Raw genomic sequence first — 144,179 nt, forward strand, 5'->3', positions numbered from 1 at the left:
CTTCTTCTCCAGTGCCATGTCTGGTGTCAAATCAAGATAAACACTTTGCTTTGGATTGGTAAAGTCTGGAATTTGAAATGTGTTAAGTAAGCAATTAGCTGTCTTACCTCATATAGTTGCCTTGGATATAAGCTGTTGTTATTGTTGTTGTTTTTTAAAGATTTTATTTATTTGAGAGAGTGAGAAAGTGAGAGAGAGCATTAGCAGGGGGAGTGGCAGGCAGAAGGAGAGGGAGAAGCAGACTCCCTCCTGAGCAGAGAGCCAAACACGGGGCTCCATCTCAGGACCCTGGGATCATGACCTGAGCCAAAGGCAGATGCTTAACTGACTGAGCCCCCCAGGCGGCCCCTGAATGTAAGCATTTTAAGTAGACCTTATCTTCAGGCTCACCTTCCATAAAGGTTCATCTTTTTTCTCATCTGATGCTTTTTCTCACACCTTTTCTGTTTACTTTGCAGGATTTGTAAAGCAACAAAATGTCCGTTGGGCACTTGAACATGGATAAGGATAAACAGGGGTCTGATAAGCCATCTTGGAAAGACTATGCCTTTGATGATATACGGAGGCTCTATCATCTTATGGCTACCACCATGTTGACCGTTCCAGATTGTGTTCAGTATACTGTTCTTTGTTCTGGTCCATAAACAGAGATCTTGTGCTTGGTGGAAAGCTCAGCTCAAGAAGTGTTGAGATGCAGATTAAATTAATTACACCAGAATTATATTTGAAAATTGAAAAGAAGCATTTTTCTAAAAGGCAAATTCCAAATATATGCCTTTTCAAAGGAAGTGTCACTTGGAAAGAAACTGAATCACACCATGAAATCTGTGGCATTTCTTTTGGTTTTCACTCTCTTCCATACTAGTGGTAGGCTCATGTGATATGTAGAAATGTGCTTAATCAAATTTAGCTTGACTTCTCAAGAAAATGTATATGCAGTATTTCTGAGATAAGAAGAGGCACATTCTTTTTTTAGCACACATACTTCCTATGCTGCTGCTTTTGCCTTATTCCCTTATTTGAAAATTTGGCTTTGCTTATAAAATCTACAAATTTCTCTTTGTTTAGAACAGGGCTAGAATAGCCTGGGATCCTGTGGAACTGAATGGTATTTTAGAGTGCTGATTCTCATTTTCTCTTCAATAAAGATCGCAACACGTTACTTGTTTGTATCTTCTAGCACACACAACGGGGATTACCCACCTGGGAAAGGGATTCTGGTGCAAGCCTTCTGTTCGCTGAGCTATGTGTTGTTGAGCAAGTCACTTAATCTCTGAGGTAAAACGAGGGACTGTTGCCTAAAACTCCATGATTCTGTAGTTTAAGTATAACCAACTCGAAAGTTTGATGATTTCTTTGAAAATTAAAAAAAAAATGCTAGTGACCATAAATGCATACCGCTGAGCCCTGAGTTTATTTTTGAAATAATGTAAGACAGGGAGAGAGGTTTGGGAGGTCCCTTCCTTTATATAAATTTTATAATGGGATATGTTTGTCTAAGGTAGCACATGCCAAGAGTTCCGGGTCTATAGATGCTACCAGAATTAGAGACGTAGAGATAAGGATAATGAATTTTTTTTTAATTTGAAAAAAAATAAAACAGAAACAAGTTTCTAATTTTATTGCAAATAACTTGTAAGACTGAAAATGATTACACTGTCACACACTTCTACATTGAATAAACACTATGCAAAAGGATCAGCTACAATGCAGTGATTTACCAAGATTAAAAAGAGTCCAGTTTTTAAGAGCTCATTTTAAGGGTTGTTGATTTTTTTTTTTAAGATTTATTTATTTATTTGAGAGAGCGAGAATGAGAGAATGAGAGAGAGAGAGAGTACATGAGAGGGGGGAGGGTCAGAGGGAGAAGCAGGCTCCTCGCTGAGCAGGGACCCCGATGTGGGACTCGATCCAAGGACTCCAGGATCATGACCTGAGCCGAAGGCAGTCGCTCAACCAACTGAGCCACCCAGGCACCCGGGTTGTTGATTTTTAAATCAATTTGCTTATTGTTTCATAGTTTATCTTATGTTTTGAGAAGCTTTCTCTCAGGAAAAGAAATTTTATGCAGGAAATATATATGATCATCTTTGTGACGTGTTAAAATTGAAAGAAAATTAAACTTTAGTAAGAAAAATCATACTAGATGCAGAAATAGACAAAGAACCACATACTAGATGTAGATTAGATATAATATATAAACATGATTTTTTATAATGGCTTTTAAAATTCAACCTTAAGATACAGATTTTTTTTTACTAGGAAAGGAGAGCAATGTATTTGTGTTGGAATTTAATCATATGTGTTTATTCATATGTGTACATCTACATATGAATGCCAGTGTATATATAATTATATGCTAAATATTATGCATATATAGTATACACACATGTGTAACTGTTGGCATTCTTGTCTATTCTGTAGAAAGAAAATGCTGCTATATTTAAAAATGTCTAGCATTCAGTTAATTCTGAAAAAATCACATTGTTTCTTGGCTTTTTTTGTTACTTCCTGTTGGCCTAGTGGCAATGACTCATTATAATGTAATACATATGGTTTCCAGTATCACATAATGAATATAAATGGGTATATAAGAAATCTGAAACACTATTCTTGTTTTAAAAATGTAAACATTGAACAGAAGCTTATTCATCAGAGAATTTGATGTCACTAAATAGTTAGTGCTTTGATTTCAGTAATACTAAGACTCCGATAGAATTGATCTTCAGTGAAGAAAAGTGACTGAATTTTACTTTTTAGTAATTATTTTATAGCTTATATGTAAAACCAAACAAACAAAGAAACCTTTTAAACCGGTTCATTGTCTTTTTCTGCAAATAGGTCACTTCTATTATAGGTGCTGAAATACGTTTTCTTAATATTAGGCTTATGTGATACAGGTACTCATTTCAAAGTTGGAAAAATAAAGTCCCTGACAATTAACTTGAGAGGGGAAAAGAGTAAACAGAAATACAAACACAAAGGAACAAATATTTTTGAGTTAACAGCCCCCTAAGGAGAATGGCAGAATTAGATTAACAAACATTTCAATTGAAGAAGGTCTTAAAGTTTAATCTACTAATTTAATGATAATTAATGGAAATTAGTGGAATTCAAGAGTGAAGAAATTTCTACAATTATAGCTTGAAAGAATGAATTGAATTTTGTTGGAGAAGCTGCTATTGTTTTTGAAATGAAGAGTTAACAATCAAGCAGTAAATTAGGAAACTAACAATTACATGGTAAAGAGAATCCAATATATGTAAATTACCCTCACTGTAGGTAGAAAAGTTGTTTGATTTTATTTCCCTAAGCCACCTCAAGAACCACCTACCAATAAAGTAAGTTACATCTTTGGGCTCAATTTTCATTGTCTGATAATATTCCTGGGGCAAGTAATCATCTCCATTTCGGGTTGGAAACATTTGCATTAGAAATCAATCTACTTTATTTTTTTTTTAAGATTTATTTATTTATTTATTTGACAGACAGCGAGAGAGGGAACACAAGCAGGGGGAGTGGGAGAGGGAGGAGCAGGCTTCCTGCGGAACAGGGAGCCCGATGTGGGCCTCGATCCCAGAATTCTGGGATCATGACCTGAGCCGAAGGCAGACGCTTAACGACTGAGCCACCCAGGCGCCCTGAAATCAATCTACTTATAAGTGATGTATTTGCTTTCACATGATTTTCATCTTGTTTGGTTGAAATGTGTCATTTTTTTCAACAAGCTGGTGTTCCAATAATATTAGAGATATAAAAAAACACAATTCTGGAGTTCTGACTGGACTTGGCCAAGTTTCAAAACTGTAAATGATAAACCACAAAGGGCCTACATTCATGGTTCTCCTCCCCCAAAGGGTGAAGGGGCTCTGAGGTTTATAGATTGACGTCACAAGTATTCCAGAGATTCTTTTGCTTTTCTTGGCTCATTTCCTTCTTGATAAGATTCTATTTCCTTTCTCTTCCTCTTCACTCTGTTACTTAGCATAGTTTCAAAGTATGGTGTAGCCCTCTTGAACCACTGCTTTCAGCAAATGACTCATCATGAGATAACTGAAGATTTGGGGGCATATGTGTTACTTTTGTTCCTGTTAATTCTTTGCTTTCCACCTCACTATGGATATAATAAACTTCCATAGTTGGCACCAGAATTTTTTTTTTTTTTTTTCCTACTGTTCTGGCATTGAAACATCAGCCGGTCTCATTTTCTTTGAACCAAGATTAAGCCACAATGCAGTCTTGAAACAATAATGGATTTACTTATTGTTCTTGATCCTTGGTTTAGTAATGAGGAGTCTTGGAAGAAAATGAACTTCTTTTACTCTTTTAAGAATGGTACAATATACTGAATGTTTGTGTCCCCCAAATTCATATGTTGAAACTTAATTCCCAATGTGGTAGTATTTGGAGGGTAGGGCTTTTGGGAGGTGATTAGGTCATGACAATGGAGCCATCCTGACTGGAATTAGTGCTCTTATAAAAGAGACCCCAGAGAGCTCTGTTGGCTCTTCCCCCATGTGAGGACACAGCCAGAAAATTGTCATCTGTGAACCAGGAAGTGGGCTCTCACCAAACACCAAATCTGCTAGTGTCTTGATCTTGGACTTCCCAACCTCCAGAGCTGTAAGAAATTTCTGCTGTTTATAATCACCTAGTCTATGGTATTGTTATAGCCTCTCGAATAGACTGAGACATATGGTGACCTTGTCTGGGGAAAAGAAAGGAATCAGGGCAATATGGACCCCTTCTTTTCCCCACTACCCATCCCTTCCCCTCACCTGTCAGAGAGGGAGCTTTGCTGCTTGGATGCCCTACACAAATGGGTACCTGCACCAGTTGATTCCAAATCTTGCTCCCTCATCCCAGCCCCTTTACACCCTAAATCTAGCATTTGTTCTGGTCCCCACAAGTTCTGTTTAATTCCATCTATTTTAAATGTGGGCTAGGAGTTGTAATGAAGGGTAACTTGACTGTGGACCTTGATGGATTTAGAATCTTTTCCTAATATTAGTGAGGCCTCACTGACCTTCTTCATTTTTGTTCTTATATGGGATTGGCATCTTACTGATTGTATCTCTCCCCACTTCCAACTTGGTTCCTATTGTGCCGTTTCGGATTCAATAGGTCAAGCTGGGGCCTGAGATTCTGCATTTCCAACAAGCTCCCAGATGAAGCGAATGCTGTAGATCTTCAGACCACACTCAGCAAGGGTCTTGAGAAATAATGAATGAAATATTGTACCAGTTTCTTCCCCATTCTTCATAGAACATCTGACATTGAAACAGCACTTAATATGGGCCTGATAGCATTTTAAGTGCTTTGCATGTGTCAACTCATTTGATCCTCACAATGCTCTGTGAGATGGGCACTATTATTAGCCCCACTTCACAGCTGGGGAAATCAAGGCACAAAGTTAATTAAATTGTAAAAAGCACATAGCAAGTAGTAGAGCCCGGATTCAAACAGTCTGGCTTCAGAGCCCATGTGTTAAGCTCCATTCCTATTTCAACAGTTTACAAACTCATCACGTTCATCTGGACATACTTGAAGTTTTCAATATTTCCCCCTTAAAGTGTGGAACCCAGCTTGAAAATAGTGTTCCAATGATGTGATTGACCAAAAAGATGTGATTGTTCCAGATCATCATGACATCGATTCACCAATATATTAGCCACACTGCCAATTTTTTGCCCGATGTAAATTTGATTAGAGCCAGTACTCAAGGATTGGCTGTAGGATCCCAAGGCAGCTGTGGTTTTGGCTGTTTTCTGTTTTCATTTATTTATTTTTTTGTCAGGGAGCGGGAGCAAGGATCAGCTGAGGTTAATAGCTCTAGCTGATCATTGAGGCAGCAAGAGAAACAGCTCCAAGACAAATACATTGTTCATTGTGTAGCCTGAGGGGAGAGATCTGGCTGGAAGGGCTGAGCCGGGCAGAGGTGAGAGGTGAAATAGGATATATACTGTGTGGGTGAGAAGGTTGGTGGCTGGTCAGGGCAGAAAGCAAAGTGGAGAGGCTGAGGAAGCAAACTGGAGTCTTATAAATGAGCCAAGTTTGGATCAAGGAAGACAAAGATTCATTCATTCATTCATTCATTCAATATTAATTGACAACGTACTACGTTCCAGACACCATGCTACATGCTGGTGATACAGTGATGAATAAGACAGACCTGGTCCCTGCCCTCAGGGGATTCTAATTCTTTTGGGGAGACTGACAAGATAAAACCAAACCAAAGCAGACAAGAAAGCAGACAAATAAATCAGTGCAGGTTGTAATGAATGTCCTAAAAGAAAACAAGGGTCAGAGATGGTGAAACCAAGGGGCACCCTAGCTTTAGGTAGGGTGGCCAGAGGAGGCCTTTAGCTGAGGCCTAAAATCAGAGAGGTTAAGCATGGGGAGAGGGCATTCTAGGGAAGAACCAGCTGTGCCAAGAGCCCAAGGGTGGGAATGGAAGAGAGGCTGTCAGGATTTTGGGGACCCATAGTCATTCATTGGGAATGGGTACAAATTGATGTAAGGGTTAACGCTGAGAATAACCAATATGAAACAAAATTAATTGGCTTTGACAGCCTGGTCAGTTCTCATCTGGAGTATCATGTTGAATTCTTGACATATCAGAGTATCAAGGCTCACGAGTGATTGGCTGCCATAGCCTCTGAAATTGGGGAAAATTTTTGGCAAGTCCCAGCATCTTTTATTTGGCTTTTTTTTTTTTTTTTTTTGATTTAAAGGCCCATCTCTGAGTTGCAAGGGTCTCACTGAGGTCCTAACAATCCTTACAGAGAAACCTTTACCTAGGTTATTGTGATAAAGGGCAAGGGCAGAAAAAAAGCACAGGGCAGGGTTAGTATGGAGAAGTCAAGGGACACTGACCAACAAACTCTTCTCTGATCTCTCCAATCTCGCTGACCTATTGCAAAGGAGAGGAGGTTGGTCTGGATGCCTCTTTGGGTGAACTGCTAGTAGTTCTAGTGATCAATGCATTTTCTAAGGCTCCTCAATGACCTTTTAGGTGACTTTTGGAGAATTTTCTAGAGAGGAAAAGGTAGTTCAATAATCTATAGTTTCCAGAATCTGTCCTTTTCTATCCTTTTGAGAATCAGAGCATTCGTCATCCCCCAGGCCCTCCCCAGTTGTCACTTGGATTACTGTACCAGTGTCTTACAACTGGTCCCCCTGACTCTTCTCTCACACCTACAATCTATCATCCACAGAACTTTCAGAAAGATTCAGCTGAAATTTGCATAGTATCTTGTCTCTGTCCTTGGCTTAAAGTGGTTCCTCATTACCGTTAATAAAAATCTAAACTGCTTTTGTTGACATTCGATACCTTTAGTGATCTGACCTTTGCCTAAATTGCCACTCTCATCTCCTGCCATATCTCTTTACTCTGAATTATGGCCATACCACACTACTTGCTCTTACTGAAATAACCATGTTCTCGTATCACATCTCTGCTTTCTCATATGAGGTTCCTACTTGCTTCTTCCTCAACTAATTCCTATTTATCTTTTAGAATTGAGTTTGAACTTCACCTCCTTTAGGAAGTCTTCCTTGACATCCCTAGTCAGGATGAAGTGCTTTATCTGAGTTTGTAACTCATTGTACATGCCTCTGTTACAATACTTAGTGTCTGTTTTTCTGTCTTCCCTACAAAAACCTTAAGCCTTTTGAGGGCAGGGACTGCATCGTTTAGTGCTTAACTGTGCCCTACACATAACAGCTTCAGAAAGGGTTATGGAGTGGCTGCATTTGCATGTGCCACTTTCTGGATTTATTGTAGTTTTCCATGATTTCTCACAGATTACAAAGACCTCATGTTAATTTCTACATCACATATATTCTCCATCTCTACCTCCCCTTTTGGGGCATAGGGGAAATGATTTGCTAAAGCTTAGGTCTAGAGACCTATTTCTACCTCATTTATCAGTCTCACAGAAATCTCTAATGCAAATTTTTTATTACCTACGGTTTAAACCAAGGACTCATATTTTGCTATGATTTAGGATACCAAATTATAGACGTTTAGACCTAGAAAGGATCTTAGAAGATCAAATCCAGTATTTCACTTTAAAGACAAGGACATGAAGCTTCAGGGAGAGGTAAAGTGACCACTCTAAAATCACCCTACTAGTTGTAGTTGATGGCAGAGTTAGCCCTAGGGGTTAGGTCTCCATCCTCCCAGCCGTGGGTCCTTTTCCCTACATATGGCCGCTCTTCAAATCTTTATCCTCTTTTGGTGTCAGAGACCCATTGTGAATTTGACCTTGGTTTATTCACCAAGCTGAGGTTTTAATTTTGCCTCTGCAACTGGTCATTTGGTTACTAGCAAATGAATTAATATTATGCTTTTTCATTTGGAGGCCTGCTAAACTCTGAACATCTTTCTTAAAAACCCTCAGGGGACTTAAGAAAAAAAGAAGCATAAATAAGTGTTGGATAGATTGTTAGTCTTTTGTTGGTCTCTCAGGAGCCCTTCATTCTATCACAGATTGGTTCACAGCAGAGTAGCTAATAAGCACTAGCACCTCCTTTATAATGCCAAGACATTCACGTTGTCTTTTTAAAGAATGCTCTAGAAGGGAAGTGGGAAAATTACACAAAAATATTATTTCCCATAGAAGCAAATAAGTTCCTTTACTAGAATTTAAAAATTATATGTGCAGTTTGCTCATTTTTTACTTTAAAATTTTTGACTATTTATTAGATTTGGTTAGTAACATTGTACACTACTATTATAAAGATTTAGCAATCCTTCATTTTTAACATAGAATATTTCCTTTCTTTTAAAGATTTATTTATTTATTTTAGAGAGAGAGAGAGAAAGCGTGCGTGTGTGTACACGCAGGGAAGGCGCAGAGGGAAGGAGAGTCTTAAGCAGACTCCAGGCTGGGCGTGAAGCCTGTTGTGAGGCTCAGTCCCACGACCCTGAGATCATGACCTGAGCTGAAACCAAGAGTGGACGCTTAACCAACTGCGCCACCCAGACACCCCAAGAATATTTTAAACATACAGAAAAGTACAGAGAATAATATAACAAAAAAGTCATATATCTACTACCCAGCTCAGTCATATAATAAAATGTTGCCTATTTGCTCTGGATCTCTCTTTTCCTCGTTCTCTCCCTCCCTTATTCTTGTTTTCCTCTCCTTCTCCCGACCAAATTAAAATCTTACACATATAGTTAAAGTCCCTGTAATCAACCTGCCCCATTCTTCTCCTGCTGTTGACAGAGTTTACACCTATCCCGAATTTTGAGGTTTTTTTTTTTATAAAAGATTTTATTTATTTATTTGACAGAGAGAGACACAGCGAGAGAGGGAACACAAGCAGGGGGAGTGGGAGAGGGAGAGGGAGAAGCAGGCTTCTGGCCGAGCAGGGAGCCTGATTCGGGGCTTGATCCCAGGACCCTGGGATTATGACCTGAGCTGAAGGCAGACACTTAACGACTGAGCCACCCAGGAACCCCGAGGTTTTTTTTTTTTAAGATTTATTTATTTATTTTAGATATATATAGAGAGACAGAGTGTGGGAGTGGGGGGAGAGGCAGAGGGAGAGGGAGAGGGAGAATCTCAAGCAGACTCTTCGCTGAGCACAGAGCTTGATGAGGGGCTTGATTCCCAGGAGCCTCAGATCATGACCTGAGCTGAAATCAAGAGCCAGATGCTTAACCGATGGAGCCACCCAGGTGTCCTTTGAAGTTTTTTTGTTTGTTTTGTTTTGTTTTTGAGTAGTCTCCATGCCCAACGTGGGGCTTGAACTCATGACCCTGAAATCATGAGTCACATGCTCTACTGACTGAGCCAGCCAGGTGCCCCTGACTTTTGAGTTTTAATTTTTGTGTTTTTTTATACTTATACTATAAATGTATCTGTAAACTATAATGGTTTTTGCCTGTTTTCCATCTTTATAAAATGATATATTCTACACTTCTCGAGTTTTCACTCAACATGTATTAATACACATCTTCCAGTTCATTTAAACTGTTATACGGTATTTCATTGTATAAAAGGGCCACAATTTACCCATTCTCTTACTGATGCATCTTTAGATGGTTTCCATATTTTTCTCTTATAAACAGTGTGGGAATAAACATGCTCTTACCTGTCTTCTGTACCTACGTGTGGTGTCACTAGGTTGTGTCCTAAGTATTGAGATGAATTTTCATTTGATAGGAAAACAGTCTGATTAGTTACTTAAAAGAAAAAAAACGGAGTTAAGATAAGTGCTGGGAGAAACAGAATGTCAGGAATAGGAAATAAAATAGTATGGAATGGTAGGTGACTGAGATAGACTCCTATGCTTTTTTTTTTTTAAGTAATTCATCTTTTGACAAAAAAGTAGCTTGAAAATATAAGTAAATGGAACAACCTCCAAAAACCACAGATTTTCATCTACATTTAATACATTGTCTTTTTTTTTTTTTTAAGATTATTTATTTATTTATTTGAGAGACACAGAGAGAGAGAAAGTATGAGCAGGGGGAGAAGAGCAGAGGGAGAGGGAGAAGCAGACTTCCCACTGAGCAAGGACCTGACGTGGGGCTCCATCCCAGGACCCTGAGATCATGACCTGAGCCGAAGGCAGACGCTTAACCGACTGAACCACCCAGGCAGCCTACACGGTCTTTTTTTTTTAAAGTAATTTCTACACCCAATGTGGGGCTCGAACTCACAACCTGGAGATCAAGAGTTGCATGCTCCCCTGATTGAGCCAGCCAGGTAAAACACTACCTTTTCTGTCATTGCTTCCATGAAGTTTCTTAGAATTTTCCTTTTTTTTCTGTGAAAATTGACTACTTCCTCCTTTGGGCCTCTATTCTATCTACCTCTATTATGTGATGTATTGTGTGTTATATTAGCTATGGTTTGTTTACATGTCTCTTTTTTTTTTCAAGATTTTATTTTTTTATTTATTTGACAGAGAGAGGCACAGCGAGAGAGGGAACACAAGCAGCGGGAGTGGGAGAGGGAGAAGCAGGCTCGCACTGAGCAGGGAGCCTGATACGGGGCTCGATCCTAGGACTCTGGGATCATGACCTGAGCCGAAGGCAGACGCCTAACGACTGAGCCACCCAGGCACCCCTACATGTGTCTCTTAATAGGCTGAGTATTGTTTGAGGGTGGAGTTCATGTCTTCTTCGTGTCCCCAAGGTGTGGTGCACGGAAGGTAGTGAACACAGTCCAAGGAATGAATGAAAAGTCCAAATCATGGAAGATCTTTTAGACTTAGCATTGGTTTCTATTGATAGGATACTTCAGTGAAAACTTGCAGTAGGGAAAGGTTTTATCTTTTTGGCTTCAGTTGGAGCTTCAATCAGAAGTTTCATATAAACCTTAATAAAAATGACTAATAAAGCAGAGAAATCACTTAAAATTTGACTGTAGACGCTTGCAGTGTATGATTTGTAGGCGTCAGTATACAGTTAATTTTAGGAAAACTTTAGTTTTACAAATTACCAAGAAATCACCTGCAAAATGCTTTCTATTCTCGTTTAGGGATTTAATTCTTTATCAACAGTTAAGATTTTCAGGGGCGCCTGGGTGGCTTAGTTGTTAAGCGTCTGCCTTAAGCTCAGGTCATGATCCCAGTTTCCTGGGATGGAGCCCCGCATCAGGCTCCCTGCTTGGCGGGAAGCCTGCTTCTCCCTCTCCCGCTCCCCCTGCTTGTGCTCCCTCTCTCTCTGTGTCTGTCTCTCTGTCAAATAAATAAATAAAAAATCTTAAAAAAAAAAAAAAAGATTTTCAAAACCCTTTATTCCTATAATCTGGGATACTGGGGTTTTGTCTTATTAGGATTGCTAATGATTAAAAGAAATATTTCTTCTAAAGTGTTTAGCCCACTGTTTGGCAAACAGTAACAATAAATATTAGCTTCACTATTATTGGCTGATTCCATATTTAGATTCCTCTCATTTATACCATGTGCTTCTTGGTATGTATTTGTTTGTCTATCCATACATTTGGAATAGTGCATTGATTAGTAAAGCTGCCAGCTCAGAAAAAAGAAGGCATCTCAAAATTCAGACCTTAAAATTAAGCACATAATGGGAAATTCTTGAATATTTTGTCAGTCAGGTATGAAAAACATAAGGGGATAATCTATTATAAATATATTTTTCAAAATGTAGAAAAGTCATTGGAATATTATAAAAAGGCTTACTCCTATCATAGGAATTGCTTATCATGAATAATAGATCACATGCATGATAGAAGGCGGTATCTAGTTTCATTTCCCCAAAAACATCTTTTCAATGGTAAATTTGAGGCAGCTGTGGTTTGCCAAAGTATAAACCAGTGGGGTCCACCATAACTGGTATGTGTTTACATTTTGACTCATGGAGCCTTGTCAGGCTTTAATCACAGAGAACAAGCAATCTTACTCAGACTTCATTGTTTAATCTTCCATTCACTTGTTTTCCAAGTTTGTTTCAGTCTGTGGCAAGGTTCCTCTTTGATTACAACATGTAGTCCTGATTTCTGCAATTTATCTTCATTTGCCATTTTGAGGTGGCTATGAAAATCCTATGATAAGCTCCTTATTTTCCCAATCTATGCATGTAAGCCTCATTGAGTTGGATTTATCTTAAATACATTTTGAAATCACATCAGCACTTTCAGATCAGCAAATTACTTCTTAATCAATTACTTTCTTACTATTAGATGCTATTTTAAATACATGAAAGAGAGCAGTTTCCAAATGTGAGTAACTATTTCCAGGGAAGAGTAAACCGGAGCCTTTAATTAAATTGAAAGTCCCAAATTTTTATTATGCTGCCACGGGATATTTGAATGACTAGCTGTAAATGAGTTCTATTTGTACAAAAGGAATTTTCTCAATCCAACCGTCCCTATTTCAAAACATAGTTCTGGGGCGTCTGGCTGGCTCAGTCGGTAGAGCATGATGCATGCGACTCTTGATCTTGGGGTAGTGAGTTCAAGCCCCACGCTGGGGGTAGAGTTTACTTAAAAAATATTAAAAAAATATATATTAAAAATATATAGCTCTAGGTCCAGGGCAAAACTGGAAATGGAATGGCCATGTCTCCATTGCTAAAAAAAAAAAAAAAAAAAATTAGAAGCTTACAGAAATAAACTGAACCAATAGACAGAGGAAGACAACCTCTGAGCCCCCACCCTACTTTTTTCCTGAGCTGATCAGACAATTCACTCAACTAACTTTGTCTAGTCATTAGAAAGTCAATCCTTCACTCTAGAATTTCTTCCACTCAAGTAAACAATTTGATGCATATAATTTGGATTAAAAAAAAATCCCTCTAATAAAGATCTAGATATATATCTTGAATAAGCTCCTTCTTTTGGGTCACAGAAAGTTTTTCAAAGAAAAACCAAACAGAGATAATAACAACATTAATTACCATTTATTGAGCTTCTCCTATGTGACAAAAATTTTGCATACTTTAGACCTTACAGCAAATTTTTGGATGAATTTTAGATAGGAGGAAATTTCTGCTCAGACTGGTTAAGTAACTTGCCCAAGTTTGCACAGTTGGTAAGTATGAAGGCTGATATTAAAATCCCAGCCCATCTGGTAGCGGTACCTAAGAACATTTGTTCTTTCCTCTTCAAAACAGTTGATGCAAAGTGAAATTACTTTATGGTCACTTTGATAGCTGATTTTTCAGAAAAGCTATAAGACATGGATTCAATGGTGATAAAAAATATGTCCAGTTAGACTACAATTGCATTGTCCTTAATAGTTTCTTTATTTGTCATCTGTTTTTCTCTTTTCCCACTTGAGATATTTGCAGAATGATCCTGTGAACTAACCTACCAACTTTACCTCTGTCCTCATTCCCCTTCTGCTCCCACACACCATTAACAGAAAGAAATTTCCTTTCAAATGATATAACCAAATTTATAACTCACATAGATGATTATCACACGGAACCATTTATTAACCTAACCGATGGCCACATTTTTGCCAAGATTCACCGCTTCTGAAGTTACTTGCCAAGAAAACAGATTTCTCAATAGTTTGGTGAAATTAGGTGCCAAATTACCCAGAGGATGAATAACAATTACTGCTGGTCTTGTTGGCCAATCTGCTCAGCTGTTCACGAAATTTCCAGTGTCTTGAAAGAATTCAGCCAGAAGGGCCCCCAAAATCTGCACTGTGACTTTACCTACTGATATGTCAGAGGACAAAGGCTGTGAACAGATCCAGGAGAGGTTCAGGTGGCCACCCAAGCAGGAGTTCACAAAGTCTCAGATGCACAGTAGCTACACCAGCTACCATGGACTGACCAGTTTCCAAGAGCCAGACACTGTGCTGGGAGCTGTATGTACATTATTTCATTACTCTTCTTAGGCCGGGTTGTGTAATAGTTCACCCCACTGACACAGAGCCAGACTAATATGGCTGTGGGTCCTTGGGCAAGCAATGGAAATTGTGTTTCAGTTTCTATGTCTTGTAAAATACCTCACACAGTTGAAGGGAGAAATGAATTCAGTTCCACACAGTCTTTAGAACAGTCCACGGTATGGAGACAGCACTCAGTATCCTCAATGTATGTTGGCCCCGTTCTGCCTGTCAGGACAAGATCCATAGAGCGTGCAGAAGAACCTATCATGTCAGCCTCAAGGCCTCTGGTTGCCATGTGATGAATGGCCTCCATATGACTTGTGGGGACGGTGGGACAAGCATTCCGGGGCTTCCTCCTTCCAGATGGGAATGGGAACCCTGCAAACCTCCTCAGTGAAGACTTAACCACAGCCTGGTGACTCCACCAGTGGTGACGGGAGTGTGCACATGGAGGGCAGGAGGCGGGAGCCTTCGCACACCTCCAACCTTTCCTGTCTCCCGGCACAGTCATATCCCCTGGCACAGATCAGCCAGAGAAATCCATATCCACTCACTCACAACCTCAAAGAGAATCACACAGCAGACTTTTCTGCCTGTTGGATGATAATTAGAATTGAGCTTTGAGTGTAAATCTTTTCAAAAATCTTACGTCTTAGGTATAATCATCCCATTTAAGAAATGAAGAAATTAAGGCCTAGAGGAATTAGGTGAATTGCCCGAGGTTATTACATTATAAATGGACAACCTGGATTCCAACATCGGTTTATACCTTATTCCCAAACCCATGCCATGTTCCTCTCACTATTCAGGTATTAGTGCTCCTTTGGCTCGAGGATATCACAAACTCATTGTTTCTCCTAATCTTTTTGTTGCTATTGCTTGACCCTCTCATTTTTTGTCACTGATTTTATCCAAGAGCAAGAATATGCTATGGAATTCTTGAGGTAGCTGTTGAAATTAAACGTTCTAATTTAAGAGATTGCATTACAGATTATCTGTGGATTGTTATTTCTCCATACTCTCTCTTTCTTCCTCCTACTACCTCATATATTTGACGTCTGATCATTAGACTCTTTTTAGAGGTTCTTGAACATGCTCCTTTGTGGGAAAGTGTTAGTTAAAATTGTTACAGGCAGACATTTGTGTTCTCACAGCCTTTCAATAGAGGGGAGAAAATAACTTTTGAGTTCATGAAAATATACACTGCAAAGATTTTCTTAAAATTCTCCACAAGGTGTAGATAATTGGTCAATTGTACATAGTCAAATAATTAGTCAATACAGTAGCGAAATCAGGAATGGTTATTGGTTTTGTATTTCGAGCTCACAGCAAATTATTCGTTCTGAGAGTTCGAAGTCTCTGGGGCAGTCAGAGGACTTGAACAACCTCCCCTGTCACTCTTCAGTGCCATGGAAGGGACCGAAGCGTCATACACGTAGACCTTCACCCTGCTAGCTCTGACTCTCCCCTTCCTATAGGTAGTGAATATGCTGCCTGCAGTAGGTGTTTGTCCAACCTTTTCATACCATCTCAGCACTGTGATGATCAACAAATGTGTCCTGAAAATCTTTTATATGCACACCTTGCAGTCGGACCTCAGACCTTCTTCGGTGCAGAGCCTGGCCCTTGTACACACGGGACCATAAAGGGCATGCACCACATCCGTAAGTGGTAACCTCATCCCTTAATGTTGAAATGGTTTTACTTTCCTCGACTAGCTAGGATAGCAAATACCTATCTGGCTTTTATTTCCTTACGGCATATATATGTATTTGCCATATCTAGCACATTTTGAAATTTGAAAGCACTGATTTCCATAACCAGTCTAATTCAGGAAGAAATCTTACAACCACCCATCTCTGCCAACACTCTTTCCAGTGGCCACCCCCACCTCCAATTTCACGTAAATAGCAAATACTTTGTAATATTTTATCTACAGGAGACACTGTTGACTTGCAGGAGTAGTAACCATATTTGCTTATTTTTTTCATGCAAGAAGCTTAAAAATGCTTCTATGCTCTACAAACAAGACGAAAAAAAATCTGGAAGGACTTACCTCTGTCATAACATCATCCATAACAAGTGATTTTAAGATGAAGACTTCTTCGTGAGAAATAAAACCTGCTGGATTTAGCATTCAGCTCTCACTTTTATTAAACAGAGCTGTCATTTTAGACCCAAGCCTTCCCTAGAGATGGTGATCCCACCAGGGGAAGCAATATGTGAAGTTATCGCAAGAAAGTTTTTGTGTGAAATTGTGACTCTTGCCAGAGATGTCATATGTTTTAGTTAACTTCCTTCCCAAGAGCTAGGAAACTTTCCCAAGCCCCGGCTACATACAACTGGAATGCTCTGCAGAAGTCAGTAGCATGGGGCTGCCGAGAAAGAATGAATTTTATACACTCCATTTGTTTCTGGAGATAAAGACTCTGTTCTATTTTCCTCAAGGTGAAAGTCCAATTCACTTTGAAAACTGTAAAGCCTTATTCCATTGGAAGGAAATGATTATGATTTCTGTCACTGTTATTACTATTTATACCATCATAAATTTACCTACGGAAGGTGATAGCCTCTACTGGATTCCTTCCAGAGCTCCTTAAGGAGTAAAACCATACCACTGACAACCTACAAGACATTCTGTTCCATCTTTTCCTTGTCAGCCCCTTGGTGTAGCCAGCTACAACACTACACTGCTGATTAGCAGCTCTGCAGACACAGTGCGAGAGTAATTAATGTTCCCCATGTTGACTCTCAGGAACTACAATGCCATGAAGTACTCTCCAGGATTATCAAGGTGAAATTAAATTACGCTCAATACAGTTTGAGAGCAATTTTACTCGTGGCTTAGAGCACCTCCACAGGGATGTTCTGAAGTTGGTTCCTACCAGCTTGTGAGAGGCAACTGTTAAACACGAAGGAATTGTGCAAGCCAGATGGTAAACCTTTGCAGCCAGGCCACGGCGAGAATATGTCTATCACAGGAATTAGCTTCCGTGCTTCTCCTTCCACTTCCTCAGGGCAGTAGCAATATGGATCATGGAGAGTACCTTTTTCTCCTGTGGGAAAGGTTCTCTGACCTCGCCAGCTCCCTGCCCGCTCCCTCCTGCCGAGCCGTGAGCTCCACCTCAGTGAGAGTAAGCGACACTCAAAACAACCTTTGCTTTGTTTACATGCTTATCTCTGTACCTCAAGACCTTCAGTGGCTTGAGAGCAAAGAGGATATCTTATTTTTAAATCTTTGCTAACTAGCATAGTTCCTGGAACCTGAAAGGGGCACTAAACATTCTCAACGAGTGGGGTTTGAATAAAGTTTCAACTTTTTGAAATGGAAACAAAAAAGAGTAGATTGAATATTTATTCTAATCTAATCTTCTTTGATGGGAAAAGAGATCGATGCCTTTGCTCTATTTTTTACATTCCTTCCTAAACCTTGTTTACTTTGGCTGTTGTTTGGCTCTTGGGACAGACAGAGGCGACCTTCAAATTTGAGACTTTAGACCCCCTCTGAATGACTAATTACTCACGTACTGGATTTTGGCTCTATTTCATCATTTGGTGACTCAGACTAGGGGGAATTTGGAGTTAATATAATGGGGAGTGACTACTACTATTAGCAGTATAGCTAATATTTGAGGGCACTGAGCTAAGTCCTCTGTGTGTAGTCTTACTCGATCCTTTCCACACCCCTATGGAGTAGGTATTGTTTCACTTATTTTACAGCTAAGGAAACCGAGGCATAAGGAGTGACTAGAACAGGGTCTCCGTAGGGCTAAGGTTGAACCTGGGTCTACAAGACTTTAAAGTCTGGCTTTTGAATACCATGCTACACTGCTTAGAGACTCAGCTCTTAAGCTGCATTAGAGAGACGGTTCTGAGACACAAGGTGATTCAGCCTTTCAGGACATGCTGAGTGGGCACTGCCTTAGCTTTGCTTCCAGAGCAAAACATCATCATGGGGTGGCTTAGACAACGGACATTTATTTCTCAGTTCTGGAGGCTGGCAAGTCCAAGGTCAAGGTGCCTGCAGATTCACTTCCTGGTGAGGTCCACTTCCTGGCCTCTCTGTGTGCTCACATGGTCCTTCCCGGGTGAATACAGGGGAGAGAGAGTTCTCACTCTGCCTTCCTCTTCTTATAAGGGCACTAATTATATCATAAGAGCACCACCCTCTTGTCGTCATCCAAACCTAATTATCTCCCAAAGGCCCCACCTCCAAATACCATCACACTGGGGGTGAGGGTTTCAGTAGATGAATTCTCTGGAATGTGCTACACGGAACTCTAAAAAAGAAGACAGAACGGCAAGGTCTGGACTAGGGTAAGGCAAGCAAAGGACCTAGGGCTTCGCATGCAAGGAGGTACCTACCCTCAGGTGCCCCCCCTGCCCTCGAACAACCCTGCAACTCCATGAACCCATGTGCCTTGCTTGCTTCATCCCAGCCCTGCAGCACCGACCATCCTGTGCTCTTGGGGAACTCAGTGTCTCAGAAGGGCCTGGTATCAGTATAGGTCAGAACAGGAGGGAGAAACCCTGCCATCATTTGAACAGGAAAAGTTTAATATAAAAAATTATTAAATAGCAGTTTATGGTTTAGAAACCCTTGAGGACACAGAGGAAGAGACTAGGACAGGAGAAGCCAAAGAAGTTTTGACCTTCAGGATAAGAGTGAGGACTTTTGTTTTTCCCTTCAGGCTATGCCTGAGTGAGCAAGACTTGCCCTATTTCTTAGGCAACAGGACTCTGCAGCATTTCCTTTCAGATCACCCCAGGCATTTAGGCTATTTACAAAATCTAAATAAAATCTCAGTCAAACTCACATTCCGAGGGTGAAATGTTTTAGTGTCTTTTCCCAGAATGGCCCTTAAGTCTGGGAGGGAGTGCAAACAGGCTGGGTGATGGTCGATGTATTTGGATATTTATGGGAACCCAGAGGTTTTGGCAAAAGTGCATATACATCTTTTTTTTTTTTTTAAGATTTTACTCATTTATTTGACAGAGAGAGAGAGAGATCGAGCACAAGCAGGGGGACCAGCAGGTAGAGGGAGACGGAGAAGCAGATTCCCACCCCCCTGACCCCCACTGAGCAGGACGCTGGGATCACGACCTGAGCTGAAGGCAGACGCCTAGCTGACTGAGCCACCCAGGTAACCCAAAAGTACATATACATCTTTTTTTTTTTTTTTAAGATTTTATTTATTTATTTGAGACAGAGAGAATGAGAGAGAGAGAGCATGAGAGGGGGGAGGGTCAGAGGGAGAAGCAGACTCCCTGCCGAGCAGGGAGCCTGATGCGGGACTCGATCCCGGGACTCCAGGATCATGACCTGAGCCGAAGGCAGTCGCTTAACCAACTGCGCCACCCAGGTGCCCAGTACATATACATCTTAAAGAAGATTTAAATAGAATATATATATATAATTTGATATCACACAGACCGCACAGTAGAACTCGAGTGCAGGTCAAACGCAACAGCTGTTTGTGATCTCTCCTAAACTATAATAACAAAAGTGCTTTAAAAAATTCCTTTCCTTTCTCCAGCTTTCAAAGTACTTAACATTTGCATAATGATTAATCTCGGCTCCAGAGGAAATTCCCAAAGGGAGTGGAAAATCGAGAGGAGGGAGCACCTCAAGTCTTCAGCTTTGGAGCCTGCTCTCGGGGGAATTCTACTAACGTGGCCATCCTATTGACCATGACACTGGGACCTGGATAGCTGAGGGAACACAACCCCAGACATTGGGACAGTAAGTACGAACTTGGCCAAAAGTACAGCCCCAATTAAGGCGTGATAACACATCTCCTATTTCCAGAAGTTAGACCTGGAATATTTCAAGAAGGTTTTATTCTGTGCTTTGAAAGGGCCGAATCCTTATTCTCAGAACCCTGGCATACGCCCACATCAGCCCAATCAAGGAAAGCTCCGAGCATTTTCCTTTCCACAGAAGGTCTTCAGACCGGCTGTGTATTTGCTGTGATGTCAGGGGCCCCCGGAAGCTTTTGGCTGGGGCAAGGGCAGCAGGTTTGAAGTGCATTTCTTGGCCTCAGTATTTAACCTGTAAAATGAGGGCATCCAGCTAGCTGAATGGCTCCCAACCTGGCTGCATTTTAGAACTTGCAGAATCTGGGGAACTTTCAGATAAGACTCAACCCCTGCAGCCCGCTTCAGGCTAATTAAATCAGGATGTTCGGCAGGTGGGACCAGAAGGTTAGTATTTTAAGAAACCCTCTCGGGGCGCCTGGGTGGCTCAGTTGGTTAAGCATCTGCCTTCTGCTCAGGTCATGATCCCAGGGTTCTGGAATCGAGTCCCACATCGGGCTCCCTGCCCCTCAGGGAGTCTGCTTCTCCCTCCCCCGCTGCCTGCCACTCCCCCTGCTTGTGCTCTCTCTCTGTCAAATAAATAAATAAAATCTTTAAAAAAAAAAAAAAACCTTCTCAGTGAGCCAATATGCAGTCAGGTTTGAGAGGCGCCTGCAGTTCTAACATACAATACTATTGATACCTCCACGATGCTCATCCTGTGGGTGAACCTCTGTGCGTGAAAGCATTGTTTCTGTTACAACAAACTCATGGACTGTTAGCTGTTTGTGAACATGTGTATGCATTTGGATGGAGTCTATATGGAACACACAAAAAAGAAAACAGCTGTCTTAGGCACAAGGATAAAGGGAATTTTTCTTTAAAATTTAAAAAATACTGTACTGTCGGGGCGCCTGGGTGGCTCAGTTGGTTGAGTGACTGCCTTCAGCTCAGGTCATGATCCTGGAGTCCTGGGATCAAGTCCCATGTCGGGCTTCCCGCTTGGCGGGGAGTCTGCTTCTCCCTCTGACCCTCCCCCCTCTCATGCTCTCTCTATCTCATTCTCTCTCTCAAATAAATAAATAAAATCTTAAAAAAAAAAATACTGTACTGTCTTCACAACAACAACAACAAAAAACAACCCTAATTACCAAATACTCCCCACTCACTCTTGCAATTTTGGGTCTGGGCTGCTTCCAGAAGGTTGTTGAAGCCTGACCTCTGATCATAATAAAAGCAACAGTGTTCTTTGGTCAGAGCTGTGTTTCTCAAAGAACTTTCTGTCTCTCTGCCCTGAAATATTATTTCACGAAAGAAGTTGAAACTTCTATGTGGGTATGGACCTTCTCATTGTCGTGGGCCTAATGTAAGCGGTCATTCAAAGTGTATTCAATTATGACTGAACATAGCTCGTGGCTCTGTCCTGAAATCCAGTACTAAATGCATAGTTCATGAATCATATTCATCAACCCTGGCCATCATAAATATTCATCTAATGTCTGTCTTCATTAGGTGGTTAGTAACATGTCAAAGATATTTGTAGAGAAAACGAAAGTGATACATTCTATCTATATTTACTCTTATTTGAAAGGCTAATTTATTTTTAGAGTACTCTTTGATAAAAGGCTTTTAATAAAGGGATGTTTCCTTTAGAAATTGTCTTCTGTTTTCAAGCTAATAATCTTACACAAAGTTTATTAGTGTTTTGCTTGTTGAATGACATCAGTCAAGTGATGGGCTATGTAAATAGTCCAATTCAGAGAAGGACGACATAAAGCACTACTCTTTTTTTTTTTTTTAAAGATTTTATTTATTTATTTGAGAGAGAGAGTGAGAGAGAGAAAGAGCACAAGAGGGGGGAGCGGGAGAGGGAGAAGCAGACTCCCTGTCGAGCAGGGAGCCCGATGCGGGACTCGATCCAGGGACTCCAGGATCATGACCTGAGCCGAAGGCAGTCGCTTAACCAACTGAGCCACCCAGGCGCCCCTAAAGCACTACTCTTAAAAGCTTACATTGATGCCTTCTCTACTAACGGTACTCTGGAGTTGCTTTTCCAATGAAAAGAGGCAGCAGTGGTTCATTTCCACACTTACCTGGTCTCCTTGGTAATTGATAACCCGTCACACGATTGCTGCATGGATGGGATACAGTCTGAATAGAACAGAGCAGGGACTGGCAAACTTTTTCTTTAAAGGCCCAAATACTAAATATTTTTGGCTTTACTCTCCAACTCGGGCTGTAGCACCAAAGCAGCCGGAGAGAATATGTCAATGAGTGTATGTGGTGGCATGCCAAAAAAAAAAAAACAAAAACCCTTTATTTAAAAACAAAACAAAACAGGTGGCGGGCTGGATTTGGCTTTCAGGCGATAGTTTGCCCACTGGTGGAATAGAGCAAACCCAACAGGGTGTCAAACCGGCTCTCAGGTGGCCAGGATTGGGAATTTTAACTCAACCCAAAGAAGCCAGGCTGTGTTGGGGTTCCATTTGAACAAGTAGGTCCACCATGATAGGAAAAGTCATGAGAATACATTAACAATTAAAGAGTGGTGGGTGCCTGGGTGGCTTAGTTGGTTAAGCAACTGCCTTCAGCTCAGGTCATGATCTCAGGGTCCTGGGATCGAGTCCTGCATCGGGCTCCCGGCTCTGCGGGGAGCCTGCTTCTCCCTCTCCCACTCCCCCTGCTGTGTTCCCTCCCTCGCTGTGTCTCTTTCTGTCAAATAAATAAATAAAATCTTAAAAAAAAAAAAAAACAATTAAAGAGTGGTAACAGCAATGGCTAGTGTTTGCAGAGGACGTGCTTTGTAACTTGTGCCGAACACTTTCCATGTAATCTTTATAATAACCTGGAGGTAGCTATTATTGTATTCCCATTTTATAGATGAGGAAACTGAGGCACAGAGGGGTTAATTAAGTTTCCCACTGACATAAAGCTAGTAAGTGGCATGGCTGAGATGTGAACCCAGACAATCTGACTTTAGAGATTGCTCTTCTTTTTTTTTAGAGAGAGAGAGAGAGAATGTGTGCAGGTGCGTAAGCATGGGGGTGGGGTGGGGTGGGGTGGGGCCTGGGGTTGGGGGGGAGGGACAGAGGGAGAGGAGAGAGAGAATCTTAAGCAGGCTCCATGTAGGGCTCCATCTCACGATCCTGAGATCATGACCTGAGCCGAAATCAAGAGTCCCACACTTACCCGACTGAGCCACCCAGGGGCCCCTAGAGACTATTCTTCTAACCACGATGCATTATTACCTCCTGCCAAGGGACACAGAAGTCCCAAGTCATCACAGCTGGGAGGGAAGAGTTTCTATATCAGTACTCTAGTCTTGGTTCAAGTTCTAGGGGGTCACCATGCTGAGGATAGACCAAGAATAGTGTCATGGGGTGTGCACTGTGGGGAGACTATTCTCCATGGGGCTCTCATGTTTCTGCATGTCTTTAAGCAAAAACATTGGCAGCCTTTTGTTGGGGGCTATGTTTTCATATTGAACAGCCTTGGCAGATAGAGATGGCGTTTCCCTCTGGAGCAGAGGGAAGGTTAGTTTGCTGTACTATTATCCTAAAGATCATGCCTCCCTCTGGGGCAAAGTTGGGCAAGTTTGCTTGCAGCCCATTATAAAAGACTGGGGTTCTTCTGTGCTCTTATAAGAGAGGGTTCAAAATGCCGCTGAAATGTTCGCTTTAAAATGATTAGTTTTATGTTATGTGAATTTCACCTCAATTGAAAAAATCAAGTCAAAAATGAAAAGAAACAAAACTTAATGAAAAGACAGCCATATAAGAAGCAGACTCTCACTGGACACTGAATATGCTCATGCCTTGATCTTGGACATCCCAGCCTCTAAAACTGTGAGACATAGATTTCCATTGTTTACAAGTCACCAAGTCTATGGGATTTAGGTTATGGTAGTCTAAACAGACTAAGGCCAGAAGACCTGTGTTGAAGGCAGAGAGAGGCAAGCCTCTGTGAGAACCTATAGCTCTTGATTATATAACTAGCAGAGTGGTATGGTCCTCTGAGAAGTTCTAAAACTGACTAGAAAGTGTTAAAGATGTACAGCTGATTCACTGGAATGATTTTTCAATGAACTGTAGCTGTAACATAAGTATTTCATCTGGCAATTTAATATAGTGGTTCCTGAACCCAGCGGCTCATCAGAATCACATGGTAATTTAAAATAACAATAATAAAACAACAGATTCCTAAGCTCCACCTTATATCTAATGAATCAGAATATCTGGGGGTGGAGCTCAGAAATCAATATTTTACAAAGTTTTCCCAGATTATTCAGATGCACTGAGTCCCTGCAGTATTCTGATGATAAAGATTGATGGCTCAGTTGGTTGGGCATCTGCCTTCGGCTCAGGTCACGATCCCAGGGTCCTGCTCAGCGGGGAGCCTGCTTCTCCCTCTCCCTCTGCCCTTTCCCCTGCTTGTGCTCTCTCACATGCACTCTCTCTCTCTCAAAAAAATAAATAAAATCTTAAAAAAAGATTGAATTCAATCATAGACAAGTCCTTCTGCTTCTCTGTACCTAGCTTTCTTCAATTGTTACTCAAATAGTTAAACTCTAGAATTGTTGTCCAGTGGCAATTGGACACATGTGGCTATTTAAAATGAAATTAATCAAAAGTGCGTAAAATTTAAAAGTCAGTTCCTCAGTTGTATTGGCTACATTTAAGGTATTTATAGCTACATGTGGCTAGTTGCTACAGCATCATATCGTATAGATACAGAACATTTCCATCATCACAGAAAGTTCTATTATCCAATTCAGCTGCTCTAGAATAGCTTACACCAGAAAAGAAGGAAGCAATCAAAGACTACTGGGGTCATACCAAAAAAACTCCGGAGTCAACACGAATAAGTCAATATCCCCTTGACCAAAGATAGGATAATTTGAGCACCACTTAGAATAATAACTGCAATGGGTTGAAGTATATGAAATATATTTAAATCCATGGCTCATACTTGTACGAAAATAAAATCTATTGGTGTCTTTTAGAGGATGCTAGGGAACCAAGTCACCACTTGAAAACTGGAAAATACAGGGTTATCAAACATTTAATCAATACTTTCTGGAGGAAAGTTTGGATAAATGGAGATAGGACTGAGATGCATTATCAGAAGGCCCATTAGCAGCTCCCACAGGACGGAGCACCTGTTGCCCTACACCGTGGTTAATTCAATAACGCATCTTTGTGCTAGTTTTTCTTCCCTCTTTTACTTCCCGTGTCTTGCATTCTTGTTCTCTGAGATTCCCAAATAAATGATTGCATGCAAACTTCTATCTGTGGTTCTGCTCTGCAGGGATCCCAGGCTGGGACAGCATTCTAGTACAAATTCTTTTTTTTTTTTTTTAAGATTTATTTATTTATGTGAAAGAGAGATAGTGCTAGAAAGTGGCAGGAGGAACAGAGCGAAAGAGAGAATCCTGAAGCAGACTCCCCGCTGAGCAGGGAGCCCCACTTGAGGCTCCATCCCAGGACCCTGAGATCATGACCTGAGCTGAAATCAAGAGTCGGCCGCTTAACCAACGGAGCCACCCACGTGCCCCTCCAGTACAAATTCTTGAAAGACAATTTAACCATACTGGCATATAGATTTGGTTGATTGGTTGTGCTTCCAGTCTTGGTCCAATCTCCTGTGAGGGGCTGTCACTTCAAGAGATGTACATGGGATTTCTTAAAGTAGAAGAGGTGGAAGGGAGAGAGAGTTGTGGGGGGCAGAATGAGCCTTGCTAGTGCTGCGATCTGCTGACCGGCAGCTTGGGAATCACCGGAGCTTGTTCGAAGTGGCGACTCTTAGAGCTCCAGCCAGACCTACTGAAAGCAAATCTGCATTTAACAAGATTCCCCAGGTGATTCGCATGTGCATCAACGTTAAAGAGTTCTCCTCTAGAGGGGGTAATAATTATCCAGTTCAGAGAGATTTTGACAAGAGTTAAGGTGCTGAATCCAAAGGTCAATGGGAAGCACATAGAGGAGCAGGGGAGCACATGATATTGTGAGTGTGTGTGTGTGTGTGTGTGTTGTGGGGGGAGTTGCAAGAGGAAAAGTGGGATTGGATCTATGAGAAACACTTTAAATTCATACCAGGAAAAACATTCTATACCTACGTTATGCTATTTTGCACCATAAACCTCACAAAATGTTCAAGTGGGACGATAAAACCACCCCCCAAATCAACAGAAAACAATGTCTACGTGTGGTTGTAAACACAGAGCAGGTGCTCACTGAACAACTGTTAAATGCTGAATCGCAGGCTTGTGTTTGGGGCGGGGTTGTGTATCTGTGAGGGAGGCGGAACCAATCTTGGCAATCTGCCACTTCCTCCTAGGGCCCCCTCCCCCCCCGCCCAGGCTTCGCCCTCCCTGCCTCTCCCCTGTCCCTAGACTCCTACACTCAGTTCACTGCCCCCTCTCCCATGGACAAACTCCCAGTGACGGGCACGGTGTGCTAGTAAATGTTTCACAACTGGCTCTCCAGAAATAAATATGAAGCTCTAGTTCGTAGGGTTTGCCAATTTCCCTAACAAACAGTGCCATCGTGGCCGGCTCTAAGCTGCCGTGATGTTAACTGGACACAGAGTCGGGAGATGGTGCGACTGGCTCAGCAGAGCGCTGGAAATGATGGGGAGAAATGGCAAGAAGGAACCAAAGGGTAGAAAGGACACTGTCGAGTGGTCTCTCGCCTTCTCAGAAGTGGGAGAAGAAAACCTCAGTTGATGGCCCAGAGTGCTGCCTTTAAGTCCGGGGCTGTGATTCCGAAACGCAGCTGCCTACGTCAAGTCAAAAGGGCTTGCATTGTATCCTTGGCTCTCTGCTACGGGTTCGGCATCTCCCCCCATTGATGACTACTACCTCTTAGCGCCTTTATGGGGAACTTGCTTATGTTGAGCTTTAAGAGTCAGAAACTCAGCTGCAGAAGAGGTTTGAGGACAGCCAGAGTGACTTGTATCCTATGTTTGCTGAAGCTTCTCCCATAAACATTAACTGGGCTCTGGAATGCGCATACCTACCCTTCCTGGACGCACCACACCCCAATTTCCCCTGCCTGAGTGTAGTCCTAATGACTCCTACCCAGCTTCCTTAGGTGTTACACACCCCGCTTTGCTGGTCAAAGTTCAAGGCCTCACCTGGATTCTTTGGACATCATCCCAGAGCTGAATCCCTGTCTCTCCCGGGAGCTCTCCAGCTGGCAAAGAACTCCCTTCCCTCAGGGATGTTAGCAGATAACGCAAACCTGCCTTGCTGTAGGCACGGGCAGGTAGCTCCCACCTGTCCTGCCCACGAGCACTGTTTTGGGGGCTTGATGTTGGTTCTCCAAAGGCCTGACCCAGGGGCTCCATCCCCTCTGGGCATCCCTCCAGCTGCACAGCCCTTGATCTGTTTTGTGGCTCTTCACCTTTACCGACAAAACACGCACCTGAATTTCCCATAACTGCTCTGGTTGCTCCCCTTTCACCTTTTCTTGGAAAGCATCCAGTGCTAGAAATCCAACTCACTAGAGACAGCCTGAATTAATGCTTCTTAATCTGCATGAAATAGAACTTTTTGTAACCTTCTCTTTGGTGTTTAATCAATGGTGACTTTCAGAAAAGACACGTTTCTACTGGCAGATTAAAAGGGTTCATTTTTGTGGCGCTAATATCTGTTTGGAACGCAACACCTTGTTCCCCCCTCTCCCCACGTGAACGCACCTTCCGGTTTTAGATTTATGATTTGGCTTTTATTTCTTGGAGAATAGAGACAGAAGTAGTGGAAGTCCCCTTATCTCTGTCAGAGCGGGGGTCTCTGCTCAGGATTACATCCTCTCCGGCCCCTTCAAAGCAGCCACCATTTATGTTCATTCCTTCTAATCCTCGTTCTCTCCTCATGTTTTCTCATCTGAGCACATAAACACATCGCTACCCTTTCTTACAAAGTCAAGGCTAGCTTACACGGTCCGGGAAAGCTCACACTGACAGAGGGGCTCCAGGTGGCTCAGCTAACTCACCATGGCTTTTGTGTCTCCCAGGCTGGGGAAGGCGCTCAGTGTGTCCTTCCTACCAGCTGAGAACCCTGCTCTGCCCTTGGAGCGTCCCACTGAGAATGAGGCCAGAGGTCTCCAGACCAAAGAATGCTTTTCATCAAGCCCAAGTTAGGCGGGAAGGAATCCCAGCAGCTTCTGCTGTTGGCCTGTGATGCTGACCAAGCTGGAGCATCCTTGACCCCTCTCTTCTTTCTCCCAGATGTCCAATGAACTTGTGTTCAGCTTGCCCTCTGACCCTCCACAACGTTGCCTTCTGCGAGGCCTCTGGTGAGTTTGAAAGGCTGCCAGTCTGGACCCAAAAATGGAAGTGCCTGAGGGAGAGAGTCTTCCAAAGTTCTTGGTTGTCAGAGAGATGAACATCATCAAATGACTGAAAAGATGAAAGGGACCGACACTGACGGCGATTGTCAGATTAGACTGTCCAAGGGACGAGGCTCAAGAGGAGGCAGGAACCATGGCGCTGAAAAGCCTGCGCTGGAATTGCTAGCATTCTGAACAAGTTTTCAGGGAGCTTATCAGAGAAGGTCAACTTGAGTGGGCAGTAATGAGTTGATGGCTCTGATCCAGGGACAAGTCAGACCATAGAAACCAAAGTCGTATGGAGGTGGGGTGCTCTGTAATTATAATGTTCCCTGGGGACAGGCATTGGGCCCCAGGACGAGACTGGTGAACCCCTGCCCAGTGAAATGATCAGGTATCAAGCTAAAATATGGACGGTGAATATGCTCAGAAGAAAGTGCATGGGCTCAAATATGTTAGCTCTCTGTCTTTTATTAAGGCCCTTTCTTGGAGAAAGAACTAAAGTTGAGGTGGGCAGATCTTGAAAATGCGTAAGGCTGATCTTATAATCAGCCTGCCTGAGCTTGTATATTGTAGGTATTCAGAAAATGGCTTGTTGTTCACAACGTAATAGGGCTCAGCCCCTGTCTTGCGGTGCTACTGCCCTGGTCTTTAAAGAGTTAAGTGATAGTGCCAGATGACTGGAATGTCCCACGGTGGTACGTTGTGCCCAGTCCACAGATAGGCTACCCCTCTGCTGGGACAGGGCTTCTTCGGTTTATTCCAAAGTAGGTAAATGCTGGGTGTTCTCTCGACCTTAGAAGGGGTAAGACAGCACAGGGAATTAATAGAAGTCTGAAATCTGAGGGTGTCAGATGTGGGCATTAGCATATATCTTGAAACCAGGAAACTAGCCTTTCCCTCTCCTCATTTCCAAAAATATCTTTCCAAGATAGTCTCTATTGTTTTGCCCAGGGCTGTTGGGTCTTAATCAGTTTGCCTTATAAGGGATTTCAGGGTTTCAGGAGCTCTTCCAATAGGAAGTTTTCCCTGCTGTTCTGCCCGAGTTGCCTTCTGCTTAATTTTAGTGCGTTACGTCTGTAAAGACAGGGAGGGCTTTATGGGGCAAAAGGCCCGATCATCGTGGGAAGAATGAATCATTCGGAGAACAGTGAGAAGGGCTGGAAGGCGAAGGTGGCCGAGGGGCAGGAAGCTGGGGGTGGATGGATGACTGGGAACAGCATCAGAACAATCCGGCTTCTTTCTCCATTCCTCCCACTAGGGGGTGCCCAGCATCCCGGAATAATCTCTATTATTAAAACGTTGAAGTTTCAGGGGGCTCCATTTATTTTATAGCAGGGAGCTGGCTGGCCCAGGTTTCGTGCATCTCTGCCCTGAGTTGAGAAGAGACGGGGTGGGAGGGATGGGGTGGAGGGAGGGCTCTTACGTCAACAAGTACACAAATGCCTGTTAAGCATCGGAGGATCCTCAGTCCATGGAAACCTCTGGCAATAGCATGCCTTCTCTAGGACCCACTGGTTTTCAGATCAGTAACGGGAGTAATTGTGGATCCAAAAATCCTCCTGGGCCCAGGAAAGGTGTGATATTTTACCCTGGGGGTAAAATCCTCCTGGGCCCAGGAAAGGTGTGATATTTACCCTGGGGGTAAAGATGTTGTGGGGATAACAAACAAGCAAGGTTGAGAGATTGTTTAGAGGTCAGGGATGGAATAAAGATCAAAGATAAAGTAAGACTTTCGGGGTGCCTGGGTGGCTCAGTGGGTGAAGCGTCTGCCTTCAGCTCAGGTCATGATCCCAGGGTCCTGGGATCGAGCCCCGCATCGGGCTCCTTGCTCACCGGGGAGTCTGCTTCTCCCTCTCCCTCCACCCCTCCCCACAGTTTGTGCTCTCTCTCTCTCTGTCAAATAAATAAAATCTTAAAAAAAAAAAAAATAAAGTGAGATTCTTAAACAGAGTAGATAACAGGGGTGGATAAAGGTTAGGGAGAGTGAGGGCATTTTGAGGGTCTCAAAACATACATGCCTTCAGAGTGGCCACAGCATGACTTCTAGCTACGGGTGCCTTTGTGGAAAGAACAGGGAACTTGGACCTGGACAGACATGAGTTCAAATTTCATCCCAAGCACTCAATGGCCTCGTGATCTTGGGAATTTAGGAGAGTTAGTCAACCCCTTTAATCTGTAATTCTCTCATTTCAAAACAGAACTAAGAATACTAGGGTTACTTGAGAATTCAAAAGGAAATGGATATTCTTAGAAGGTGAAGGAGGGTCAGTCTGACAAGGCACTTTCAGACCAAGAACCAAAGCAAGCCACTGAATACCATTTACAGAGAGTTTTAGTCGGGGAGATGAGGCGGGTGGGAGGAGGGACAGACCACCCAGGGCAGGACACACCCAGCTATTCTCCGCTGGGTCTGGACCTTAATCCCTAGCTTCTATGGAGCGAGGGGCATGGTGGTGAGGTCATAGGGTAGTTATCTAAAGTGGGACCTGCTGTGTGCTGCTCGTCTCTGCTCGTTACTTGAAGTGGGGCCTTCTGTGCACAACTTTAGGAAAGATAAGAAGGAGCTTTCCCACATTCCGGTAGGGGCGTCCATTAGTTTCCACAGGGCCTCGAACATGTAGCCTGGAGGGAGGTCTTGTGTGGGCATGAACAGGAGAGAGGGCTAAAGATGGAGTCAGGGTTGTCAGCACTCCCACACAAAGCATGGAATGCATTTAACCTTCTCTCTCTCATTTTTCCCTATTTGGAAATGGCGGAGAGCAAAGAAAGAAGTATCTATTGCTGGTTTCTGGCACCCCAAGACCTCAGGTACCAGGACTGCAGCCCCAGGGCAAGAAGGTCTTCCTTGGCCTCTGGGGCTTTCTGCACTGCAGAGCTTCACTGACTATTTAGGACACGCTGGAGTAGTCTTGGCCGCTATGACCCTTTGGACCAGCCCTTAAGTACTTCACAGGACTGTGGGCCATCATTAAGAAACCAGTCCCCAACTCAATTTTTAGAGGTCACCAACTGGTCCAGAGGCCTTCGATCTTGGAGTGTTAAATTGTCTTGCCCACAGCCACACAGAGGGCCAAAGCCTGGCCTGCAATCCCCGTGCAACGCTTTCCTGTATTACCAGTTAATCCATGCTAATGTGACAATGACCCACAATTCTTTTCAGCATAGTGTTCCAAAGTGTGGGCCACAGACCACCTGTACCAGCATCAGAAGGTGGGCTTGATAAAAACACAGATTCCTGGCCTCCTGCCAGACCTGTGCACTCAGAACCTCTAAAGTTGAAAGGCAATGGCTTACAAAGTTCCCAGTCCCAGGTCACACTCTTACGCGGAAATACAATGCCTGAATCTGCCCAAGTGCTCTTTTGTGGGGGAAGGTTGGAGCCCTTAGGTGGAAGTCTTGTTGGTTCAAAAGTCATAGCCTACAGGTGTTTCTGACCCTGCTTATTTACAGAGCCAACTTCGTCCCTAGCTACTTCCTTCCTTCCCCTGGAACTTCCTAATGTTGGAATCATTTCTGTGACGGTCACGGGAGACCGTTTCTGTGGACACCCGATGAGACAGCTTGCTTTGCCAAGGTCAGCTTGATTCTCTCCGGAGCCACAGTAATCACCGGGCCTCCTGTCAAGGCAGCGGGGGAGGGGAGGGAGTTTTGGGTTTTGTTTCTGGGCATTGGGGGCACCAGGATACCCGGATCACCAGCTGCCACTTCCTTGGCATTGACGGAGCACTTACTAACAGGATAGCTGTGTCTAGATGGACACGGCTGGGGTCAGAACTACCCATGTCTTGAAGGCTGTGAACTCGGACCTCTCCGTCTAGAGAGGGATGGGCTCTGGACACGTGAACAGGCTTCCGGAGCTTCCTCCCGACAAGGATTGCATGAGCTGGCTTTGCAGAAGGAACTTGTGACCGTGGATCACCCTCCAGAGAGACAGGCCTTTCCAGACTCAGAGGAACAGCAGTGGAAGTTCTCTGCTCGAAGTCTGTAGCCCTCAGAGTAAGAGGCTTCACCTCGGCCTCTGCGAGGGTCCCTGCACCGCAGAATGGCAGCGGGTCTTCAGGGCAGAGAGAGTTTGCAAGAAGGATTCACATCAGCTTCAAAATGCCCCAAATGAGCACAAACATGCTGCCAGGAAGGCAGTTGTTGCTGTCTGAAATGCTGTTTGGCACAAGGTGGAAAATGAATTTCTGTAACATAAGACTGCAGGTCACCCCTCGTGCAGCCAATGTCACGTTCGCACTCTCCAGCTGGCCCACTGGCTGCCTCCAGGAGGTCGGGGCGGGGCTGTGTGGAGGTGGTTTCGGCCTCCTCCCTTCAAGGGGGCCTGCGTGCCTGCCTGGGGTCCTGGGGGTAGAGAGGTCCCCTCCGGAAGGCATCATCTGACCCCTTCCCAATCCTTTCGGTTTTCGAGGAACAAGAGGATTCATCTGACTCAACTGGAGATGGCTCCCTTCCCTAATTTATTCTATTCCCGAAGCTTCACTACTCCCGGGCTCAGCGTGAGTAGGCAGGAGCCCGAGAAGACGCAGCCCCTTGCAGAGAAACAAGTTCACAGGCGAAAAGAAAAACCCTAACCTCTTTCTTGTCATTCAGCAGGTTTTGTTGAACCTGGAGAGGAAATACATTCCAAAGGCAGGAAATGACCCAGAGCCCGTAACAATATGTGAAAAGCCAAACTGGTGCTTCCGTCACTTTGTTTCAAACTATTCTCATCTGTGTACCAGGAAGCCTAACCCATTACCAGATGGAGGTTTGTTTTCAGACGCCTCTCGGCATCTGCCACTCCCGGCTGGTGACATTTGCACGTTTCAAGAAGGCAAAACTGTTCTGACATCTTCTAACTTCCGGAGAGAGGCGGCCCTCAGGAAAGCCTTCGGGTCTCTTGCCGGCGGCCCCGACCATCTGATGTGCTCCATGCGGCTGGCCTCGAGCCGAGAACGCTAGCGCGGAGTCTGTTCTCGAAGATTTGCAGCATCTGAAATCAAACTGCCCCACGCTGCCGGAAAAGGTGGCTCCCTTGCCCGCTTCCTAATCCCTTCTCGCAGGCTTTCCCAGAGAAATCTGATGAGTCAGGAAGGAAGAAAACGTGGCCGAGGGAGATCTGGGCGTGGGCTGGTCTCATTGCTTCAGAAAACTCCCGCCTGTTCCACAATGTGGGTCACGGTTAGGGGTTCGGTTGTACTTTTTTCTCTGTTTGTTCCTCCATTAGCGCTCACTGGGAGAGACCCTTCATTTACCACTCGTGAAATTAGCTCTGCCAAAGCAGGAAGGCCCTCTGATGATAATGAGTCACGGTTACAAGAAAGTTGTGACTTCACTTTACCCCCATGAGCAGGGCAAGAAAATGCTCCCACCTTTGCTCCCAGAAGGAACAATCATTCAGCGGCCTTGTTCTGGCCCGGGGGCCTGTACTTTCCCAAGGCTTTTAATTTTTACTGAGCACCTTTCATCAGCCTTCCCACTGAAGGCTGTGTGCCAGTTGGATTCTCAACACAGCGAGTGAGGTGGCTTCTGGGATACCTTGCTCCGAGCAGGTATCCTGCTAATCCCCCTGAGGTCATCGGAAAGGAGCTAGAGTTGAATGAATAATGTGCCCAACTCTTTCAACCCTTTCAAAATGGGACACGGATTAAAGTATAAAGAATCCAATATATTTGTTGACACCTGGTTTATAAAAAAGCTCCAGCAAGAAAGAAGGGGGACATTCAACATCAGGCTGGGGAAATGGGAGCATCAGTGGGGGACACTGCTCTCTCGTGTTCTGGCAGCAAATACCTGTCCTGGAGCGTGAAACCCCTCTGTGCCACTACCCAAAATTGTGTGGTTTTATTTTTATTTTTTTAAAGATTTTATTTATTTATTTGACAGAGAGAGACACAGTGAGAGAGGGAACACAAGCAGGGGGAGTGGGAGAGGGAGAAGCAGGCTTCCCGCTGAGCAGGGAGCCCCCAGTGCAGGGCTCGATCCCAGGATGCTGGGATCGTGACCTGAGCTGAAGGCAGACGCCCAACCGACTGAGCCATCCAGGTGCCCCATGAAAGAGATTTTAAAAAGTATGTTCTGATTAGCTTGGATTTGTCCCTAGTGAGGGAATATAGTCTCCATTACAGGACAGTAGCTTCATACCAGAGGCAGGTTGTACCAACTATATGTAGCTGGTAGTAAACCGTAGGTAAAAGAACCTAGAAGATCTTCATAAAAAGAGAGAGAGAGGGAGAGACAATCTTCCCAGCAACAAGGGAAGATAAGAGATGTATGGGTCCCTCTCCCCTTACTAGGAATGGGAAACAGAGGGAGTTCATGATTCTAACTCTTGACACCAGCCAAACAGGGTAAATAGTTTATATTATGATGATGACAGTGACCCTAATGATGAAGAGATGGTGTTGACCCAGATTAAAAAAAAAAAAAAAGGTGCTTGATTTCAAGCTATGCTTAAGCCCCAAAACACTACTGTCAGGGCCACTTCTATGATCCAAGGGACTTTTCACTACAGCTAGAGGCATTTGGGGTGAATGAAATAAACATAATCGAATAGAAAAATCAGGATTAGATAAAGATGGGATTGGGAATGGTTAAAAAATTAGTGAGAAAGGTATCAAATATATACCTATTTCCATTCTGCGTTCAGTCTTGATATAATGGTTAAAAATACAGTTAAAAACTATTCTTATATTAATACGTAGCAGGGCAAAAGATTTTGCTGGGCTCTCTGGGCACATATTTGGGGTGGCTAGTCAGTGGGGCCTTTCAGTCATCTACAGCCTTCCCCATAGACAAAAGACAGAGTGGGGAATGCCCGACTCCTTGAGGGCAGCTGCTGAAGGCCAGGCCGTAACCTGGCGGTAAATGTTAGCGTGTGCTTAACCCCAGGTTTAGCAGAGGTGGTTGCTAGGCACTTAAAGGAGATGCTTATGTTTTGCAAGTGAGAGAACAGATTCAAAAGGGGAGAAAGAATAGAACCATGAGTTCCAAACTACGTGGAGGTGCCCGGGACACCACAGCAAACTCACAGGGGGCATGGCGGCAGACATTAAGTGTGGAGAGAAACATGGTGATGCTGACCCCTGTGGAACACCGTGGGAATGACGAGGTCAAGGTTGCTCACCGTTTCAACCGTAGACTGTGCCCCCTTCCCCTGCAAGACGTCTTGTCTCTGAGAAGTTGGGTTTCCAGCCGTTGTTATGAAATGCAATTACCAAGTGAAAGTCAGTGTGGAAGAAGGGATGCAGGTGGTGGTGCCTGTCTAGTTTCCAAGGTTTTACAAGACTTTCAGGGCCCACTTGGCATATACTTCCTTTTGTAAGTACCTGTGGTTGAGAGTAGAATAAAAATATATATATATATATTTTTGAATTTATGTGTCTTATTCTTATTCAAACAGCTGAGTTGTTGGGACCTAACCACTGGGTAAGTAATGTTTCTGTTGTATTTCTTTTCAGCTAGGAGCTCTGTAAAAAAATTCCTGAGCCGCTAAGATGCTATGAATTGAGAAAGCTGGGGAACCTGTTGGTGAGAGCAGTACAAACTGTATCCAGGGGCAAGGTGCAATTTAATGATTTAGGTTCATTAGGGGAGGGGCAGAGGCAGAGGGAGAAGCAGGCTCCCCGCAGAGCAGTGAGCCCGATGTGGGGCTCGATCCCAGGACCCTGGGATCATGACCTGAGCCGAAGGCAGACGCTTAACCGACTGAGCCACCCAGGTGTCTCTAAAATTATTTTATACCATGCTTCTCAAGCTATCGTCAGTGAAGGGCTTTTTTTTTTAATTTCCAATTTCCATTGGATTATGTGATGGTTAATTTTTTGTGTGTTAACTTGGCTGGGCCATGGTGCCCACGTATTTGGTCAAACATTATTCTGGATGTTGCTCCGAAGATGTTTTTTGGGATGACATTACCATTAAAATCAGCAGACTTTGAATAAAGCAGATTACCTCTATAACGTGGGTGGGTCTCAGCCAATCAACTGAAGGTCTTACCAGAACAAAGACAAAACTTCCTGAGCAAGAAGAAATTTTTGCTAGCAGACTGCCTTTGGACTAGAATTCTTCCCTGAAATAGATCTCTCTTTTTATATATAGACATACACACACACATGCACACACGTGCACTCATACCCCTCTTGGTTCTATTTCTCTGGAGAATGCTAACTAATGTAGATTGATACTTTAAAAATGCAATAAAAATAAATTTCTAAGAAAATGATCATATGTTTAAATATTGTGAAAATGTTAAATTGCTATAAAAGTTTCTAAATACCTGCTTTCAGTTTCCATATTTAGTTTATCTGATTGATAATCAAGTGTTTGTAGAAGACACTTAGAGTAGAGCTGATATCATAAAAATGTAAATATATACATACATTCATACATACTTACACACATGTATTTATTTATTTTTTATTTTGAACTAATTTTAAATTTGTTGGAAACCTGCAAAACTAATGCAGAGATTTCCCATATATTCCCTTACCCAAGTTCCCCAATTTTAACATCTACATAAACATAGTACAGTCTTCAAAATGAAGATACTGACATTGGTACAAAACTATTAACTAAACTACAGAGCTGACTGAAATTTCACCACATATATTTTATTTTATTTTTTTTGTTTTTAAATATGAATGATAATGCATTTTACTGTGTATGAAGTATCCTACTTATTTTTATTTTATTTTATTATGTTATGTTAGTCATCATACAATACATCATTAGTTTTTGTTTTTTTTTTTTAAAGATTTTATTTATTTGACAGAGAGAGACACAGCGAGAGAGGGAACACAAGCAGGGGAAGTGGGAGAGGGAGAAGCAGGCTCCCCGCGGAGCAGGGAGCCCGATGCGGGGCTCGATCCCAGGACCCTGGGATCTTGACCTGAGCCGAAGGCAGACGCTTAACGACTGAGCCACCCAGGAGCCCCACATCATTAGTTTTTGATGTAGTGTTCCATGATTCATTGTTTGCGTATAACACCCAGTGCTCCATGCAGAACGTGCCCTCCTTAATACCCATCAGCGGGCTAACCCATCCCCCTCCCCCCTCCCCACACCACGTATATTTTAAATGGTGAAGTCACAACTCTAGAATGTGTGACTTTAGTAGCTACTGGGCCAGAAAATATTTCCAGAATGGGTTGAGATCATTGCTTTCTCATGTTTGGAGATGAGCCAGCTGAGGCCTAGAAGTCTGACAGTAATTGTGGATTGTTCTGTAGAAGAATATAGAGACCACAAACCTTAATTAAAAACATCTCGCACATACTGACTGAGTGAATACCACAGCTCCTAAGCGTGTCTATCATTACTGCCAGAAATAACAAATTCTTTTGTATCTAGAAAGATTAGTCACTTAATGACAGGATGTATAGAACAGAATGTAATGACAGAATGCATTGAGCTTGGATGAGAATCTGAAATGTCATGCATTTTTTGACCAAGCCATCCCTCTTCATCTCTTCTGTGAAGACTTCTATGACCTTCCATGGTTAGAACTGTTGTAATGGCTTTGGGCAGCCCCTACCCTAATGACTACACAGATTTCTGTCACGGTACCCGTGACACTTTATTGTTATAATTTGTGTAGGTGCCTGCTGAACTGTGAGCGTCTCATGAGCAGGGGTGTATCTTATTCACCCTGGTGTCTCAAAACCCGGCCGGCATGCAGCCCTGCTCACCGGAGGAATGAATGAGTGAATGAATCGAACCCACAATAAATTTACATCGACGTTTTTCTTCCTACCTCATCTTGTTTGGGAAAAGAGCCCATAACTTGAACTCACTCCAGTGAATAAGACAATGCCGCAGTATATTCAAAAGGAAAAGCTTTCAAGGGCCTTGTGTTTGAGAAACAGATAGGCATTGAATGCCAGGTGTGACTTAAAAGCTGAATAGACTATCACTTTTACAAACAGCACAAGTGTGTGGGTGCTGATTCACTCTAGTCAGTGGATGCATTGTACTCCTCAGGTGATTTTATCCACTTTAGTGAAATCTAAAGCTTTCCACCTAGGCTGATGAGTTATTATTAGTTACCATTATTATTCAGCATTTCCACAGTATGTGTTTTCAAAGTATTACGTTCCTCATTCTTAACGAGCGACACAGAATATAGGTAATGAAAGGACGTTTAATCTAGTCTCACGTGGAGCTGATAGTCAATAAATTTTTGTTGACTGATTCATCACTGAACTCAGCTGGGGACCAGCCGGTGCTAACTTGTGGGAAGAAATCCTCCCTGACTTTCTGTGGAGGAGCCTGAGGAGGGCAGGGCAGGGGCACAAAGGTCGGAGAGGAAAGAGAGTAGCAATTCTTCTCAGGCCTTCTGAATCTCTGACCCACTTCAGCAATCCTCAGGGCACCCCGGGGATTATGGACACATCGTGTTTACTTGCCCTGTGAAGGAGTAGGTCCTTTGGGTTTGGAGCTGCTGATCTCTTAGGAGCAAATTGTTTAGGGACTGCTTTTATGAGTCGGTGATCAATTTTCGGCATTCTACTTATTTTTTTTTTTTTTTTTAAAGATTTTATTTATTGGAGAGCGAGCGAGAGAGAAACAGCATGAGAGAGGAGAGGATCAGAGGGAGAAGCAGGCTCCCCGCCGAGCAGGGAGCCCGATGCGGGGCTCGATCCCAGGACCCTGGGATCATGACCTGAGCCGAAGGCAGTCGCTTAACCAACTGAGCCACCCAGGCGCCCTCTACTTATGTTTTTGCTATCACCTGATTATGAAGCTGGGAAAAAAAGAAACCAAGAAAAATTGACAGAAAGCCAGAACATCAAAGCTGAATAATGAGATATTCTCATAGGAGGTATTGCATTATGGTAAGGGGACAAGTGACAAGGAAACTTAATCCTAAGGGTCCCTAGTGGCAAAGACATACTGAATATACAGCTGAGAAATGGAGAGGGGAGGAGATTTACCTCCTATTTCTTGGAAACTTCACCTCCTCCTAGAAGCCCTGCTCAGGGGTCTGCTCTGGTTCTGTCAGCTGAGAGATGAGAAGGGTTTTGGCAGTGGGGGTTGGGGTTGAGGTTGCTGACTTAAAAAAGAATAATGTATTAGGCCCCCGATAGGTAGGCAGAAAATCCTCCCTGCTTTTTTTTTTTTTCCTCAGCGCATGACATTTGTGTACTTCTGTTTTATTGGGCGATGACCACAGATATTTGTCTGGAACACAACTTGGAAAAAAGGATAGTTGAGAAGATAAAAATAGAAACCTTTCCCAGCAGTTGGGTTGGCTGGGAGAGGTATGGAAATGCTCAGGGAAATGCGATGCCATAATCCCAGACACCTATCTCATCCAGGGCCTGGCAGGCCCGGTTAGTCTGGGGTCATACATGAAGGCCACCAGGGAGGTCAGACAACCAGCCTGGAGCTCTCAGCAAAGCAGCAAAGCAGATTTCTCTCATCTCAGGTAGAAGCTCAGATCCACACATCATAGAGCGTTACGGGGATTAAATGATATAGTGGTCTGCGAAGGCAAAGGACACAGGGCCTGGCACCCAGCAATCCTCAAGACTAAGTGGATTTCCTTCCCTGCTGTGACTTTGTGAGACCTGGGGGTGGGACACGGTCTCAGATGATCGTTTCATGCCATGCAGGTATTCTGCACTTTAGAAACACTGGAAAGTCGAACCCAGGCAGACTCCAATTTCTTCTGTTCTGGTTGAGATGAGCCATAGCTAGGGATGAGGCTCAGTTTCCTTATTTGTAAAACATTGTGGAGACACCTGGGCTCAGTCGGTTAAGCATCTGCCTTCAGCTCAGGTCATGATCCCAGGGTCCTGGGATCGAGTCCCACATCCGGCTCCTTGCTTAGGGGGGAGACTGCTTCTCCCTCTGCCTGCCTTTTCCCTGCTTGTGCACGCGCGCTCTCTCTCTCTGACAATTAAATAAAATCTTAAAAAAAACCCAAAAAACATTGTGGTTCTGGGAAATAATTTTGGGACTTGAGTGAGGACACATACCTGGTATCATTTCCTCAGAAAATGATTGGTCTGGATTTCAACTCAGAAGAGATTCCTGAGAACACTCACCCCTAGGGGCTGCTACTGTTTCAATTTTGGGCTAGGACCCAGTGTCTGAGATAGAGGAGATAGGGTTTCTTCGGTAGTCTCTCACCAACTTCTCATAAATATTTTGATTGGAATCCTAAACCAGGGAGCAACATGGGGCTTTGACGCCAAGGGCTTCACTCTCTGCTAGCAAGGTCATACCACTGACAGAGTTCCGGCCATTTGTGACCACCTTGCCACCAGGCATTTGTACCTGCCTATCTCCCTGGCCCAAAGGCAAGTCCCTTGGCCATCTATCCTTTTCAATCCCTTATCCCTCTCCTGTGCTGCATGCCCTCTCATTACATTTTCATTTTCAATCTCTTCTTGTCAACTGGATTCTTCTTGTCAGCTTGAAAGCGTACTTAAGTCTCCCTTTGGGAGTAGGGTAGGTTGAGCGGAGACAACCCTATGCCAACCTTATGTTCTCCTCAGACTACCACATTTTCTTTTCCCCTTTCCAGAGACTTAAAGAAAGAATATCTATACTTGCTGGCTCTGTTTGCTTACTTCTCATTCAATCCTCGGGTAACTATTTGGCTCTTGCCCCATCAACCCAACCAAACAGCTTGTTGGTGCTGGCTTGTGCTAAGGTCATTCATTATCCTTCACCTCTCAGAAGTAGTCTACACTGTTGACCAACCCCCTGCCCTTAAAACAGTCTTTTCTTGGCTTCACTAACACAAGATTCTTCTCGTTTCCTCTATCTTCTCTGACAGCTCATTTACTATCTCTTTTGCAGCCTTATCTATTCTTCCCAGGTCAATAAATATTAAAATACCCAAGATTTAATCCTAGGCATGTTTCTTTTCTTATTCTGTATTTTATTCATGCCAGAATGTTTCCCCAGCCTAGACCTCTCCTCTGAGTTCTGTACTCACATGTCCAACTTCCTACTTAACATCTCTACTTGGAAATCTCCCAGGCATCCAAAATGTAACTCATCCAAAACCAAATGCTTGATCTTTCCTTCCAATCCTGTCAGTACCTCCTGTTTCACTGAAGGGTGAAGCAGGCCAGAACTTGGAGTCACCATGACTCTTGCCTCTACCTTACCTTTCACATTTAACTTTGCCTCCTAAGCCTCTCTTGAACCCATACTCTTCTCCCTACTTCCATTCCCATTATTCAAGTCTAAGCTACCATCATCTCTTATCTGGATTACTGTGAACACCTCCTTATTGGCCTATCTGCAGCCAGTTTGATCTCCACCTCCTACAATGTATCCAGAGGGATTTCTCCATCTGAACTTCACGTCCTGCTGTCACCCCACCCAAAAATGTTTACTTGAATAACTTCCCATTATTTGGGGATACAGTATTCCTTAACATGACCACAGGGCCTGCACCCATCCAGCTTTATCTCAAACCATGCTGTGCCATGCTTTTTGCACTCCAGCCACTCTTTCCTTCTCTCAGTTCCTTTCACTTGGTATGCTGCCTCTCACCAATTACTCTTTGCCCAGAGTGCTCTTTGCCTTCTTCACCCAGTAACTTCCATCCATCCTTCAAATCTCAGCTCAGTCATGGCTTCCTCAGGGCTATCTTCCCTGACTTCTATGACCAGGGCAAATTTCTACCATGTGGCCCTGGTATTCCTCCTTCATACACAGCTGTAATTTTTTATTTTATTTTTTTAGATTATTTATTTACTTATTTGACAGAGAGAGACACAGCGAGAGAGGGAACACAAGCAGGGGGAGTGGGAGAGGGAGAAGCAGGCTTCCCGCTGAGCAGGGAGCCCAATACGGGGCTCGATCCCAGGACCCCGGGATCATGACCTGAGCCGAAGGCAGACGCTTAACGACTGAGCCACCCAGGCGCCCACAGCTGTAATTTTTTATTTATTGATGTGACTATTTGGTTAAAATATATTCCTCACTGACAGGAGGCTCCATTAAGGTAAGGACTGTGCCTGGTTTTCTGTGCATAGAGCCAGCAGAGTGCCTAGTAATACATAGTAGGTGCTTGGCAAATGCATTTGTTGAACGAATGAATGAATGAACGAATGAAGGAATGAATAAATGAATACAGACATTCATTTTCTCTAATTTTTTTGGCTCTCTCTTCTTCTGGCTCTTTCACCCATGCCCTATCCTTTGTCTCGTCATTGGGGCTTGAATTCATGGATTTGGTCTATGCATCCAGTGCTGCTGGGCTTGCTTCCTATTGTGGGTAACGAAACCTAGGAGATTCTGTATAGCCTTTGAGCACTTCCTCCTTTGTAGTATCTTCAGCTCTCCTGAAATGATTTTGTTATTATTAGGATTCTGTTCACTTCAGGCTTAGATAATGAGAGTACCACCTGAGGAAATGTGTTCTTCCACCTAGAACAATCAGATCATGAAATTGGAGGGAACACTTCCTGATCACATAGTGTAGTTTCTTCAGCAAAGCAGAAATCCTTTCCATATGACTCATGACAGATAATAATAGCTAATGTTTATCGGACATAGGTCAGTTGCTGCCTTAAGAACATTTATATGGATGAATGCATTTAGTCCCTAACAACCGTATGGAAAGTACAATTTAAGTACAGTCACCATCATGCATCTTATATAGATGGAGAGAGAGTGGAATGCCTAGCTCAAGTCATATGAGTGGTAAATGGCACAGTCAAGATTCAGACCCATGCAGTTTGGCAGAGCCTGAGCTTTTAACCATTGTGCTATGCTATGCTGCTTCTGGAGTCAGCCAACATTTACATGGACATTTTCAGGGATAAGCACTCCCGCCACTGTAAGCTGGATACTTGGCCTAAAGTTGTCTTCTGTAACTGCAAGTCATTTTTCCTAGTTGCAGCCTCTAAAACTATACAGAATGGTCTGCTCCAACTTCCATAGACAGCCATTTAAATATTTTCAAATACGAAGAGTAGTTTTTTCTGTTCATAAAAATAACATATGCTCATTGTAGAGAATTTGGAAAATTCAAATAGTATGAAGAAAGTAAGAGAATCCTTGATAATCAAGGAGAAAATAAATGTTATCTGCCAAGAATCTATTAGCTTTTTGTTGTTATTCTTAATACCCATGATTCATTAAGGGCCCATATAAAACCTGTAGCCAATCGAAACCTGGTTCTCCATCACATGTCCTTTCATTAAGCCAGATTTTGTCTTTTGTCTTATATGGAATCCTAGATGTAGAATTTTACATTTATCCCTTATAAACTATATTTTGTTGGTTTTGATTTTTTTCTTCTGCCTTACTGAAACTTTTTGAATCCAGATTCTGCTATCTAATATGTTAGCCTTCCAGTTTTGTATACCATGTGATCTTGGTGACAGGGCTTTCTAAATCTTTATTCCGGACATTTATAAAATGCTGAGCAGGAGAGAGCCCTGCGATACTCCATTAGGGTCCTCCCCGCAGGTTCAGAAGAGTTTATTCATCAACCATTTAGAATGGTTGATCAAGAAAATTCAAATCCATATAATTGCATTTTCATTGAACCCACATTTTTTTTCCCCCACTGTGTCTATGACAATTTCATGACTTAATCGAATACATTGCTGAAATTCAAGTTTCATCAATGGCATTTCTCAACTTTATGGGTATAGTAAGTAGCTCTAAAAGAGAGAGATGCCATTTATCTTTTTTTTTTTTTAGTGAACCCAGGGTGACTCTGAGTGATCACTTCTTAATTTCTAAGTGCTCACCAATCATCATCTAAATACTCTATTCTAGAACTTGCCTGGAAATCACTGTAAGCCAATCCGTTACTTCAGACTTTTCACTGTAGGTGAAGTAGCTCTGTGTAGACAAACTGGCCCTGAGTAATATTTAATGGGGCTGAAGAAATGATCCTGCGGGTATATATTGTCTTATTCTTTCTACTTCAGATCAGCTTCCTGTCAACATGTAGGAACCTGGAAAGCTGCAGTCTAATAATATAGCCACTGACAGGAAGATTGTTTAGATTGCTCTTCCAGATTTCTCAATTGAATAATGTTGGTGAAGAATGACTGCTTCTTATTTTATTTATGGCTTTGGATCAACTACAAGGCTACCTGATTTTAGGTAGCAGATGTGCTGCTTCAGTGTTGCATATAAATTCTTTTTTTGCAAGTCAAATTCTACCTAAATTGTACTACTGCGGGAGTTTACTTCTTAAGGCCATCTTGTGGTGAGACATTTTATAAAGTCAAGAATTCTTCGGTGATTTATCCGTTGGGATTGAAAAACCCAGGGTTGCTTAAAGCGAGGCAAAATTACACTGTATATTTATTTACTTTTAGAAAAGGAGCTCAACATTGTTTTTTGTGACCGTCACCCTGAGCAAACAGGATTTGGAAAATCTTGGGCCTGTCAGACAGTCAGCTCATGCATAAAACTAGAGCCTCTCCCGTTCACCACATTCTCCGGGGCACCTTTACTGATGGAAGAGTGCTTCTTTTGATTTCCCTGATTGATATTTTTCTCATTTTTCAACTCAGTGTCTCAATCAATAATGCAAAGAGAATTCTATTGACTCATCTTCTTTGCATCTTCTTGTCACTCAGCTGGTAGGGGGCGGGGTTGGTGGCTCACTGGTGAGGCTTCAGTCATACCTCTGTGTTCATCACTCGCTTGGGTTGGAATGATGTGGAGGCCAGAACCTTAACTTGGTCACCTCTGTATCTCCATAAAACTAGACATTGCCTCCTGGAAACGGGTGTTCACCACACATTCGCTGATCCGATGGTGACTCCCAAACTTACAGAGCCCCACAGCAGGTGATACCGTGGGGTCCACCCCATTGCCACCCAAGGGACCGTGATGGTTTGGACTTGGCTTCCTGCTTCCTGCGAGTCCCCTCCCCTGAACTCCTACAACATTCTGACTCTGAGGCTCATTGGCCCTTAACCAGGACTTCCTTCTTTTGCTCTTGTGTGTGGGTGTGGGTATGTGTGTATGTATTATTTATATACATGAATAGTCTGTCTAGATTCTAGTTCTCCAGGTCAGGTACTGTGCCTTAACCCTAATCCCCACCCTTAACCTTAATTCTAACCCCTAACTTTAATCCTAACTTGGATCCTAATCCTAAATCTGAAATCCCAGAGTGTAGGTTTTAGCAAGTGTTTTTTATTATGAATGTTACTATGATCTCGACATAGTTAAGATAACCAGAAACCAAAACAACCACACATTTTCTACATCGTCTTTCTCAATGAGAATTATGGTTTAGAATGAGCATCCCCTGGCAGTGAGAGAGCCAGAGGATTCAAATACTTTCAATATAGATTTTAGTGTTTAGTATGTAACTCAGTATCTTATGACAATTAGTCTACATGGAGGAGTTAAGCCAACCTTACCAGTTAATTGGAGCAACCGATTGATTAAGACCACATCATTTGCCAATATGGCATATTTACTGTCAAGTGTGTGCTTTTTCTAGTTTTTATCCTCTCCTCACTGATTTCATAGGATACTTTTGGAGACAACTTAAAGCAAAATAAGGTATATGAATCAATTAATTTAACCAGAGCCACTAATACCCCACCTTTACTTTCAGGACGGGTGACATCATTTGTGGGGCCCGGGCAACATGAAAATGTGGTGAATTTCAGGAATTTCAAGATGGTGACCGCAGAGCATTAAAGCAAGTGCACGCCTATGAAGCCAGCCCTTCCTTCCTTCCGGGTGGGGGACCCGAGGTCTAGAAGGCACAGCAAGATGCAGCAAGATGCTGCCAGTGCATAGCTGATGCATGCTCACAGAATGGCTGCAACTCCGTCACCGAACATTTGGTGATTGCTCTCTCTGCTTGGCTTCCTGTTCTCGGGCTTCTCCCGCTACCCAGCATCACCACGATGTGGCAGCTGAGGGACATCACTGGGGCTGTGGACGGGAGTTCTGCTTTTGCCACTTTTCTTTATTGGCCCGACCCTTAGCCTGATTTCTTTCCTACCTCCGCACCTGAGCTTTTTCGCGTACAGCTATTCCTCATTGTCAGCACGACTTCTACTAGTTTTCTTGAAAACTCTGGGGAGAAGGTTTGCGAGGTTCTGGTGGAGTGAAAGCTAAGAAGGGACATTTTGCAGACTGGATTGTTCTCCTTGGTGCCATGCCAGAAAAGATGTGTTTCTTCACACCGAGTGCTCCTCCCTTCCCAAGTCCCAACATAGATGAAATTCTAAGGGCAAACCTAAATGTCTTTGCGAAAGCAGCCTCAGGAGAGGCTCCTGAGGATGCTGGATGCTAATAAAGAGAGGGTGAAAAATTCCAAAATATCATTACTTCCATCCCTAGGAGGCCGATTGCCAACCTCCTGCCCTACTTTACTTCATCCCCATCTTGAATGAAACACGGTTGTGGTTTGCCAGAATTCCAGGGACTTTAGAATTTGATAAAGAATTCTATGTCCTTCTTTCTCTCCAGAGGGACTCCACAGTCAGTGGCCAAAGGAATTCAGACCTCTTTATTGTGCCAAATTTCCCCAAGCCCTGGTCATCGCATTAACTTGAGAATGTGGCCAAGCCAGTCCTTTTGAGAAGGAGGCACTGCCACGCTGAGATCCACATCGGCACTGACCCAGCCTTGCATCCAGCCCACTGGCCGGTTTATGAGGTTATTCGTAAAATTCAGGCAAGCCTGAAGAAACCCTTGATTCAGTGAAAACAAGAGTAGCCAGTTATTTATTATTTTTTTTAAAGGGAAAGCGGGGAGGGGAATTTCACATTATCCCTACACAACAGATAAACAGGTTAAGGGGCACCTGGGTGGCTCAGTCAATAAAGCATAGGACTCTGAATTTTGGCTCAGGTCATGATCTTGGGGTTGTGAGATCTAGTTCAGCATGGAGTCTGCTTGTCCCTCTCCCTCTGCTCCTCCCCCTGCTCCTATGTGCTCTCTCTCTCAAATAAATAAATAAAATCTTAAAAAACAAAACAAAACCGAAACAACAGGTTTAGAGAGGCTTAAAAGAAGCTCCTTAGAATTATTTATATAATCGCATGTTTTCCCTCCAAAACTTTTAGAAGGGGTTCAAAGCCCAAGCCAAAGCCATAAGTTTGATACTGGCTCCACAAAGCCCATAGGCAACGTTCTTGAGTTCTCTTTGCAAAGAGTGAGCACCCTGGGGAAATACCCAGAAAAATGGAAGACACAGTGGGGTACTTAAAGAACTTCTCCGGGGTGCCTGCGTGGCTCAGTCGGTTGAACATCAGCTCTGGGCTCAGGTGGTGATCCCAGTGTCCTGGGCTTGAACCCTGCATGGCTCCCTGCTCAGCATGGAGACTGCTTCTCCCTCTGCCTCTGCCTCCCCTCCCCAGCTCATGCGCGCACACATGCACTTTCTCAAATAAATAAAAAAATAAAATCTTTCTTTAAAAAATTTTATTTATTCATTTGAGAGACAGAGAGAGCACAAGCAGAGGGAGAGGGAGAAGCAGAGAGCTGAAGGCAGACGCTTAACCATCTGAGCCACCCAGGTGCCCCCCCCCCCAAATAAAATCTTAAAAAAAAAAAAAGAACTTCTCCAGAAGCAGGTAGATAAAATAAAGACACACAGGCAGGCAGAGGAACACTTTTATAAAGATATAAAACAAGCTAATAAGGGCCAAATGTAAAATACAGACATGCTTCTTGTAGCAATGAGTAGAATGAAAAGATCAGGTCAGTTAACCAGGGAGGGCTTCCTGTAGGAGGCACCTTTCAAAGCAGAGTTTTGAAGGTGGTCTGGGGGGAAGGGAAGTGCCTAGGGAAAAAGAGGGAGGGCAATCCCTCTGGGAACTGAGATGATGGTTTGGATCATCTAGTCAAATCTGCTTTTCCCCTTAATTATTGTATTTTATCCTTCACATGTTTTTTTTTTTTTTTTGCTATAGTTTAAATGATTCAGACCACTCTGCCTGCATACATCTGATCTCTGAGGTATCCTCTATTGGTTTTGCAGGTATTTATAGTTACACTATAAAGTGTCTTAAAAAAAAAAAAATAGACCACGACTGTATGATGTGAAACCTTAACTCTGGATAAAAATGTCAAGATGTGAACTCTGCTGCCTCCTTTTAGTAATTACTCATTTCTGGCAAAAAAAGCAGATGGCTTAATTTACCCCGAGGACAACTTAAAAACACTATTGCCAGTTAATTTACTCCCAACCCTGCTCCCCAAATAGTTCTTTTCCCCTTTCTCATTTGAGTCCTCATTTTAGAAATTATCAATCTTTTCTGATTCATGGTGTGTAGGCATGTAGTTAAAGTTAATCTGGATTGAGTTAACCCTTTCCTCTAAAGGCATATCTATTTTGCTCTCTCTGGGAATGTCATACATGGAGAAGGCCTATAGATTACTCCTGACAAGGGGGCCAATTACACATGCATTCCATGTATAACTTGATCAAAAAACTTCCTGTATCTGTTGACACCTGCATCAGTTAAAGCAGGAATTTAGATGCCCGTTGATGGGATTGTAAGTCATTAAGCTTCACAGATCTGATCTACAAAAGGGGGTGGAGGAGACCTCCTCTTGCTTCATAGAATCCGATTGCTCCCTCTGGTTCCCTATCATCTTCCTAAGAGGATTTAAAAGTTGGTTTCAAACAGCTATCAGAATGACTCCCCCCTTTCTTAAGGCACTCACTAGAAAATAAAACCAGATATAATTAACAAACAAACAAACCTATCTGCCTGCTGTTCTGACTTGTTATAATAAGTGTTATTTCTACTTACAAACAGTTTCCTGTCAGCATCCTGCTGTTTCTTTAATAAGACTTCTGCACTGGGGGAGAAAAAAAGCTCTGCATTAACATTAAGCGTCGACTTGTCGTCACTTCTCTTCCTGCTCATCTGCGTTCGGATTCAATTTGCTTTGAGGTTGAAAGGAACTAAAATGTCAAAATCATCACTAAGAGAGAAGAGGGACCTCTCTGCGCCTAGAGTTGGTTGAAGGATGGGGCTGCCAGTAGACTCATGATAAACACGCTGCTTCCTCACTCGTGGGCTCCGTGGCCTGTGTGGCTCCTGGGCAATGGGAAAATCTTTCCAGGTTCCTGGGGTTAGTTTCCCAGCTGAATGATGGTGTTCCGGCATCCTTGAGCAAGTTCCAGAGACCCATGTGACTGGACAGATCCAGAGGGGACTTTGACCCTGAAGCTGGCCTGTGGGTTGGTGAGAATAAGAGGCTGAACGGAAATAATTGGAAAGTGGTTGAGGTTGGCCAGGACAGCAGCGGGGATAATGCTGTGTGATCAAAATGTGGGGATGGTGGATTTTCCAGATTAATATTTTTATATTAATTAGAATGTATAATTATTTTTATAATTTTATAATTAATGTTATATTTAATTAGAATTAATATTTTTAATTCTAGAGAATTGCAAACATATCCAAAGAAGGTAAGATAGAGTAATGAACTACCATAGACCCATCACCCATTTTCAACATTTATTCATGTTTGTTTAACTGATACCCCCACCAACTCTCCCTTCCTGTATTATTTTTGAAGCAAATTCAAGACATTATATCATTTCATCTATAAATATTTTATACTTGATCTTCGCCAAAAGGCCGAGAAGCGATCATCTATAAATATTTTAGTTTGTCTCTCCAAAAATAAAGACTCCTTAAAAATATATATATATAACTGCAATACCATTAGCATACCTAAAAGTAATTAACAATTTCTTCATATAATCAAATATCCAGTGCTTAAATTTCTAGTTGTCTCGTAAATAAGTTTTTTAAGTAGTTTGGTCAAGATTCAAATAAGTCTTGTTTGATAAGTTTGTTAAGTTTCTCTTTCTCTCCTTTTTAAAATAAATTGTTATTTTGGAATAATTGCAGACTTACAGAAAAGTTGCAAACAGAGGACAGAGAGTTCCCGTGTACCTTCACCCAGTTTCCACTAATGTTCACATCTCACATAATTACAGCGTATTTGTCAAAACTAAGAGAATAACACTGGTCCATTACCGTTAACTAACCTACAGCCTTTTTTCAGATTTCCCTAATTTTCCTCCTGATGGCCCTTTCCTATTGTAGGATCCAGTCCAGGACACTGTAATACATTTAGTCATTATGATTCCTCAGACTCCTCCAATATGTGACAGCTTCTTGGTCTTGCTTTTCTTTCTCTTTCTTTCTTTCTTTCTTTCTTTCTTTCTTTTCTTTCTTTCTTTCTTTCTTTCTTTCTTTCTTTCTTTCTTTCTTTCTTTCTTTCTTTCTTCTTTTTTTTAAAGATTTTATTTATTTATTTGACAGAGAGATAGAGAACACAAGTAGGCAGAGAAGCAGGCAGAGGTAGAGGGAGAAGCAGGCTCCCTGCCAAGCAAGGAGCCCGATGCAGGACTCGATTCCAGGACCCTGGGATCGTGACCTGAGCTAAAGGCAGATGCTCAACCGATTGAGCCACCCAGGTGTCCCTCGGTCTTGTTTTTCATGACCTTGATATTGATCAGGTATTTTGTAGAAAGTCCCTCAGTTGGGATTTATTTGATGTTTTCTCATTATCAGACTGAAGTTATGGGTATTTTGGAAAGAACACCACAGAGGAAAAGTGTTCTTTACGGGCATCATGTACCAATATGACTTCAAGTCTCTTTTTGAGGCACCTGGGTGGCTTAGTTGCTTAAGCGTCCAACTCTTGATTTTGGCTCAGGTCATGATCTTAGGGTCGTGATATTGAGCCCCGCATCGGGCTCCCCACTCAGCGGGGAGTCTGCTTGAGATTCTCTCTCTCCCTCTGCCTCCCCCTCCTCTCTCAAATAAATAAATAAATCTTAAAAAAAAATGTGACTTCAAGTCTCTTTTTAAATCTCTTTCCTTCATCTCCCTCTCTCTCTTTTTTCCATTGCAGATAACTTGCTGAGAATCTGTAGGATTTTGGTTTTGTAGTTGCTGTTGTTTGCTGTTTTGTTTACATACAGAGGCCATGGCCACTTTTTAGGCTGCCCGGGCTGCTTCCCAATCAAACAGTTGTCATCTCAGCAATTCCTGTTCATTTCCATCCCTTACCATCACAAGACAGAATTAAATAAAAGTCTGGGTTACTCTGCAGGCTGCACGGCAGCCTTTAATTTTAGTTAGATGCTGGAGAGAAGGTCTGAGAAAAAAAACATCCTTAGCAGGAAATACATTTAAAAAAAGAATTCCTTGAAAACTGATTCCTGTCTCATGGAAAGATTTAGATAAGAACACAAGTGCACGGACACACACACACACTATGAAGAGGTAGACAAATATATTATTGTTATTATAAAGAGAAGAAATACACCAAGACGATGCTTATAATGGACGGCCATTAGAATACACTGGGGATGATTAAAATCTGCCTGACATTGGTCCTGGCCGACCAGAGTCCGCAAGTTTTCATAGGGCAGGATGTTAGCACAAGTGAACAAAGAAATAATAATTGTCTCCCTCTTGGACCCGGAGCTTTCCTTTTTACCGTGCGTCTTTGCTCGTGTGACGTAATGTCATTGCGAAGCACTTTCAGGTCAAACCCAAAGCACCGCCTTTTCCCAGATAAGGACCGTACACAGAGGAGCGAGGCCTTGTGACTTGGTCACAAGGCTGGTTACAGATGGAAATGAGATTAGAAAGCAGGTGTCCTTCCTTTGCATGCTATTAACCAGGTAGATTCAGGTTAATGTCATCCAGGATCCACCTTTAAGGACTTTCTACTTGGGTAGCAAATATCTCAGCATGAATCCTTAAAATTAGAATTTAAAATTAGAGCCCCCAGTTTCTCTTCGTGAACACTCCAAATGTTGATTTAGAGCACCAGATTTGTGCTCTAAATCGGGTTTAGTGTTGCTATATTGATAGATATCTTACTAGTAAGCCTGGGCGGGCCGGGAACACGCCCCATTTTGCCCTGCCGCCTGAGGTTCAGGCAGCAGCTCTGATCCATTCAGTGCAGGGTCCTGGTCAGGAAGACCTGCTGCTGACAGTGGTTATGGGAGCTGCTCCTAGGTTCGGAGCTTCCTCAGAGCAGGGTCACACCTGGAGCCTGCTTAGCTTGGCTTCCTGGGAACAGAAGGATCCTTCTGAATCCAACCCTCGGTGGTCCCCAGTGGGCTCCCATCACAAATGTGGAAGGAACAATGGCAAAGCACAGAAGGCAAGGGGGTGGAGAGGTAGAGGAGTGATTCACCAGTGCCCTCCTGGGAAGAAAAGCCAGCACTTAAATATATCTTAACATCTCAGATATCATTTCTGCCTCTGGTAATGATGATGCCGATCCCAAAGTGCTATGGGAATGGGGGCCCCATGTTAAGAGAGGAGTGACCATAGTGAGGGTGCCCTTGAGTACACCCGTAGTTTCACAGGTAGGGTTCTGTTGCTCTTTTGTCTTGCTTGGTCCGTGGGCAGTGCAATTTCATGATGCTTCACACTCAGTGTGCCTCAACCATGGTAAGATAATTCAAGAAAATTCTGGTTGGGCTTCTGGATTCTTGGGCCACTAATATTTTTAATGGTGACAATAAAAGCTGGAGGAACTGCAGTCTCAGTGAGCGTTTTGGAGAGGCTGTGTAATAATGAGGCATGCAGAACCCTGGGTGGTAGGGCCTCCAGGCTCTCGCTTTGCTCCTGGCTGGCTCTGTGTCCTTGATCTTGCCACTTAACCTCCCTTTCTGCATTCCAGTGGAATAGGCAGATAAAACTCTCCTTGACCTACCTAATAGGTAAGTTTTCAAAAACAGCTGATTGGGAGCACCGAAGATGGGGGAAGTTTGAAAGAAAGAGAAAAGGGGGAAAAATTACATTTTGGAAACAAATTACTTAATAACAAGCAGTGACAGAATGCCTGAACATTGGAGTTTTATAGTCAGAGTGAAGATTTATTTGGCATTTTGAATTTGTTTTCTCAGTGAGCAGAGGCTATTTGGGGGAGTTGAGAGAAAGGAGAAAAGGGAAGGAAATTTAAAATGCCAAGGAGAATCTATGTAGAGGTCTCTACAAAAATTCTACTGATGCACAAGTCCTCCTACTTATAGAAGAAAAGATCTTTCTATTAAAATTATTCACACCATGTCTGCTTTCCACATTGTTTTACAGTTTGAGCTGCTTCTCCCACCCCATTTCCCCAGCAATTGTCTAAAGCTCAAAAAGCAAAACCATTTAGATTGTTGGCCCTCTGAGGTCTTAGAACCATGTATGACCTAATTTTTTCCATGAGTCCTATTCCTGAGCCTGGATGTCTCAGCTTTTTGACCTTCCAAACACTGGCTTATCTTGGGGACCTTATGAAACACTGTGCCTAAGAATAACCTGGTGGTTTAAAAACAAATAGACTAAGTCCCGCGTAAGCCTCCCATGAAGGGCATTTCTAATTCCCCCTTGGAAGCTTGATCTTGGATCAGAGTCAGTAGTCGTATTTTGGGGTCACCTGCTGAGTTTAGTTTCCCTTGTCCCCTTTTGTCAGAATCGCTTCCTCTGACCTTTCTCCCAGTTCCGGAGGACATGGGTCATGGCAAAATGTGAACACCCTGGTGAATCTGGCCAGAGAACGTTGGTCTCCCTTCAGCTCCAGGTACTGAAGGCTCTTGGCTGGATGAAGAGAATGTCGTTAACCTCATGAGAACCAGAGGGACCACAATTGCTCCTTCCTCTCATAGACTAAGCCCAGATCTTGCTGGGCTCAGCAGTTAATACATCTGCACTGTCTTAACAACTGCCCCCTCTTAGTGTTGCTTGTTCTATAGTTCTTGAAGACACTGTCTCTGACTAGTCCTGCCTTGTCCCATTGGAGGTGGGGTGGGCAATGTGAGGATTGGAGAAACATTCTTTGTCATAATTCTGCCACCAGACAAAGGCCTGTGTCTGCCCTAGTCCTTGTTCCTAGTCCTTGGCAGGGTTTCTGCCCACTAACAGGGCACCTTGCATGGGTGGTTTGGGTGGTTCAGCTTCCTAGCAGATTCAGTGGTGACATCTTATTCCCATCTTGAACCGGTCTTAGACCTTTCCTCTTGGTTATACACTTGCTAAGGAGGTGGCATGGAGTGAAAGGAGTACTGGATGAGGAGTCAGGAGATGGGGGTTTAGGAAATATCCTTTCAGTTCTGAGGGTATTATTTTTCTTGTTTGTAAATTGAGGGGATTCGACTAATATGATCTCTAAGGGCCTATGCTATAATAAATAGAAAATTGATTTGGTAAAAAAGGCTAACACCTGTAGCATTCTGGTAGTATGCTATATACTCATGTGTCTATGTGCAAATATATACGTCTGAGAAACAAGAAATTGATAGAAGAAAGTTCTTACCTATTCTTTCTTCTGCCATTCTTCAATTTTTTTTTTTAAAGATTTATTCATTCGAAAGAGAGAGGGAGTGAGAGAGAGCGCGTACACCAGTGGGGGAGGGGCAGAGGGAGAGGAAGAGGGAGACGCAGACTCCCCCCTGAGCAGGGAGCCCGACATGGGGCTCGAGGTGGGACTCAATCCCGGGACTCCAGGATCATGACCTGAGCTGAAGGCAGATGCTTAACTGACTGAGCCACCCAGGCGCCCCATTGTTACCTCTATTAAAGCACGGAAATCAGTTATTGTTGATGGAATTTTGTCTACTTAGTGTAATATAAGGAAGGGAAACTCTTCCTGTATTGGCCTGCTGGGTTTAGGTTTTTCAAGCCCGTCAGTGGCTATTTTATCACTTCTAAGAGACATCAACACTGAAAACTGAGTGCTCCAACCATGGTGATTCGTAAGGGGTCAGCTATTATTAAACATTAGTGGCGATTTACCAGAATCCTTTCTTCCTGAAAATAAGTTATGCAAAACTGTTATTTATTTATGAGTTTAAGATGGAAAAAGAGATAGAAGTACTGCTTTAAACCAGATGGGGTGTGGGCAGATGTTGGCCAAGATTTCCTTCCATCCACAGCCCCTTGCAGGCTAAGCATCCGGCCTCTGGGCCAAAGGCAGGCAATTGTGTTAAATCATGCAAAATAGAGTGGCAGTTTGGTGAGGCATGCAAAATGAATTGAAAGCAGAGAACTATTTATTTGTCAGTAGCAATCCATCCCAGACGCAAAGGCTGCAATGATAAAGAATAAGGATTAATTCTTATAATATACTCTCCTACTTCAAAAAACTTTTTGCAAGAAGCACAACACACATGTTTCAGCTTTTTACAATTTTCTAATTGGTTTTGACTCATTAGCACAGCATGAGTGAGTTTGGAATTTTCAGCCCAACAAAAATGCAGTTGCAGGAGGATCTTTACAAGCCTCCTGTAATCTCCCCAAAATGTCCAAGATTACCCTCTTCTTCACTTTAATTAGAAAACTGGGTTGCAAATCAGAACAGGGATATAAAATTGACTTTGTCTCTCTTCCTCATTTTGTCACCTGGGAACAAGTCAGTTAATCTGTTTGGACCTCAGTTTTGGTAACATCACCATTACACGTTTGCATCTGTAAAAATGTCCACACTATTTCCTTAGGTGGGAAAAGCAGATATAAATGATTTTTTTATGCATTAGTCAGCTTTGCTACAGAAACAATGGCCCCCAAATCTCAGTGGCTTACAATAATAATTTATTCCTCTTTCATATATATGTTAATGACTACAGTAAGCTGCATTTCAGCTCCTGTCTCTTCTGATTCTGGGACCCAGAACAAGACTGGGTCTGACTTATTTTGAATCTCCTATGCATGGCAGAGGGAAAGAGAAAGAAAGTTCACAGAAATACACAATGGCCCTAAAACTTCTGCTTGGTTGTGGTGTATGTTATATCCACTCACAGGCCATTGGCCAAGGCAAGCAACATGTTGGGCGTGATGAGGGGGTGGGGATAGATAGATGCTTACCACAGAAGGCATTGCAAGTCATTTGGCAACTGACTGATTACCTACAGGAATCATTTCTCCTATAGTAAAGGGGAAATAAATAGGAACAATAATATATCACCATATATTTATCTGTAAATATGGATATGCATAGAAAAAAGTCTGAAATGTTATTCATTAAAATACTCTTAGGCCAGAAGAACTGAAAACATATGTTTATACAAAATCTTGTACATGAATGTCCATAGCGGGATTATTCATAATACCCCAAAGTGGAAACAATCCAAATATTCATCAAAAAATGACAAATGGGTTGAAAAAAATGTAGTATATCCAGACAGTGGAATGCTGTTCAGGCATGAAAAAAATGAAGTACTGATACACACTACAACATGGATGAACCTTGAAAACATTATGTTAAGTGAAAGACTCTAGTCACAAAAGACTACATATTGTATGCTTCCATTAAAAATGAAATGTCTAGAGTGTAGAGAAATCCAGAGACAGAAAGTAGGTTAGTGGTTGCAGGGGCTGGGGGGACAGAGGATGGGAAGTGACTGCTGATAGGTAATGGGGTTTCTTTGGCATAATGAGAAAGCTCTAGAACTAGATAACGATGACTGCACAACCTTGTGAATATACTAAAAACCTCTTAATTGTTCATTTTAAAAGGCTAAATATTATGGTGTGCGAACTATACCTCAGTTTAAGAAGATTCACAGAAGTGGTTGGATGGTGCGATTGTAGAGAATTTTCACTTCTTCATGTATTCATTCCTATGTGGCCTGAATTTTTTATAATGTGAAAATATTATTTTTTTATTCAGAGGAAAAAAATGAAGATATTCTAACTGAGGGAAACACAAAAATATCAGTTGCACAAAATAAAGTTCTCTTGCATGCAATTCATGTATCCTAATCTCAAGTACTTGCAAGTTTAAAATTTGAACCATCCTTGAGTTAGACACTTAAAACAAATTCATCACCTTTCTCTATAATTAACCTGGAGAAGTGTGATAGCAATGATGGAAATGTCTAAAATCAGAAAAAAGTGAAAATTGGATTAATAAGGGTTATTTGTGGTCAATGTCAATCTACCTCATAGAGAGAAATGGTTTTCTAGAGGGTCAGAGTGGGTCAGGAGCACAGTGATCTCCATATTCTTGCTTCTCTGCTGGGGAAAAAAGAAATCAAAAGCACAGCTTCATCTTTTGGGTCTACCAGTGGAAAAATTACACGTTTAATTAAGCCTTTTGGCCGACGTGTAGACATGAGAATGGAATTTTTACTCTTGTGTAGACATAAGAATGAATATCCTAGACGGGAAAATTTTTTTTTAGGACAGAGATCTGGTGGCAAGGGGTTTCCAGAAAACTGGAGACTCAGCTCAAAAACGTTCAAGCTGACATCCAAGTGTGGGAATGCTTCCAGCAGGTGAGTCTGAGAGAATGAGCCATATCCAGTGCCCAGAGATTGAGGTCAAGCTGAAGGCTGCAGTGGTGATGCAAACATCTCGTCTACCCCCCAACAGGAAATCCTCTCCAGGCCCAGAAAATGCCATTGACCCTGTGCATCCAAGGTTGCCTGGAGAATCAGTGGCTAGTGTCTCTTCTGTCGTCTGTCCTTCTCAGTATTAAAGGGAATGAGTGAACAATAATCAAAAAACCACAAGCAGTCCAACAGCTCAGCAGGCATGAAATATCATCTATTGAACAGGCAAGGCCTCTGCCCGCAAGAGATTTATAGTACAATATGGCAGATGAGAGAGGCCAACATGTAATCAGCAGAAAACTAGTACTCAGAAGAGTTGTACTTATGTGTAGTGTGTACGAGCACCTATTTCTAGAAAGTCCATGGCTTAGGTTCTTTACAAATAGCACACCACAAATGTAATTTGCCCAAACATTACTGTTAGTCACAGGTTTGATCTGAAAGGTCCAAGGGAACTGAAAAAACAAAAAAAACCCCACAAACCCTGTGACTTAACAGAATTTTGTTAAATGTTCTTTGGCCAGGAGCAGTCATAAACGATGCGGTGATTACTCATGATTTATAATTTGAAAAAAGGAAAGGGCAAAGAAGTTGTTCACCCTTATAGCTCTGGCAAGAAAATACAAGGTCTTGCTATGCCCTTCCTAAGGCAGTTTCCTAAAGAACAAAACCAAAACCACAAACAGCACTGCAGCTCAGACCATTTTTACTGGCATTACCCATAATATTATGCTAATTCTAATCTGCAACGCAGATTACATTAGCAAGGTGTAACAAGAAGCAATCAATGTTTATAAAGTATGTTTTCTCCTTAGCCCTGCTGACACTGTGCCCCTGAGGTTGCCTAAAGCTCTGGGCCTAACATTAGAGATGGCAGGCAGGGACTTAATATGCTGCCTGATTGCCAAAGCTCTGCTAATAAGCACTGATACTCGTCTGCATAGAGTCTGTATTTTATATTGTGTACAAGGTACAGGTCTTTGGATTTTGATACTAGTCTGGGAAAGAGTATCATCCACAGCTGGGAGAGTACATGCTGATTTTATTCAAGCACTTTGAACTGTGCCCAGCATATAGTAGGTTCTCAATAAATATTTTTAAATGATGAATGAATGAATGAAATAATACTAGGGCATATTATATTAGTCAGAGCTCTCCAAAGAGACAGAACCAATAGAATATGTGTGTGGGGGGGTGTGCATATATATATATATATGGTATATATTTAAATATATTTAGATATAGTATATATACACATACACACATACATATGTATACAAACACACACAATATACATATATGCATATATACATACATATAATAAATTGGCTTACATAATTATGGAGGCTGAGAGAGAAGTCCAGACCAGGAGAGCTGAGGTAGAGTTCCAATCCAAGTCTGAAGACCTTGAGAAGCAAAAGAGCTGATGGCATAAGTTCCATTCCAAGTCCAAGTGTGAAGGCAGAAGATCAATGTCTCAGCTCAAAGACGGTCAGGCAGAGAGAGGAAATTTGTTCTTACTCAGCATTTTATTCTATTTAGGCCTTCAGTGGATTGGATGAGGCCCACCCACATGGAGGAAGGCCATCTGCTTTACCTCAGTCTACCCCTTCAAATGTTAATCTCATCTGGAAACATTCTCACAGACACATTCAAAAAAATAATTAAACACATATCTGGGGGGCGCCTGGGTGGCTCAGTCGTTAAGCGTCTGCCTTCGGCTCAGGTTATGATCCCAGCATCCTGGGATCGAGCCCCACATCCTGCTCCCTGCTCAGCGGGAGGCTGCTTCTCCCTCGCCCACTCCCCCTGCTTGTGTTCCTGCTCTCCCCCTGCTTGTGTTCCTGTTATCGCTATCTCTGTCTGTCAAATAAATAAATAAAATCTTAAAAAAAAAGACCACGTATCTGGGCACCCTGTGGACCAGTTGACACATAGAATTAACCATCACACCATATTCTCCAAATGCCCTGCCCACCCCCCCCACCCCCATAGCGGGAAAGGTTGTGTGAATCAATTACCCTTTTCCTGACTTCTTTTGTAATGAATGACATGCATCTGTGAGGCTTAAAGTAAACTGTGTGGCTTGTAGCCACAGATCAGAATTTCCTGGGCATGAATCTAATTGGCACAAAAGGAGTGACTTGGAGATTCTGACAGCATTTAGGGCCTGCCGGATTCACTTGATTAGTTGCTACTCTGCTTCCTTCATCATCAGCCACCCATTAATACATGGAGAATCAGACCAACATCAGAGTGTGGGATGCTGGGACTCACACAGAGGACAGGCAAGGGGTGGAGTCCGAGCAGGCAGGCTACATCGGAGAGCAGAGAGGCAGGGTGAACAGAAGGCCAGGGTTAACTAACGGGTAGCATCTCAGCCAAGAGTTTTCAATTAGAATCACCTGAGAAGCTTCAAAAACTACCTACACCTGAGCCTCTCTCCTGACGAATTAAATTAGAATCTCTTGGGAGGTGGGAAATGTTGGAGCCAAAGTGCAAGTATTTTTTTTTTAAGATTTTATTTATTCAATCGAGAGCGAGAGAGTGAGAGCAGGAGTGTGGGGGAGGCTGGGGGTGGGGGGAAGAGAAGCAGACTCCCCGCTGAGCAGGGAGCCCATCATGGGGCTCAATCCCAGGACCTGGAGGTCATGACCTGAGCTGAAGGCAGACACTTAACCGTCTGAGCCACCCAGGTGCTCCCAAAGTGCAAATATTCTTAAATGTTCCTCACATGATTCTAAAGTGAAGCCTGAATTGAGAACCTCTGTTCTGGGCTGTCCAGTCACTTCATTATTAGAATAAAGTGTGATGGATTCTACTTGGGAATACCTGTTCAGTGGAGAATAGAGATTCTCAAACATGTCTGCATGTTGCAATTGCCTGGGGAACTTTAAAACCCACCTACGTTTGGGTTCCACCATCACAGGTTATGTTTGAATGGGTCTGGGGTATAGCCTAGGCTTTGGGATTTTAAAAAGATCCCCCAGAAACACATAATCTCTAGCTCCACTCCAGATCTACAGAATCAGAATTTGTATCTAAAATAATACAATTGGGGCGCCTGGGTGGCTCAGTTGGTTAGGCGACTGCCTTCGGCTCAGGTCATGATCCTGGAGTTCCGGGATCGAGTCCCGCATCGGGCTCCCTGCTCGGCGGGCAGTCTGCTTCTCCCTCGGACCCTCCCCCCTCTCATGTGCTCTCTCTCTCAGTCTCTCTCTCTCAAATAAATAAATAAAAATCTTAAAAAAAAAATAAAATAATATAATTGTGGTAAAATATACATAACATAAAATTTACCATCTTAACTTTTAAAAAAAAGATTTATTTATTTGAGAGAGAGTGAGTGGGGGTGGGCAGAGGAAGAGGGAGAGAATCCCAAGTAGACTCCTGCTGAGCATGGAGCCAGACTCGGCTCTATCGCATGACCCCAAGATCATGACCTAAGCTGAAACCAAGAGTCAGATGCTCAACCGAGACACCCACGCGTTCCCTATCTTAACCATTTTTAAGTGTACAGTTCAATAGTGTTAAGTACACTCATATGGTTGTGCAACCAATTTCCAGAACTCCTTTTATTTTGCAAAAGTGAACACTATACCCATTAAAAGACCACTTCCCATTTCCCTGCCCACTCCACTCCCTCAGGCCCTGGTAACCCCTAATCTACTTTTCCTCTCTATGAATTCCAGGTACCGTATATAAGTGGAATCATACAGTATTTATGTTTTTGTAACTGGCTTATTTTACTTAGCACAATGTCTTCAAGTTTCATTCGTGTTGTAGCATGTGTCAGAATTTCCTTCCTTTTTAAGGCTAAACAATATTCCATTGTATGTATAGACCACAGCTTGTTTATCCATTCATCTGTTGGTAGGCATCTGGGTTGCTTTCACCCCTTGGTTATTGTGAATAGTGCTGATAAGAACATGGGTATACAAATATCTCATTGAGACCCTGCTTTCGTTTCTTTTTGGTATATTCAGAAGTGGAATGACCTGCCATACTGTTTTCCCTAGTCACTGCACCATTTTACATTCCTACCAACAGTGCACAAGGGTTCCAACTTCTATCTTTGCCAACTCTCTCTTTCCTTCCTTCTTTCTTTTTCTTCTTCCCTTCCTTCCTCCTTTTCTTCCTTTTCTCTTTCTTTTGTTCTTTCACTGTAGCCACCTTAAATGGTGTGAAATGCAGAATCTGCATTTTTAAAAAAGATTCATTTATTTATTTGAGAGATGGGGAGCAGAGGGAGAGAGAATCCTGAAGCAGACTCCCCACTGAGTGCTGGGTCCAACATGGGGCTCGATCTCATGGTTAAATGCTTAACAAACTGAGCTACACAGGTGCCTCCGGAATCTGCAAGCAATTGTGTTGGGTTACAAGTTTGAGAAGGTGCTCTACTGCCCAGGCTGGTTGGCCTCCCTCTCTATGCATTTGCTTATATTTTTTAGCATTGACTATGGTCTTGTGTTATCAATGTTTATTTGGCTTTCCAGTTTTCTACAAATAGCTATTATGGCTTAAGCCTGTTCAACCTCTATTGTTCATTGGCAACTTTGGTGAAAAATGCTCTCTGGGTTCAGATATAGAGGGTTTAAATCCAGGGGGAAGCTGAGTTCCATTCCTGAGGTCCCATGTGGTCCAAACTCTATAAGGACACAGAATATGAAGAAAGAGCCCAAGTAGCCCAAAGTAATAAAAAGGAAGCCTAATCTTACCTCATAGCACCAAACAATATAAAAAGGAATCAAGACCAGAACACTCAACAGCATTTCTTAAAACCCTTTATCTTTCCTCTCCAATTCACTCCAGATTCAAAGTGTTCCTCCTCCTCTATCTCTCCTCTTCTCCAGTCCTCTACTTATTGATACATCTGCCCAGTCTCTTTTATAAGCAGATCCCCTCCTTAGGCCTTTATCTTTTCATTTTCCAAAACAACATCCCCAAGTCCTGTAACTTTCTGGGAAAGCTGCCTACTTCTCTAAGGGCCAGGAAGGAACCATTGGGCAGAGAAAGACAGCATTTTCTATGTAGGAGGGAGGATAGGTGAAGACTGGAAACTCTCATATGTTAATGGCTAGCTTGCATGTTTTTCTCCTCTACTGGATTGTGAATTCATTGAGGACTTCATGTTTTACCCCATGAATTTCTGATTCATGGTGACTGTTCAGATGTATAGGACAGCTGACCTCTTGGTGACCTAATCCAAGTGTAGGGGAGGAACACAATTCTCTCTCTCTGCTCACCTAGATTCTCTGGCTGGGGCTCTGCAAATTAGACTGACAAAAGAAAGATTAACAAGAAAAAAACAAATAGAAGTTCACTAACATGTGCATTGTGCATATACATGGGAGCACTGAGATGAATAACTCAAAGAGGTGGTTAGAACTTGGCTTTATATAGTATCTTTTTTAAGGAAACTTTTCTTTTTTTAGAGAGAGAGTGTGCATGTGCATGAGCAGGTGGGGAGGAGCAGAGGGAGGGAGAGAGAATCTTAAGCAGGCTCTACCCCCAGTGCAGAGCCTGATGTGGGGCTCAATCTCATGACCCTCAGATCATGACCTGAGCCAAAATCAAGAGTTAGATGCTTCATGGCCTGAGCCACACAGGCACCCCTGGGCTTCTATAGTATCTTAACAAAAGAACAATATGTTTTTAGAGAAGTGACAAGACAAAGGAAAGGGACTTTGAATTTCTAGGGGGGCAAATTGTGGGAAGGTAAATATACAGGGGAACTAATGGAAGATAAGGGCTAGTTAGTAGTTTGTTATATGGATTCTTCTCCAGGCTGAGAAGGGTCTAGAGTTGGCTCCAATGATTGAATTCTGTCTTCTGGATGAAAGGGAAAGGGGGCATCTTTATAAATTTATATCCTACTTTTAGACAAATAGGGGAAGGATAGAGAACTTTTCTTGTATCTACTTCTCAATTGCCTTTAGCTCAAAACAATCAATATGTCAAGTGGCATATTTTGGGATGGCATATTCTACTCTTCATGGATAACCTACAGCCCAGGTGTTCTTTATGCTGCCAGCACTGAAAGAGTCCCAGGATATTCAGGTTACAGCATCACCTAGGATTCACTCCCTTCTTCCCTGATGCCACAGAAATAGAACTTCTCAAGGGCCTTAGTTGCTCTTGTAGCCTCTAGCCTGTACCTGACATTATCAACAAGACTCTTTGATGGAGGTGAATTTTGAAAATCCAGAAACCAGCAGGTCCCTTTGGAAGTGATATTTCACTGCTGCTTTCTCATCTGTAAAATCAATGCTTGTTTCTGACCCAGAGCTGGGTACAGATCTTCTTTCTTATGCATAAACAATATATTCTCTAAATTGATTCATCACTCTACACCCTGGCTTCTAATGACAGATGGCAGTTTTTCTTTGTCTTTCTTGCTTTTGAACATGGACATTAATCTGCAGACTGAACATTATGGAAAGTGCACGGACTCTCTCCACAGCACATGTGTGACCTTCTCCTCTGGTCTTCAGGAAGCTGGACCTAGGAAAGAACTTTAATATTCACCACCAGAGTAAGCTGTAAATATCACACTGTTTGCTTAACTTGTAACGTTAATCTTTCTGTGGCTCTGGGCATTAAATAATAAGGAAAATACCACAACTTACTACAACCAGTCAATGAGCTGATAAGATGGATGCTGTTGTGTTTCAAAATTGTGCCAAGTTTATGTTGATAAAGTTACTTTCTTCTTCGAATCTGAAAAACAGTGCCTATGGTTCTAATCCTATGTGACTCTGACTTTGTCTTAGATTTACATGAAATAGGAAATTGGCCCCAACTGGCCTCATTCATCTTCATAACTCCTCTACTGATGAAATTTATGGGGAATGTAGTATTATTATTCTTTCACTACTAAGGTCTAGAGAGCTTAAGCTTTCAGTCAAACTAGCAAATTCTGTATTGGTTCCAGAACCAAAAGAAAAGGAATAGGTCTGTGGCTATATCTACAGAAAAAAACAACAACAAAAACAAATGTAAAAAAAATTGCTATTGCATGGTAGGAAGGAGGCTATTTTGTTTATCAAAGGCAGTTGAGTCTCACAGACTGCATCTATTCAGGACTGTTGATTAGAATTGACTTGTTAGTCCCATGGAACAACAGGTCAATTCAGCCCAACCACCACTTTGATGGATTTTTTTTTTTTAACTTAGAATGTTTGATTCATCTACTAACTTGACGGCACGTGGACCACCAGCAGGTGGATTATTATAATTAAGAGTCTTTTTAATAGCCTTTGAGAAAAATAATCAGATTCTAAATTCTGATTCTTGGGCATTTGTTAAATAGGAAAGGCCCAAATATCCCCCAGTCCTTCTTTCCACATCCAATGACTATGGTATGTATTTTGACATGGTCTGGATTTCTGTTGGAAATTTTGTTTAGCTATTAGTGCAGCAGACCTGAAATAATAATACACAAGATAGAAGTTCATTTTTCTCATATGTAAAAGACACAGAGAATTGATGTAGCTCAGAGGCAGGACATGGGGCACTGTCCCTGTCAGGCGAAAGCAAATTGCTTCTGGTATTTTAGGCTTATTAGGATAGAGAAATAAAGCATTTGTAGACATAATAAGTACATATTAGATGGTCAAAATGGTGTCAATTTGCTCCAGGACAGACAACTATAGGAAGAGGGGCAGCAACAGAAGTTACTAATTCAGATTTTGATAATTCATTATCATGCTCTAAGACCCATCTGTTCACTGCACATGTTAAGCAGGTGAGTTAAATGGGGACGTAATAGAAATCACTACCCTTCAATTTTCTTTGATGATGACACTAATTCCCAGAATTCTCTTAAAAATACAGCATTGATTTTGGTTTATTATTTTTTTTTTTTAGGAGGGGACCGTCCCAGTAGTGCTTACTCTAGGTCAGGAAGCCAATTTGATGTTTCTACTATTTACTGAATTCATCCATTCATACTGTAATTCAGGAACTGGGGCAAATTACCAGGGGTTGGATTGACAGAAACCGTGCCCATCATGAAGTGGACTTGGACTCAAACTCCATTTATCACTGGATCCCCCTAGGTAAGGCTCTGCTGTGTGTGTGTGTGTGTGTGTGTGCGCGCGTGTATGTGTAAAGAAACAGTGATGTTCTGGGTCACTGGAGTTTAGCACAAATCCAAAGCCACTTCCAATAATTTGTGAAAGGTATAGATATTTCCCTTTCTCTAGTATACAATTATCTTCGTAAATGTATGCAGGTACTTTTGGTGAAGGGGTAGAGGAAGATTTTCATATAGGTTCTTATGATGTCCTTCCTCAAAGTTTCTCCCTTTCATTTACTAAATTGAGAGTATAGATATTGGAAGATAGGCCATGACTCGTGATGATTTAAGCTGGATATGGTTACTTAAGTGTAGGTTTTTTTCAGTCATTCAGGTTAAGTACATCCTTCATAGGCTATCCATCTAGTTCAGTTTTAGGAACATCATGATCAGTTAGCCCCTACCAAAATATCCCTGCAAGTCAAATTATTCTGTTTTTTTTTTTTAAGTAAGCTCTACACCTAACACTCGAACTCAGGACCCCAAGATCAAGGGTCCTATGCTCCACCAACTAAGCCAGCCAGGTGCCCCTCATTCTGCTATTATAATAACCACATCCACTCTGTTTCTGGCAGTTAAATCCTACTATGTCATGTCTGCTCTTCTGGGCATTCACCAACCCTACTGAAATCAGGGAACTAAAATTTATTTTAAATATTTTATTTATTTATTTGAGAGAGCGAGAGTGAGAGAGCATGAGTAGCGAGGAGAGGGAGAGAGAGAAGCAGACTCTCCACTGAGCAGAGAGCCCAATGCGGAAATTGATCCCAGGACCCTGGAATCATGACCTGAGGTGAAGGCAGACACTTAACTGACTGAGCCACCCAGGCGCCCCAGGGAACTATTTTAAATAGCAATATCTCCTACCTTCATCTCTGGAGTACAGAAGAAATTCAACAAAGTACTCTTCAAGATTCTGGTTCTCTCTTTATTAATGTTTTCCTCAGTGCCTTAGAAAAGGGAGTGTTCTCTGGGTTTAGTTTGGGTATATGTTAGATGTTGTATGTGATAAATCCATTCCAGTATTCTTATCTCTCTGAACCTCTGTTTCAGCTTCCTTCAGCAATAGGCCATAGTAGGATCCAGGTTTTAGTCAACTAACAAGTTAATAATTGTCTCAAGCTAAGAAAAATGAATCCAGAATCTCTGGTTTAGTGTATTCAGGCCAATAATTTGGTCCATAAAATTATGTTTCTGGTGGAATACCCAATCTAATCTCCAGATTTTTGTCAGGATTAATTTTAGCAAAATCTTGCAATTCTTTTGGCATGTGAAACTTTTCCTTCCGTGTCTGACTTTAAATTGGGCCCTTGGGGCATGCTTGATCTGGAACTAGTTTTAATCAGGTGGGAATGGAAGATCACAGGTGTAGGGCATGAGGAGAGCCAGAAGTCCTGTATAAGAGAACTGCCTCAGATGAGGTCAGCATAAGGTCTTCAAGTAGGGCCAGATCAGTGTCTTCAGCTGTGGGAGGAGGGATTGCTTCTTTCAGTAAGGGAGATGCAGTGGGGCTTGAGGATACTCAGAATCATCTAGGTCTTCCCAAATGCTCTCATTCCGATCTTTTGTGGCTCCCTCTCCCCCAGATAATGTCCTGACTTTCATATGAGATATGTAGTGAGGGTATGGGTCAACCTATGTTGAAATTCAATAGCTGGCCAGATCTGGCTCTGAGATAAAAAATTATTTTAGAGGAGTCCTAGAAACTCCCTGTTTCTCTAACAATATCTTGGTCTGAGAATTTAAATCCTTTAAAGCCTGTCTTTTGTGAAGCTCACTGATGGTAATAGAGGCAGCCATCCCAGCCCATGCTTCTTTTATTCCTTAGCACCACATAATGACGTCTACGGGGAAGCAATCAAAAGGGAAAGCCAAACTTTAGCTTCAGTAGATACTTTATTCCAAATGACAAAAGGTAATCATTTAAGTTGCTGTTTTCCTACCTTAGATATTACGGGTTACTAGTGTCCCATCATTTAATAATACCCAAGTACTTCAAAGCCGACTAGGTCAGATAGCCATTCTAAGCTTCATGTCCTTGAAGTCTGTTGTTTGCAATCACTTATAGTTCAGTTTTTGTATTGGTCAGAGTTCCTTAGATGCGGTCAATGAATTTACTCTGGTTACTTTAAGCAGAGGGGAATTTGCTAAGGGATAAAGAGCTTAAAGAATCGTTACAAAGGCTAAAGAAACAGATTCTAGGTAATCTTCCAGGAATAACCCCAGTGTGTACTTCCACATTCCAAAATAACCTTCCAAGGGAGCTATAGCATCTGCTATGATCAGGAAGCCACCAAAGTGCTGGTTCCAGTTCATGCTAAAAATATGAATAGAAATATGCCCTGCCTCTTTCCTGTATAAACTTGAGTTCCCCATCAGTCCAACATGGGTGCATCTGATTGGTGGACTCTCAATCACCCTAGGCACCCTAGCACAAGGAGGACTGAGAAGTACAATCTTTTATTTATTTACTTTTAATTTATTGCTGAGAAGTCAGGATCTATAGAATGGGGAACTATCAAAATGTTAAAAATGTGTTCAAAATATTTCTGGACATCTGGTAAGGAGGCTGGAGAACAGAAAAGGGGAGAGCCATAGCAATCTACTTCTTGGGTTGGGTGGTAAGTCCACGAGTATTCATTATTTTCTAGTACTTTATAATGAATGCATATATGTATTATTTTGAGTTCTCCAGAGAAATTTAAAGAATTGGTTCATGTGACTATGGAGGCTGAGAGGTCCCAAGATCTGTGGTTGGGAAGCCACCCAGGAGAGCCAATGATATATTTCCAGTTTGAGTTTGAAGGCAGAAGACTGATGTCCTAGCTCAAAGAAAAGCAGGCAGAGAGAATTCTTTCTTAGCCTTTTACTCTATTCAGGTCTTCACGTGGCCGACCCACATTGGGGAGGGCAATCTGCTTTACTCAGTCTACCGATTCAAATGTTAATCTCACCCAGAAGCACCCTCACACACCCAGAAATAATGTTTAACCATGTGACCCAGTCAAATTGACACATAAAACTAACCACCACAACATATGTTACCTACTTTTTATGTAATATATCAAATAATGTTTTTTGGTGTGAGATACAAAAAAAGATTTTTTGGTCAAGTACAACTGACTGATATCCACTACAAAATGCAGCCCTTTTAGTTAAGATTTTGATTGAGTTTAAGTGCAAATGACTGTGGAAGGAGTAGTTCTTTAGCTGTCATTTGGATCTCAGTTTGAGGGAGAATGAGTGGGTTGTTGAATGGAGTTTGGAGAGAGAGAGAGAGAGAACTTAATTCAGGTGTTTGAGAAGCAGAGGGGTTGAGAACACCTTAGAAATCAAGAAGGAGGGGCGCCTGGGTGGCTCAGTCGGTAAGCGGCTGCCTTCGGCTCAGGTCGTGATCCCAGAGTCCTGGGATCGAGCCCTGCATCAGGCTCCCTGCTCCGCTGGAAGACTGCTTCTCTCTCTCCCACTGCCTGCCGCTCCCCTCTGCTTGTGCTCTCTCTCTCTCTCTCTCTCTCTCAAATAAATAAAATCTTAAAAATATATATATAAAAGGGAAAGAATGGGGGTTTGCTGCTCTAAGACAGATTTCTGCTACTTCACATTTTCGTTGGAACTGCTCAGATTCCTAGCACTTGCCTGAGACCGTTTTCCTTTTCATTTCTTCGCCTTAAGGGATATTGGAATTTTCAGGTGCCTGAGAGATTATTGCTGATTTGTTGTGTATCTATGACTATGCCCTGTTTTCATTTTTTAGTATATGTGGAGGACTCTGAATTAAAACCCCCTCTTCCAACCTCTCTTTCTGGTTCTCTGGGCATTAGTCACACAGTGTGAAAGCACAGGTTAGGTTGTATACTTCATTATCTGCTGCTATTTATTTCAATCCTGGATTGGAGGAGCCAAGGAGCAGAAATGGCATGCGGGAACTTTCTTCAAACCTACCGTTGATGAATAATGCATAATTCTCTGTGACTCATCTGAAGCAATGGTAAACAAAACCCAAACATTTGGCCACCTCCTCAGCAATCTACAGTCAGTGGTCCCACCCCTTACAAACTGTGAACGGCAGTATTTGAAGGTAGCAATGGAAATCCGCAGTGCTAGTTTATCTTTAGTATCACCCATCTGTTTATTGGCACACAGTTAAGTCAGAAAGTAACAGAGCACAACAAAGACAAAAAGATGTCCCAACTACGAAGGTAGCTGGAGTCACAGGATGTTACCAGGACCATTCCCTACCGCACCTCACATACTTTTCCCTTGATCTTTTTCCGGTTAATAAATTGGAAGCAACACCAGCGTTGTGGTCAGACAGTCTTGCGTTCAAATTCTGCCTCCGCTACTTATGAGCTGTATGTCCTTGGGCAAGTTATTTAGCTTCTTCCATTTTGGTTTCTCATCCTCCTTCCACTTTGGTGTCCGGTAAGAAGGGAGAGCAGCAATCCTTAACTCTAGACACTCAGGGCCCTTAATTATAAGCAACGGCAGCTGACTCTAGCTGATTAAGCAGAAAGGATACCGGGTGGCTCACAGGGCAGTTGAGAGGGAGAGAGGCAGGCTTGAAGCTCAGCTTCTGGGGTCAAGGCCAGAAACTATGCTGTAGGAGTGACCCAGTAAGGAAGCTGCCTATCCTTCTTTCCCTCAGAGCACAGGTCGGCTGCCAGGAACTCACGCTCTGCTGGAACTCTGCTAGCACTTGATAGTTCTGGGCCAGGAATCCACCTGGCACCCCAGAAAGCTGGGTCCCTCTGCCACCACCCTTGTCAGCAGATGGGTCCCAGGTATCACCTCCTTCCTCTGGTTCATCGTTTCCGACTAGACTGTTGCCTGGGCACATCTTAGTGGTGGATCCTAGGCTTCATGCCTGTGTTCTAGCTGCCAAGGTCTTTGGGGAAGCAAATTTTCTGACTTGACTTTAGGGAGGCAGAGCTCCTAAGGCAGGGAACTGTCCAAATATAGCAAAATGCATAAAAGGTGTGAGGCAACTGGAAAACATGACTTACATTATCTATCAAAGAGTTGTGAAAATTGAGTATGTTAAATGTCTGGTCTGCTTCTGGAGTTCAAGGATTTTTTGTTTTTGTTTCCTATTCTTTATCAGAAATATCCATTGGCTCACTGGCTTAACTCTCAGGTTGGGTTCTACCAAGGCAGGATTTGTAAGTAAAGTGGAATGGAGCCTTTGACTTGGGGTGGGGTCTCTACTTCCTAGTGCCACTCCCTGGATGGACCTGACCTCCTGACTCCTAACCCTTACCTGCCCTGACCCTTGGGAGCTGCTCACTCCTTCCTGTTACATTTGACCTTTTGATTCTTATATCTTTTGCTTGCTCATTACCACAGCAACCCACTGACACTCTCCACCCACCTCTCATTTTGTGCTAATCTCTTGGCCTCTTGGCTCATAGATTTTTAGTTGGTAACAAATCCTGCTACCAACTGGATTCTTTCCTTGCCCTGACTTCTGGACTGTTTGCGTAGCATTCTCATATTTTGTATAATCATCGAAGGAGACTTTCTACGCAATATTTGAATCTTTTAAACGGTTCCTTTAGGTTCATATGAAATAATTTTCCTATCTCTAATGAACAAGAAGTGAAAAAAGTCTGAAATGGGGATGGAAAAGGACAAAAGGAACAGTTATAGAACGGTTTCCCTGTCACTCACCCCAGTCTCATACTCTTCCTAAGAAGAAATTCATTAGTACTTTGTATACAGAGGGGGAAAGAAAACCAAAACAACTTGTTCCAAGACATAAGCTAGTGTCTTTCTTACTGATAAATTTCCCCAAACCCTCTTAAGCCAGACTCTGCTTTCTTACATGCCACTGCACTTGCAAAATTGCCAAGCTTCTTTCCAACTGAAACAAAGGGCAGCATTCTCAACATTACCAGCCTGGCATGTGGCTGTCGGGACTCTTTGGGCAAAGAGAATGCTTTGAGGAGCTGGGGAGAGAGCGGCATGATCCTGTTCTGCCATCATGGCTCAGGGAACCAGGAGTTATTTGTCCATAATTATTTATTCAAATTGTCCTGATAGCTCACAACTTCATTTGACAGTCTGGGAAATGTTCTGCTCAATTGGCTGGAAATGCCCTCAGAAGTCCTTAGGCCTATTGAATCCTGGGCTGTGTTCTAGAGAAGTATACACAAGCAGATATGAAAGATGATTATTGTTCAGAGTTGTCATAGTACAGTGACTGACCCTCCAGATAAAGGCAATGGAAGCCAGGCAATATTTCATAGATCTCCTATGGAGAGCCAAGAATTCCACCAGAGAACGTTCAAAGACTTACGAGAGTTTTCTTGCTTAATTGCATACCTCAAAATAAGGTATTATTGGAGACAGACTGAGGACATCAGATCAAAAGTGCTAGCATATCTCTAAGAAAAATATCTCTGAGTGAGGCGCCATCCATTCACAATGGTGGGAGAACTGGACCTAGCATCAGATCACTTGGAATCTCAGTTCTGCTACTTTTAGAAGAGTATTTTGGATGAGACATTGTTTCCACTATTATATAACTGCTTTGTCCTACCAAAGTGAAGGATGGAGGCGCCTGGATGGCTCAGTTGGTTGGGTGTCCAACTCTTGGTTTTGGCTCGGGTAGTGATCTCAGGGTTGTGGGATCGGCCCTGGGTCAGGCTCCAGCTCTGTGGGGAGTCTGCTTCTCTTCCTTTCCCTCTCCCTCTACGCCTCTCCCTGCATGAGTGTTTTCTTTCTCACACACTCTCTCTCTCAAGTGGATGGATAGATCTTTAAAAAAAAAAAAAGTGAAGGACATAAAGTGCAAAAGTACCAGAATCCCTTTCTAGCACCTAAATTAATTAGGATTCATTAGCTTGTTGGCAGTAAAGGCCCTGAAAAAATAGGAGAGAGAGAGACAAAACCCCAAAGAAAGAACATGGTTCCAAAAAGGTCTAGAGAATAATAGCATGGAAGTGGCAATTGTACCCGGGGCGCCCAGGGTGTGGTATCTGGTTGACCATGGAGTAGCAGGAGGTAAATGGCATAGTCAAATTCATGGCAGGGTGCTCAAAGAGAAATGAAAGCGGTCTCTCAGGAAGATTCCATCTACTATTAAATTTTGTCTACTACACTTTGCCCTGCTTAGCATACTTACTCAGGCAGTAGGAGGAATTCTAGTGGCAGATATGGAAAAGTATGCTATTGGTGGGAGTGGGAATGAACAACAGGTATATTTATAGCTAGCTGATACTATGCTGAAGGTATCTATATCACAGCCCTGTGGAGGAACGAGATCCCAGACTTGCTGCCAAGTTTCATCATGGAACATATGGACCTTATGATTTCAGGTTCAGTGATCTTGGTCCAGCTGCAAGAATAACTTATGCATGAATTAACAACAGAAACAAAGCTGTCAGCTGAGGACCAGGTGGATGGCAACCTCTCTGCCCCTTGATAAATGTCTGGTGTTTATAGGGCTGGTCTGGTTAATTTGGGCAGATCTGTCTCTGGGCTCCTAAACCCCCAATTCCAGAGGCTTAAGGCACCTGTTCCCTTCATCTTGCTCTGGGTCTGTTTCTGATGACCGGTTCTAAGTACAGTCTAAGACTGGTCAGAGCCTTAATGCTGTGGTGGGAGTATGGGCAAGATATCTGTGTTACTATGTTGTCATAGCATAGAATGGAAGAACAGAGATGAGCTTTTTAATTTACCAAGTCCAGGAGAAGGGTCAGGTCCAGAGAGGGGTTGTGATTTACCCAAGATCACCTGAAAGAGTGTCTGGCGGAAGTGGGAACTTTCCAAAAAGGAATTAAAAATGAGCAGGGTGGGCATGTTTATTACCTTTCACCATCAGGTGGAGTTTGTGCACTAAACTGTTACTATTAAAAAGGGAATAAATTTCTTCCACATATTTCAAGGTTTAACTCCCTGAGCAAAAACCATATTGCCAATATGCAATTTTACAGAAGTTATGGCAGAAAGGCACTTATTTTATTAGTTTAATGCAATTGCACTAGATTTCAGGGAAATACCATTTTATTTTGGAGGGACAGTGATGGCTGTTTATGCACAGCAAATTCTTGGGCCCTGAAATACTGCTTTCTACTTCCCGGCTGTCTTTCTGGGCTGCCTGTGACTCACAGTATAAGAATCCTTGCATTATTCTGAAAGTAGCGGGCTAGTGGCTGTAGTTTTTCTTTTGTCCTTCCATTTCTCTCGTAGGGTGTTACGTTTCCATGTTGGAAGCGTTCTTTTCCATTAGGGTTTCCCATTCCATGCAGCCCTTGGAGGTGTAGACCCAGGGCGTGTTTCTTTGTCCCGGAACAGGGTAGCTGTTCCTGTGATGTCTGAGAGGGAACTCCAGCCTTACTCCCAATCCTCAGCTAGGATGGGGCCATGAGGGAAAATGAACTAGGGCTAGCCTGCACCCTGTCTGTGGCTTTTATTAGCTAACCTTTGGCTTTTTTTTTTTTTCCTTTGATAAAGTCCATTGGGGTTCATCTTTACTTTTTGGTTTTTCTTTTCTCACTAAGGATCCATTTTGAGACGCTGTCCTTTTAACCAAGAAGATACAGCTCTCTGGCAAATCAGACTTCCCATTGTTGACAAAAGGGGCCAGACCCTTACTTTCTCCCTTCCTCATGTGTCTTCCTCTCCTAGGCCAGCCACCTTCACACGGAGAACTTGATTGGTTCCCAGGAGACATTCTTTCTCTGGGCGAGTCGAGTGTTCTTGCCCATGCTGAGCGACCATGGTGCCCCGAGTGTGGTCACCGATGAGGTTCCTCATCAAGGGCAGTGTGGCTGGGGGGTGCCACCTATCTGGTGTATGACCAGGAGTTGCCGGGACCAAGTGACAAGAGCCAGGCTGTCCTTCAGAAGGCTGAGGAGGTAGTCCCTCCAGCCACATACCACCAGTTCAGCCAGTCTGAAGATACCCCAGCTCCCAGTCCCTCCAAAGTTTAACTCACATCCGCGACACCTGGAATTCAGGCATCATTACGGTGATGTCCGCTCTGTCGGTGGCCCCCTCCAAGGCCCTTGAGTACTCCAAGGAGGGCTGGGAATACCTGAAGGAGCAAACTGAGTAGCCTGTCAGAGGAGGCCACCTGTCCCAGTCAGAAACAGCTAGGGGTCTCTAGCTATTTGGGAGACTCTAGCATAGACCTGGAGACTCCAGACTGGGACTGGGACTCCACTCCAAGGGCAGCTCCCGGCCTTGCCGACCCAATAAAGGACTTGGGAGGTGCAAAAAAAAAAAAAAAAAAATACAAAAAAGAAAAAAAGAAATACTTACTGAGGGTCTGCCTTAAGTAGCTGACAAACTTTCCAGTTTACCTGGGGCTGTCCAGGTTTTAGAACTTAAAGTCCTGTGATACAAGAAACCTTCAGTTTTGGGAAAACTCAGAGAGCTGGTCACCCTAAGCCTAAGTGGAGCACTGTCTAGGAGCTTGGTATATAACTGGCCATCAGCCTCTCAGGTACTCAGCAAAGCTGAGAGGTTTCTGATTCTTACAGAGGAAAGCATGACATGGTGGAAAAGCATTTACCTAGAACTGAGGACCTTGGGCCCTGGTCCCAGTTTGACTGCAAAAGAGGCAGAGCTCAAGGGCAGATCACTGAACTTCAATTTCCTTCCTCCAGAAGAGTAGAAACATTGCATTTGGTGTTTGACTTTTTGCAACCCAGATTCTACAATTTGATTTCTAAAGGAGTGTGATGAACCAATTCACACTAATTCATATTCCTAGATACAAGGCAATAGGTAATAAGGTTTTGTTGACACTTGCTGATGATGCTAACATTTACAAAGTCCTTATTCTGTGCCAGACACATCCATTATTTTACTTCATCCTCGCAACTTTTTAAAAAAGATTTTATTTGTTTATTTTAGAGAGAGAGCAGGGCAAGGGGCAGAGGGAGAGGGAGAGAGAGAATCTCAAACAGACTCTATGCTGAGCACGGAAACCGACATGGGGCTCAACGTGGGGCTCGATCTCATGACCCAGAGATCATGACCCTGAGATCATGACCTGAGCCTAAACCAAGAGTCAGAGGCTCAACTGCCTGAGCCACCCAGGCGCCCCAAGGTAGATGCTTTCTTTATTTTCATTCACAGATGAGGGGCTCCGGGCCAAGAGAGGGTAAGTAACATGCCCTAAATCACACAGAAAGCTGTGGATCAAAGATCAGAACCTGGGAGGTCTGGTTCCCAAGCCCAAACTTGACCTGTTGCTCTCACTGGCTAGGGATGAGTCAACAGTTGAAATGGACAGGCTAATTGTTTCCTCTCAAAGGACTGGCAAAAGGAAACAGTGGCTATTTGGAATGAGATCTTCCCATTCTGGGCTGCTAAAGGTTATCGTCCCCCAAAACAGAGCCTGGTATTTGAGAAATTAGTGTCCCTAGCTCATAGCCAGGCCCCTCCCTGCTCTTTAAGACTAGACAAAGGGTGGTAAAACCAATTGAGAATTAGAGCAGCCCCCACACCCGCTCCTTTCCTATTTTTGGAGGCTTTAGGAGAGTTCTACTCCCTCCAGGCTCGGTGGAGCACTTTGAGTGCTGTTAGCAAGGCTCAGAGGGGCACTGTCAACTGCTCCCCCTGTCTCTTACTGTTGGTCTGGAAAATGATTCTGTTTAGATCAGGCTTGCCTAAAACTGTGTGTGGCACGCTTCTTCCGTTTCTTTAGGAAGGATGATTTGAAATACAGACAAAGTTAAGTCTGTGGGGTCACATTCACAGCAGCCGGCAGAGTTACACTTAATTAAACTACTGTGATTGCTTCATTCATACATTTCACTTGCCCCATTCCCTTCCTCTCTGACTCCTGACGGAGGCAGTACTTTTCCTTGGTGGGGTGGGGTGGGGTGGGGATGAAATGCTGTGAGTCTTAAGACCAACCCTAATTGACAACACTTATTTTACTGTGATTGTCTACGTGCAAGTATGCAGAAGTAAATTTATATTCTGAGAATGTGACTGCTTTGGACTGAAAAAAAAAAATGCCATTAAAGGGCATTAACGGTTCCTCGGAACTCACCATCCTTTGTTCTAAATTCCCCAGCGAGTCTCGAAGCACCAGGGCTGAGGGCAGGAAAGGAAAACAAGGGCTGAAAGCTCTGGCCAATTGAGATGCCAGCCACCAGCACGATCACCCGAAAACCTGGCTCTGGCCCACTTTCTCTCCTGCTGCAAACCATGGGACAGGTCTTCTGCCTGCTGGGTCAAGGTGAACTCCTTAGTCAGGCACAGACATTCCACAATCTGGCTCCATCTCTCTCCAGCCCATCCCCCTGCACTTACCACTGCATGCCCAGGCTCCAGTCCTAGTTGCCCCCATCCTTCTTTCCACACTGCTAGGCTTTTTTTCATAAATGATTCCCTTTTCCTTTAATGACTTCCAGACCTACCACACCCCTGCTCCTGGTGAATTCCTCTCATGCTTTTAGCTGAAGACCAAGGCTCACCTCTTCTGCAAAGCCTGTCTGGACTACCTGCCCCCCCCCGCCCCCCCCGATACAGTAAGTCTCTCCCTTTCTTGTGCACCCATATTATTTTGTACATTTTGATCTGAGCATTTATTAAATGCAATCTTTATTGGCATGGCTGTCTCCTCCATTAGACCGTGTCTTATTTATCCGTGTTATCCCCTTCCAATTGCAGAGTCTGGCATAACATTGCACGTAGGAAGTACTTAATAGATGCTTATTGAATAGTATGTTATGGCTGTTATGATTCTGTCTGTTCATATTTATTGTGTGTTTACTATGGGCAAAGCGTCATGTAGGTGCTGTACATGCGTGTGTTTTGAGAGAGAGGGAGAGATAAAATCTGAATGATATGGGTCACGGTCCTTCAAGAGACGTAATATCCTCTGTGAGACAAGGAGTTAAAAAGCAAAGTAGAAGAAGCCCTGCAGACAGGTGCATGGTTCTGACATCGTAGAAGAATAGCCGTTGGATTGGGGCTGGGGTGGGAAGGAGGCACCACAGACCAAGTGGTGTATGAAAGGACATTGACAGAGAAATAGTAGAGGAATGGGGGCACCCAGGCTGAGGGAAGAGTATGAGCAAAGGCATGAAGAGAAGTTCATAGTGATTTCCCGGGAACAAAGGGCCTGAGAGTTCGGCTCTCCACCATAACTATGGGGACTGCACGTTTTTAAAAAATCTGAAATAAATCCCATTAATATCAATAAATGTATTTTCCCTAATTGCCTAGATTTGCATTCTTTAAGCAGGAGTGGTGATTAATCATTTCCAAATTGCTCAAGGATATGAAGCAGGGTGCTCAAAAGTCTTTAGCAGCAGGAAATGCTTGTTGCAAATAAACTGTTTACAATTTACTTTGTGAGCCTCATTTCTGTTGGGACCGTGCAGCAGGTAATGGTCATAGCCATTTCCTGTTGAAAAGTTTTAATGGGCTTGGCTACAGTTCTAGAGACTTTCAACATAGAGTCAGAAAACACAAAGTTGGTTAATACTTTACAGTGCTATTCTGAAAATAAAAAGAAACAAACTGAAAATTTGTTTGTCCCTTAGCATTCCTTTACGGAAAGAGACATTTTAAAATTAGATGCAAATACTATAAACCTACCAGAAACTGTGCTTGGTCAGTTTCTCGTTTTAGGATGGAAAGCTTTTCATTTGATAATTGAATGTAGTATGTGGCAGCAATGACCAGTTCACAGATAGATGCCTAGAGTTTATATTGAAAAGTTTTAATTTAATTCAGGGACCCACTATTATCAACAATATGCATGAAGTCCCTGGTAGATGTGCTTCCTGCATTCTAGATGTTACTGTGTTAGACTCTGTTGGGTTCATGCATTCGAGGACTTGCAGATGGCAGAATAAAGATGACCAGCCAACAATGATCTCTTACATTTCATCTTCACCCTTTAGAAGTCAACATACCTTCACATTCATGTTTTCAATTTTCCATAACCTGGTGAAGTGAATAGAACATGAAAAACGATCCTCACTTTATAGATGCGGAAGCCAAGAGGCAGAAATGATAGATAAAACTCTCCCACACACAACTGGTTATTGCCATGGAAAGAGCCAGAACTCTGGCCTTCTGACTTCTTGTACATTGCTACACTATGGTGCTCGTGAATAAACCGACCTCACGTAGAGTGTTGTAGAGATGGGGAGCAAGGGTAAATAACTGATTGCCATGGCGATCAATATAAAAAAGGATGACAGGGCACCTGGGTGGCTCAGTTGGTTAAGCGACTGCCTTCGGCTCAGGTCATGATCCTGGAGTCCCGGGATCGAGTCCCGCATTGGGCTCCCTGCTCGGCAGGGAGCCTGCTTCTCCCTCTGACCCTCCTCCCTCTCATGCTCTCTGTCTCTCATTCTCTCTGTCTCAAATAAATAAAATCTTTAAAAAAAATAAAAATAAAAAAGGATGACAATTCCATGGCCGATAACAATGACCTGGAGGAAGCCTATAGCTCACCCTTAAGGATTGAGGCCCACTATGATTGATACACCTGATGCTCATGTAGTAGACATATTCTCACTAAAATATGGATTTAAAAATGTCAAAGTCTTTCATAGGAAGCTAAACAGCATCACATACCCAAAGTGGTAGATAATAACAGCAATAATCATATTGAACATCTGTCGAGTGCTTAATCTATGGCAGGGACTGTGGTAAGAGCTTTATACCCACCGTGTCCTTTGTAATAGGGCCTGTGAGGAAGGTGCTATTACCGTTCTTGTGTTACAGATGAGGGAATCGAAGCTGACGTTGTTTGTCAAGGTTTCACGACTCATAAACCACAGGGCTGAGAACTGAACCCGAGCAGCCTGCCCCCAAAGCCCACATGTTTCTGTGACATTATTCCAACTCTTCCATATCAGCTATAATGTCTGTGGGGTGAGGGAATGAAAACAATGCAGGAGCGGGGGTTGAATCTGACCCTGAGGATTGAGTTCAAGGGTCAGATAACATCTGAGAAGGCAGAGGGCATGGGGAAGCCCTCAGTCACAGGAACCCAGAACCAACCAAGGTTCTCTCACTTGGCTTCTCACCCCAACACCGTGTCTCAGTCAACCAATCGCTTACCAGGCAAGTAAAGAGCATCAAAGTGTCAAGGACCAAAGGGGTGTGAATATTTTCCCACCTCTGTTCCCCCTTTGTTCTTCAGAAGTTTATTTCTGCTTTTTTGGTTCTGTTTTCTGGGGTAATTTTCTAGATCTTGATTTGATTGCCAGTAGAATTAGGTTTCCATCCTCTTGAATCTTTAGCATGTTTCTTTCTTTTTTTTTTTTTTAAACTCTTAAATACTCCTGTTGAGGAGGCAAGGAACATATTCCTTAAACGTGAGTGTGATGGACTGAATGTTTGTGTCTCTCCAAAATGTTTATGTTGAAAACCTAATCCCAGTGTGATGGTATCTTAAGGTAGAGCCTTTAGGAGGTGACCAGGTCATGAGGATGGAGACCTCAGGAATGGGATTAGTGGCCTTTTAAGAAGAGCCCAGAGAGCTAGCTAGCTTTCTTCTCTGCCGTGTGATGAGGCAATAAGAAGTGAGCCATCTGAGACCTGGAAGAGCACCCGTCCCAGGACCTCGTCATGCTGGCACCCTGATCTCAGACTTCCAGCCTCCAGAGCTGTGAGCAATCAATTTCTGTTGTTGATAAGCCATGCAGTCTACAGTATTTTGTTACAGTTGCCCAAACTGACTAGGCAGTAGGGTTTGTAGAACCTTTCCTCTCAGAGGAGAACACGTTCTGTTCACCTCCTCATCTTGCCTCTGTTCCCAAAGCTTAGGTGAGCAGCAAAGCCGAGCTGTCCTCCTGAGAATCCATCATTTACTCTCTAGGGACTTGACCTGTTCCTAGTGAATCTCAAAAGAAATGCCATGCAGCAGCCCTTTGAAATGAAATGCTTTTCTATTGAACCAGAAAATAATCACATCCTCCCATTTACTCTTTAGGGTACAAATTGATCTGACTTGATTTGTCAGAGAGCCAGAACTGCAGGCAAATAGACACCAGAGAAATCAACCAATCTTTTAAGCCAGCCAGTAATTGTTCCTCCTGTCGGCTGGCTAAATGACTTGTATCTGGAGGAGATGCTCAGAATGAACCCGAATGCCTGAGGTGACGGAAACAGAGAGCATTCCAAAGTGGGCTCTAACAGAGTAAGTGTTTCTTCGTGTCTTACAAGGGCTTGGCTTTGTGTTTCCAACCTCTCTCCCTCTTATCCTGTCTCCTGGGGCTAATGTCATTGGGCAGCAACCAAAGGCGATGCATGTATATAAGAGCAAGGAAAAATAGTTGATATGAGGATGAGAAGAGATGAGGAGTAGGGTTTAATCTGAGGATACCTTTTCTTGTACCTTGATCATTAGCAAACCCAGGAAGTTCCTTTAGTATCAGAGCAGAGGGGATGAAATCCCCTTGCTGGTAAGCTGTCTGTTATCTTTCAATAAAAAAAAAAAAAAAAAAAGGAAAGAGTTTAAATAGACAAGGAAACTGTGAAAAAGAATGTAACTGATATTCATGTACTAACTACTGAGATTTGCTGTTTTGCCATATTAACTTTGGTTCCCGACCTTCTCTCCTTCCTTCTTCCCTACCTCTCTCCTTTCCTTCTTTGGAAATAAAATGTAGCAGCATTGCCAAATCTCCATATTTCCACTCCACTGTGTTATTCCTTTCTCTTTCTTTCCAGAGAGAACTGTTACCACAACACTAGAATTTATCTTTCTTGTTCATTAAAATTACTTTCACTATGTAGAATATATACAGAAAGAATATGTAGTGCTCTTTGGGGATGAGCTTTTAATGTTAACTCTTGTGGTTTTCCTGTAAGTATCCTTTAGAAATTTTTTTTACATTTGACATCATATTGCAATTTGTCCATGCTGATACCAGTAGGTCTAGTTCAATTATTTTACAGTGGCATTGTATTGCTTTCCAAATTTATTTTATTCTCCTCTATTGATAAACATACTTTTCCCTACTACAGACAATGCTATGATACATATTCCTGTTAAGGTGTCCTCAGACCCAGGTATGAGATTTTTCTCTCTAGAGTATATATAACCTAAGAGTGGAATTGTGGGGTAACAAGGTAAGCTTTTCTTCAATATCATTAGCTATTACCATACTGTTGAATTGGGCACTTAACAGTTTGTATGGGGATGCCTGCATGGCTCAGTTGGTTAAGTGTCTGCCTTCGGCTCAGGTCATGATCCCAGGGTCCTGGGATCGAGTCCCGCATTGGGTTCCTTGCTCAGCGGGGAGCCTGCTTCTCCCTCTGCCTGCCATTACCCCTGCTTGTGCGCTCTCTCTCTCTGACAAACAAATAAATAAAAAATCTTAAAAAAAACCCCAGTTTGTATGGCATTCTCCTATTGGTTAGACCAAAAAGGAATAAACTGTAGGAAATCAATATAACAAGACGTAACAAAAACTAGTTGAATGGGCCAATTGGTTTGTTCTCTGTAACCTGGTCCATGATATATATGGTCGTATTTCCCTTCTTGAAATAAGAATATAATGCAATCTGCATCCTACTCGAGGTAAAATAGTGCTTGGATTAGCATATATATATATATATATATACACACATATTCTCTCTGTATCTATATATGATATCTCTATATGTTCTACCATAAATAGACAATAGACAGGTGGCTGGATAAGAAGTCCTAAGTTACCCCTCTGAGCTCCAAACTTTCATTCCATAACTTTATTTTCAAACTTAGTTGAAATATATACCCAGCTTGGGAAATTAGCTTCATTTTTCACATAACCTAAAACACCTGTAGAAAACCAGCTCTTGAAAAAGGAAGGGTGTACAAAGCACTTGGGTGAGATCAGAACATCTGGGGCAGGTCGTGGGAATCTCTGACAATCAGGAAGGGAAACTGAAAAAGATCTTAATTTCATTGTGTAACCAGCCTGGGAGTCCATGTTCGGACACATTCCCATTGGTGCTACAGATGAGCCTCATCTGCTCATGCTGGACCTCCTCTCCCTCTCCCCAGAAGCTCCCCTTGTTATCTCAAGGAGGTCCCCCAAGAGTTGGCATATCTTGGCCGCTCATTTTGTGCATCACCTCCTTTATCAGGGGCCTTATCCTTGTGTTGGATGGTTGGGCTATCAGTGAGAATGGGACCCTAGTGTGTACATCTATGGATGTCTTCCCTTCTGAGGAAGCCAAAGCTGCTTTGTCTGCATGCTGGAGTTGGGGCAGGGTGAGAAAGGGAGGACAGACCCTGTCCCTAGCTCTGTCTCCTGGGCTCTAAGGCACTGTGTGTGTGCCTAGATTTCCTCAAGTTCTTCCTTCAGCTTCTGGCCCCATTCCCTTTTTTTTTTTTTTTTTTGAGATTCAAAATTAGTCCTTTGTGATGGGTTTGAAGTCAGGGTGCTGAGAACACTACCCCATCCTTGCCATTGTCACGTTGCTTTCCCCTCGCTTCTCTGAGGCACCCCATGGCAGCACTCTAAATCTCAAAGCCTGCAAGCATAGCACTTCATGGCAGTGCGGAGATGGGACTGTCTAGTATATTCGAACATATCTAATCTTTGCTGCGGTTCAAGCAAGACACCCTTTTCAATATTAGCATCACTAAAGATCTGAAGAGGCCTTTGGTGGGGGGACATTCATTGTTTCTCTCACATGGTAGATCGGCAACAAAAGCATGTGCAGAAACCAGACTTGTGAATGGAAAACAGAGCTGTAGATACACAGCAGAACAAGCTTGACTAGCGCTTAATCAACTCCCTCCCGTCCTCCCCTCCCCGCCCAACATTACTTAAAATACAGAATCACATTTGAAGAGTCTTTAGATGATCTATTTTGGCATCCCACTTATTTCAGTTACCTACTATTGCATAACAAATCATCTCAAAACCTAGTGACTTAGATTTGATCATACTCAACAACTATTCACTATTAAAAAGATCCTGCTAATTAAAAATAAAAATGAAGTTTTTTAATCTAATAGGAGCTACGTACAAAAAGAATGTAGTGACTTAAAACAAGAGTGATTTATTATTTCCCACACTTCCCGGGTGGCTGTGTGCCTTTTCTGCTCTTTTCACCTGGGCTCACTTATGTGGCTGTATTGAACTGGGGACCAACGTGGCCTTGTTCATGTTCTGGCAGATGGTCCTGGCTGTGGGCTGCACTGCCTCATGTTTCTCCACGCAGCCTCCCCTCCTAGTGGGCTAGACTGGGTTCCTTACATGGTGTTCAGCATTTCAAGAGGGAGGAAGCCCCGAGGCTTCTTGAGGGCTGGGCTCTAGAACTCTTCTGCCACATTCGATTGATGAAAACAAGACGCAGGGCCAGCCCAGAGTCAAGGCAGAGGAGCAGAGTCTCCCCCGGGAGGAGAGTTGTTGCACTATATTGTGGCCATATTTTTTAGTTGACCACATCACTCAGTCCTTGCTATGGCATCTCTGCTATTGTTCACCTTGAATAAGATTAGTGAAGGGGTCCTTATTTCTTCCTGGGGCAACCTGCTTCATACAGACCACCCAGAGCCTTCTCCTTTTAGATGAATCCCCTCTGGTTCAAAATAAGCATCAGGGTCCCATGCTTTTTTAGGCGGTATGGGGGAAACAAAACATTTATTGGGACGAGTAAAAGGAAATTCACATTTAGGACACATGGATGGAATAATTTTTTGTCTAAGTTCTGTTTGAGCTAGGTGTGCCTTTTGTGGGAAACAACCTCATTCTGAAGGGCTAAACTGGGCCAGTGCGGGGCTGAGGGAAATAAAACTGATGAGCTGACTGGGGCTGTACCTGGCTTGGTCTTGAAAGGAGAAGGATAAAGGGGGCCCTTGAGGATTCTAAGTTGTTCAGCTTAGTTCACTAGAGCAAGGCAACAGATCAATTAGTTGGGGAGAAAGTCCTAGTCAGGAACAAAGTGTACCCCGGGCTATATATATATCTCAGGAAATTAAGTGTTGTCATAAGTAGTTCTGTGGCATGAAGATGCAGGAGAGGCAAGAGGATGCCGACATGATTTTGGTTTAGTGCCTCGTTACTCCTAGTGTGTACGCTGGGCCACCAGGAGAATCTTGGGCCCACCCCAAAACTACTGAATCAGAATCTGCATTTTAGCAAGATCACCAACGAACACATATGCTCATTAAAGTTTGAGAAGCCTTGGCCTAGGGAGCCTTCCTGATACCATTAAATCCTATCCCATGGGAGGCCCCACGTAAAGCTGGTCTCGCTTCCAAAAAGGAACTATGCTGGGTACTACCCACGGCTTTCTGGGAATAGAGAGGGTCCAGTCTCACAATCTATGGCCCTCTTCTCTAACCCATTGAAACTCTACTGGAAGCCACGAACCCTCTCCCCAGAATGGACATGGATATGCACCTGGAATTTCATCACATTTCATGACACCTCTGAAGCCTTGGTCTGGGGAGCCAAGGTCAAGAGCTCATGCTCTGCAGCCCGTCAGGACAGGTAGTTATTGAGAGCAGGTCCTGATCTGGTTTGAGTACCACTGGCAGAAGGGATGGAGCCATGCAGGGATAGGTCATGCAGAGTTCTCACCAAGGAAGAAGGTGACTAACTCGAAAAGCAAAGGACAGGCGCCAAGTGTTTACAGAGCTCAAGAAACTGTGTTTATAACACATAGTTTGCCAAGGAGGTGATAGTGAACAGATGTGTCATTTGCAATTATTCCTAAAGATGTTAATTATGCAAATGGAATCTCTGATTAGGGTTCTAAAAAAAGAACCCCATATATTATGGGGTGTTAGATGTGCACAATCAAGCATGCTTGCTGACTGTGCCTCCAGGTAATCACTCTTGGTGCCAGACTCATCACCTGGGGCGCATGTTTTAAATGTACCACCCTGAGAGCCAGAGAGGGGTTCTGGAAGCACTTTCCACCTGCAGAAGGTGAAAACTGGAAGTGATCTTTGTGATCATGGAGTACAGCTCTGTCCTTGTAAAGAGGCAGAAACTGAGGCTCAGAGAAATTATGTGACTTGTCACTAGTAGAGGGAGGATAAGAGCTCCTGTCTTTTACGTCATCAATTTGCTTTTCCTTGCCTTATTGCGTCAACAAGGACATACGTCAATGATCAATTTTCGCATGAGTCTACTCTGTGAAGTGAGGGCCAAGGGAATGATGTGAACAAAATATCTCCTTAATCCACTCAAGGTATGCATGTAAGTATGTGCGTAGGGAGAAGAAAGTGAGTAACTAGAATAACAGGGGGGTTTATAGTCTAAGCCGTGCTGTTTGATAGAGGAACCACTAGTCATCTGTGACTATTGAAGTCAAAATTAAAATAAAATTAAAAAACATTTGAAATTTAGTTGCAGTATTCACACTTCAAATGCTCAGTAGCTACTTGTGGCTAGGGCCTTCCATACTGGATGATGCAGAACATTTCCCTTACTGCAGAAAGTCCTATTTTGGGCAGGGCTTTCTAGAGTCTCATATCAGATTTTCTGAGTCTGAATCCCAGTTCTGCCACTTAGAGGAAAAGCTTCTGTGCCTTATTTAATGGTTCCCAACCTCAGTTTCCTCATCTGTAAAATGGGCACAAGCCTCAGTGCCTCAGTGGTTGGCTGTGAAAAGTATGAATGTAAAGGAGAAAATGTGTGTCAAATGCTTAGCAAAAAGAAGCTTGGACTTAGTAAGCACCACATAAATGCTATTATTGTTCTCATGAAGCATCGCGACATCCTGCTTAAGCCTGTGTTTGGGGCATCTGGCTGGCTCAGTCCCTAGAGCATGTGAACCACCGGAGTGCTGGGAACAAGGAGAGGACAATGTGGAGTGATCTGTGGGAAGTAGTGGAGGGCAGTGAAGATCACCTTGCTTGGTAAAGTTGTCAGTGTCCGGCCCCACAAGGCCAGGTGTGGCAGAGACATCCATCAGTCTGTGAGGCTGGTTGCGGACGCCTCACCTCCTCACGTCCTCACGTCCGTTGTGCTAACTGCATGCCTGCTTGTCCACAAGAGGGAGGCAAGGGAAAGGAGAGAAAGCAATCCTAAAAGTCCAGCTGAGTCTTTGCTGGCAGCTCTGGTCAGAAGTTTGCTGTGGAGGAAGATGAAGTTCCTGATTCAAATAAGACTGCCTTTCACGTAGGCTAGCAGGGCTCAGCTGCGTTTTCCTTGAACCCCTTATGTCCGTAGAAAGGATCCCCCCGCCACTGACCTGGGGCCGGCTATTACTTGGAAAGTCCTACCTCATGGCCTCTCTGGAGGGCTAGGACCATTTTCACACCTGGTGAGAGGCCGTGTCAACTTCCCAGCAACCCTCAAGATGACTCCACAGTGCAGAACTCGGAAGGTGGGAGCGAGGTGGCAGCTGTCCAGGTAATTTAGCCACATGGCCCGCCACTCCACAATATCGATCGCGCTGCCAGGGCTCATAAAGCATTGTGTTAGGCATCGCGAGAAGGTATTAAAAAATAATTCTCTTTGCCCCGAGGGAATTTTCATCTAATTCGGGAGCTAGTGAGCCAAGGGACAAAGCGGGCTTAGGGTGGCCGAAGAGAAAGAACATGGTAGTAGGATCTGCAGATGTATTTTATTCCCTGGTCTGCCGTGTATTGACAGCGTGACTTGGGGCCAGTTCTTGCAGTTCTCCGGGCCTCCTCCCTCTCATCATGAACAAATGTAAGTCGAGGGACTGCGTGATTGTAAAGTCCTCCATGGCTAGAACCCTGGGCTTCGAATGCAGATGTGGGGATGTGAATATCTATGCCATGAAGGAAGAGTCTCCCACTAGGGGTGAGATTTATCAGATGAAAGTATAGAAGTCCAGTTTCATATAAACAACCAATTTCTTAATGCATATCCCATGCAATATTTGGGATGTTCTTTTTTTTTTTTTTTTAGATTTTATTTATTTACTTGTCAGAGAGAAAGAGCATGAGCAGGGGGAGTGGCAGACAGAGGGAGAAGGAGAAGCAGACTCCCCGCTGAGCAGGGAGCCCTATATGGGACTTGATCCCAGGATCCTGGGATCATAACCTGAGCCAAAGGCAGATGCTTAACCAACTGAGCCACCCAGGTTCCCTACTTGGGATGTTCTTATGCTGTAAGATTATTTGTTGTTTATCTGAAATGCAAATGCAAACTGGGCATCTGTATTTTATTTGGCGAACGGCCTTTCACCAAATATGTCTGTCCCCCTCACTGTGTAGGGGCTTGTTTCTGCCTTGCTCCATCCTCCTACTGGGACCCCCTTGGCCACTGAGTGACAAGAGTAGCTGTGACTAAGGCAAGACCTTTGGCTTCCCCTTAGGCTTTCACTGGCTGGACACAAGAGCTAAGGGCTCTCTTCCCCTCCCTTTCTCTTGAGCAGGGGAAGCAGCAGGAAACGCTCCCTTTTCCCACTGCCCACTGCAGACCTCAGCCCTTCTGACGGCTGAGAGAGTGAACTTGCTGTCAGTTCTGAGGGCTCGTTCATCATGGGCATGCTGAAGGCTCAGGCCCCAACGTATGGATTCGGGATGGGAGCAGAGGCCCCATTTGTCCTAAAGTTTAGCCTTTTTTCTCCAATCTAGCTTTTACCAGTGAACTCTGCATTTGGGATATTATTGGGTGCTTGGTGGCTTAATAATAAGCTGATACTTTCTTTCCAATGGGTCAGTACATTTCTATGTTTTCCTATTTGACCTAAAAGGGAGGAGATTTGAGACTTAGGTCCCAAGCCTCTTACATCATTGTTGTGTCTGTGAATCAGACTTATTGGCCCACTTAGATCCAGCCTCATTGATGGGGGGAAAAACAAAAGCAAAGTGGATGGCATGTGACATCATTAGCCTGGGGTGGGAGGAAGGGATCAGACCTAGGTCATCCCGGCACCTGTCTTCTTTACTTATAGAAATGACCTGAGGACTTTATGTTGAAAATAGCAGCTTGCTTCATGAAAGAAGGTGGGGAGGGCTTTAGGCTGGTTACCCAGCCCTGATGTTTCTGGTTACAGAGGTTTACATGAGATGGTTATCGGAAGGCACCTCTTGAGATCCTTTGCCAGTGGAGGCTGTTGTTTTAGCAGTGGGATTTTCATAGCTCAGGCTCTTATTCCTTGCCTGGACCTTTTCCACATAGCATTGTAACTGCATGCCTCCTATACTTGGTTTTCTTAAGCACTGATCTGATGACGTCACTACATTGCCTGAATCTTACTCTTTTCTACAGAGGCAAGTCCTATCTCCTTAGCAGGGTACACAGACCCTTCCCAGGCTGCTCTGACACTCTTTGAATTTCAGCTTTTCTCCAGCTACCACGCCCTGCACCCAGGCACTCTGGGGTGTAGCCCTGTTCAACGGGTAGCTGTCTCCTAAACATTCTCTTTTACATCTCCAAACCTTCGCACGTTGTTGGCTCTTCTACTTCTAATGCCCTGCCTCTGCGCTCTCTGGTCAATGTTGTCTTTTGAGAAATAACTCAAACATCAGCTCTCCAAAGCCATCTCTAATTTCCCTCTCCCCGGACAAATATCTGTTCCCTTCCTCCGTGGTCTCAGACTCTACCATGTTACATTGTAACCTGTGGGCTGCCAGGTGTCTATTTCTCCCACTTTTCTAGGAATTCCATGAGGGCAAATGTCTTGTACCATCCATCTACCTATCCCCCTTCAATGTCACATGCCTCTCCTATTTCCCCATATGTGACATGCCTGTCACAGAGGGGGCGTTCAAGAAATAATTGTTGCATGCATAAGGACAATAGAATATGGCCCACAGAGCTGATGTTTAGATTGTTTTAATTGTATGATGTGTGTGAATTGTCAGACCAAATAAATCTTCGGGGTAGAAATGACTGCATTGAAATGTTAGTATAGGAACATACTGCAGCCCATAAAAATCCAATAGATACTGTAATTTAAATGAGAGATATTAAATCTTTATCTCAAGGCACAAATCTCATGCCACAGCATGAAACGCTTATAATAGACTAACATTAGTATTAGTATAAGCATTCAGTAATCCTTCTTTCTTTGGGGCAGAGAAAGCCTATTTGTACTACACCACATCTCGTCAACCTCTACATTGTGACTATGCCTTATGGAAGGGATTTTTTTTTTTCTTTGTCATGTGAGATTCAATGGATCGGCAAGATATCTCTGTTGGCAAGTACCTTGTGAGAGGCTGTGAGACTGATCCCAGAGTGGGGGGTATTTATTTGCTACCTTGCCTGAATGCAATTTGGAGTGACACCTCTTCTAACACTTTATTTCCTTCAGTACACACTGCACATAAATTTAGCTCTCAAAGTCTGAAGATCTTCTAGGGGAAAGAAACCACAAAGTTAGAAGCACTCCAGAGAAAGAGCACTGAGCTTGGAGTCAAGATTCTAGTCCCAACTCTGTCACTAAGCGAATGACAGAAGGCGGGGAGGGCTATACGCTGGTTACCCAGCCCTGACAATTCTGGTTTATATGAGATGGTTACCAGAAGGTACCTCTTGAGATCCTTTGCCAATGTGGCAGATACAGCAATAAGTGTGGTCCTGAGGAGGTAGACACAACCTCTGAGGGCCTCAGTTTCCCAGTCTTTATAACAAGGAGATTCTACGAGGGATCTTTGAAGATATTTCTCTGTTTTGCCATTTTGATCCTATGTGGTCCTCTGCGGGGACAGATTGATAATGAACTTAATGAAGCTTAAGTTTCAGGGATCTTTGCTTATATAATTCCTTGCAAAAGCCCCAGGAGGGGCCCATCAACATGGCCGTATATTTTTGTAAAGTTTCAAAAGTAAGATATTTTGACTGAAATTGGTTAAAGTGGCTGCCTCTTTCTGCCCCCGCTTCATTACAATTCCCTAGGTGTTGGGGGACCTTGAAGTGACTGCAGGAATTTTTTGGATCCAGATAAAGGGAAACTGAGTTGGGGATATGTTGATTTTGAGTTTAATGGTATGTCTTTATGGAGCCTGTAGTTACACTGCTGTTTACCATCCTCATGTAAGTATGGTTTCCAGGAATATTTCTACCACCTACTGTGGCGTGAAGATGCGTACCCACACACCGTGTCATGGAATGCAGTGATCGTACAACACTTGGCACTGGAAGCATTTGGGGAGTGGGAGGGAAACAATGCTTGAAATGTGCAGAGCCAGAAGGTAGTCTGTTGATAATTCTTCCAATCTTCAAACATGTAAAGGTAAATGGAGGATTCAGTTCTCAGCGATGCCTAAAAAAAGAAAGGAAATGTTCTTCCATCAAGAATATACTCAGTAATGCAGCATATACCATTATAAACACACTGTTTTCTCTTTTTCTTTTATTATAAGTGCTCAAAATAGAATTTACCAGAAGGCCTGTGTCTGTAGGAGCAAAAACCTTTAATAGTACTACAAATAGTATGTCTGTGATGTTGCAGGTTTTATGCATCTCAAAATAAGACTTAGCATATCTGAGTCATCTTGTCTAGATTAATTCTGCTGGTTTCAGATGACATAGCATGCAATATTGATACAATGCATTAAAAATACCTGAAGAAACAAAGGTTCTAGTGACAGAGCTCCTATATTCATCAGCAAGGCAATTGATGTAGTAGAAGAGTAATTTGATTATTCTATTATGTAGCTCAGTATAGCATAGATACAATTTAAAAATGTATTTGACATACTCTTGTGGCTGTCTTAATTTCAGATCAATTTTGTATCAATTTTCGGAATGGTTGATTATACTAAAATTCAAGTATAAAGGGAAGAATGTATCCTATTGGAAACTGAAAATCTAAACTAGAAGGAAGAACACTAGCAGAAACTTCAAAATGTTTTTTATTTTATCACAACAGAAGCTAAAAATTATGATGGTCAAAATCATAAAGACAAGGGGCACTGGCTGGCTCAGTTGGAAGAGCATGCAACTCCTGATCTTGGGGTCGTGAGTTTGAGCCCTGCATGGGGTGTAGAGATTACTAAAATAAGTAAATAATCTTTAAAAAATCACGAAGACAAGAAACAGGAACATGATAGCAAAGAAAATATAGATAAAATGATAACAGAAGAAGGAAATTTATGTGAATTGGGACATTCCAGGGCAAGGAATAGCAAAGCAGAAGGAAAATGAAAGTAATGGTCCACACAAGGACAGGGACTACAAAAAGGTTAACGAGTATCATTGATGAAAAGGGTATTTAAAATTAGCAACTGCACAAGAAACCTGAAATGCCATGATTCTTCTAGTTGACAGCTGAAGGAAACTGGATAGAGTTTATCCCAGATTTAACAAAACTCCAAAAATTTGACATGATGTTGAACAAGTTGGAAGTTGAGAAAAACGTTTCTAAATGATCAATAATAAAAAAAAATTTCTTTCTTTCTTTTTTTTTTTTAAAGATTATGTATTTATTTATTTGACTGAAAGAGACACAGCGAGAGAGGGAACACAAGCAGGGGGAGTGGGAGAGGGAGAGGCAGGCATCTTGCGGAGCAGGGAGCCCGATGCAGGGCTTGATCCCAGGACCCTGGGATCATGACCTGAGCCAAAGGCAGACGCTTAACGACTGAGCCACCCAGGCGCCCCCAAAAAACCATTTCTTGTAGACTGAATTATCTTTTCCCTCTCTCTGTAGATAGAAAGATAGGGAAAATTGTTTGTCATATAATGAGATGGCTAACAATTTAGAAAAATATTATGGATGTGTGTTATCAGTTCACTGGTAAACATGTTTTGTCATTTCCCACCCTGGATTTGGTGATATTTGTGATATTTTCAGATCTTGGAAATTAGTAGTTTATTATGATTTATTCCTTCATTGTAAATAAATATTCAGTTTGTACTCAATTTTTATTTGTAATTTTGTATTCTCTTTTGGTAAAAAAAAAAAAAAAAGGTGTCCCAAATGATATAAACTTTGGGTCCCACAAAATCTGCTCATCTGACAGCATCCTTTATAGAGCAGTGCTTCTCAAACTTTAAAGTGCATGTGAATTCTGTGGGGAGCTTGTTAAAATGCAGCTTCTGAGAGTTTGCATTTCTAACAAGCTCCTGGGTGTGATCTAGGGAGCACACTTTGAGAATCAAAAATCTAGAACAGTGTTCTTATCTGGCACTTTTGATGCTCTTAGAATAAGACAGATGCCCAGGCCCCACCTCTCCAGATTCTTAGAAGGTCTGGATTGGGGTCCTCTAGTTGTATTAAAACAAACAAACAAACAAACAAACAAACAAACAAACAAAACACTCCACAAGGGGAGAAAGAGGCCCTTTCATCCACTCTTGGTGGGCATTCAAATTGATGCAACCATTTTGGGGGTTGATTAGGCAGTTTCTTCCTGGAAGAAACCGAAAAGAAGTCAGCTGGCAAGTCCACCTAGAAAAGGCAGTTTATAGATTTCCCACCCCAGGGTCACGAAGCAAAGTATGGGAGGATGGGCTTTGGCTGAAAGCAATAGATATATGACCGGCACGGGGTACATTTTCTGTGATCTAGTAGTTTCACTCCTAGGAATGTATCCTAGTAATATTTATATGTATCAAGATACGTGTATAAGATCGTTCAATTCCATAATATTGGTAATAGGGAAAAAATGGCAGCAACTTACCCACACATCAATAACTTACACAAATTATGGAACACCTGTACAATGGAACAACAATAGTTAAAATTAAGTAAACAATTACTATGTGCCACACATTGTTCTAGGTTATTTATAAGTAGTCACCAAATGAGTCTTTACAACTATCAAGTTTCCGTTTTACACAAGATGTGATTTGTATGTATTGACATGGAAAGCTGTCCAGGAGTAAAATAGGCATGCAACATGTAGCAGAATATTAAGTGTAATATATTGTGCCTTGCCAGTATAGTATAATACATTAACAACAAAGTGATACCTGCCCTTCTGATGCACACTCCCTGGGAGAGAACCATTGAGGGAGCACAGAAATGAAAGGACATGCAGTTACATCAAACAAGCCGTTTTCATGCACTTTGGTTAACTGGTAACACTTGCAGAAGACACAATTAAAATGATCAGGTTGATTTGGTGTTTTGGAGTCTTCTGTCAGTCAGTGGTCAAACAGGTGGGGCATTCTGGGTGATCGTGACATTAGGGATGATGGGAAGAACTGACCCATAGATGTTCCTAGATCTCATTTCTTTGAGCACACACACCAGGGAGACCTACTCTGGGGCAATTTGCCCAGGCTTTTCAGCTGACCCAACTCTTCTAATTATGCTGTTTCACCATTGTGACTCCATTCCTCCTCTTTTAGTCCACAGCAAGTTTGTTTTTGTTTTTTAAATATATTTTCAGCACTTTATTGCGGAAATTTTCAAACAAACAGAAAAGATAAGAGAAATTTACAGGGCATACTCCCACATCTACCACGTAGATTAGATAGTTAACATTTTATTACTCTTTCTTCATCGTTCAGCCGTTTCTTTCTCTATGTATCCATTGATCCACCTCATCTGGGGTTGCATTTCAAAGTAAGTCACTGACATCAGTCAATATACTTACCCCTAAATATTTCTGTATGCATATCAATAGCTATAGTTTAATATTTGTTTATGGTTCTTTTTCTTTCCCTTTGAGGTAAAATTGATACACACAAAAATGTACAAACCTTAAGTGTACCATTTGATGAGTTGTAACTAAAACCTACATTTGCTTAGCTCAAACTTCTATCCAGAGAGAACTTTACCATACCTGAGAGTTTCCTCCTGTCTCTTCCCTGGGGCACTTTCCCACCTGTGTATCAATCCCCTCTAGACAACTGCTGCTCTGATTCTCCCCGCCCCCCAACATCTTTACCTGTTCTAAAACTTCTATGAATGGAAAGATACAATATGTCTTTTATGTAACACTTCTTTCACTCAGCATAGTGTTTTTGAGATTCATCTATGTTATTGCTTGTGTTTATGGTTTGTTCCTTCTTGCTATTCAGTACTATTACCTTGTATAAATACAGCACAGTTCATTTTCCTGTTAATTGATACCTGGGATCTTTCTGCATTTTTGCTCTTGCAGTGAAAGCTCCTCTCAATATTCTAAGTATTTTTGTGGACATACACTTTCATTTCTCTTGGAAAATACCTAGGAATGCAATTACTTGGTCATATATGGATATATATGCTGAGGTTATGGATTCTGGGCAGTAATTTTGCAGAAATGATCCTTGTTCTTCCCAGTGCCTCACACCAGGAGACACATGATGTCACGTCTTCCCACCACTAACCTTGATCACTCGATCGGGTTGTTATCTGTTGAGTCTCTCCACCTTAAATGCAACATTTTAGCTTTTGTAATTGATTAGTGTTTTATGGGGACATATTCCAAGATTAGTCAATATTCTATTCCTTGTTAAACTTCTAACTACTGGCCTTAGCATCCACTGACTGAATCAACCACCCTTATCAAGGTTGCTGCATGGTGAGTGTCTATTTCCATCATTTCTTCTGTTTTTATTATTGGGCATTCTATTAGAAAGCTTTTCTTTTCCCTCAACCACTCATTCATCATGTAGATGAGTATGCATGCATCGATTCCAATTTTATTCAGTGGATTGTAATCCATTACTACTATTCTTGTTTTAAAGTGTTTACTTGCCCCAAATTTGACCCTATCACGCTGGCCCTTGTGTCCTTTTGGCATATCCCTGTCATTCATTGAGCATTTCCTTATTTTCTGGCATAATATGATGTCTCAGGTTCAACTTGCACTTTCTCTTTTGCAGCCCTGGAATCAGCCATTTTCTAAAGGATATCTAGTTTCTTTTAGGAAAGGACATTTAGAAACCAAGATTTAGGCACTCAGTTTATTAATTGGCATTGGGGTGTCATTGCTTTTAGGCTCACTCTGTGGACAGAGATAGGAAACATACACTGTACATATATAAGTGTGTGTATATGGATATATACTTTATCATGTGACTATTTCTATATCTGTGTGTCTGTATATATTTACACACAGAATAATAAAAACATAAGTTCACACTGATACCTCAATTCTAATCCAACACCTCAGGGTTCTTTCTAAACTTCCTGTTTCGATGTTTATAAATATCTTCTCTGGCAATGAGAATTTTGGCTCATACGATCCTCATTGTATTTACCTATTTGCTCAATCTTCCAACCACACCAGCTGTCTCTTTGGCTCAGCAGCTCCGCATCCCACACCCTTCTTGCCTGGTGCCTCACCCCTCCCTGCCTGAATCCTTGGTCTCGGGGCTCCCTGTCCATGCCTCTGCGTGGCTTCCTAAACGCTGTCACGCCCCTGTGACTTTAGTCGTTCTGCTGACTTCTCCACACCGGGAGTGGAAGTGACAGGGGCGCGGTGCACGTTTTGGAGGTAAAAAATGAAAATGAACAAAACCCACCCTCTGTTGCATGTGCAGGAGTTCTCTATTTCCCAGCTCCTAGTCCTGAATTTTCACAAAGGGGAGCACTCGGTCTTTTAAACAATAAGGGAAAGATTGAGTGTAGCAAGTTACAGTTTTATTTAAGGTCCCGAGTAAAAGGCTTTCCACCAGGCTATCCGAATGATAACCTGTGCCTGCTGCGGAATCGGCCCCCAGTCGCCACAGGGCTGCCCAGCAGGGGCTGAGGCTACTCTGTGACAAGCAGACGTGCTTATGGCCCACAAAGGGGTTAATCAGTAATAAGGAGTATCAGCGGAAGCCTCCACTTGGTGAAGTGTTGGCTGTCCTTGGGTGGGCACAGCAGAGGAGGGTGCCAGTCATGCGCACCAGTCCTTGGCGTCTGTGAGGTCTCAGCTGTGACAAGCCCGTGGGCACCAATGTCAGGCTCCCCCCCCCCCCCCCCCCCCCCCCCCCACTGACTGGAGCTTCACGGGTGCTTTCTCATCAGAGCCTTCGTCTATCACCTTAGGGGAGAAACAGTGCAATCGTTAGTTTCACTTTTTTTTTTTTTTTTTAAAGATTTTATTCATTTATTTGACAGAGACAGCGAGAGAGGGAACACAAGCAGTGGGAGTGGGAGAGGGAGAAGCAGGCCCCCCTTCGAGTGGGGAGCCCGATGCGGGGCTCGATCCCAGGACCCCGGGATCATGACCTGAGCCGAAGGCAGACGCTTAATGACTGAGCCACCCAGGTGCCCCATTAGTTTCACATTTTTAAGTCAGAGAAATAATCTGGCTCTTGGAAAACTATCTGATAGCACTTTCTGGAAATTGTGGAAGGTAAGCACACCTTGAGTGCACCAAGCCCCACACAGCTACCGGCTCTTTCATTTCTAGCTTGGTGTTTACTCACTGACCCCCGACCCCACCCAGTATTCTGTGCACCCACCAGAAAGCATAGATTTTTAGCTTAGTGCAGATCAGATTGCATAAACCTGGGCACTCTCAGGGTCTGCCTTTATCTCTGGCCATACACTCTCCACTTACCAGGGAACTTACTTAACCATCTCTGAAATAGTTTTCATTTGCAGGCTTGAGGAAGCCCGTGACCTAAGATAGGGAGGGCAAATTTGTTTCAATACAAATGCCAGCTCTGATTAATCATTAGTATAGGCTTTAGAGAGCTGTATGGTAAAGGACTTTGACACCTCTTTGGGGCTCGATAGGAAAGAGTGCTATAATAGATTAGTAATGTCTGCCATGAGCATGGAAGGGAGGAATGGGGTAAATGGACATCATGTTTGCCATCCCTATCCTAGGACTTAACCGTATGTAGCAGAAGATAGGTAAGATATTCTTGCCTAAAGGAGTTAGGAATTACCTTAATTTCAAAACTGTCAGATTGGTAATATGTCATGTCTGTTGTCCCTATTGATTTACTAATATTTTAATACATGTGTTCACTGATTAATGACAAGAAAAGAGAGGGAGAAAAATGAATATTTATTGAGCATCTACTAATTGCCAATTCTTTTAGAAGTCTTATTAAATATATCTCACTATATATTTAAAGCAATTCTATAAAATTAGAATATTACTCCCCTTCTTAAAATAATCAATAAATTAAGCCTCAGGCAAGTAAAATACTTGCCTAAACCATAATAGAAAATTTCGAATCCAAGGATGATACTTATTCTGATATACTTGGGCAGTGGTTCAATCTTGGGAACTTATTAGAGTCTCCTGGGGAGATTTTTTTTTTTAAGATTTGATTTATTTATTTGACAGAGAGAGTGAGAGAGCACAAGCAGGGGAAGCAGCAGAAGAGGGAGATGCATGGAGGCTCCATGCTGAGCAGAGAGCCCGATGCTGGGCGCGATCACAGGACCCTGGGATCATGACCTGAGCTGAAAAGGCAGATGCTTAACCGACTGAGCCTCCCAGGTGCCCCAGACTTTTTAAATATTCAAAAATATTGATGACCACATCTCGTCCCAGATGAGTTACATCAGAATCTCTGAGGCAAGGGAAGCTCAGGCACAGGGATGGTTGAAGACATGTCCCAGGAGATTCGATTCTGCAGCCAGCGTGGAGAACTGCTATGCAAGGGGAGTAGGAAGCAGGATAATTAACATTTACAGCATGCCCACTCTGAGCCCAGCTTTTTCTTGTTTTCCCCAAACTCTATCTAATTTAATTCTCACACAGTTCCTTAAAGGCAGCATCATTAGCCCCATTTTATCTATAAAGAAAACTGAGGCTCAGAAAATACAAGGAAATTGCCAAAAATCTTGTAGTAGAAGGGGAGTTTGAATGCAAATCTGTTTGCTTCCAAGGCACTTGCTCTTCCATTAGGCTTCTGAATCCAGGCTCCACCCTTAACAGCAGTGTTGAGCAAATCTGGATACCACCTAGCTTCCAAATTTGACTCCCACCTGTCATTCCCTCCTTTGACTTGTTTCTCTAGCTCCAGCTGGAAGAAACACTCATCGTCTTAGCATTGTTCTCATGGGAGAGAAATGTAGGAGGCTGACCCTACAGTGACCACTTTCTGTCCTGTAGGCTTTGGGCAGCTCAGGGTGAGGCTGTTTCCAGAGCCAGGAGTCCTGCATGGTCACTTGCCTCTGAAGGATCTCTGCGTCTAGGCCAGATAAGTTTGTGGTCCCTTCTTTCATCCCTAGGCAGTTCAAAGAGGAACAGAGGAGTTGTGGCCTGATCTCCTAAACCTGTGAGCCTTGGGCACCTGTGTTTCTGCTTTGGCTGCTGTGATGTCACACTGACTTCAGCTCCTTTGGTCAGAATCAGAGGTAATTAAGTAAACCACTGGACCCTTAGATTGGAACAGACCTCCAGCTTGATCTAGTTCCAACCCCTGTCTAAGGCAAACATGTCCTCTGTGACTCCATGGTCAGGAATGAATGCAGATGCTGTTTAAATGCTTCCCAGAGCGGCACCTGGGTGGCTCAGTTGGTTAAGCGGTTAAGCATACGACGTTGGCTCAGGTCATGATCTCAGGGTCCTGGGATCCAGCCCCATGTGGGGCTCCCTGCTCAGTGGGGAGTCTGCCTGTCCCTCTGTCCCTCCTCCCTGCTCATGCTCTCTCTTTCTCTTAAATAAATAAATAAACTCTTAAAAAAAATGCTTCCCAGGGATGGAAGGGCTCTGTCTCCGGTATTCACTGGCACATTGTTAGGCAGCCCAGCAGCTCAGAAACTCTTTTAAAAGTAAGCTTATATATTGCTCTCTATAATTTTCAAGTCCCTCAGCTGACAGATTTTCCTCAATCTTATCAAAGACTGATTTCTTTCAAGCTGATCCATCGACCAAGTCATTTATGCGAATTAGGACAGCTTGAGCAAGGTTAGTTCCAGGTAAACATATCAATAGAGTCTCCAGAGGAGCCTATTTTCAATGTCCTTAATCATGCTGCTTTCCTTTAGGGGATAGCCATACTTCACCCTCTCCGGTCTAACTTTTCTTCCTCCATCAGAATCCCTGCTGTCAGGAGAAGTCTGGAAACTCAGCCACCATTAGGTGTAAGTGATGGAGAAGGCATGACTGCCCCCTCCTAAGAGCATTTACTATTTATTAAGGATGAAGCCTTGAAAGGTTTGATGTAAAGGAACAAATTCAAAATGAACCATAGTCATAGGGCAGTTTGAGGGAGCGTGGGGGGAAAGAGCATAGCTTCCCAGAGCTTCTGATACCACCTCCCGTAGGGACAGCCGACTCCCCAAGGTGAATCTCCATCTTGGGGCTGCTGGCTGGTCTGATGCTGCTCTCTGCTCTGTGAACACCGGTGGTCTCATGGGGAGTTGGAACGGAGCACAGGGACCTGTGTTATCTGAGATCTAAGCGCAATAGCAAGTGACCGGTTTGCTAAACTTCAAGCCCTGTAGGATTTGAATGGCACCTTGGGTTTCACTGAGGATCTGCTTTAATTCTGTTCTCAAAGATGGCACCCCCAACAGTGCCCTTCCCCTCTACCATTCCTGCTGCGAAAACAGGAGCCAACAGTCATTTGGAGGGAAGTTTTTCCTCTAAACAAATGGCTATGTCTCTTGAGGCAGGGCAGAGACATTCCTTAGAAGGCTTTCTGTTTGAAGCAGACAAGGTCCCAGCCTGCCTTCCCGTCAGAGAGATGAAAATCTCAGCCTGCAGGGGTGGAGAGTACATGGAAGCGAGACTCCTTAGCCCTGAGGTACAGAGATGGGCGTGTGTGTTTTATTTATTATTTACTGAGAAACCTGTCCAAATACTGCATTTTAGGAACTGGTAGGAAACACAGATGAAAATATGAGCACCGAAGGCATAAAAGAGCCTTTGAAACCAGGACAGACTTTCATTAGAGCCTACCTGGAGTCTGTGGGCAAGGCAGTTTGTATGCACTACACTCCCATCCTCACAAATCAATTTTTAAACTTGGTTTAGACTCCGGGAAGCAGTGAAAATGGGGATTTCAAATGAGCCTTTCAGTCCAGATGTGTCCATAATAGAAACCACTGGGCAGTGGGGCATAATTAACAATCTCTCCTTCACTGAGACCGCAGAACGGCATTAATTTTGCCAACTGGGCTCGACGTGAATTGGCTAGAATGTCTGAGTAGATTTCCAGCTGCTGCCCATGGAGCTCTGGCTTCCAAATAAAACGAGGCCTGAAATAGATGCGTGATACGTGTTCAAAGCTATTTTTAATCAATGATCACTTAGTTCGCTGTGAAAGATTATCAGCAGGTCACAATCCATTTCGGATTTTGCTGTGTCCTGCAGAACTGATCTAAACACACAGTAACTTCAGTTTCCCCTGCGGTCCCTGTGCTTCATCAGCTCTGTGCATGAGGGGAGGAGGGCACTCGAGTAGATGGCGGGAACACAGATGTGTTCACAGTTACATGCGCCACAGGTGGAGGGCTATTTACTTGGGCTAAGGCCCTGTTTGAGTTTGCCCTGGTCCCACAGAGAAATTTTGCCCAGCAATCGTAAGCCCAAGGATTCTGTCCCCTTAACATCCACCGTGAAACCCACCATGTTATTGTCCAAGCAGCCAATCAACTTCAATCCATGGGAGAAGTCAGAGAGAAAGGTTTATTTGTTGTTTGCTAACCCCTGTCTAGCTGTGGGGATGCTGTGAACCGTGCCCATTTCTTTATAGACAGTATCTTCCTGGAGGCTTGAGGCTTCCGTGGGGACTGCTGCCAATATCATCCACTAGTTGTTGTTGTTTGAATAATAGCACCTTACATTTATTTAGCATGCTTACTGTTTGCAAGCAAATCTATAATCTCATTTGCAAAAGGCATTTACATAGTCTGAATACTTAAATACTTATAAATGCGTATTAATTTTAACAGAATATGCTAAATATTATTTTCCCCTCCCCTATTTCTTTCTTTTCTTTTTCTATAATGTGTTTTCCTTTTTCATCCAGCTCTTTTGACTTTTTTTTTACACTTGCGTTGGCAACTGTATTTCAGTTTATCCCTAGGACCATTAGTCTTAGTGCTTTATCTTCCTACTTAAAAAAAAACAAAACTCTCTCTTTGACCCATGATATTCATTTTTCCCTCATTTTCCATCTTCCCCAAATATTAATTTGTAGTTTCCCAAAACATTGCCATGGTTTATTTAGAGTTTAGATGTGACTTTGTCCTTTTTCAAATTAGTTCTCTTTGGTACATAACTTTTCTATTCTTTTTGCTTAAAGATTTATTTATTTATTTGAGAGAGAGAAAGAGAGCGAGAGAGAGAGAGCAAGCAGGTGGGAAGGGTGGGGGAGAGAGAAAATCTTAAGCAGACTCCCCGCTGAGTGCGGAGCCCAATGCCAGGCTCCATCCCACAGCCCCAAGATCACAACCTGAGCCAAAATCAGTGCTTAACTGACTGAGTCACCCAGGTACCCCTCTTTTCTATTCTTGAATTTTATAAGGATTCATCTGTCCATCTGTCAAGAATGTCTGATTGTCATGTACCTGCAGGAAGTGGGTAGGATCCTGGAGGTGAACCTGGATTTCACATATGCTTTAAAAAAGCCACAGCCACCTACTATCTCAGTTGCCTGGGACTGTTCTGGTTTTAGCACTGAATATGCCAAATCCTGGGAAAACTGAAAGTCCTGGGAAACTGTGATGGTTGATCGCCCTAGCTCCTGAGGTGACCTCCATCAGAAAAGGAGAGAATGCAACTGACCAAGAAGACAGAGATTTGATGCCTCCAGTTCCTCTTTGTGCCTCAGTTTCCTTATCTGTCAATTTGAGTTCATCAATTAGAGTGAGGATCAAGTCAGTTATAACTGCTAACGAGCTTAGTGTGCGCCTGGCACTTAGTCAGCGTTCGCTGAATTTTAGCTCTTATTGTGCTGTTTGTCTTCCTCCACCAGGATATAGCAAGGTTTGTGCTGAGTGTCTTCCATCAGCTCCTTGAGACCCCTGCCCTGCCTTCTCCATCCTATGCACTGACCGAGCAGCTGGCTTAGACGGACTCTGTCAGTCATGATTGCCTCTGGTAACAGGTTGGGTTTTGCTAATGTGGAGCACCAGCAGGAGACTGGAGTGAGGGGGAGTGCATTGGGGGATTCATTCCTCTGACTCACTCTCTGAGTGAGGGATCACATCAAGATGGCTGTTGGCCTTGACTGAAAGTCCCAAGCCTGTCAGGTGGCTTCTCCGTAAGCTCTCTCTCCAGGCTCCACTAACTGCTTCTGCCCTTTGCCCCTTCAGGCCCCACGGTGTCTGCTGTGACCATCCCTTGTGGTTCCTCTACACCCTGCCTACACCTTCTTAAATCAGCCCTCTGTTAAAGTCCCCCCAAATTACCCAATGTGAGCGTGTTGTCTGATTTCCACTAAGTCCTTGAGGAGAGAGGGCCCCTGGTTTGTTCACTGTTCTTCCCCAGAGTCCTGGCAGAAAGTAGAAGCTCAATAAAGTTCTGTGGTTTGAATGGAGCCGGTGAATGAGCGCACAAACAAGTGACATCTGAAGGATGAGAAGTGGTTAGCCTGTGCAGTAAGGTGGAGAAGCGTGTCCAGGAAAGAGACAGAATGGAAAGGCTTGGCAGAGACAGAAAGCAGCGTTTTCAGTAACTGAAAGACATGAATTACGGCTGCATTGTGAGGTTTGAATGAGAACCGAGGCTGAAGAGGAGAGAAGGGGCAGGTTCTGGTAGCCCTTCTTTGTGTTAAGGACTCAGCCTTTCCCTGAGGGCAATGAGGAGGTAGGAAGGGAGGAAAGTTCTATGACTGTAGGGGTAATTTTTATTTATTTATTTTTAACAAAAATTACAAACAGATGGTGTGAATCTTTTCTAGAAGCCCATTGTTTCTATCATAAAAGCATTAAAGCAAATCTGAAAAGTACAGAAAAGTGTAAAGACAAATATATGTCACTTGAAGTTTTAAAAAAAGTGATAGTCCCTGTGTGGTTTATAAAATGGCAACCATCACAATGGCTATCTTTGATTTAGTGCCTACTAAGGGCCAGGCACTTTGTAGGGTCTTTATACGTAATGACCTGTTTAGTCCTCATGGCAAACCCGTGGGCCAGATGGAAGACAACATGCAAAGGATTAGGGCCATTAGGTATTAACATTTTTTTAAAAGTTTATTTTATTTTATTTTATTTATTTATTTGAAAGAGAGAGAGACAGCAAGAGAGGGAACACAAGTAGGGGGAGTGGGAGAGGGAGAAGCAGGCTTCCCGCGGAGCAGGGAGCCCAATGCAGGGGCTTGATCCCAGGACTCTGGGATCATGGCCTGAGCCGAAGGCAGACGCTTAACGACTGAGCCACCCAGGTGCCCCAGGTATTAACATTTAAAATACAGAAATTCTTCAGGGGCACCTGGATGGTGCAGCGGGTTAAGCCTCAGACTCTTGGTTTCCGCTCTGGTGGTCAACTCTGGGTCGTGAGATCGAGCCCCACCTCCAGCTCCTCTGTGCTCAGCAGGGAGTCTGCTTAAGACTCTCTCTCTTTCTCCCTCTGTCCCCCCCACCCCCCTGCATGCTCTCTCTCTAAAATAATAAATAAATCTTTAAAAATAATAACATACAGAAATTCTTCAGCTTTCTCAGCAATGAACACGATTGTCCTATGACTCTGTCTTTGAGGAGAGGCAAAACTTTTACTCAGTAATCTTCCCAGCTCCATGAATGATTTAGACACTGGAAACAAATGTCAGCACAGAACAACACCAACTATTATTTTTAACTTTTTGTTTTGTAAAGTTTTATTGTTTTTTTACAAAGATTTTATTTCTGAGTAATCTCTACACTAAACGTGGGGCTCAAACTCACAACCCCAGGCCAAGAGTCACAGGCTCCACTGACCGAGCCAGCCAGGTGCCCCTAACTTTCTGTTCTGGGCTTAGACTTGCAGAAGGATTACGAAAATAGTACAGACGTTTTACATACCTTTTGCCCAACTTCTGCTAATGCTCACATCTTACATAATCATGATACAATGATCAAAACTAAGAAACTGACATTGATACAATACTATTAACTAAATTGCAGACTTTATGCAGATTTCATCAGTTTTCCCACTATGTCTCCTTCCTGGCCCAGGAGCCAGCCACAATCTCATTGCATTCAGTCTTCTTTAATGTGGGACAGTTCCTCGGCCTCTCCTGGTCTTCTATGACTTTAATAGTTTCAAGGAATCTGATCAGATATTTTATAGACTGTCCCTCAGTTAGGGATATCCTTGTGTTTTCTCATGATTAGATTGTGATTATGCATTTTGGGAAGGGTCCTACAGGGGTTATATACCCTTCTCAGTGCACCATATTGGTGGGTACTAGTGATAGTAACTTTGATCACTGGATAAAAGTGGTGTCTGCCAGGTTTCTCTACTGTACAGTTACTATTGTCCCCGTTGTATTTAATAAATAATTTGTGGACAGTATTTTGAGACGATACAAATATCCTTTTCTCTTCAAACGGATATTTTCTCAAAATACCCATTTCTCTTCACTTTCACCCACTAATGTGAGCATTCATCAGAAGATCTGGCTGGTAGCAATTACTACTCTAGTATTCTAATGGTGTTTTCCTATGCCCCTGATTCCTTAAATATTTCTTAATTGGAATTCTTCTGTAAAGAAGAGTTGTTCCTTCTTTATTTACTTATATTTTTATATAGATTTTATTTACTTATTTGTCAGAGAGAGAGAGAGAGAAAGAGAGCAGGGGGAGTGGCAGGCAGAGGGAGAAGCAAGCTCCCGCTGAGCAAGGAGCCTGATGCGGGACTTGATCCCAGGACCCTGGGATCATGACCTGAGCCGAAGACAGATGCTTAACCAACTGAGCCACCCAGGCATCATCTTATTTATTTATTTATATACATCAATATGGACTTTTGAATGTTTACTTCATTCCTTGGATTATAACCCCATACTATCATCATTTATCTTGTTATGCAAATTGATCTAACTTTGGCTACTGGAAGCTCTTTTATTTTTTATTTATTTATTTTTTAAAGATTTTATTTATTTATTTGACAGAGAGAGACATAGCGAGAGAGGGAACACAAGCAGGAGGAGTGGGGGAGGGAGAAGCAGGCTCCCCGATGAGCAGGGAACCCAATGCGGGGCTTGATCCCAGGACCCTGGGATCATGACCTGAGCCGAAGGCAGACGCTTAACGACTGAGCCACCCAGGCGCCCCCGGAAGCTCTTTTAGATTGGCTCCTGTATCCTTTTGACATACCCATATTTTGTTTTTGAGCACTTCCTTATTTCTGGCACCAAAAGATGCTTCAGCCAACTATGGTTTTTTTTTTTTTTTTTTAATTATTAGACTCCATTTTTTAGAGTAGTTTGAGGTTTACAAAAAAAGTGAATAAAAAGTCCCATGTACCTGCCTCAGTTTCCCCTATTATTAACATCTTAATTGATATAACATCTTAAATAATAAATGATATTATTAACATCTTAATTGTATTTTTTATAATTGATGAACCAATGTTGTTACATTACTATTGACTGAAGTCCATAGTTTAAATTAGGATCACTCTTTGTGTTGTACATTCTATGGGTTTTGAAAAATGCATAATGTGTATTAACAATTACGGTAACATACAGAGGAATATCACTGCCCCAAAAGTCCCTAGGCTCAACATATTCAGTCCTCCCTCTCCCTACCCCAAACTGCTGGCAACCACTGATCTTTTTACTGTCTCTGTAGATTTGCCTTTTGCAGAATGTCAAATAGTTGGAATCATACAATGTGCAGCCTTTTCAGACAGGCTTCTTTCACTGAGCAATAGGCACTTATGATTCTTCTATGTCTTCTCATAGCTTCATAGATCATTAAGAAGTTTTATTTCATGAAATATATAGATTCCTGCATGTCATGCAGCATTTACAAAAACTGCCCATGTATTGGACTTTAAAACAAGTCTTAATAAATTTCAAGAATTGGTAATCTACAGACCACATACTTTAAGCACAGCACAATCAAGGAATAAATCAATAACGAAGGGTAGCTAAAGGATAACTAAAAGATACCAGACTGGAGGGAAATGAAATATTACCTAACAGTATTTCTGAGAAATTGTAGCTATATCAAGACAAGCTCAAAGCTTTGGTTGTGCTTGTGGGATAGTCTATACAACTTGCCTGATTCTTGATCAGGAGTTCCCTTGAACTAGGTTAATTTTGGTCCTCTCCCAGGATTCCCTGTAACTTGGGCAAATTATGTAAAGGTGACTCTTTACTCAGACTCTCTAAATTTCAGGATTTTCTTTTCTTTTTCAAATTATCCTAAAATCCACATCACTTTACTTTGCTGAAAGTAGCTATATCTGTTGGGTCCTCCACGCTTGTCCTGGTCAGGACTGAATCTGGGTAGTCCTTGGGCTGCTGGAGCTGTCCTGAATTTAATGTAATAGCAGAAAACAGGGAGCTCACTGGGTTATCCTGGTCAAGGTGTCAATGACTCGTACCTCTCTGCTGTGTGGCTGATTCAGAAAGTTGTGGTAGGGAAACAGAAATGTAGCTAATTTCTTTTTATTGCTGTATAATATTCCATTGTATGGAGGTACCACAATTTGTTTATCTGTTCATCTACCACAGGACATCTTGAGTGCTTCCAAGTTTTGACAGTTTGAATAAAGCTGCTATAAATGTAAGTTTTCAACTCATTTGTGTAAATACATAGAAGTATGAATGCTGGATTGTATGGTAAAACTATGTTTAACTTTGTAGGTAACTGCCAAAGTGGCTGTGCCATTTGGCATTCCCACCAGCAATGAATGAGAGTTACTGTTGCTTCACATACTTGTTAGCATTTGGTGTTGTTGGTATTTTTGGATTTTAGCCATCCTAATAGTTGTGTACCAACTATGATATTTAGCTGGCAAAGTCCAATAAGAGATGTCATCTGAAATGTATGTGACTTAAGAATCAGATTTCTAGGAAAAGAAGATTTCTTGGAAAAGAATCCAAGCAGAAGCAAAAAGAAGAAGGAGAAGAAGGAGAAGAAGGTTCACCCTAGGATGACAAGATCTATCTGAAAACACAAATAGAACTTAATTACCAGTCCTAGGGTCAAAACTGAGGAAAGGGACCACACCAGTATTTTTTAGTATCTGGACATCTCCTTTCTTATATCTTAATTTTGGTTAGCTGGAATTCTTCAACTACATTTTTCAAAAAAGATAAATGGAGAGTGTATTTTATGATCCCATGAATATTGGGAATGCCCTCAAGCATAGAAGACAAGTATTCCAGAATGGTGGGACATCTGTTGTGCTTTTCTGCTCAGTGTCATGTTTTGTTTTGTTTTGTTTTTGATTGAGGAACATTTGCTCCCCTAACCCATGTATTTTTGGTGCAATTATCACTTCAGAGTGAGTAGATACCTAGACCTGGTTAGTTGTGCTAACCTGTCCACAATTATTCGTGCAAATGATGGGCATATAATCCAAATAGGGCCGATCAGGGCCCTTGAATTAAATTACATATATGGACTATGAGCCATATGGATATGCTTGGGATGCCAGTGGTCATCTTTCCTGTCATGTAAACAGTCCATTTATAGCAAGACAGAAGACTGAAGCCACCATAAATAAAATAAAACAAGCAGGTCTGAGAGATAGAGGGAGAGAGACAGAGAGAGAACAAGAACAAGGGAGGGAAGAGAATGAGAAACCAAGAAGGGTCCAAGTGAATTGTTTGAGATCTTTGATCTGGTTGTGCTTGAAGTCTTACTCCTGGGCTTTCCAGTCACACAAACCACTAAATTTCTTTTGTTCATCTTAAGAGAGTTTGCATTGGTTTTCTGTCCTTTATAACTGTAAAAAGGTATAGGATTAGTACTAGGAATATGCCATTGCTAGGGATAGACTCTATTGTGAGGATTTGGATGAATCTAAGTGTGGCACAGGACAGAGAGCACCCCCCCATACTAAAGGCAGGAAAGTTTACACCTTTTGTTCTGCTCTTCTGAAACATATGGCTGAAGGGTCACCTGTTATTTCTTTGGACTCAGACCACACGCCTGATGAGACTGGAGCTTTAGAAGAGTCATCAAAATTTTAGGATGTTGCCTGCTTCTTGCATATCTTTCAAGAAAAGAAAAAGCTTAAGCATAAATTGGTCCCTCTGAAAGAAGGAAGGAAATAGTACATAACTTTGTTAAGAGATGCCTTTCCGCTATTTGGATGTGGGTGGTAATCTAAGACTGCGGTGGGCCAGATAATCAGGCACCTCATGGAACTACAAAAGCCAATAACCCTGCCCCAAGCTGAAGTTAGTATTGGCAGAAGTGGGGAGATGGGAGATGGGAGATGGAGGGGATGTGATGGGACTCAGGAGGAATTTGAGAAATCAGGAAGCCTGATCCTTTAAGCCCTTCTCCCAAACTATCCTGCTGAGCATTTGCTGGTGGTGAAGCAATAATTCATTCTCTAGGAAATAGTCAACCAATGGCTTCAGTTTGGGCACAGCACTGATTAGCTATCATTTAGCTGAGGAGTCATTTAGCTGAGAGCTAAGACCTGCTGCTAAGGGACAGATATGCAAAAGAGTCTGGTCTGTAATCAAGGACACGATTAGACAAGATTTCTGGTTTTCACTTATAGAAGTAGGCTCCAATCAGTAGATGACTAGGGTTTAAGAGGCATTGAATTGTGGGGCACCTGGGTGGCTCAGTCAGATAAGCATCTGCCTTCAGCTCAGGTCATGATCCCAGAGTCCTGGGTTTGAGCCCTGCATTGGGCTCCCTGCTCAGTGGGAAGCCTGCTTCTCCTCTCCCTCTGTGTTCTGTCACTCGCTCTCTGTCAAATGAATAAACAAACAAACAAACAAACAAAAAGTATTGACTTGCCAGAGAAATGCCAACCCCAAAGAGCTTGGGATTGCTAGGTTTCTAAGGCAATCCCCAGGTTCTTGTAATAACACCAAACAAAAAAGGGACACTAAGGAGCAGGACCTCCAGAAGAGTTTGTCTTGCATTCATTTCAGGCATGCCTTGGAGAATAATGAATTTGGGTGATCTGTCTACAGGACAAAGCCTGAGCAGTCAGATTGGTTCCACTGTCAAAATGTAAGCGATTCTCCAGGGTATGGTGCATGCTGTGGCACATGTCATGTAGGTCTTTCTGAATAGACCTGTAATTGAAGATACGCGGTTTTCTTTCCTCTACCATGTCAAGGAGGTGTAGGGGATCATTACACTGGTCACTTAAACTACAGGTTGTTGGATTAAGAGGAGCGATATCTGGATGTCAGAGATGTGTGCATTACCCAGAGATCTGGGACATGAAGATGTGATGCTGGGTTGTCTCTCTTGGGAGTAAATGGGATGTCAGTTATACATTAGTTGGACAAACATTAGGAGGAGGCACTTTTGAAATTGTATGTGCAGAAAGCAAATGAATAAACAAATAAATAAACAAAATGCAGAAACAGACCTATAGGTACAGAGAACAAACTGATGGTTGCTAGAGGGGAGGGAGGTAGAGGAATGGGCAAAATGGGTGAAAGGGATTTGTGGGTACAGGCTTCCCGTTATGGAATGAGTAAATCATGAGGATAAAAGGCATAGGGAATATAGTCCGTGGTACTGTAATAGCTTTGTATGCTGACAGATGGGAGCTACACTTGTGGTGAGCATAGCATAAAGTATAGACGTTTTTGAATCACTATATTATACACCTGAAACTATGTAACACTGTGTGTCAACTACCCTTCAATAAAAAAGAAATGTAAACATATCCTTAATCATTTTTATATTTATTACATGGTAGAATGATAATATTTTAGATATATTGGTTAAATAAAATATATTATTTTAAAAATGTATGGGATTAGGGGCACCTGGGTGGCTCAGTTGGTTAAGCAACTGCCTTCGGCTCAGGTCATGATCCTGGAGTCCTGGGATCGAGTCCCACATCGGGCTCCCTGCTCGGCGGGGAGTCTGCTTCTCCCTCTGATCCTCCCCCTCTCATGCTTTCTGTCTCCCATTCTCTCTCAGATAAATAAATAAAATGTTTAAAAAAAAATGTATGGGATTAGATGGGCAGCTTGCCTCTCTTCTTGTCAGTTTAATTTCTCTTTCTACCCACGGGGTATGGGGATGCTGTGTTCTTACACATTTTAATTGCTTATCTATTACAAAATACACTGATGTAATTTTGAAGAGAAAGTGATGATTCGTATAAGTAGAGAATGTGAGCGTTTAAAGGGATAATCTAGTCTAACCCACCATCTCCACTTCCATTTTACTGTTGTTTAAGGTCACAGTGCTAAGTAGGACTGGGGCATGAATAATAATAATAATGATGATGAAGACCAAATAGTACTGGCAGTTTTCACAAACACCACTGCACTTAATGTTCACAAAGATCCTCTGAGCCTCCTATTATTATTATAGCCTGTTTACCAGTGAGGAAATTATATTTTAGAAATGTCAAGGTATTTGCTTAAAAATATTAAATCTCTAGATTTTCAATCCAGTACTTCCCCTATTATACAATGAAACCTCACTGATCTTTGTTTGCTTAATTGAATTCTAATTAAAAATACTTTTCAAATTTGGATTTAGGATTATCTTTTAAAAAATTATAGTAAAATGCATAAATGGTATCTAGCACCAAGATCTGATTTCCTATATTTCTTATAGTCTATATCACAAGTAATATTTCCCATGCTTCTTGATATTACACTGTTTTGTGGTATTGTCTAGTTTGTATGTGTATGATTTGTGTTGTCTGAGCAAAAGGCTTTTTCCCTGCTCAAAGTCTAGTAAATTTCTTTTGCAAACCCTCTTAGTGACTTCTTTTAAGTTCACCCAAACAGTCAGCTCTTTCTCGCCTCTCTCTGGCAGATTTCCAGACTGTATATATCATTGCCTTTGGCTATTCTTGTCAGCCATAGCAGCAGAATTTGTGCAAAAGTCTTGTAAAGAGTGTCTTGCAATGTCATGGCCTCTGCTACTAATGCCTTCCTTCTCTTCCTTTTAAAATGATTCTCAGACCCTTTGTTTTATAGAGTGGACTATTTTGTCTTTCTTCTATGTGCAGCTAGGTTTTTCTCATGAATTTAGTAGAAGTCAACACTGAACTTTTCACAGTCAAAGGTGCTTCTCCTCTTGCTCCTTAAATCCCTTGCTCCTTTGGTTTCCATTAGGATTCCTAGTGGGATCCTTGTAATGTTGAACATCAATCATGTCAAAGAGTCCTGGTCCTGCCATTTTCTGGTTGGGTCACCTGGGACAAAGTTCTTCAACCTCATCTATAAAATAGTATCATATTGCACATACCTACTGGCAGAATTGAGAAGATGGAATTAGATGAGAAAGTAAAGTGCCTAGAATTGTGTTTACTAAAACACAACGTTGGTTTCCACTTTTATTATTCCTGTAAATAATTCTTTCTTTGGTTGAAGTTTCTCTGTTGTCATGCTAACGACTTAGTCATATGTCACAAACTCACCAATGCCTTCTTTCTTCTGAAACATTCTAAGGCAACTGTTTTGTTTTTGCCTAAACTCTGTATTTCCTGATCATCTTGATCCACCTCTCTTTTCAATCATTTTGCTTCATTCTTTTTACTGCTGACTACTCTTTGGCATATTTAGATTGGAGAGAAGGTCCCTGTAGGTCATTCCTCTGACATTTTTAGTCACTTCATATTGTCACAGTACTTTGCTAACTCCACGTATAATCTGATACATCAGTCCCCAAGAAGTCCCATTTTGTAAAGATAGTAGAAAGATCGATACTTAGCACCTTACAGTGATATGTCTATTGGCTTATTGCCTGTTTTTCACTAAGCCCTTAGAAAATGCATTCACATAAATATTCTTCAATTTTGTATCATTTATATTAACTTCACAGACTGTGATTGATAATTTCTAATCCTATCCTCTTTAATTGTGGGGTGATCAAGATCCTCTTCTAATTCTAATGCTTTTTTTAATATTCAGGAAATTCACCACTTAACAAATATTTATCTATAACAACAACCATAAACAAATGCTAGTATTCAGGGATGCAAAGATAAATAAGATTGTCCATCCTTGAAGGAACACATAATAAGTACGTTGTCCTTTCCTTATCTCTTTAAAAAATATTCATATCCTCCCAAAATTGAAACAGGAAGAAATAGAACATTTGAACAGACCAATCACCAGCAATGAAATTTTTTTTTTAAAGATTTTATTTATTTATTTGAGAGAAAGAATGAGAGAGAGAGCACGAGAGGGGTGAGGGTCAGAGGGAGAAGCAGACTCCCCGCTGAGCAGGGAGCCCGATGCGGGACTCGATCCCGGGACTCCAGGATCATGACCTGAGCCGAAGGCAGTCGCTTAACCAACTGAGCCACCCAGGCGCCCCACCAGCAATGAAATTTAATCAGTAATCAAAAAACTCCCAAAAAAGTCTAGGACCAGATGACTTCACAGGTAAATTCTGTGAAACATTTAAAGAAGAGTTAATGCCTATTCTTTTCAAACTATTCTAAAAAATAGAAGAGGAAGGAAAGCTTCCAAATTCATTTTATGGGGCCAGCATTACCCTGACACCAAAACCAGATAAAGACATGACAAAAAAAAAAAAAAAAAAAGAGAGAACTACAGGCCAACATGTCTGATGAACTTAGATGCAAAAATCCTCAACAAAATATAAGCAAACTGAATCCAACAATATTAAAAAATCATTCACTGTGATCAAATGGGATTTATTCCTGGAATACAAGGGCAAGGGTGGTTCAATATTCACAAATCAATCAGTGTGATACATCACATCAACAAGAGAAAGGATTAAAACCATATGATCATTTCAAAGATTTATTTATTTATTTATTTTATTTATTTGAGAGAGAGAGAATGAGAGAGAGAGAGAGCATGAGGGGGGAGGGTCAGAGGGAGAAGCAGACTCCTCGCTGAGCAAGGAGCCTGATGCGGGACTCGATCCTGGGACTCCAGGATCATGACCTGAGCCGAAGGCAGTCGCTCAACCAACTGAGCCACCCAGGCGCCCCACCATATGATCATTTCAATAGATGCAGAAAAAGCATTTGACAAAGTACAACATCCATCCATGATAAAAACCCTCAATGAAGTATGTTTAGAGGGAATACATCTCAATAATAAAGGCCATAGATGAAAAACTTACAGCTAACATCACACTCAATGGTGAAAAACTGAGAGATTTCCCCCTAAGGTCAGGAACAAGGCAAGGATGTCCATTCTTGCCACTTTTATTCAACATAGTTCTGGAATTCCTAGCCACAGCAATCAGACAAGAAAAAGAAATGAAAGGCATCCAAACTGGTAAAGAAGAGGTAAAACTCATTATTTGTAGATGACATGATACCATATATTTATAAAACCCCAAAGACTCCACCAAAAACCACTAGAACTGATAAAAGAATTCAGTAAGGTTACAGGATACAAAATCAATATTCAGAAATCCATTATATTTCAATACACTAATAATGATGTAGCAGAAAAAGAAATTAAGAAAACATTCCCATTTATAATTGCACCAAAAAGAATAAATACCTAGGAATAAACTTAACCAAGAAGGCAGAAGACCTATACTCTGAAAAGTATGAAACTCTGATGAAAGAAATTGAAGATGATGCAAGCAAATGGAAAGATAGTCATGCTCATGGATTGGAAGAACCAATATTGTTAAAATGTCCATACTACCTAAAGCAATCTACAGATTTAATGCCATCCCTATCAAAACACCAACAGCATTTTTCACAGAACAAGAACAAACAATCCTAAAATTTTTATGGAATCACAAAAGACCCCAAATAGCGAAAGCAATCTTGAAAAAGAGGGACAAAACTGGAGGTCACAATTCCAGATTTCAAGATATACTACAAAGCCACAGTAATCAAAACAGTATGGTACTGGCACAAAAATAGACACATAGATCAATGGTACCAAATAGAGAGCCCAGAAATAAACTCACGATTATATGGTCAAATAATCTTTAACAAAAGAAGCAAGAATATGCAATAGGAAAAAGACAATCTTTTCAACAGACGGTGTTGGGAAAACTGCACAGCTGCATGCAAAAGATTGAAACTGGACTACTTTCTTACACCATTTGCAAAAATAAACTCAAAATGGATTAAGGACTTAAATGTGAGACCTGAAACCATAAAAATCCCAGAAAAGAGCACAGGCAGTACTTTCTCTTGACATCAGCTGTAGCCACATTTTCTAGATGTGTCTCTTGAGGTAGGGGAAACAAAAGCAAAATTAAACCATTGAAATCACATCAAAATAAAAAGCTTCTGCATCATGAAGGAAACATTCAACAAAACTAAAAGACAACCTACCAAAAGGGAGAAGATATTTGCAAATGACATATTTGATAAAGGATTAGGATCCAAAATATATAATGAACTGATAGTACTCAACACCAAAAAACCCCAAATGATCCATTAAAAAATGGGCAGAAGACATGAACAGATATTTCTCTATAGAAGACCCACAGATGGTGAATAGACACATGAACAGATGCTCAACATCACTCATCATCAGGGACTTGCAAATCAAAACTACAATAAGACATCATCTCACACCTGTCAGAAAGGCTAAAATCAAAACCACAAGAAACACCAAGTGTGAGCAAGGATGGGGAGAAAAAAGAACCTTCATGCACTGTTGGTGGGAATACAAACTGGTGCAACCACTGTGGAAAACAGTATGGAGTTTCCTCAAAAACTTAAAAATATAATTACCATATGATCCAGTAATTCCAGCACTTACCCAAAGAATATGAAAACACTAATTCAAAATATATATGCACCCCTATGTTTATTGCAGCATTATTTACAATAGCCAAATTATGGAAGCAGCCCAAGTGTCCATTGATAGGTGAATGGCTAAAGAAGATGTGATATATATAAAATGGAATATTACTCAGCCATAAAAAGAATGGACTCTTTCCATTTGCAATGACACAGATGGATCTAGAGAGTATAATGCAAAGTCATATAACTCAGTCAGAGAAAGAATTTAAGAAACAAAACAAATGAACAAAGAAAAAAAGAGACAAGCCAAAAAACAGACTCTTAACTATAGATTATAGAAACTGATGCTTACCAGGGAAGAGGTGGGTGTGGGGATGGGTAAAGTGGGTGAAGGGAATTAAGAGTACACTTATTGTGATGAGCACTGAGTAATGTATAGAATTGTTGAATCACTATATTGTACACCTGAAACTAATATAACACTGTATGTTACCTATATTGGAACTAAAATTTTAAAAGGATATTATATCCTTTTATTTTTATAATCATTAAACTTGGCTTCTTACATAAACGATTATATGGTCCTACAACCTTGGAATAATTCTCACCATCAGGATTATCCCAAGGCTTTTGTCAAGGTGAAAAAAAAATAATTAGATGGTTCCCAGAAGTGGTTTGTGGTTTGGGTATAATTTGCTTACTATTTGCATGTGCCTATTTTGAAAAGACTTCTTGGTTTCAAGTTAAAACACTTTGGCTATAATTGAGAGTAGATTACCTGCTTTATGTTTGGCTGCCATAATTTATGTAGATTGACTATTCCAGAAACATAGAGCCAGAAGTGAGTTGACAGTTAAATGGAACAGAGAAGAGAAAAAAAAAGTCTCAAGAAATCTTTTAAGACAGTAATAGCCCCCATCGGGAATTTTCCTCTCCTCTGCAAGAGCTTTTGCAGTTAATTAGAGTGCAGGGTGACCAGGGGAGGTCTGGCCTGCATGGTGGGAGTTGATGGTTACTCCGAGTCTTCTCCACACTCAGATATTTCCTTTACTCATCTTTGAGTTAGAACACGGAAGAACCCCCTGTCAAAATAGAAATGTTTAGCTACAAAATTTTATTGCTGCAAGAGATCTTACAGATCACTATACACAAAGGTTCTTAAGCCTTTTCAAGTGTGAGAACCCCTTTTTGACCTCAACATGTCTTGGATTCTCTTTCTGTAGGACTTACATTGTAGCATCTGTGGATTGAGAAGGTGCATAACTACAATATGGCCCTATGAATTCAATAATCATTTACATGAATTTAAACTTTAGGGGCGCCTGGGTGGCTCAGTTGGTTAACTGTCTGCCCTGGCTCAGGTTATGATCTCGGGGCCCTGGGATTGAGCCCTGTATCGGGCTCCCTGCTCAGTGGGGAGCCTGCTTCTGCCCTTCCCTCTGCCTCTTCCCCCACTCCCCCGCTCATGCTCTCTCTCTCTCCGTCTCTCAAATAAATAAACTCTTAAAAAAAATCTTTATTAATCAGAACAGTAATTACATATATTTGAAACAAATAACTACACCTATATGAGTGAAGCATGTCATTTATTTCATCTATAATGTCCTAAGTGAACACATGGACTTGGAGAGCTCAGGGATTTGGAGGCCCCCAAAGTGAGACCTGTGCGTTGGGAACCACTGATTTAATCCAATCTCCTATTTTAACAGACAAAGATAAATGTGGTTCATGAATATTAAGTGACTTTCCAAGAACACAATTAGCTAGTGGCTGCCTCTAGTTCATTGACACCTTTTCCACTGGACGGCAACCTTCTTAAATGTTTCTGAAATTATCATCATGCAGATCACCAGAGAGAAGTATCATAAATGAACTAGCTCTGTACCACACACAGAAGGACATGCTCCTATACTTACCAACAGCAACAAAACATCTTTCAGTTAATTGGATTGTGTATAGAATCCTTGCATAACTTGTCTCACTTGACAAATATTTCTTGAGGATTGCCAGGAAGTAGAGACCTGTGTTAGGTACTTTTTAACCATAGAGTAAATTTAGGAAACCCTGAATTTCTGGCCACAGATAATACCCTCTCAAAAAAGCTGAGAAAAATTTAAAAACCTTAAATATTATGGATTTTTGGCAAGGAACAGGCACAAAAGTCAGCAAGAGTGGACATTCTCAACTTCAGCCAACTAGAGAGAAGCAGTTCTGGCTGCTGAATTGAGAAAAGAAATGAGAAAATTCACCAGCCAAATAATGCACTATATTATTGGCAGGCAGAGGAGGAGGACTGTGTCAAAGATATTAAAAAGCCATTCAATGTTAGAATGACTCGATTCAACCAGGGGAAAATGAAAAGAACAATCAATATTTCTTAGATATATATATATATTTTTAAAGATTTTATTTATTTATTTGAGAGAGAGAGCACATGAGAGGGGGGAGGGTCAGAGGGAGAAGCAGACTCCCTGCCGAGCAGGGAGCCTGATGCGGGACTCGATCCCGGGACTCCAGGATCATGATCTGAGCTGAAGGCAGTCGCTTAATGAATTGAGCCACCCAGGCGCCCTAGATATTTTCAATGTTTAGATACAGAGGGTGTATGAAGAGTAGTCAGAGAAACTGAAGCCCAAGGCTTCTCTGAGAGATTGATATGAGGGGAAAGATGCTGAACTGAATGCAGGTCGAATCCATTCTCTCCCTGGATGCCCCTTTCTGCCTGTACTGCACTGATTTAGAAAACTATTGGGTTCAAGAGATTAGGTTTAGGCCTCTCCCAATCCTGTGATAATTTGGGTCATTTGGGGGTAGATCCTGTATGGTCCAATCATATCTTTCGTGTGCATAGAGTAACACTGAGGGTTCATTTAGTTGGATCCAACAATGTCTTAAGAAGGTCAAAACTGCTCACCTAGATGTTACTATGTGTGTCTATTTTCCATAGATAGAGCAGCTAATCTTATGAGCAGAATTTGCCATCTCCATCCCAACTTAATGAGGTAAAACTGTGAGTTTCATAAGGAATCTTCAGGGGGATAGAACTGAACATGAACAAATCCATTCCCACCACTGGAAGCTGTAACTCAAGCTCCATGTTTTTGGGGGATGACACATCTGGGTCTAAGAGAAGCAGAGAGTAGATATAATTGGTGTCGACAGAAAAGCTGTACAAACAGATCACGATTAATTCTGTAGCCCCTGAAGCTGACTATAATAAAACTATGGTCCAGGGAGGGCTGCTTTGCATCCATGTTCCCCCACCCTCTCCTTCCCAAGACTCGCAGGCATTGGCGGGAGGGACCGGTGTTGGCAGTGGAGCAGAATTCTTTCTCTTGCCTTAACCCTCTTGGTCAGAGCTGCCCTGCTGGCAGCCATCCTGAGAAGGGCTCTGGAAAGTGGGCTGGGTAGCTGGAGCTTTTTCACCGCAGGCAGATTCGGTTGCTGTGGTGGAGTCCCTACGCATCTGAAGAGTGGCTCATTTGTTCCTGGCTGGGGAGCCCCAGTGCTCACCCAGGCGTGGCCCCCACGAGAAACCCTGGTGCTCGGCTCAACTGTGAACCCTTACGAATGGGCAAACAAGAGACAGTTTGATTCACCACATTTCCGGGAGGATGAATTTTTGGAAGGAGAAAAAACAGTCACAGGAGAGTTTTCAGTGTTAGGGTCCTGGGGCAGGAATGGCAAGTTCTGAAGGAGGAGGGGAAAGGGAGAGTGAGATGGAGCAGAGAGGGGATGGGGGTAGGTGGGGAGAGAGATTCTTAGCAGTGGCCTTGGGTGGAGAGAATTGTCTAAAAAAAGATTTTAAGGATGTAGCCTTTATGATACGCTGTGGAAAAAGTTCTCACCCCGCTCCTTTATGAAAATCACTAAATAGCCACATTCTGTTCTTTCCAGTGTGGGAGCCAGGAGCCACGTACAGATACTGAGCCACTGAAGTGTGGCTGGTCCAAATTGAAATGTGCCTGGGATTTTGAAAATTTTGTAGGGAAAAAAGAATGTAAAATATCGGTGTCACTGATAACTTTTTACATCAAATACTTGTTGAAATGATATTATTTTTAATATATTGGATTGAAGTACATTATTAAAATTAATTTTACCTATTCCTTTTTATTTTTTTTTAAGCATGTAGCTACTACAAAACTCACAGTTAGGTCTGGGGCTCACATTATATTTCTGTTGGCTACAACTGATCTCTGTCATCCTTCAGAGCTCCTGAGGTTAGATTTGTGTTTGTTTTGGATGGGCATGGGCAGTGCTGCAGGGCAGTTCAAACAGACCTTCACATCCATGTCTATTGATGACCAAAATGGAAGGGAGAGTTGGACTTGATATGTCTCAGGCTCCCAAAGGAGCATTTGTCAGCAGTCTTTGGTCAGCCCAAATGCGTGCTGAGACCAGCAGGCATTCACAAAGATTCCGAATCAAAGAAACATCCAGGAGAAGTGGGGCCTGACTTAAATATGTCAAAAGGAGACCAAGTTTTCCTACAAGAATGGAACTAGTGTTTACAGAGAAAGCTCAGAGGGCAAAGGTTGGAAACAAAGGGTGAACATTGGAGAGAAGACGTGACTTCCTGGGTGAGTGTGACCACCATGTGTTATGCCTCAGTAAGAATGGCTGGGAGGGAGGAGAAAGAAGAAGAGAAAAAGGAAGGAGGGGAATAGAGGAGAAGGAAGGGAATGGAACTGAATTGAGAAAAATAGCTGGGCAAGACTAGACATGGTCCATGTGGTTTCTAACCGCTGTTGTGTTTGAAACGGCTTGAGAAATGACCACCCCATGGAGCAGAAATCCTCTGTAAAACTACCACAAGCTAAAGAAAAACACAGCTTTCCTAAATGTTCAGTAGTAGCAGCCCTGAGTCTATGTATTTGAGAAATGGCTTGGAAGCTGCCCTAATTTTTTGTGAAGACAAGACTGGGGAGGAAGGCGCATTTGGGTAAGTGGTGAGCAAAAAAGGCTTCTGGGGTCCTCAAGGTCTGCTATGGATGTTTCCTTGAGCCCTCTCCACAGAAGGTCAGTCAGGGCAGCCTATCTAAGGGAGGCCCTGGTTCCATCCCTGGCTTGGTGTTATTATGTTGCATTGTGTATAAGTCAGCTATGCAGAGCACAACTGGGCCCTTCCCACAACCAGAAAAGCACCCTTCATTTCAGTTTACAGCAAGAAAAGACACTCATTCCAAAGAGTTAGTTGAAACACGTAAAAATCCCCCAACAGAGTTCAGCCTATGCTCTGAGTCTGAAGAATTCAGTCCAATTTCTTATCCTATAACTCCTGTGTCTATGGAACTGGGCAATGAAAATGAATGTTCTGAATAATGACCCGAGGCGCTGCAAAAGCCTGAAGTGCCTCACAAATCATCAAAGGAAGATTAAATTATGTCCTGGACTTACCAAAGCCAAAAAAAGTGAACTAATAATATATTTTAGAAACAGTTGCTCTGGGAGCTGAGACTGAAACCGTGGTAGTGATTAACCTCAATTTAACTAGAACATCTAAGTAACCAAAAGACTCCACTCTTAAAGTTTTCCAGTTAATTGACGATTCTTTTGCACACTGATAACAGGTATGAAAGGCTTTTATGTGTTAGGTTTTCTCTGAGGCAGAATTGTTAACACTACCAGCTTGGCAGAGCGTGGCATTGGGCATTGGTTTAGGGGGACCAGTTAGAAATGCAAGTTCTCAGGTCCCACCCTAGACCTACTGAATGGAATTAGCATTTTAGCAACATCTCAGGGGTGGACTTATAGGCATACTGAAGTTTGAGAAGCCCTGGCGTGGGGGGTGATTCTGACTCTTGGAAGGGGAGAAATCCTCTTTTCTTAAACAGGCCTCTGGGGGCTACAACAAATGTTTATTTTATGTTCTAGGCACTATACTAAGAAGTTTACATGACTCATCTCATTTTAATCCTTCAACAGCCAGAGGGTCGGTAGTATAGAAATTAATCCCATTTTACAGATAAGGAAACTGAGATACAAAACCATTAAGCAATTTGCCCAAACCCCCACACACTATGTCACGGAACCAGGATTCATATCTAGGCTGCTACTTGTTGGCTTTATAAGTTCAGGTCATTATTTTGTCTTTCTTACTTAGGTTTTGAGCCATCTATTCACAAGGTAGGCAGAGTTCTGTTGGTCTTACCCCCCATGAGTTTTCCTTATCCTTTCCAGAAAGCCTGGAATTTCCTGCTTGAAATCCCCACAGAATCTAGACAGTGGAATGACATTCAGTAGTCACTCAGTTAATGGCATAATCCTGGCTGGAGTGTAGGCTTTCATATTACAATTAAAAAAAAAAAAAAACCCAAAAAGCAAAAGTGAGACCAAAAAATTGATCTGGAATCCCATCTTTCGGAAATAATATGTTAAATTTGGAGGTTTATTCTTACATGACTCAAGATAGCTCAACTAAAGGGGACTTATTTAAAAGTAGGGAGAGGAGGGAGGCAATGAAACCCCTCCTTCTACCCCTCAAAGGAACGAAGCACACATTCTCTGTTTCTCTGTCCTGTTCCTCTCCCTTCTGCAGACAAGGTTCTCTGCTTCCTACTCCATTTGCAGGTGAATGAAGATGGCCAGCCAGCCTTGATTTGACAATACCCTTCAGTTCATATGTCAGCAATCATGGGAACACGGTCTTTGTGTCTCTTACTTCTAAATTACTACTACTTAGAGAGTTCCAGGCTATTAATTGGGTTCTCACATTAATCAGCCAAAGTCAAGTTGTTATTAAAACAGGGCACCGTTTTTGGTAGGGATTGTAGGTGGGGCTTAATTCCAAATCATGGATCGTGGACTAGGCAGCCATGCCCAAATATATCTACCTCAGTTGTTTAATATGAAATGAGATCATGCCTCCTGTGACTACTTTTTTCACTTCATATTTTGCCAACATACCTCCCCGTCTGTAAATATTATTGTACCTCATCAGTTTTACTAACAGTGTAGCATCCAGTGTATGCATCTGCCTCAGTTTGCTCAACTGCTTGCTATTGCTGGGGTATTTTTTCCTCCATATATTTGCCTTGAGCATGAATGTTGTTATGAATACTCTTGTCCAAAATCTTCATGACTGGTCTTAATTTTTTTGTTTATTTAGGATGAATTCTTATAAAGCAAAATTGCTAGGTTAACAAGCATACATTTTTTAAAGGCTTTCAGAATGCATACTCAAATTACTTTCCGAGAAAATTGCACCAGTTCATACTCCTGCAGCAGTGCAGTATACCTTTTCACAGCCTCACCAGAACTGGGCATTATTCTTTTTTTATCTTTGCCCATTTGATAGGCAAAAACTAAGTTCATTGTTCTTTTAATTTGTGTACCTACTGAGGTGGAACAATTCTTCATATATTCATTGGCCTTTTGTGTTTCTTCTTTTTCAAAAACTCAACTGTACTTTACCCAGGAAAAAGGTTTCAGCATTTGTCATTAATTGTTGCTTGATCCTTACTCTAGTTGTAACTAGTGGCTTTCTTTCTTTGATTACCCCCACTTAAAGATAAGCCAGCATCACATTTTCTCCCTTAGGATAATACTATTTGAGCTTAAAACAATAGGTAAAGCTAAGCCTGTAGTTTGTCATACATCACTGCCCCATCAACCCTTTATGGGGTTGTTCTAGGAGAGGCATATTGATCTTCCAAGCTCTGTGATAAAATGCCTGAGACCAGAATCCCCAGGTGTTTTGTAATGGTGGCATTGGAGTGCAGGGAGAATGTGAGAGCTGCCAAGTTCATCTACTCCCAAGGCAGTTGAAGTTATTAAAGGAAGAAATTTTTTCTTATCACTTTTATCTCTAAGGAAGGGGAGAGAAATCTGTATGGAAAGCTGACTGTTTCTTTTCCTAAATCCTTGCTTTACATCTGGCATTGAAAGAATGGACCCCTATCTCCTATTAAAGTTGAAGTCTGGGTAGTTTTGAGTCTTTCTTTTTTTTAAGTAGGCTCCTTGCCCAGCATGGAGCCCCACACAGGGCTTGAACTCATGACTCTGAGATCAAGAGATCAAGACCTCAGCTGAGATCAAGAGTTGGACCTTCAACAGACTGGGCCCTCCAGTTGCCCCTAATTTTGATTCTTCTTAACAATTACTTCCCAAGACTTTGAGATGACTCAGGATAGAAGATTCCCAGGATAGCTGACTGTGGACGGAGTAGGCTCATTGAGAATTGTACATAGGCCAAGACATTTTGAGAATAACTTGTGGAATGGAGGAGCTGGGTGCACAGCTCAGAGATGTCCTTCCGTATAGACGGGAGCCACTGTGTTTTGAGTCAGCAAGGGTTTCCTAAGCTTCTCTCATGATAAAGATGACCTGATGCGTTTACTACAAATAGACAATCACAGGTTCCATCTGAGACCCATTGATTCAGACTCTTCAGGTGAGGATCTGATGATTCTACCATCAGGGAAGTTTGGAAAACACTGATTTAAAGGATCTGAAGGAAAACCTCTTGTAGGAGATAGTTTTTAGGATGCCCATCCAGATTTTAAGATACCAACTAACACAACTCCCTACCCATAAGTAGGACCCGAGCATTCATATTTGAGCTAGTCACCCCCCATATCCCTGGCCCTGAAGGGAGCCAGGCTGTGCCAGTCAGATTTTCTCTCCACAAACTAGAAATGGTTTTTAGGGATGGGCAGTATGTCTCTAGAACTATAACATGGAATCTTAAGAACATGGGATGAACATCAGGCTCCCTGCTCAGCAGGGGGTTTGCTTCTCCCTCTGACCCTCCCCTCTCTCATGCTCTCTCTCTCAAATAAATAAATAAAAATCTTAAAAAAAAAAAAAAGAACATGGGATGACTTTATTCTGCTATGTAGATAAAGAAGCAGTTAAAATGGTCTACAGGAGAGAGAAGAATGAAACAGAGTCCCTTTGGCTTGAAGTAGCTTGATTTGCTTTCAATAACTTGCATCCCAAGACCAAGATGTTCTAATATATATATTTTCTTAAATCACCTACACTTAACTAAAACTTTCACAATGAGGATCAATTGAAGTTTCTTAATGGATCTATTTTTAAAACGCACATGCTTCTGGAAAGATTACGGCTCATAATTTAATATAAATTACTTTAACCAGATTACTGCAAACTGATGGAATAAGAGCGTTATTTGTGGGGAGTGGCAATGCAGGTGAGGTGGGGAGAGGCAGACTAGGTGAGGAGCCCCAGTACCAGGTTTAGAGACCAACATGGAAACATGAAGACTGGCTATGTTCATTTCTATGTGGTGTTTACACCTTTTCTCCTTGCAATGGTGAGTGTGCAGGTATTTCCAATTCAGGCTGATCTATGCACCAGTGTGGATGTCAGGTGGCATTTAGGATCTGTCAGATTCAGATTTTCATGGCTAAAAATAATATCTGATTAGGATTCTTGAACTGAAGCTTAAAAACATGAATGGGTTATTTGAAGAGAACTCAGTGTGCTCGATGGAGTTGATTCAGGGTTCATGTGTTCATTCACCTAATCAACTCATTGCACAACCAGTTATGTTTAGCCCTTGCCCAGGACACAAGGGTAAGACAAATTTTTTTTCCTCAATAGGGATTTGGCAGTGGTTCCCTAACTCTTAGGGCTGGGTGCATACCTCTCCCGGGCATCTTGATCTGTTGTTCCCTTTTGTTCATCGTGAAAGGGCTATGGACCCCTTTGGGAAGTTGTCTTAGTGTTCCATTACGATTACAATTTCTAGACTTACCTATGGAGTCAAGGAGTTGTTAAACCAACTGAAAGTTCTCTTTTGCTTTCTGAAATTCAGTCTTCTTTGATGCTACTATTTCCTGTTTCCCCCACTATTTTCTTATTTATTATTTTGTGTGTGGAGGCTGTGGGAGGCGAGCTCTTATCTCCCAGGAAGGCTTGCTGTTGTAAAAGGAAATATCTGATTTCTCGGGATTTATTTAAGATCCCTCATGCTGCTCTTCGTCTTCTTCTTTTTTTTTTTTTTAAAGATTTATTTATTTATTTATTTGAGACAGAGAGAATGACAGAGAGAGAGCACATGAGAGGGGGGAGGGTCAGAGGCAGAAGCAGGCTCCCTGCTGAGCAGGGAGCCCGATGCGGGACTCGATCTCGGGACTCCAGGATCATGACCTGAGCCGAAGGCAGTCGCTTAACCAACTGAGCCACCCAGGCGCCCCCTTCTTTTTTTTTTTAAAGATTTTTATTTATTTATTTGACAAAGAGAGACATGGTGAGAGAAGGAACACAAGCAGGGGGAGTGGGAGAGGGAGAAGCAGGCTTCCCGCTGAGCAGGGAGCCCAATGTGGGGCTCAATCCCAGGATCCCGGGACCATGACCTGAGCCAAAGGCAGACACCCAATGACTGAGCCACCCAGGTGCTCCTCATGCTGCTCTTCTTTAAGGAAAGTCCCAAACACTCGGGAGGAGGTAAAACCATTGACAGTTGAGATGTTGGCAAACTTCTTAGGATCCGATGCACTCCCTGCCTTGGTTCATTTGTTGTCTTAAGGGCTTCCCTTCCTCTGCCAGGCAGGTCATTTTGAATTTTACTCGAAGGTCCGGAGAAGCTACAAGTGTGAGTTTAGTCTAGCTGTTTGATGCATTTACACTTTTATCTGATGATCTGGGAAAAAGATTTAGAAAAGGGGTGTCTTGAAGGTCGGTCCTGGAAGTCCAAGCCTAGATCCCTGGCTGAGTTCACCGGGAAAACACATGGCAAGGAGGACTTAGTGGATCTCTTGGAGCCAAAAGGACCCTGAGGCTGCATTCTGACTGGCTGGCTCTGAACCCCACCCCTCCCCACCCCCCGCACTGGCTCTTCAGCTGGGGGCTGGGGTGGCATGCGAGAGTGAAACTCAGATAATTTGTGCTTCCTCAGGACCTTCCTAATGTGGGGTCTAATGTGATGCATGATCTGCATGTATAATAAATTCCTATTAACTCTTACGTAGGTTTTCAGGGTACTTTGCAAATATGAACTCCCAATCTCACTGCATCTGCGCGTTGTTTCTCTCATTTATGGCTGGGCCAACAGAAGCATAAAGACCTACAATGGCTTGTCTGAGATCACCAAGTTAGCGAAATAGGCAGAGCTAATTGACTGATCATCTCTTAGCGCACGCCTTGCCCAGTTGGTCTGCCCTCATACTTGGTCTCAACATGACAGCTGCCGTTCACAGCTCCTTAGAGAAAGGGAAATTCAAATGCAGATGAAGGAAAGGGAAATTGTTTCAGTCCAGTGTTCTCTTAACAATTCATCCAAACGTGGGCTCTTGGGCTCACAGCACCCACGTGATTTAATATAGTCATGATTAAACTCAGTTCTAAGGAAAAAGAGTGTATGCACAGTAAACTAACACTAATGCATATTTGGGGAGAAAACTGCTGACTTCAGTGAAATATACATTTATTTCAACCACATGAACTTATAGGGACTGCTGTTTGTTTCTTTCTGTTCAACGAGGGATTAAATTGAGTTTAAGCAGCCTGGAACAGTTTGATGACTCTTCCTTTCAGCCATGGAAGGTGACAGGTGTCCTGCCTCTTACAAGCTGATGTCCTATCTGTGAGGATAGCAATCCACAACTGAGGTCTTCTGGCTCTATTTAGGCCCATCTACAGATTGATTTATGTTAGAGTTGTCAGTGACATGAGAAATAGATGAGAATAATGCAGAGCTAAGAGCATGAGTTTTGGCGACAAATGGTCTTAGGTTTGAATTCTGCTACTTAGTGATGGTGCGATTGAGAACTCCCTGAGCATTACCTTTCAGGTGATGATTAGACACCATATAATAAGTGGGTGATAGAAATGATAGTAGTAATAAGGATAATTATTATAGCAGCTACCATTAAATGAGTGCTTACTACACACCAACCACTGTGCTGAGTGAGCTCACTTTGTCCTTACAACAGGAGATGGGTAGTGCTAATAAATAGATACTTAACCAATGTCAGTTGCTTTCTTCCTTGACTGAGCAAGTATTTACTGAGTGCTGGTTAAATGTAGACATTGTACTAGGTGTTGGTGATTCAACATCAGATAGCTCATGACCCCTTCTCTCAAGGAGTTCTCATATTCATGGGGGAATGGGGAAGAAAACAAAGGAAATATAAAATGACAAGGACTATCAGGGGTACAACAGGAGCAAATAGAGAGGAGAATATAAAATAGACTGGGAGTCAGGGAAGGCTGGACCTTCAAGGGTGTGGGGCCAGAGAGCTGGACTGCTAGAGGTCATGGGTTTCTGGGTTGAAGTCCAGTGCCCTCTGTTAATCCCTGCTTCCTGGATGGGCATCTTCACTGAGACAAGGCTCTGGGAAGGTTCTTCCCAAGGAAAGGATTACTTTAAGAAAAAAAAAAAAAGATGTTTTGTTATGAAGTTTTCAAATTCACACAAATAGAACAATAGACCCCTTTGCCTATCCCCCAGATTCAACAGTTACCAACATTTTGCCACACTAACTATGTGAAAAGGACAATTTTTGTGGGGGTCTTTCTGTCACAGGCTCTGCTGGTGATTCCAGAGAGACTGAGTAGATCCCATGTCCATTGCCCCTTGTCCTATATCCTTAAACTGGATCCCTCTCTTGGGAGGACACTCCTCGATTCTAACAGGGGAGCAGGGGAATGTGGGACCTTTACTGCGATGGTGCTAATAGAGTCAGACAACTCACACATAGGCTGGAGTAGCATCTCCTTATAAACTAAAAGGAACGTTATTATTGCTGTGATCAGATCTGCATTCTGCATATATGGCACCTTTTTTTTTTTAACATCAGTCCTAATGCCTGGTTTGGTGAACAATGCCTAATTATCACATGGTCGGTGTAGTATGAGCATCTTTAACACATGGATTGGACACAATGGGCGTCTTAGTTAAGATGCTAGACCTCAACAGGTGACTGTTGTCACCCACATCTGTTACTTTGCAATCATCTGTTGAATGCTAGATCTGATTGAGAATATAGATTTGGACTTTGTCTTTTCTTCTCTTTTTTCCCTTCATCAGCCTCGGTCCCTGGAAAGGAGTCTGTGACAGGCTGCATGCCCTGAGTGGCGATTTTGAAGGCAGAAGAAACAACAAAAAAATTATGAGTGCTTGGACTACTAACCTGTGGGATTTACTTCGAGGTATATTTTTTGGATTATAAAAGAATTGATTGAGCTTATGAAACAAGAGTAAGTCATTCCTGGAAGGGAAATTCTTTTTAGCATTCAGTAAAGGGATCGACAGAGGTTTAACCAAGTTAGAATAGGACTGCTTTTGTTAAAAAGGTGGAGATTAGGTACAGGAGAAAGCATTTTGAATTGTCAGATGGGAATCTTAAGTACAATCCTAGGCTCTGCCTTTGAGGAACCAGGTGGTATTTGGCGAGGCGTTTCACAGCTCTGGCCTCAGGGTCCTTAACCTGTTTGTGGTTTTAAGAGAGTTTAATGCAGAGCAGTGGTTAAAAGCAGGGTCTTTTGGAAACAGATAAAGCTGGGTTTCAAGGCTAGGTCAGGGGCTTGTTAGCTGTGTGATCTTGAAAAACTTACGTAACCTTTCTGTTCTCCATTTCACCACCTGTAAAACTAGTATAATAGTAATAGCTACAGCCCAGACCTCTTATAAAATTAAATATATTGTGCTTAGCATAGAGACTGGCACATTTAGGCTCTCCATAAATGGGAGTTATTATTATTATTATTATGTGTCCTTGTTACCCTTTATACCCTATTCTACCTAAATAATCAGAGATCCAGGAAGAAAACAAAAACCCTCAACAAGATTTTACAGAAAAATGAAGCAAGATACTTGTCGCTAGCTAGCGTCATTTTCACAAGTACTTTGTCCTGATACAGTGCCAGCATGCATGAAGAAAGCATGCATTATTAGCTCCGTGTCAAGTCTATGGTTCATTTTTAATCTCATTCATTGAAACAACCCATCAGAAATTCAAGTGTGTTACCTGTTCTCCATGTCTTTCTTTCCTGGTGCTTTGTGAACATTCTCTCAGATTTGAAATTCAGAGGCTGGTGCCCAAAAGTCAGATTTCTCTGTGATCCCGTTTGGTTCAGATGTGCCCACACACCTCAGATTCCCCGTGTTGAAGTCTGCAATCAGTACAATTCTTTTCTTTCTAAAAAGAGTTTATTTGGAAGAATATTTGAAATAAACTGAGAAAATGTGCAGATATTTGGACAGTTACTTGAAACAAATGAGCAAGCAAACAAATAAGAAGAGTGAGTAGCCTGGTTCCACTTTTTTTCCCAAAGATTTTATTTATTTATTTGAGAGAGAGAGAGAGCGAGCGCACAAGCAGTGGGGAGGGGCAAAAGGGAGAGAGAGAAGCAGACTCCCGGCTGAGCAGGGAGCAGATGCGGGACTCAGTCCCAGGACCCTGGGATCATGACCTGAGCAGAAGGCAGACGCTTAACTGACTGAGCCACCCAGCAGCCCATAGCCTGGTTCCACTTTAAAAAACAATAAACTTGGTTAACTTAGGCTCAATGCTCACTACATGCCGGGCAGTGCTCTAAGCTCTCTGTGTGTAATAATTCATTAATCCTCACAACAGCCATGTTAAGTTGATTTGATGATCATTCCTGCTTTGCTGGTGAGAAAAACTGAGGGAAGATAGGTTGAGTAATTTGCTGGTCGGACAACCAGTACGTAGCTAAGTTGGGATTTAATCTCTTTCAGTCTGACCCTAGAACCAGGTTCCTATCTACGAGTTTCTGAATAGCACGAGGTACTTGTAATAATTTTCTATTGTTTTATTAAATATTGAACTCAAGAAAATTAAATCACAGCACACTGCAAATATAATTCAAACTTTTATTAAATGTCAGAATATTGGATCCTTGGATGCATTCTACTTCTGGGCAATTAGCCAGGTTCGAAGCATATATTTAAGTCTTTGCTGCCCCGAATCTTGCACTGACTTTGAGGGCACATCGGATGACGCAGCGACGAGAATGAACTCACTGACACACACTTTTGGGAGGATACCTTGAGATCTGGGTTGTGTGGGTTCAGATGTTACCTTATAACCCGCAGGCCTCTTCAGGCCTGAATGTTGACTTTGAATGGCCTCCTCTATTGAGAGAGTTGTCATCTAACTTGGAACTTGTAAGTTCTGAAATGGAAATTTATTCTTTTTCCTTCAGCAAGGTGCGGGCCCCCTGAACGTAAATGCTCCTGGTTTGTGAGTAAATTTATAGCTACTATCATAACCATTTTCTCTTTAGTTTGGAAAACCTAAAACTGCTAACAACGCCACCTTTTTTTCTTCCTAAAAGTTCTTTCAGACGCAATTCTTTTTAGTGGAAATAAATATCTTTCTCTGTCTGTCTTCCTAGACTATAAATAGTCGTTTTTCAAGTCTGTGTCTCCTCTGAGAAGTATCCATATCACTTACTTCTTGTGCCCATCTCTTTCTCTTCTGGCTTCATCCTCCTGAACTCCTTAAAGCTGGCTTTAAAATGGTCCCAATTCTTCAGGTCATGATCCCAGCATCCTGGGATCAAGCCCCGCATTGGGTTCCCTGCTCAGTGGGAAGTCTGCTTCTCCCTCTCCCGCTCCTCTGTCAAAAAAATAAACAAAAATCTTAAAAAAAAAAAAGGTCCCAATTCCAACCTCATGTCCACCTCCATTCCACAACCAATTCCAGCAGGAAGCCTCACTTCGGGAATTACTTCACAATCCCCAGCTTGTGTCCAGGGTGTCCAGTGACATGGCCAAAAACACCGGCCTTGGTGTTGGCCCCGAGCTCTTGCTTACCCTCCCGTTCCTGCCAGCCGCCTCCCACCTGCCGTCACGACTGAGGCCGCCCTAAGAATCTCTTACTACTGGGTTCTTCCCTGTGGGCTGAAGCTCGGTTGATCCACGAACTCTGAACCAGGGCTGACTTCACAATCCCGTTTGACAACTGTGCCTCGAGCCTGAGTCTGACCCTTTCTAAGCTCAGAGCCAAGGACAAAACATAAGCTTGGAATGACCGGCTGAATGCTGTCACCTGGGGGGAGGGGGCAGTTATGGGAGTAAGTCCTGAAGATAAGCTGGAGGGGTCATGATGCTCACGATGCTAGAAAAGTAGTTGAAGCATCTTCAAATGAGAAGGAAGAAGAAACACCGTCACTGGAGGTGAGGGGTGGGTTACTGTACCAAAAAACAGATGGATGGGGTGCCCAGGTAGAACCTGGAGCTGAAGTGCCTGGCTGGTGAGCACCCAGGGCAGGCAGGGTCTAGCAGGGAGAGTGAGGGGAAGAGTGGATCTTGCAGGCCCTGTGGCCCCTATACCTGCTGGGGCGGGAGCACCTGTCAGACTGGACTCAGAAGCCTCAAGTTTGCAGCTGGCCTGGCTTTGACTCTGCTTCACGATGCCCATTCCTGCCTGCCCTTTGCTGCCAAGGCCCCAGCAAGCCTCCTGCCTGCCTCAGTCTGGGCTCTGTCCCATTTTCAGTTTAATAGAATTGATGTTACTCAGTGCTCCCAGGACACATGGCATTGCTCTGTTTGGCACGGGCCCTGATTTCAACAGAAGGGGAAAAGAAAAGAGAACTGCCAACAAGGCCATTTCCTTCAACTGCAAGTCCCACTGTGCTTCCTGCATCTTCTGAGTGACAAGCCTGAAGGGTTCTGAGGAGGATTTTTGAATTCAAATATTTTATGTTCTCAATCACAGGTCATAAATAGTGGAGGGAAGAGATCATCTCTAATTAAAGTCAGCACAGTGTTTATCAAATGTCTAGTGTTTATCATTATCCCTAACCTAGTTGTAAAAGTCATAGAGGCAAAAATATAAAATGTGGCTCCGGACTTCAGGGGTGTACCCAGAAGTCATTATGCTGTTAAATCATCTCATGCATATAGAAATGTAACTAATACTCCAATATGGTTCGTGGATTTAGACGTACAATGACTCAAATTATGCCAACTGAAGAGAAACCACACAGAGAACCTTTGTTGTAGTCTTCCAGCACCAGTCTTTCAAAGAATTTTAACTTTAAGCTCTAAAGTTCTGGGAGTACTTGTTATTATAACTAGTAATAAAATCACACGCACATGGGTGCATATGCACACACACACTTCCACCTGCATTACTAATAAGTTGGATCAGACAGAGAGCTGGCTAATGGACAGCTACTGAGTGGCTGGATGATCAGCCCCTACATTGTCGGGCAAATTGGATCAAGCCCCAGAAAAGTAGCCTCAGATAAAGTGAATGATTTAACATAATTTACTTTCTCATAGTGAGAGGCTCTGTTTAATTTTCACACCCCTGTGTCTGATGTCTGTTCATGAAGTATATTAGTCTACTTCTCAAAACTTCCCTGCTGGTGAAAGATACGCATTTGTTTTTTAATACATTCTGAATCTGGGGTCTATAGGAATAAACTATGCCTCTGGGAAAGAAATGCATTGCATGGATACACTTCGCGAAGGTAAACACACAGAGGCATTCTGCTTTCTGTTAATTAATGATAGTGATGCCAAGTTTTTATAGGAAACCAATTTTGCTTTTGAACACTAGGGAGACCTTTGAGCATAAGAAACGTTTCAATTTAGGAAAACTATAGCATAGCCCAGAGTCCAAATGTAACAGGTGAATTATAGTTGGTCTAAAAAGTTGGATGCATTAGGAATTCATCCATGAATGTTCAGTAAATACAGCTGGACTCCTGAAAATATTGTCTCGAAGCTGAAGATAACTCTGAAAGTTGGGATTTGTTCCAGCATTTTCCCAGAAGTTGGAGTTCAGATGCATAGACTGGAACTGAGGGAGCTGAGAGAGGCTGGGCTGTGAGCAGCCCCCTGGGTGGAACTGTGTCTTGGGAGTGCCGGAGCCTCCCCTGGCTGATGAGGGAATCAATACTCCATCTCCAAATGGAGAACGAGTCTGACCTTATTGCAGAATGGGAGTTTCGGCATCCTCTTGTTTTTATTCATTAGGAGGTTATTTATGAATGCTCACTAACTGAGACGTGCCCTCCTTGGTGTATTTAAAGCAACCCTAGGCTGCTGTTGTCAAAAGTTTCCTTATACACACAGATGCCTTGAGTCGGCAGGAACGCGGAGTTTGACAGGGAGAGAGGCACATGATGTGAGGGCTGAGTCACTCTGCAGAGCATGCCAGATCACCCCTCTTATGCAACGGGCTCTCTTCTAGTGCTGCTACCGGCTCTGCACCATCTAGACTGCAGCGGCCTTGGGCTTCTGCACAGTTGTCTGCCTGGAGGCACAGCTGGTGAAGAAGGAGTGATGAAAGTCAGCGCAGTTACTTCAAGTGAAAACACAAAAGAGTCTGGGTTCTCTGAGCCCTCCCGAAGGGTCTACCCTTTGACTTGCAGAATCAATTCTACAGAAATACTCAAACAAGTGTCCCCGAATACATACACCGTGAAGCTAATTGCAGAATCACGCGTAGGCAAGACAAATTGGAAACAACCCAAAGGGGAGGGGGCCGCAAATGATGCTAAGGCCGTGCAGTGGAGTAGTATGCAGCTGTGAAAAGCAGCTGGGCAGCTGTATATGGGAACAGGTGTCCATCATCCATTTTTTAAAAATTTATTTTATTTTATTTTCATGCCAGGGTAGTTGACATACAGTATCCTATTAGTTTCAGGTGTACAATATAGTGATTCCACACTTCCGTTACATCAGTGCTCGGCAAGATGGGTACTTTTAATCCCCCTCACCTATTTCACCCATCCTGTCACGCACCTCCCCTCTGGTAACCGGTTTGTTCTCTATAATTAAGAGTCTGTTTCCTGGTTTGTTGACTTTTTCCCCCTTTGTTTGTTTGTTTTGTTTCTTAAATTCCACATATGAGTGAAAGAAATCCTGTGGTATTTGTCTTTCTCTGACTTATTTCACTTAGCATGTTACCCTCTAGATCTATCCACGTTGTTGCAGATGGCAAGATCTCATTCTCTTTTATGGCTAATATTCTATTGGGTACCACCTCTTCTTTATCCATTCATCTATCAAGGGACATTTGGACTGTTTCCATAGTTTGGCTATTGTAAATAATGCTGCAATAAACATAGGGGTGTATATATCCTTTTGCTTAGTGTTCTCATATTCTTTGGGTAAATATCCAGTAGTGCAGTTACTGGATCATAGGGTAGTTCTAGTCTTAATTTTTTGACCAAACTCCATATTGTTTTCCACAGTGACTGCACCAGTTTGCATTCCCTCCAACAGTTCACACTCTGGCTCACACTTGTTATTTCTTATGTTTTTTATTTTAGCCATTCTGCTTGTCCATCATAGATTGCTGAAGGAAACATACCAAAGGGCATCTATACATATATCTGATATATATATATGATCTGATCCCATTTCTGTGTTTTAAAAACTGTAACAGTGCAGCCTTTGGGGGTTGGAGCTGGGGAAGGTGAGGGAGGGATGATTGCTTTAGCTTTCTGCATTTGTGTTGCTAGAAAGTTTGCAATTAACATGTATTACTTCTGTAACTAAATACATATTTGCAAAAGGAGATTAAATAATTTAAAAGCTTTTCAGTCAAGATTCCCAAAGTAATCCTGGGATTACAGAGTAGCCAAAAAGAATAAATCCATAATTACAAACAGAGGTTCTACGGTAGCTCCAGGCTACTGGTTGAAGTATTTCATCCCAATGTGTTTCTAAAATATGGGTTCTGTCTTCTGAGAGAAGGCAGAACTATAAGTCCAAGCCGTTTATTGATCTGGTCCTTTTATTCTATCAGCTTAATGATACTATTAATAATATACATTATTCATTTCCTAGTTTACAGTTTACAAAGCACTTTTCACATCTTGAATAATGCAACAAAGCCCGGAAGAGATACTATTATCCGTATTTTCAGAAAGTGTAGTTGTTTTGGAAAGTTAGTTGATGCGCTCTAAATCACACAACTAGTTCAAGCAGAATTGCAGTAGGAGTCAAATAGCGATTCTATGCCCAGTTAACCATTAATTCTAGGTAAATCACTATTTTTCTAGGTCTCAGTTTCCTCAATTATAAAACCAGTTGGGGAAGTTTTCTAAGTATAAATGTATACAGTAATTTAAATGAAACCAAGCAAACGCTTCTACCCCCCACCCTCAATTAACTTTGGGACAACTCCATGGATATGTTCAAAGATACTTGTGTTATAAAGACATGGCAGACATCCTTTCTATTAGTATATTTAGGTGTGAGTAAAAATCTATATATTTGTGAAGAGATTTAAAGGACTAGTTATTACAGATTAGTTGGAAGGAACCCAAGGTAATATGGTCCTCTCCTCCCTGCTGTGGTCCTCCTTCCCAAGTGGTGTAGACGGGAAATCAGGAAGCTCCTAAACACCATGCATCTGTACTAACTCAGGTGGTCGTGGCCCACCAGAGAGAAATTGTTCTCTCCTGATCTTGGGAATTTCAGCTGCTTATATAAGGATTCCACTTGAATAAGAGTAGAGAGATTTTTTTTTTTCAGATTTATTTGTTTATTGTAGAGTGTGAAAGAGCTAGCACAATGGACGGGAGGAGGACAGAGGGAGAGAAACGGACTCCCCACTGAGCCTGGAGCCCCACACAGGGCTTGGAGATCAGAGATTGATCTCAGGACCCTGAGATCACGACCTGAGCCAAACTCAAGAGTCAGACTCTCAACGGACTTTACCACCCAGGCGCCCCTAGAGAGATGGTTTTATACAGATCTAGTTGATACATGATAGATCTAAATAAATATTTGTTAACTAACTGAATTTGCATTGTGAATATTCGGCAAATTTAGGTTCAGAGTAAAAGAATTGACTTTTCTTATGACTGAACTATCACCTTGGTCTTATTAGTACTGTCTCTCAAACCCCTGAATCCTCATGTTTTCCTAATCAACACAGTTTTCATGAGCCTACACCCATAGGGCTGTGTTCTTTTGCCTGCCTGTTTGTTTCTTCATAGGGCTGTATTTTAAGACATAGATTTTGTTTTTATTCAGGTATAGTGAGGTCAGTAGGTCAAGAGGTGACTCCCATTGAGAAGACAGTTTGTTGCTGACACAGGTCCCCGAGAGGAGGAGCTATGCCATGCCATGGGGGGTGGGGCACACAGGGAGGCACCAGGGTCAGTCAGGAGGCAGAGAGAACGAGGGGAAAGCACAACTTTTATTATGGTTTCCACTGGAAGAAACAGGTGAGGCAGAGTGAAGAGGCTTAGGTTTGGCTAGTTGGAATAATTCCCGTGAGTTCTGGGGTAGAGGGGCTGTCTCTACTTGTCCGGTGCCTGGCTCTAGGGTGATTAGGGCAGGCATATAGTGGCTCAGCACGTGAAAACCCAGGAAAGGAGGTGGTTTAGGTATGGCTCTGGATTGGTTGGTCTGCCTGTGAAAGGCAGGTGAGGTTTTTACTCTTAGGAACTGGTTAGCCCTGGGAGGGGCAGTGTCTTCAGGGTCAACAATGCCCCAAAGGTCAAAGCATCAGAATAAAGAAGATTTTTTTTTTTAAGATTTTCTTTATTTATTTGAGAGAGAGAGCACAAGCAGGAGTGGCAGGCAGAGGGAAAAGAAGAAGCAGACTCCCTGCTGAGCAAGGAGCCTGATGTGGGACTCGATCCCGGGACCCTGGGATCATGACCTGAGCCAAAGGCAGATGCTTAACCGACTGAGCCACCCAGGTATCCCTCAAAGCATCAGGCTAAAAAGACGTGCTTAATATAGACTGATCTAAATTAGGTTAGCCTCAAAAAGAAGCAAAGAATTGGCAAACGGGAGTGCTGATAAAATTGGATCTATAACCTATCACTCTGTATAATATGCGCTAACATAATACTCTTTAATTGCAGATCACTGATTTGGCACCAGTAAGTACGGGAAAGGCTTATTTATATGTTTTTTTCTTCCAAGATCACGAGATTACTTTGTCACGTGAGATAGCTTGTTTTTTCAGTTTTCCTGCAATTAAGCTGTACAATTACCAGGTGGTGGCGGGTTCTTAGTGGTGGGATTTTCTGGTCCCTCCACCCCACCCCCTTATACATACACATGTTTATTAACTCACTTCTCAAGTTGAGAGGTAGTAGATATCCGTAAATGTGTGTGAGTGTATGCAAGTTGATATATATACACACACCTCTCACTATCTACCTTTTAACAAGGTACCGGAAGCTAAAATAGAAACCTTAATATTAAGTACCATGGAATATCAACAAAAATGCATCTTAAAGTTGCAAAAGATTTATCACATTATTGCCCCTCTGCCCATGAACACCTGCCCCTCCCCTTATCTAGGGAGAAAAGATCCCTGAAAAATGTACAAATAAGCACACTTCTTTCATTTTTTTAGGAATGACTTATGTAAAGACATTATCGGGATCAGTGGATTTGTTTGCGGTAACCTGTGGTACCCTGAAGCAGGCCTACATCAAAAATGAGCCCACATATATTATTAAACATTGGTTTTGTTTTTTCAATGAATGGTTAGTGCCACTGACTCTATTCTCTTTGACACTTAACCCCCCCGCCCCCCTTCCCCCCCCCGGGGGCTAGCACACCCTCTTGAACATTAGTGAGGCAAGGGAAGTCACAAAGCACGAGAGGTCAAAGGGCTTCTTGGCCTATGTGTTGAGGATTTTCTTCCAGTAGGACTGGAAAGATAATGTTTTTATACAAACACCTTTTTTTTTTTTTTTTAAATACCTATGCCCATGTGCTGGTTCAGCCAGAGAGGCAACAGGTCTCTGGGCCAGGAGCTCTCTCTGCTGGAAGGGTCCAAGTTAATCCTGTAGATGTAACTAATTTTTCTTTCATGACCTCATTTATGGCCACAAAAACACCCTTCCTCCAACCGCCTACTCAGATCTCCTCTCCAAAGGGTGCCAATTAGTCACATGTAGCCCAACTTCTAATAACTAATATACTTATTTATTTATTAGAGAGAGAGAGAGAGAGAGAGACTGCACGAGCAGAGGGAGCAGCAGGGGGAGGAGCAGAATTCCTGCCGAGGAGGGAACCGCTTGTGGGACTCGATCCCAGGACCCTGGGATCATGACCTGAGCCGAAGGCAGACGCTTAACCGACTGAGCCACCCAGGCGCCCCTATACTTTTTTCTTATCACAATATCATTAACAAGGGAAATAAGCCCCAATACCAGAGCAACAGGGACCGGGGCGGGTATAATTAGCTTCAGTTGAAACCCCTGTGCTCTATGACTAAATCCCAATTGTGTTCTTGACACCTTTCAACTTTTATAGTGTTAAGAATATTAACACGCTTTGGTTTCTCCTTCCTATTTTCCTTATTTTCGTGATAGCTTTTTTAAGGTTGATTCTTTTTTTATTGAAGTATAGTTGACATACAAAATTCTATTTCAGGTGTCCAGCATAGCAATTCGACAGTTGCAAACATTAGGAAATGCTCACCACAATCAGTGTACTTAACGTCCGTCACCATACAAAACTCTTTCCTATTTTGTGTTTTGTTTTGGGCTGTTTCTCCGTAAAATATTCATGATCTGTCCACATTTCCCTGGGTTTATTAACTTGGCTCCTTTTATTTCTACTGGTTACCCTTGATGTCTTTCCTTCCTGCTGTACAGTAAATTCCTCCTCTGGATCAATACTGCCCACCCAGTATATACCTGCCTTATAAGGAACTCTCAAAAAACTTGGGTCCTTTTTTGGAGTCAGTATTTAGAGTCCAAATGCAACTGCTAGGGCCTTGATAACTTGGGTTTAGGTAATTGGGGCAATAGTTACATAGACTTCATTCTGTTAAACACCAGGTGGAAATCCATTATGATTGAGTTCAACGTAAAGCTGAAAGGATCTTCCCGGTTGTTTGAGACAGGAAACAGCTCGTGGTTCTGCACACATCTGAAGAACCCACTGGATGCATCTTTCCTGTGACAGTAACAGACAATCGTTTGCACTCAGGTCTCTCTGTTCCTTTTTGGAGCATCTGTTACGTTTATTGTCAAACCTCTCCTAGTCCTGGATGGCAGCTAGAGCGGCACTTTGGGCAAGGGAAGGAGTGCTCAGCCAAAATACATGCCTGCAGAAAATGGCTGCCTGGAGCTCAGGGGGATTGGCTCAGACATCCAGTCTCCAGCTGTTAGGAATTTTCATTGTCATCTCTTTTGGAATTCAGTCGACCCTTGGAGCATGATCAAAGAGGGAGCAGAGTAAAGGAGGAGGGGAAGTAGTGGTGAATTGTAGGCTACCTGTCTGAAAACTGTATTAGTTTCCAGTTGCTGCTGTAACAAGTTACCGCCACCTTAAGGACTTCAAACGACAATTTATTATCTTACAGTTGTGCAGGTCAGACTTCCAGAATTAGTCTCGCCAGGCTAACGCCAAGGCATTGGCAGGGCTGCGTTCCTTTCTAAAAGCTCTAGGGGAGAGTCTGTTTCCTTGCCTTTTTCAGCTTCCAGAGGCTTCCTGCATTCTTTGGCTTGTGGCCCACGTCCTCTGTGTTCAAAGCCAGCAACAATACATTTCTCTAACACTACTCTCATTCATTGTACACCTCTCTCTCTCTCTGGTTTTAAGAATGCATGTGATTAGATTGGACTCACTTGGATAATCCAGGATAATCTCCCTATTTCAAGATCCTTAATCCCATCTGCAAAGTCCTTTTCGCCATATAAGGTAACACATTCTTAGGTTCAAGAGCGGGGAGAGGAATTATCCTGTCCTACCACAACCACAAAGTTTATGTCCTCACTGAAGTAGAAAAAGGAAGCTTCTACCTTTAGATCTACCTTTTTTTTGTCTCCCTCAGATCGAATGGGATATTCATAGATTTTTTAAAAAATTCCCTATTTGACATCAAATCAGTCTGTGACAAATGAAATTTTATTAAAAGGCAAGCAATAATAATATTAATGATATCATACTTTTTCTTTATTCAAATTATCACTTTAATTTCCATCTTAGGGGTAACTTTGGTCTCTCCTTCTCCATGTCTTTCCTTCATACGTACATGAGCATTCTCTGCCTTCAAAGACTTTAATCTTTCTGACATCTACTTATAGAATGATTCCTCTCCCTCCTTTGACTGCCAGAGTTCTACCAAAATGAATCAACATGTGTTACCTTTCTTCCCTGTCAACTTTTCCAACTTCTGTTCATCCCTCAGACCCCAGAAGTTTTATTCCCGCCTTAACCTCTCTATTGACACTCACCTGCTGAAGGCCCCGGATCGTGTCACGGAGGCCTTTCTCTTCCTCTACTGACTGCTGGATGTGCCTGCAATTCTCGATACCACTGACCAGGCCCCTCTTGAAATCCCCTGTCCTTGGCTTGTGTGGCTCTCCTGACTCACTCACAGCAGGCTGCCAGACCCTGGTTCCTTGTCCTCTGCCTCTCCCTAGCCTCCGTACACAGCCCCTGCTCTCCTTTTCTACATTGCCTCCCACAGATTTCTCAGCATAGTCGCCTCTAGGTGGATACTTGTGAAATCTACTTGTCTAGCTAGCCAGTGGACGTTTCCATACAGATGTCCTTCTGTCCTCTCAAACTCAAATGGCCAGGGCTTAAGCCTCTAAATCCATTCTCCCTCCTGATTTATTTACCTACTTACTTATTTAAATGTTGTTTATTTATTTTAGTCAACAGATGCATCATCGTCCTAGTCATCTTGGCTTGACTCTCCAGCATTTGTGTCTCTTTTTTCCCCTTTGGTTGACTTATTTACTGTTTTCATTCATAATGTTTCTGGCATCTCTTCCTTTGTGTCCAATGCCACCATCATGCCTCTTATCACACAGTCCTGGGTGATCTGAAGTCCTTCTCACATTTACTTCACTGCCAGTGCTAGAGTAATTCCTAATCTCCCTCTTTCCATCAATCATTCTTTTCTTCATTGCCTAAGATCTTAGTGTTGTTTAAAGCCTCTACAGTCTGAATCTAATCAATATTTCCAAATTTATCCTAAACTTTTCATCACAAACTTTCCATTTTAGCAGGACCAGGATGCTCACTGTCCCAGAAACATAACCTTGTTTGTTACTATATCTGGGTGCACGTGGTTTTCCATCCCTGAAATATTCTCTTCCTCTCCACCAATTTACTCCCATAGATCTTTCAAAGCTCAAGTCCCAATTTCCTCATCAGTACTTCTTTGGCCATCTCTATTTATAAGATTTCTCCTTCCTCTGAACACATTAACATTTTCTGAGCATAATATAGATCAGCAGAGAACTTCCATAAGGTCCAATCATCCACCCACCCATCTTCCTGCAAATGTCATCATGCCCTCAATTCCTTCCACTGTTACTAGGCATGAACTTGACATTCACCTACCTAAGACAACCTCTCCACTTATCTACTCTTGGCCATTCACTGACTTTGCTCCAGCAATTCTGCTTCTTTTTTCTGTATCAATTTCTCCATCCCTCCTGGATCATTCCCATCAGTAGGCAAACAGGCTGTTATCTTCTCATCTTCAATAAAACAAACAAACCCTCTCTTAATCCCACTTCCACCTCTCCTAGTATCTATTTCTTTTCTCCTTCACTTCATGGCAAAATTCCTTGGAAAAGTGACCTATATCCACTGCCCCAACTTCTTTCTTCCCATTCTCTCTCGAATGCATTCCAGTGAAGCTTATATCCCCAACACTCTGCTAAAAATGCTCTTATTAAGGTCACCAAAGGCCTCCATTTTACTAAATCCAATGCTCAATTCTCTTTTCTCATCTTGCTTGACCCATCAGAAGCTTTGAGACCTTGATGACTGTCTCCTATTTGAAACTTTCTTCACTTGGCTTCCAGGACACCACACTCTCCTGTCTCTCTGGCTACTCCCTTCAGTCTCCTTTGCTGGCTCCTACTCATCTCCTAGACCTGAGCTTGTAGCAGTTTTCCCTGTCTTAATCCTTGTCCTTCTTCTCTTTTCTACCAACACTCCCTCCCTTGGTGACATCATCTGGTCTCATAGTTTAAAGTACCATTGGTATGTGGATCCTGTTGGCTTCCAATTTACGTCTTTCGGGGTGCCTGGGTGGCATAGCTGGTTAAACGTCCCACCACTTGATTTCAGCTTAGGTCATGATGTCAGAGTCGTGAGATTGAGCGGCAAGTCAGCTCCGAGCTCAGCTGGGAATCTGCTTGAGATTCTCTCTCTCCCTCTGCCCCTCCCACACCTCCAAAATAAATAAATAAAGTCTTTAAAAAAAAAAGTAGTAGGCAAGAAGATCAGGGAATTGTGGAGATGGCCATTCTCCTAAGCACGAGCCATCCAAATCTTTAAGCACCCAAATCCACACTGACCCAGGTTTGGGAATTATTGTTCCAATCTGCTCTGACCTGTGCCTACTTGGTATGTTGCTTATTTTGTGCAGCTTTTACTATAGATTTATAGAATAATAGTACATAGGTAACATTTCTTGATTGTGTACTATTTGCTATCACCGCCTCTTTTTCCTTTGTTTCTTGAGAGCAATTTCTGTAGTTTTTCTTTTCTAAACTTCCTTTGAATTGCCAGGAACCTTAGACAGCCTTAGTTCTGATGCTGGCTATATTCAGGGTTGATATCCCCCTTTTCGGATTCCATATCTAGTTTGCTATCATTGCTACCAAATATAACATTTAAAAGGGTGCTGTACAAATCCAGTTACCAATTTTGCTGTGAGAGCCATTTTACGTTCTCGTTTTATTGACACAAAGAACCCGAGCTTCTTGGCTAAAGCGGCTGATATGAAATGGAAAAGGGTAAAGTGCTGAGTGAGAGTGGGAATAGTAAGTAATGAAAACTCTTCCCACAAAATTCGGAACCCCCCCCAAAAAATCAGATAGTAAAGGAAATTGAGAAATGAAAGAGTTTCCCTAAATATCCAGAAAGCAACCCCTTGAAATTGGGATTAAGCTTCAATATTTAAAAAACTTCAGGGATTTCTTTTAGCTAAATACTGGAATGCTTAGGAGAGAATCCCTTTCTGTTGTGTTTTTGTCTCCGCGGGATTCATAAGCACACATGGTAACCTGGCTGGAAAACACTAAGAGACATCTCCCCTACTGCCAACCCCCCTCCCTGACTTGCCATTCACACAGTCCAAGGCTCTTGATCACATACAGATTGCAGACCCTAAATAAATTAGGCAGATGGAACTCATACATCAAAGCCACCTCCTTGGATTCCTTTTTGGCCATTGGTGCATTTCCTCTCTCTCTTTTTTAATCAGCCTCATAAATCTGACCCTGACAAGGTTCTACCTCTCCATACCAATAGTCGGAGGTGAGATGGTAATTTGTCCTCAAGCTTTCATTTGCTTCTCCACTCGAGTGACCCTCAATGCCACGTGGCACCCATTCATTACAGGGGCTCAGGTGCGGCTGTGGGGAGGTGTGTGCCAAGTCCTGCCAACCTGGTTACTCCTTCCAGAAGCACAGGATGTTTCTCCAAGAGCTGTGCACATCAGATGATTACACTCCGCAGTGCCGGATGAAATCCTTGGCATGCTGACAGCCCTAAAGAATACAACACATTGTTATGTATTCTCCCAAGGATCTCCTTCCTGATAGCTCTTCACGTACTGGCTAACGATTACCTGGACCCAAATAACTTTTTCAAGAGGGTTATCCAAATCAAGAATGGAAGGTAAAAACAGAGCTGTCCAGGATGGTGACCTCTCTGAGGTGGTGGCAGGTGCTTGCAGACCTGTGTTGATTTCACCCTTTTCAGGCACAGCTGACTCAATCCTTGTCTCCTGGTCTTGAGAGTCTGAATCTGGAACCTTGACCGAGCTCATGTGGGCCAAGTTTGGATTTCTCATCATTTGTGGAGAACTTCCTTCTGACTTCTAGCAGCTGCATCTTGGCTGAGTCTTGAGTCCTTCTTGAGTCTTTACTCTTTTCTCCCTGTCCTTATAAGGAGTCTGTCTCATTTACTTCTCTCCTCCAGATGCTATCCACAGCTGGCTTAGTGTCCCCTTGTCCTGTCAGGGCTTCCTCCGCCCCCTGCACAGGGAGGGGAAGGTCCAGGCACTC

The 144,179-nt window shown here is 42.5% G+C and overlaps 2 long non-coding RNA genes and 2 pseudogenes across 3 annotated transcripts; 3 read left to right on the forward strand and 1 right to left on the reverse strand.

The window, feature by feature from the left end:
- LOC118007518 overlaps nucleotides 1-575 on the reverse strand; it is a 1,128-nt pseudogene extending 553 nt beyond the window's left edge.
- An 18,863-nt stretch (nucleotides 576-19,438) lies between these two features.
- Nucleotides 19,439-47,282, forward strand: LOC118007801. 2 transcript variants are annotated; one of them, XR_004678488.1, is made up of 4 exons: nucleotides 19,439-19,472; nucleotides 19,866-20,071; nucleotides 28,354-28,421; nucleotides 46,006-47,282. It is a non-coding gene; the product is annotated as an uncharacterized LOC118007801 (long non-coding RNA). The 2 variants fall into 2 exon arrangements; XR_004678487.1 differs by lacking the exon at nucleotides 46,006-47,282 and having other exon boundaries at nucleotides 28,354-30,347.
- Nucleotides 47,283-48,352: 1,070 nt separating this feature from the next.
- On the forward strand, nucleotides 48,353-77,271 carry LOC118007802. The gene is made up of 3 exons (XR_004678489.1): nucleotides 48,353-48,387; nucleotides 76,830-76,994; nucleotides 77,170-77,271. It is a non-coding gene; the product is annotated as an uncharacterized LOC118007802 (long non-coding RNA).
- Nucleotides 72,972-74,855, forward strand: LOC118007800 (annotated as a pseudogene).
- Nucleotides 77,272-144,179: the final 66,908 nt, after the last annotated feature.

Source organism: Mirounga leonina, unplaced genomic scaffold (genome assembly GCF_011800145.1).
Source record: "Mirounga leonina isolate KUSES-001 unplaced genomic scaffold, KU_Mleo_1.0 Mir_125, whole genome shotgun sequence".
In the NCBI taxonomy this organism is placed as follows: domain Eukaryota; kingdom Metazoa; phylum Chordata; class Mammalia; order Carnivora; family Phocidae; genus Mirounga; species Mirounga leonina.